Here is a 143,208-nt window from a genome sequence, read left to right as displayed (position 1 = left end):
ATACAGCAAATGCCGCGAACGGCAAAAAGAAAAAAAAAGGCCCACATCGTTGTTGCCGCGACGTTTATTCTCGAAGAAATCCGTTAGCATTTCGTACACCCGTTATGTATAACGCGGAATGGTATAGTCAGCCTCTCAGAGCTTTTCTGCGGGGTGAACCTTCCCGAAATTCCTTTTCACCACGATGCAAGCAGATCAGTTCACTTGGCGTGTGCATCAGGGACCTGTCCGCTATGCACAAAATATTACAGGGCCATTTCGCCTGATTTGTAAAAAAGTTTACATCGGCCAGACCAGTCGCTGCATTAATGATAAATTACGAGAAAATGCGTGTTCGATCAGGGCATCTCCGTCAGGGAATCTGGCGGTTCACTGCAGCAGATGTTCTGCGGTTTTGGAAGATACCATGGTCCTGGGAAGACAGTCACCTACGAACTATAGGGAGATAACTGAGGCCTTTTACATTTCCAAGTTCAAAAACAACTGTGTCAGCGCGCCTTCGATAGATCTTTATGATTGTGAGTTGGCATTTTTGAGGGGCTCTAACTTGTGACGGTCATGTGTCATGATGTAATTTTTGTTTGCTGTGACCACGCCGTTGGGCGTTTCTTTAAAAATAAACAGTTGACAGTCAGCTCTCCGTCTGTGTGCATCTTCTCTGTCCTGTGTCCATGTTCGCGCTGTTTTATCCGTAAACATGCTTCACCAACTAGCCCAGATTTTCTACAGTATTACAGCTCATTATATATTTTGTCAGAACACCTTTGTCTGTCACGAATTCGAGGGGTGCAGCGAGGTGCACCCCTCGAACACAACAATGGCTCATAGTTAGCTGCAGAAATGTATTATCACAATCACCTGTTTCTGTGCAATCACCCCCCCCCCCCCCCCCCCCACTGTTGAAAACCGCAGCCGTCAACGTTGCCACGCTCGACGCGCTGCATGCTGGATTTTTGCTGCTCCAGTTAATGTTCGTAGCGGGAGATCATATGGCCGGTGACTGTACATAAAATGTAGCTCGTGAAAATTAATTTTTACAGCTACATACGAGACATTATTATGCTTGCTGTTTTCTGCACCTTCATCTTTGGGTTTTTCAGTGTAAAAGAGGAAGCAAAAAAAATAACATCGGCCAAGGGACAAATATCAGCATGTGCCGTTATGGTCAGTCAGCAGCCGTATACAGTTCATAAATGCAGGGTGGCGAGGTTAGAAGGGTGTGTCCGTGGCCGATATAGATTATAGCTCCTGAGCTCTCCGCCTTCTGTCGGTGTTTCTTCCTTTTTTTTTCTTTTTGAAACTTGCCTTCCTTTCGCTATGTTCGCTGATACCGATAAGAGCCCGTTATCGCACCCATAGAAACGCAGGCGACCGATGACACCGCCTGACAAAGCGTGTCTGCGCAAACGTCCCTGCCTTTTGTCTTCTGACCCTTTTGGACATATTGTTTCTCATTTGCGCATTTGTTGGTGTCCTCTTATCCAAACAATAACCTCAAATGTTCACAGGAAGGCCGCTGTCTGCAGAATGAAAACCGGCCGCTGTAAAAGTAAAATGTGAGAGCAAAGCAAAAATCACTGATTGCGAAAACGAACCAGTGATGCGTCGGATTTGTGGCATGGCTTCTATTTTTTTATCTCCAAACTTGTCAGTTCATTTGCAACAATAAATGTAGCGAAATACACAAGTCTAGCACTTTATAATATACATCGCAAAAGTATTTCATTACTGAAACACAAATAGAGCATCTTGGTGCAGAAATAGAAATACTCAAAAGTGTCCCTAAGATCATATCGCAATACTTTCATGTCGAGATGTTGCCCCAATTGTAATTCCTCAGTCGTTTTACATTGCTGCAGACGCCGGTTACTTGTTCACACATAAGCCCTGTATGCCTGTGTGGAGGTTAATGCTCATGGCCTTGACTGCAGCAAATAATAGCCGTTGACAAGAGCTAACATCTTTTGGTCTTCTACATTAAAATATGTTTTTTTTTGTTTTTTTTTACCTAACGCAGGAGGAGAACATCCCACCGCCACCATGTGTCCTCTACAACAAGCAAGAGCTGGACGATGCAGACTTTCTTCACCTTGTTGTGGATCGTGAGCGCGTGTTCTCCGTTTTTAATGCGGAAGACGGGCTGTGCATGTTGTTGAGAGCATTTTGGCTGTTCTGCATCCAGTACCAATACAAGGACTCCAACACGCTGGTTCCTCTAATGGGGTCCTTTTTTTTTTTTATTTGGCTTGAGCGATAAAGTTTCAAGGACAGTCGTAAGTAACTTTTTGTGCAGAGTTTGCAGACAGGTATGTGGTTAAAGACATGTTTTGTAAGCCGTTTTAAAAGTGTATAATGCACTTTCCTCGCCAGTATTATCAGGTTCATTTTTATTTTGCTTACAGAACGAATGGTAGAAAGTTTTATGGAGGTATGTTTTCTTTTTCTCTCCTTAACTGTTGGGCACTTTCTGCGATAACTTATGGTGACCTCCCGTAGGCGAGTTACTTAGAATTTAGCTGTACAAGTTCTTCATTCATAGTCGTCTTCCAGAACTTTATAAGTTTCCTTGTACCTGAGCAAGAGGATAGCGTCTTCTACTAAAACATTTGCTTTTTTTTGCCGTAGGGTGTAAGTTCATTTTGTGATATTTTTCACTACGTGTTGGCGGATAGCATTCTTTATGTCATGAATTGGCATGCCTTGTATTTTTTATGTGTCTCTCAGGGTTTAATAAATGTTCAATTCAATACATTCTAATTGATGTCAAAATGAGCTTCACTTATTGAAATACTGCTGTGGTTCAGTCCAGGGATAGACCACTTCCCTCTACCCTGCTTCCAATTAGTAAACAGATGCGCATAAGAAGACAAGTGATAAGCGAAGCGTGTTTCCTGCAATCCTCTGAGACAAACAAAACATGTCACTTGTTCTCCAAACAGGAAGGTTCCACATGCTTCGTTTGTGGCAACCCATGATGCACTACCCAATTGCCCTCGGGGTTATGATGTGGCTTCCAAGGAGCTCTTTATTTATTAACTTCATGAAGTGAGTTCCGCTCAGTGTGACTCATTATTTCTTTTCACGCGCCTCGTATGTGGTGATTTGGCGATCCCCGGGAAAAAGTGTAAATGTGTTCAGTAAACATAAGCTCTAAATCATATAACAATAATATAAGAATATGCAATACCTTTGGATACATGGTTTTGCGGAAAAAAGATGGACACAAGAGAGAGAAACGAACACGAGCGCAACTTACAACTGTATTGAGGAAACCTTTGGAAAACATACAGATATATCGTCAACTTCAATGCGTCCACACATGCGTCGTGTCACTATCACACGCTCGTCACAGAAACTTATCAAGGAAGCGTTTCTCAGCATTATACAAACTTATCGAGGTATCGCTCACACATAGGTCGCCTTTCTCTGTGATAACGAAGGCTTCCAACAGCCTTCTTTATTATAAAGAACGGCGACCTATGAGTGAGCGACACCTCGATAAGTTTGTATAATGCTGGGAAACGCTTCCTTGATAAGTTTCTTTGACGAGCGTGTGATAGTGACACGACGCATGCGTGGACGCATTGAAGTTGACGTTACATCTGTATGTTTTCCAAAGGTTTCCTCAATACAGTTGTAAGTTGCGCTCGTGTTTGTTTCTCTCTCTTGTGTCCGTCTTTTTTGCGCAAAACCATGTATCCAAACGTTCACCAACTCACCCAACAACAAACTATTTTACGATGCAATACCTTATATGATTCTTGTAAAATTTACAAGTTATGATATGTGTATTGGACACATTCGTATAAAGTATTCACTGGGACCTATGCTCCATTTCGCCCTTCGTCTAAGCGCAGCGGACGCTACCAGCCAATCCAGCGTCGAGAGAGCGTCATGTGACGTTGAACCCCTCATAACCAAAACGCCGCATGGTACCCTCCCGGCGCCGGATTGGCTGGGGTGGCCCAGCATCCACTGGGCCACCCCAGCGGGCGCCCATTCCATGCGAAGCACCCTTCGCAGAGGGTGTTCAGCAAGCACCCACTATGAAGGGTGCGTGCCTGAACATCCTAAGGGTGTTAGCCCTAGAACAAACTGAGTTACACCCTTAAGGGTGTAAACACGTTTAGTGTGTATTCAATAGGGACGCGATATTTTCACGTGAAACCTCGTGCCGGTGATAACGTAACAAAAGGTTTGATGCTGGTTTGAAATTGATCGTTTTGGGAAATAAACTGTTTCAGAAAGATGCATTGGTATTCTAAACGAGACTTAAATGCCGAAAAACACGTTTATAGCACGTAATTGTGTGTCTAAATAGTGCAAGAAAAATAAAATTTCATGATGATGAGGCAGATTGCAGCAATTGGTTGCTGAGTGTGCACGCGGGTGGCCTGTGTCGCAGGTGTTGCGAAGTCAAGTTTCTAGGCGAAATTGCGTGCGTGAGCGCTGTGAGGGCCGTGAGGGCGGTGAACGGCGCAGGGCCATGAATGCGTGAGGGCCATTAGTGAGTGAGGGCGGTGAGTGGAGTGAGGGCCATGAGCGCGGGGGGGTCGTGAGGGGTATGAGTGCGTGAGGGCCGTGAGGGCGGTGAGAGGCGTGAGGGCCATGAGTGCGTGAGGGCTGTGAGGGCGGTGAGTGCATGAGGTGCGTGAGGGCCCTGACTGCGTGAGGGCCCTGACTGCGTGAGGGCCGTGAGGCTCAGTGAGGGTGAGTAAAGGGCTGAAAGTGAGTGTGACCTTGAGGATGAGGGTGAGTGTAGTTGTGAGGGTGAGTGAGGGGCTTAGGTGAGTGTGGCTGGGAGGGTGAGGGTGAGTGAGGGCGACCTAAAATGCCGACCTCTGGTTCATAGGCATACACGAGAATCTCGCAGAACACAAAACTTCTTGTCCCACCCAGTATGACTTGCAGCCCTTCATTGACACCCTTTTGGGCTGTCGCTTTTCTTACTGCATGTAAGCTATATGTAAAACAAGAGTGTATGTCACATAAACTATTTCTTTAGCAGTTCCACTAAACTCGTCAAATGTGATTTTTATTTTTCCTTTGTGTAAATAGGGTGCCGCATTTATATCAATATAAAACGTTAACGAATTAACAATCAAACCCTCATTTAAAAGAAGGGAAACAATTCAGCTTCACTGGCTTGTGTTGGGCATTTATAGACTAATTTTGGGCGTGTATGGTTCAAACGCTACGAGGCCGTGTGCGCTAAACTAATTGAAACAATCATTGTACTATGAGAAGGCTTTGACAGAAGTATAAAAAGATAACAGAATGAGTGTAAAAGGTCCAATACTACCAAGACAGTTTATTACTCGTTCGAAAAAGACTAGAGGATTCCCTCCCACAAGGAGAGCAGGATGAAATGGCATATGTTGGAAAGTTTCAGGCAATTGAATGCGGTGCTGGGACTCAAGACCGGGGCACAACCACAAGATACGCAAAACAAGTAGCTTGTCGCCATACTGATCACAGACTGGTGAATCTTCCCCCAAAAGCAGATAACTATGAGTCGTAAAAAAAGTGTACAATTCTCAGACGGCAAAACAACGTTTCATGAAGTCGGCTATCCCATGAAGAGCTTTCCCAAACTCTGAAAGCGGGTTTGGTAACATGATGCTTGTTTGTGCGCTGTATGTCTTATCCCCACTACCAGCAGTTAAGAATTTAAGACTTCATCAAAGGCTTTATATCTTAATAGGGTAAACAGGAGAGCGACTGAGGAAGGCTACCTTCAGACCGGCAAGCTTGTCGCCTTCCTTCTTTTCTAGTATGCCGACGTGACTTGGTACCCAACAAAATTTTATATTTTGACTACCACGCAAATCAAAGTTAAGTTTATATAAAATTTGTTGTACAATCATATTTTAGTACCTTTTAGAAAGGAAACTACAAGAATTGCTTTGCCAGACAACAAACACAACCACACTCAGTATATTTCTATTGATAATGAATTCAATCGCCATTGATACTGCATAGAGCTCCACAGTAAAAATGCTGGAAATGCAATCAAATTGTTGAACGTTGGATAAGAATTCACAATACGCGTCGCTACCGACAAAATCGAAAGCCTTGGCGGCATCTGTATAAACATGAAGTTAACTATCATACTTAATTTAAAGTTCACCAAACTCTTGCTTAATTACAGCATGGGAAATGCCGTGCTTCTTGAACCTTGTGAGAGACCAGTCGGAATCAACTCGCTGTGTCTTCCAGGATAGAATACCGTCAACTTTCCGAACGAAGTCGGTCTGGTCCAGAGTAAGGTGCAGCGAAGTGCGAATATGTTCAGTGCAGAAGCTTCACGGTGTTACAATGCTTGGTTTATTTACAAGGTCGCGCAAAAACCTCGACCTCGTAAGTGAAGAGAAAATAGGATGCTGAGAGATGGCTTGAACCTTGTAAGCATCAGTTACACTAAGAGATCTACGTCGTTTGTTCAGTGACAGCTTATTTTATTCTTCATACACATCGAGGACACCGGACGTCCGCTAGCTCCTGTTGCCAGCCGCAGGCCAAGACGGTGATCTGAATCTAACATTTTAGGGCAGAAGGCCGAGCGGTTCATACACCACTCCACGGTAGTCAAGACGGGATCGTACAAAGTCATTGTAAAAGTTTTCATCACAGATAAGACTATTGAAAGGTTTGCGGAGTGAACGGATTTTTGCGTGAGCGCTTTATGGTACGACATAAAATTTATTTGTTTTTTCTCAAATATTAAACCTAAATTTGTGCTCCTTCATAACAGGTATAGCGATTTCATTTAAGTCCAGGGTGGGATCCAAAGACAATCTACGGCGCAAAAAAAAGGCACGCAGACCGTTTTTCAAGCAGAGAACTTCAACCAATTTTCGTCGACCAATTCGGGAAGTCTGTTTACGACTAAATAACTGCAACTGGAAAGGATGCAAGATGATGAAGTGTGTGTATCGTCACTATAAAAATAATATAAAATAGAAGGTGGCAGCAGCCGCGTGAGTGAATTCATTGTTAGCAAAAATAAAGTTACACTTAACCCCTGTGGGAATCTGTTTTCTTTAACAAAGGAATCGTGATAGGACTGAGCCGAGACGAACCTGAAAAGTCCTTTCCGCCAGATATTCCCTTATGCATCACAGAATACGGCCACGGATATTAAAAAATACACAACACAGTCCTGCTTTTTTACAAATGCCTCGCGTATCACAGTTGGCAGGCGAACTAAATGGTCGAGGTTAGATCGACCTCTACAGACTTCATACTGGGTGTTATCAAAGACCTCCTGGCTTTCTATTACACACATCAGTCGCCTGATTGTAAGCCTTTCAAATGTTTTCTCGAAGCAGCTGGTCAGTGCAATTGGGCGGTAGCTTGATATGTTGTGAGGAGTCTTCATTAGGCTTAAGAAATTGGATGATGTGTGCATGATTCGAAGCCTGAGGGAAACGTACCTTTTTGTTAGAAAAGATTAAAAAACAGAAGTTTTCCAAGGAATTCCGGAGAAAGGTGGCGAAGCATTTCATGTAGAATTCCATCCAGCCCAGGAGCGGAGAGCTTTGTTACATTAAGGGTCATGTCAAGTTCGCATCGCGTGAGTAGTTGGCTATGATGCTGAATTGTCTTTCGACATGACAAGCTTTTATCGCTTGCTAAAAAGTATCTTTGGGCTAGTTGGTTCATGAGCCTCTTCGTTTAAAACAGCACAAGACAAGAAAAAGGTGAAGACAATACAAACGACAGCTGTGACTATCAACTGAAGGATTATTATCACCGCTCCGAATAAATACACACATGGGCAATAGCCAAATAAACAGAGTACGAAAGAAGAGACAAAAAAATGCATGAAGTCTGAGCATCTAATCAGATAATACAGTGCTGTGTCATGGTCGGGCTTTAACATGCACATGTAAGAAAACAAATTTCTTTGTCGGACAAACCAACGGAGGCCGTGCTGAGACATTTCTCTTCAAGTTCGTTTATTTCGTAAGCTTCTATTACCTGTCGAACTAGTTTGTCATCGCCCCTTTTCAATTTTTCTATTTTGGCAGTCAAGGGCGCATCCACAGTCACTGCAGTGAATTTCCAGATGACTGGAAATTGTTTTTTACATTATACTGGTGTTTTCTTAATCGGTCATTAATGAACCGTCCGGTTTGTCCAAAAGACCTGGACTTACTGAGCATAGACGACCCAGTGAAGGTCAGGAACTCGGAGATTGTCATTGAATTTTGAAATAAAAATCTAAATAGGGGCCTCTTAGCGTTTTCCGTTGACGTAAAATATTTGCAGTATTGTATTCCACATAACAAACTAAGGCGCAACGTTAATGACTGTATCAAAAAGAGGGGGACGGTAGCGTTTCCAAACAAAAGTGAAAACCCACGGACAGGATGTTAGAATTACTTGATGTCTAATTTAGCTCGACTTCCGCAAAGTGGGACAAAAACACATTTATCAAAAAAAAAAAAAAGGTATGCATTGGTTCCTGTATTGCACCAATCACGAGTGAAATTTGTTTAGCCAGTGTTGACATGTTAATTGCGGATCGTCTACAAGGCACCAAAGCAGCAAACGTTCTTAGATTGGTAGATGATTAGTTTTCGTAGACTGCGCGAAAATAGAATTTGAATCCAAATTCACTCGCATTTTGGACATTTTTAAGGACAGTCTTGCACCTTTGCAGTTGACGCATGAATTTACTGACGACAATTTTATCAGAATTTTGGACCTAGACCTGTATTTGTTAGCCGGGCATGTATGCTGGGCCTTTGAGTCTAGAAGCAACAAGCCGATCCTCGCGTTCGACTCAGCACGCTCCAAGATTGTGAAGAAAAGCATTGTGAATTCATGCTATAATTCTCCACTTTTTACATCGTGTCAGCATCGGATGTCGAATAGCTTCTCCAAACGAGTAGACAGACTTGCGAATGCCGGCTACCAACAAAAGATTCTCAATTCAGTGACCGATACAATGTTGGAAAACTTAAAAAAGCCTCCAACCAGCGATGAACGCCCGAGAACCCGTAGCAGAAAAGGGTCCGTCATTTCGTACTTGCACAATATTTCGCTTTAAAGGCAAACGTTGAAGTGTTTTTTTTTTCCTGCTCCAGAGCATCTGTCTGCAATCTGCAGGAAGGTGATTGACATCGGGTAAGATACGAAATATTGCAAAAAAGAGTACCGACAGCCTTTTGTTAACTTTCGAGAATGCGTCGTGTATTGTATTCCTTTGTCGTGTGACAGGTTCTACATCGGACAAACCGGACGGTGCATTAATGACCGATTAAGGGAACATCAGTACGATGCAACAAAACAAATCTCCAGTCATCTGGGAATTTACTGCCATGACTGTAGATGCCCCCTAACCAGTGTGTCGAACCGAAATGTTTTTCGTTCCGGTTTTCGTTCCGATTCAGGGAAAACGGTTCAGCTCCGGTTCAGCTCCGGAGTGAAAAAAGAAAGGTTCAAACCGGTTCGTACTCATAAGCTACAAAATCAATTGATGACAGCAGAAGATAAACTATGGATATTTTATAAAAGCGTTACATATAGAATGCAAAGTTTCACATTACAGTGTGGATCGAACGAGCTAGTGCTGGGGCACCACACTCTTAAAAAAAAAAAAAAAGAGTCGCTATGACTCTTTTTGGGGGGTATTGGCGCGCCGCAGAATCGACTCCAATTTGTAGAGTCCCTCGACTCTTTTTTTAAAGAGAGTCGCCACGACTCCCTGTGGGGGGTCTTTGCGCGCTACAGATTTGACTCCTCCACGACTCAAGTTTGTAGTCACTTGACTCTTATTTAAAAAAGAGTCCTGCGACTCTCATCACACTGGAGTCATGGTAGTGTATGGGCGACTCCAGGTGACGTAGTCAACTGCGACTCTGTAACGACTCTTATGCAACGGAGAAAAAGAGTCGCATGATTCCTTCCTCGTAATCCCCGTGACTCTCTAACAAGAGTTGTGAGGACCCTCCTTTTATGAAGAGTCCCCGACTCCTATCGGAAAAGAGTTATGGGAGTGTATGAGCGACTCTCCGAAAGATAGTCAGTGCTGACTCTCACTTTGTCTGGAGTGTAGCAGCCCTAGTCAAGTATCAGTTTGTTAAACAAAGGCAGGCATTGTGATCGTTAGAAGACTTCTTGCTGCCTGCGAGGTTCAACTTGAATTTCTCTAAAACAAGGGTAGTAACATCAACTGTGTGAAAGTATAAAAATTGAAATGGAAACTTCAATTCCACCTAAAAGAAGCGGTAACATCAATTGTCTGCAAGCGCAAACGTCGAAATGCAGAACTGATATCTTACAATTTCCTGTAATGAAACATGGAAAAATGAACGATGCTGGTCTTGACGACGCTGAACTGAATGCTGCTCTAAAATTTATCATGAAACAAAACAGAAGCTTTCAGGACAGCATTGTTTTGTTACATCGGAATTTGCACTCAAAAAAAAAAAAAAATAACAGTTTTATTTTAATCGGCAGCTTAACTTTCTATTAGTTCTTTTTTATCACATGTCTAGACTATTGGCAAGAGCTGGTGTGAACGAGCATGTTCTGTTGGTTCATGCCTGCTTTGAGTGGACAGGTGGATGACAATAAATTGCAAGGAATCTTCAAATTTAACAATAAAGATAGCTGTTTTCTCTCAGCTCATATCACTGCTATTTGTGCAAATGCACCTTCACGAGTCCTACCATGCAGGTACTGCAAAACAAGCCACAAGTATTTAAAACAATTACTTTATTAGAAACTAATGTGATACATATTGGCTCAAAAGCCTACTTTGGCTTATCACAGTGGTTTTATCACAATTACTAAACAAATAACATCATAAGAAATAATACTAATGCACAAAACTGGTATAACTATTAGACAAGAACGAAAATAAATTACAAAGACAAGTTTTGTGAAGGCTTGCTTTGACTGCTTGGTGTTGAGGATTAAATTAGAATAAAAAAATGACAAGTTTCCTGAATGCTTTGTTTGCCTACTTGCTGTTTTTTAAAAGCTTTGTTTTTCGTTTTGCAGTTTCTTCTTCTATGGTTTGAATCCTCATATCAACAGATGCACACAAAAAAAAATCTAACAGAAGTTTAGATACACAATGGAACACACAAACCTTTTTATTATAGCTGGAATATTCACCAAATACATATGGAAAACATTAAAACAGTAAACGTTATTGGTAATTTTTTTTCCTTGTTCTAGGAATGTGCTCAGAGTGCTGTCACAACTTTCACAGCTCTTACTGAAATCTTTGTATTTTTTTACCCATGAGGGTGCTCAAGCACAAAAAGTGTGCTTCGTCGATTCCCCCCCACATATTGACCTTTCTATGCTCAGTACATGGCTAATACCCGAGAGATTCTTGCTGAGAAGTCCAGGACGTCGATTCATAGGTCCTTGCAGACAACGCACATGCTGCCAGATGTCCATGGGTGCTTTCCAGTGAAAAGTAATGCCGGGTTCCCGAAAGTTTTTACTGGGTCCTGGGGAAAAAAAAAGCCAATGATAAGAAATAAGTTCTGGAAGTCAGACCAAGTTGTAGGTGAGCAAAGTAAAATTGTCGAAGACATGTTAAGTGCCCACAGTGTCATAGATGATCAAAAAAACTGCTCCGACTTTACTCAACACGATTAACAATTTAATCAAACGTTTCGTCTCCCATCCGGGAAACATCGTCAGTGAAACCTACAAGCAGGAATGAGGGAAAAAACTTCAACAGTCCTATTTGAGCAAGTCCGCGTACACATCGGGGAGGGGGCCGCGGTTGGAATTGCAAGCTGATGAGTCACTTCGGATGAACCATGATTCCACGAACCTGCGTGGACCCCACCTTTGTTCGCGCGCCAGAGTGGACACATTCTCAAAGTCGAAACAGTGATCCGTAGTTCAACAATGGTCTAAGAGTTCCGTCTTCGCTCTTGTCGCATGCGTGGACTACGGGTCACCGTTTCGACTTTGAGAATGTGTCCACTCTGGCGCGCGAACAAAGGTGGGGTCCACGCAGGTTCGTGGAATCATGGTTCATCCGAAGTGACTCATCAGCTTGCAATTCCAACCGCGGCCCCCTCCCCGATGTGTACGCGGACTTGCTTAAATAGGACTGTTGAAGTTTTTTCCCTCATTCCTGCTCGTAGGTTTCACTCACGATGTTTCCCGGATGGGAGACGAAACGTTTGATTAAATTGCTAATTTTGTTGAGTAAAGTCGGAGCAGTTTTTTTTTTAATCATTATGATTCCCGGCTTTTGGAATATTTTTGCAGTGTCATAGATGGAAAGTCCATGCAGCAAAGTGAAGGCAAGTGAGGCAGACGCCCATTGCTGCCTTTCTATATTTCGCCTTCCCCAATTCTCACTTGATTGTGAAGTGTTTCGTACGGTGGAACCTGTGCATCAGGGTGTCTGCCAAATTACTGATTTCAAATTCCTTGACTTTTCTAGAATTTCCCTTGACTATTTCAATAAAAACTTTTCCTGACCACTTCTGGGTCAAAGGATCATAATTCGGAAACATTTTTCAGCATAGTCGTGCCCATGCGCAACCTTCAAGCTTTGTTCCGTATCGCCGTTCCACTTTCAGCGGTCATTTTCCGTGATGAAGCCAATTTTTTGACGATGTCCCTGAGAATTTCAGGTTGGTAGACACCCTGATGATGAATCAGGTTACAGATTGACACCACAAAAATTCAGACTATTGCATTCAGAATTATTTTAGCCATCAGGAGGAACTTAAAATATTCCCATGGAGAGAGATAGAGAGTGAAGGGGCGGGGGAGGCTGCTGCTGCTGTCTGCTTTTCCTTTTAAAGGAATATTAATTTGAGGCGCAAAGGGAACATAAACAATAAATCAGCAAGTGCACTAAGAGCACTTGAAGCACAAGGCGCATGGTCCCTACTGAGGAAAGAGGGGAGGGTACCAAGTCTAGCTGAACCTGTTCTGCAGCACCCTGCATAAGCTAGGTGCTAGGCAAGACTGGGGCTTATCTACTGAGACTGTCTAGTACAGTCAAAGAAAGCATTATAAAATTCTTTGCTGGGCAAGCTGCTTCGTGGCTGCAATGAAAAAAAGAGTACACTAAGACAGGGACAAGGAAGGAAGGGAAGACGTTTTTTCTGAATAAACTAGTTGGTAGTGAGCACTTGTTTCTTCCTTTCTCGTCCCCGTCTTATTGTGCTCCCTTTTTAGTTGTAACGAAAGCAAGCCACGATGGAATTTAGAGAGGGCTTAAAGCTTGCTTTAACATCTGTGTCCATGTGAGGGAATGCTTCATGTACAAGGCCTACTACAAGGTAGTAATCATCACAATTTTTCATCCGAGTAACAAAATAATGCATCTCTGCACTACAAAGTATCCTATAACATTTCGTGTGCTGTACGGATATAGGCATCTTTTGCATGCAGAAATGGGGGGACACTAAAACTAACCGTAATTTGTTTATCATCTTTGCTTAGATAAATGTTTCTGAAGTTTGGCAGGAAAGAACCACCTTCCAACATGAGCCCGAAACTGGTCTTTGGTTTGTTTTAAGTCATGGCCAAATACTCGTAATAAAATGTCGAAATAACCAGTTGAGAAGACAGCGGATGATACTTATCTCACTTGGTCTCTAGCTTTAAGAAAAATATGTTTACGGATTGACATAGCGAAGACACACTTTCAAACAGATTTATCTTAAACAACCATAGTTGCATGTGATTTATCTTTAGCATGAGTAGTTACATCAACCACGCAAACGGCACGGCTTTCCTCCGTTCTTGTCCCTTCCCCTATCTTGTTTTCTTTTGCGAAGATCGGCATTGATAAGAATAGCGTAGGCCCTGACGACCGCAAACAGAGCTTGTTAGTGGTTGTCCGCACCAATTTAATCATAACAATCTAACCCTCGTTTTTAAAAATGCAAACAAAAAGATGCCCTCCCCCTGAAAAAAAAAAAGGAGTAAAGTGGATTAGAGTATGACCATAGCACCTCTAAACACACAAGGCCTGCCAGTTCGACGACGGAGTCATAGAGTGCCTGGTCACAGATTTGGAGCGTGGGGATTTGGTAGCACAGAGCATTAAAGAGCCATTCTACGGGGAACCTGGACGTCAGCACACCGCTTTTGCAGTGGCGAGGACCCAAAACATACTTTTTTCGTGTTTCGCGTCCGCTGCGGCGAGACTCGTGTCCGTTGTATGCCACTCCACCTTTTTCCATTTCGGCGACCGCTTCTCGTGGCAATGTGCCAGGTTTTGTCAGTATAAAGGAGGCTATGGTACGACATATGCTGGTGCTCTGTAGCGGGGCACCATACTGCTGTGTAATTTTTGGACAGCCCCTTTGTCCACAGAACTCTGAGAATGTAGTGGTTATCTATCCTACCTGTGACATTATCTGCAACTCACAAATTTCAGTGCTGCAATGGATTGTTTACAGCAAGGCATGCAAGTGAGTCATGTTTTTTTTATCCGCAAAAACGCAAAACTTTCAAATGGCCCAGTTGTTTACCTCGGCAAAAACTGCACGGTTCGGGGCACAGCCACGCAGGCGGCAAGGCGTTGACACCAAGAGGTTCCGTTCTCTTTCCCTCGCTGGCTCTTGTGGTACCCTTGTCTGCGTCGACTGAAAGGAAAGTCCCTTCAGTGTCGTGCATACTTGAGCCTCCACTGAAGCAAAAATGATTCCATATGAACCTACTTGCCATTAAAAACCAAAGTTCACTTCTTCACTCTTATTTTCTACCTACCTAATACAATGATTTGTTAACAGGAACACCACCGTTAACTAGAAAACTCATTCGTAATGCAAGTCCTACGTAGTAAGGAACCATGTTCAAGGTCTAATTAAACAACAAGCATGGGCATTAAAGACACCCTCCTACATGGGTGGGTATTAGTGGACCTGATTTGGCTAATATTTGCGATTCGTAGCTTGACAACATAATAAATGACATTGTTTCTGGTCACATTATTTTTTTTAGGTGCCTTGGCATTAGTTCTGACCTTGGACTGGTTTTGAGCGCACCAATATCATGTTTGCAACTTCGCCATGGGAACCACGAAGTTCTTTCAAAACTAAATAGCAAGCTTTAAAATAAAATAAAAAAAAGTTGTACAGATGCACGAATATAATTACCATTGTCTATACCCGTACCTGCTGGCACCCGTTTCCAGAAAAATCAACAAATACCAAAGTAATGCACATATTATACATCGTGAAGAGGCCTGCCGACAACCTGATGAAATGCCAAGAACGCATGAACTGTTAAGTTTTCCGTTCACTGCATGGTACTCTAAAGGCCCGTTCACACTCTTGCGACCTCTTAAAATTGGGTTCCTTAAAACCTCTTACAACGAGAGGACACACTGGCGCCATCTATTGGGTAGCAGTGTAAACTTGGCGGTCCGGCATATTTACTATTTCTCTTGCGCATTATGCTTTCTTTCTTGGCTCGAAAAACTTTTGTCAACGTTATAAACAAGCCTTTCCTACAGGTATTACACACGTTTGACCTCGCAAATTCCGCGAAACCTTCGCTCTTGTAAAATGCAGTTCCAGGGTCAACGCATAGATGGTGCCAGAATGCCCCCAGTGTTTACCCTCGTCTTAAGAACTTTTAAGAAGTTTTAACAGATCTCGTCTCTCTCGGTCGTACTCGGTTGCAAGAGTGTGAACGGGCCTTAAAGGCCCGTTCACACTCTTGCGACCTCTTAAACCTGGGTTCCTTAAAACGTCTTAAACCAGAGAACACACTGGCGCCATCTATTGTGAAGCAGTGTAAACTCGGCGGTCCGTCATATTTTTTTTTATTTCTCGCGCATTATCCTTTTTTTCTTGGCTCGAAAAACTTTTGTCAATGTTATAAACGAGCGTTTCTATGGGTATTACGCACATTTGACTTCGGAAATCCCGCAAAACCTTCGCTCTTGTGAAATGCAGTTCCAGGGTCACCGCATAGATGGCGCCACAATGCCAGTATGTTCCCTCATTCTAAAAACATTTAAGAAGTTTTAAGAGATCTCGTCTCTCTCAGTCGTACTCGGTCGCAAGAGTGTGAACGGGCCTTAAGACTCAAGTTTTTGCCAACTGTGTTCATTTTCTTTAATCTTGAAAAGTGCTTCCAAGATAGCAGTGCCCATGTATCCTCCCGAAGTTGCTGGTGCATGCTTGGGACACCCTCGGAAGCTTCTGCCGTTGACATTGGAAACCTGTGGACGCACATATACTGCGGTTCCATCCTCCAGCCAAGGCTACCCGCTTGCGCTTGCACAGCTTTTGCAGTTAGTTCATGCTGAGGCGAGACGAGGTATAGTGGCATTTGCACATTCAAGATATCAAAACCCACCACATGTCGCTCCGAGCGGCATGATGATGATACCCAAGAGCTATTTCGCGTATGGTCTATAAAACCTATATAATGCACGATGCTGAACTTTCCAATTTCTACATAGTTTAGAGCCGGGAAGGCGGACATGCAGCAAGGCACGCACCTGCAGTTGCATGGCAGGTGTAATGAGCTTCCCTCCCACGACGCCATACTTTGTCACGCCTGGAAGGTTGGCCTGTCACACTCCTATTGACCAGGCCCTCGAACTTGTAGAGGCACCGGGACAACAGGATCAGCAGCGCGAGTCGAACTTGGCCTTGCCTATGGCCCTGTCAAATTTTTCTTTTTGGTCGGGAAACCCCGCCTCGGAGGTAACGCTGCAAGTGTAAAGATAATCATAAATCAACAGGTGATCAAGCAAGTTTTAGTACAGGTATAGTGCCTGGACGTATTCTCCACTGGTGCAATTGCCATCTTGTTCCTGCCATGTATTAAGAGTTGTCCCAAGGAAGCAACAATGATGTTACAAAACCGAAAGTGTCATGCTGCCGAAAGTCTGCAGTTGGCCTTCAAACCTCTAGTGAATAAGACAAGCAGGCACAAGTGCCGCTGTCATCATGGCGTCCCAACTTGTTACTGTGAAGTTACTGTGGACTGTCGAGGCACCGTAAAGAATGGTGCGGCAAACATACCGGGTGACTAACCCCACCTAAACTTCCTTGACGAGTTTGTGCTAGTTTCGTAAGTGGCATCAAAGCGCCTGAGCAGGAGGCCCGTGCAGGACTTGGAAGCAAATGGCAGTGTAGCCCTGAAATGAGAGGCACTTGGAAGTGAGTGGCAGCACGGTACTCACTCGTGGCACGTGTCTCTCGCTTTCAGACAATTAAGGCTGGACCGCATGTAAGTGATTTAATGAGCAACGAGACGAGCATCGGCAACAGCGACGGAGATTTCTCACTGTCTCTTGTAACGCTGCTCGGTCCTTGAATTACTAGAAAACGTCGCTCATCACATTGGTCGCTTGCTCCAGTTGCTTTCATGCAGTGTGCCTCATCGTGCGGCTGAGCAATAGCAAAAAGGGTCGCCATCGCTTGTCCCGTCGCTCCCTTCATGGTTGTCAGCACTTGCAAAAATGTGAAGTGTGAAATTTATGTAGGGCTTTGTCCATGCCGGCTCTCAGACTGCTGGTAGAACTTTGGGTTTCAGTGAAATACGATTACATGGTTTCTCACTCTGCTTATGTACTGAGGAGGAAAGCTGACGAGGAAGTAGTTGAAAAATCAGTTCATGATCTCTTCAAGAAAGTTGTTTGAAACACCTCATTTTCTGTTGTTTTTTTGGCTGTTACAGTGCCGTCCGACGGCACTCCACCCGTGTCTACAAGAGCCGTCCGAAAGAAAGTCGAACAGCACATGTATCCCTGGGGAGCTCGTTAACCAACCCCCCACATACATTCATGCCGCCTCGCGGCAACAGTATGCGGCTGCTAATTACAAAACTATTAACCTACTTGGCCCCGTTGCACATGACGCCTCCCAGCGTCCAGCCCCTCTGTCCCATACCGAGCCCCGCTGTCCCCCATGTACCTCCGGAAAGGGACGCCCATACCATTTTGTTAAAGGGGCCCTGCAATCATATTTAAGCGCCTACCTTTGCGGTTTCCACGTCTCTTGGGGTTCGGGCAAGCCAGCGGGCACGGAGAGAGTAACTAAATATCAGTGAGTCATATTTTAACCATGAGATGCGGAAACCTCCTCCATTTACGAGGGCGACCGGCATCGCCGAAAGCGCGCAATATGTAACGTCTTTGGTCCTGGGCTTACCACTGGTCAGAGCCGCTAAAAGCTTTTTTTTAATCTAAATACAAAATATAAGTGTCGCGAACCCTTTCAGTTATGTATGAAAGCAGTTTTTGTTTGGTAATTTAGATCAGAAAAGAAACAAATGCAGTTTATAAAGCACGGAAGCAAGAAAAGACTCGTCGACAAACCCGCCACCAAGCGGCGGAAAAAACGGCGCATACTAGAAAAGGCTTGTGGGATGAGGCTCCGACGAACAGCGAGCGTAGAAAGGTCCCGGATGTACGCGATGGCGCTGCGGTCGTATACCGGATCGAGGATTCGACCGGTTCCGAGCGTTCCGAAGGCTTTCAGCACGGGCTTGGCTGGCGATTTGGCCGTTTGGCGGTATGGCAGCGCGAAGTGGCTCCCGTTCTGAACTGCTCTTTACACCGTATTTGCTGTAATTTTTGGTCAATGAAGTGTTATGCCAAATTAGTCCTTAATGGCGCAGCAAATGCAATTCAAGCCGCCCTGGCCACCCGTCTCATACAGCCTATCCAGAATGTGCTTTAGTGGCGCCCTCTCGAGCCGTCGACACGGAGTGCAGCAGCCGTGAGCGCTCGATGAGCTCACTACTCCTCTAGTTCACGGCCACTCAAGCCAGGACCTACGACGTCATGAAAGAGGTTATTTCTTGTTTGTTTTTGTAATTCTAAATGGCCTATAACTTTTAAAATAAAGCGAAATTTGAGAAAAGATTAAGTTACTGCGTTCAGTGCGCTCAAGCTCGGTGCAAATTAAAAACCAGTCAAAAAGTTGATGCAGGGCCCTCTTTAAGCAAAGTTTCGTCGACATCCTTTTTTTTTTCCCAGTGTTAATGGTAAAAAAGAAATAACGTAAATATCGCCAAATGCCTCGACGAAACAAAATGTTCGAGAAAAAGATTTTAAAAAGTAAGCCCACACTGTGGATCGAATCCGGGTCCGCTGCCTATGAGGCGAGCTATGCTACAATTTCCAATAAGCTACGCTACAACTTCGAAAAACTCGTTTTGACAATTCGCTTGACATTCGGACGGCACTTGAAGACGTGAGTGGAGTGCCATTGCAAGGCACGTGAACGTTTTGCAAGAGTGCCGTCGGACGGTACTCGACACTACATTATATATATACCGGGTGTTTTTGCGAAGACTCAAAAATCCTAAAAATTAGGGCGATTGAAAAAAGAAGAAACTCTCTTCGGGAACAAACTACCAGCCACGGCGGACGTCAGGAATTGCCAAAAACCTACTAATTAGCCAGATAATTAATTAAAACTTGTTAATTAACTTTTTAATTAGGAGAAATAGACATATGGTTCCAATTAGAAAGTTGCTGAGCGTTATCGAAAACCACTAAATCAGTCATTTTCAGAAAGACTTTGAGCGCGTGAGACGAGTAGTAGCGCACTGAAGTTACCACTCGTGGAGCAGGTGCTTAAAAGGCTCTTAAAACCTCAGTGGCCCCCCTTCAATTGTGAGCTCTGTGTGTGTGTGTAGGCGTTGTAAAGAGAGCTCTTCGGTGTGAGCGCTCTTACCTTCACAGTGTGCAAACTCTTCGAATGGTTATTCAACAGGCGGCGCTGCGAGACGCGAGCCTTCGGCGTTGCTTCAACTCGCAGTGTGGTGGTGTGGTTCTCAAAATGGGCACTTATACTCATTTTCATACATAGCGTGCAAAGCTGTCAAAGGTACTGAAGTGGTGCGCATGAAAATACAGAAAAAAAATGTGTTCCTGGGCGCGTTTCGTGGACGAGTGGTAGGGCTGCTCTGGCAATACCGACGTCTCGGCGTCAGTGGTTTGAACCCACTAAACGCGCAGTTTTTTTTTTTTTTTGTTTTTTTTCTTTTCTTTTTTAGCCATTTTTTGTGCAAGATTGTGCGCATTGCCGAACTGCATATTTCAATTCCTCCTTTCTTCTTGCTTTTTATCTATAAGTCGCCGAGAGGCCACATTTCTACCATCTGCTCTGCCGCTTTGCAAGTGTTATTTGCCTACAGCACCGAGTTATATATATATATTTTTTTTCGTCCAGCGTGAAATGAGGAATCTCACTGATAGAAGCCTTGCCCCAAAATTTATAGTAGGACGTTAATCGACAATAGTTGTGGCCTGAACAGCTTATTTTGAAATAGCTGTAAAGAGTAGGAATTCCCCTCTCGGGGTACTTACGATGCGCCTTGAGGCGAATGGCGTTGTGTGTGAATTCGGCATGCTTGACAGTCCCCGTGCTCGAAACTTCTACATGGCGAGGTCTTCGCTTCGGGGACGCCAGCTTGCCAGATAGACACTCCGCCTTGTACTTCGCGACAGTACGGGCGCACACTCCGGTGTTGTTACTGACCGTCTCCAGGACTTCACGACCGACTTCTCCGGGAAACGCGTTCTTGTACTCGCGTACACGTTGGCGATCACCTACTTGCACTCTTTCAAGGTCTGCGCACAACGAATCTTCGAAAATATCCGAGCAGGAGAGGTACTTGAGCTTGTTGCGTAAGACGCCATCTTCTCAAAACCAGCCAGTGCCACACACCCGAAAACCCGCAGCTGCTGCCGCACGGACAAAAACGAAAACAATTTGAAGTAGTTTACATTATGTTTTCCTTTTTATTGAAAAAAAATTGTGCTCCGTCGAAATCATAACACCACTATCAGTTTCTAGATCCAAGGAGGCACCTTTATCGACTTTTTTATAAGTGTTTTCGCAGGGGACGCACTATTTTATGGGGTGAACGTAGACACGGTCGGCGATGCAAACCGGTGCGCTAGCTTTGACTGCGTTGCATGCTACGTATGAAACGGAGTATAGTCTTGAATAAGCCTATAGCCTATAGTTAGGGTTCGGAGTTTTCGGTTTAAACCGATAAAAACCGATAAAAGTACGCCGAATCCATTTTCGAGAATTCGGTTTTAACCGAAAAAGGTCAGTTTGTAGGTTCGACGTTTTCGGTGTAAATCGATAAAAAACGATAACTGTACGTCTAATTCGTTTTCTAAAATTCGGTTTTAACCGAAAAAGGTCAGTTTTTACGGCCGCGTCGAGCTGGGTGGGGGAAATGGGATAGAGAGAGGGGGCTTTGCAAGGTTCGACAATGTGTGACGACATCGTGATTGCCCTCCTCCAAGGTTCAACATGCAACACAAGAGGTCGTGGATTGGCCTTCGCGGGACATGTGTGTTCTTTCTGTGGTCAGGCTTTGTGTGTCAAGTTCCCGGTCCTAAAAAAAAGTTCGGATGTGGGCTAGTTTAAGGCTTTTTGCTTCATGCACTTCAGAGGACATCGAGGAAAGCCTTTCATTCCTTTCTTAACACCCCCTCTCAAACTTTCCTGTAATTAAAAACATAAATATAATAAATGTTTTTTTTTTTTTTCCATTTCGTTGGTTTCTGTACGGTCATCACCTCAGACGGTCACGTCGTCGAAATAGGAAGAAAAAAGAAGCGCGCTGAAGATTAAGCCCGAGAATTCTGCGATTTTAAGGCGTGTCCTGATGGAAGTTGTAGCGAATACCACGTATGTATATGTGCCGTTATTCTTTGAGTGATCACAAATATCACAGCTACAAGGATCACCTGATCCGGTGTCCGATGGTGTTCCTTTCATATTCACCGAAAAAAACTGGTAACTTTTTGGGGAATAAATATACACCGAAAAAAACCGAAAATTGAAATTTAAAATAAACACCGAAAAAAGTACGCCGAATTTTGAAAAAATAAAAACCGAAAACGCAGAACCCTACCTATAGTATAGTCTTGACTATTCATCTTATTCCCTTGAATAAGATGAATAATCTTTATTCAAGGGAAACACACATTTATATAGCAGCTGTTATCAGGTCTCTGCAGACCACGTGACGTGACATCGCAGATTCGATGCCACTATTGCGCCTCTCCCTCACGCATATATGGCCATGAGTAAGATGTGTATGACCAATCCGCCGTCGGCACAATACAACCTCGTAAAAACGTTCCCGATGCCTGCAACTCTGCCATTCTTTTAAGGTACTTTTGTTTAAGTGTATTTTATTGTGTGTGTTTCAGAATCTCCTTCCTCGTGCCATTTTCTTCTTATTTGTTTTCGTTATTTTGTCTTGTAATCTGCAACTGCTATCACAAGAGCGTCGATACTGCGATCTGCTGAAGTCGCGGCAGCTTGATCAGCCTTGTTACTGCCAGTTATTCCCAAGTCCTGGGTACCCAGCAGAACTCAATGGCCAGTTTCCGCTCCAATAGTCTAAGTACTCGACGGTGCTATTTCATTACAAGAGGGTTCTTCGTTATGGACTACTACATATCTAAGAGCCCTTAGTGCACGGTGCCAATCGGGAAAAAAACTGTATTTGAGAATCTATGCTTTAAAATATGCACAACTGTCGTTATTAAACCATATAGCTCGACTGTGAACACAGTAGCATCTGTATGTATTCTTAGAGTGCTCTGAGCAGACTCTGAAGCAAAAGCGCAATCGACATACTCTACAGTCTTTGTGCCATCTGTAAACAAACTTTGGCGATTTCCATAATTGGCATGAATTCTTGTTATATTTAGTCAAGTCTAAATTCCAGATTATATTATTTCCCTTCCAATGAGCCAGTGGTTGCTGGAATTCAACAATAGGTCCGCATGCGTTGAATTTATATTGTACGGTCATTGTTTTTACGCGCAAGGCAAAAGGGTGTGTGATGGATGGTTTATTCTGAAATGTGCGTTCATTGATATACTTCGTACCATTGAATGAACAGGATCGTTGGGCAAAGAGCAGATTCGCCAGAAGAACTGAACACTGAGAAAAAACCCGCGCTTCTTGGGATACCATTCGTTTGCTTCAGCATAGAGACTCAATACTGGCGATATTGGGAAAGCCCCGTTGAGAGCCGAATACCTTGGTACTGTATGGGGTCCGACGTCTTTAGAGTTGTTAGCTTTGCCGACACATACACAATACAGCCATAATCCAAAGTGGAGCGAACAATTTCTCTATAGATACGCAAAAGACGAACCCGATATGCATCCCACGATTTATCTGAGAGAACTCTCATAATGTTCAACGTTTAGAGTGCAGCTTTAAGCTGCCGTTTCCGTGTTTCGCGGCGTCGCCGTCGCCGTTGGCGTAACCGCCCCGCTAAATTTAGCGAGAAACTGAATTGGTGTCGAGGTCACGTGACGTCATTTTGCCGCTAAATTTAGCAGAGAAACTGAATTTATTCATGAGTGAAGTGACACAAAGGCATGTGACGCCATTTTCCCCGCTAAATTTAGTGGGAAAACTGATTTGGTGTTGAGGTCACGTGGTGTAAATGTTCAGCTAAATTTAGTGGGGCAACTGTGGGAAGAGGGAAGAGTAGGGAGGAGCAGGATGGGAGGGCATGCAGGAAGAAGAGGGGACAAAATATATAGAGGGACAAAATATATAGAGGAGACTTAAAATCTAAGGGAAATTAAATCAAGAAAAATGGAAAATAATATTGCTCCACTGCCCGCAATATTATTTTCCATTTTTCTTGATTTATTTCCCTCTTCTTTTCAGCCTCCTCTATTCCCTCTCTTCTCTGTACTTTCTTCCCCCTCTCCTAGAAGAGAGGGGGAACGGAGGGTACGAAGGAGGGACATACCCTTCCCTCCTCCTCTTCAACAGCTGCGCTCCAATTTCGGATTACACAGATTTGTAAACCTCTCATTTTTTTCTGGCATCTCAATCTCAGCGATTTAATATGTGGTCCGAACGGGACCTTTTTGAGAAGAGTGAGGCTAAGGAATTTGTGTTCGGATCGGACTGGCAGCTCAACCCCGGAGCAATAAAGTGAGGGGTCAGCAAAACGGCACCCTCTACGAGATTGGCGCTCGCCAGTAGACAAATTACAATATTGGAAAAAACAAGAAATCTGAACATTATCTACATATAGTGAGTGCGAAACATTTGGTGGCATCACCTGCGACAAGGAGCTGATTTTCGAGAGGAACAAAGTCACGCTCACAACGCACCTTTGAGGGACACTATTCTCCTGAATAAATGAAGCGTAAAGCGTAGTTCCCAAACGCACGTGAAAATTGCTATAGTTTAAGCGGCAATGCAGTTGAACATTCTTCCCGGTACAACAACGCGTGAAAGGTCCTGCAAGGTACCATACCTCCAGGTGATATCGTATGCCTACTCCAGATCAAGGAACACAAAGAGATTGAACGTTCTATTTACAAATGTTTCCCTTGTACGGGTTTCAAGACGAACAAGGTGGTAAACTGTTGATCTGTAAGCACAAAACCCACACTGGAAGCGCCTCAAGGCATTGTTTCTTTCTAAAATAAAAACAAGTTGGTTATTAACTAGTCGCTCAAAGGTTTTGCCTCAACATCACTGCCGCTAGCGGTCACAGCACCGCTAATGTGGAAGAGCTTTTAAGCTCGAGCTGTAAGCTCTATTGCATGGTACGGTTGCATTTTATGCTATCCATTTTTTTTTGTATTTTTCCGATTGAAGGCCCATAGGTTTTCCGCTTTAGTTTATCATAGGGCGAGACAAAACATATGCCTACGCTTTTCATTATCATAGATGCTGCGGCCAGTCCTGCATACTTGAACCACCAATGGAAGCACCAATGGGAAACATAATATTTAAGAGTTAATTTCTTCAGAAGTGCTGCTTTTCATATTTTTTTCAGGGACCACTTGTGTTGTGGATACGGCAGAGCTCCTCTCGGCAGCAGATGCAGGCGACACATATGAAATTGTTGGTCTTGACGTAAGCAGAGAGTTACCTGCAGCTGCCACGGGCACCCCTTCGATCGATGTTGGAGGCCATGCACCTGCAGCTTCACCCGAGCAGACCATGGAACCTGAAGCTAGCCGTCAGGTGCAGAGGGGTAAGCTCCAGGCTTCCCAAGCAGCTCAAATGTTCTATAAACCTCCTCAGAACATTTCTTGTGATTAGGTGAAGGGCTTGAGGTAAGGGGAGGTGCATGAACCAACACAAAGAGAGAAACATGAGCACTACCATTTGCAGTCGCCACGAACTGAAACCCACGGTGCCTGACATCGTTCGGAAAAAAATTCTTGCTCTGTATGTTTGTATTTTGAAATACCTTTTTTACAGTTTTTACCAAAGTACCTCAGGGGTATCCTGTTACATAGAAGAGAAGTCTATCTTAATATCTGCATCTAAGAAGAAAAGTTGAATATTAGTTGTGAACACTTAATGTAATTCACGTGCAGTAAAAGAAAATCTACTACGGTACTTCATTTCACAATCTGGGCACGTTGATCTCACCTCTGTTCTTCAAGGCCTAGGTTGCCTGACATTCCTGTTGCCTTTGTGCTTCCTACGATCACTCTGTGCTCGTTCATGTGCTTTGTATTGGTGCGTTCCAGACTATTTCATGACTCTATCATGTTTCCTGGTACTGCGTATGTCGTTGTGGGGCTTCTTATCTTGTAGGAAGCTAAGGAGGCTGCAGCAAAGTAAATGAAGTTGCTGAATATATTCATGTCAATTTGCAACTCCATGATATCCTTGCCCAATGTTATTCTTTCGGATCAGATATGCAGCTGGGCAAAGTGACCACAGTGTAGACCTTTAGGAAAGGTTTGTGCACATTTCTGAAGAAACATTTGTCTAACATGCATTTCATGTTTTTCTTACAGGAAAAAAAAGAGAAAATGAGAATCTAATATTTTTTGAGAAAAGATTACAGTTTGAACAGGGCACCCGAGAGAGGGAGAACAAGCTGGAGGAGCGGCGGATTTCACTCGAAGAGAAGCGCCTCATCTTCGAGGAGAAGCGCCTGGCCCTCGGCAGAGACAAGCTCGAGCAACAAGTTCGTGAGTGGGAGGAAGAAAAAGAGGAGAGAGCTCAAGAAAGGGCAGAAAGAGAAAGGGATCGTGCGCAGGAAAGACACTTTTTTCTCGCACAGCAGCAAGCCATGCTGGAGCTCGTGCAATCAATGATTGCTAATAAGTTCAAATAGACAGCAGGCTTTGAAATTTCACTTTTATTTGTTTAATTACCATAACATAAATATTTTTATATTCCTCCACACATCCTGCAAGTACAAATGTAGAAATGGAAGCTCCAATAAAGATTACTATAGCCAAAGAAAACTTGTTCAAAAGAAAATAACAACAGCGTCTTTTAACTCGGCAATCAAAATAACTAGAAAGGCCACTTTATGGTAAATAAATAGTGTCACCAAAATTATGTAGAACATGCGAACTGTATAATCTCATGGGCGCAATATCTTGACAGCAGCTAAAGAAGTGCTGCATGAAATAGCGCTTAATGTGCAACACCTAAAAAAGACTAGAAAGACCACGTTTAGGAAAATTTACAGGGCCCACCAAGCCTATACGAGACATGCAAACTGTGTCTTATCTTATAAGAATGCTGGCTGCCACGGTTTCATGGAGGCAAAGCACCAGCCTACGGATACCCAGTTGGTTTGAATGTTTGTAGAGCTGCCCGCAGTCTGACGGAGGCTTATTGCAAAGAAGGTTCCATGATATTGAACTTTCTCTTGTACGTCAGAACATCTCCAGATGGATTAAATTAATCCTCAGTCCTGCACTGGGCCACGCCAGATACACTTTGTCGCTTTGGCACGTAGAATCCCCAAAAGTAGAGCTCAGTAGAATGGCCCAACCAGGGGAGGTCGCTCGCTCAAAGTCGAAATGGTGGCTGGGCCGGGGACAACACGGCAATTCTTCTTGATGCAGGTGGCGGCCAAAGGTGACTGCTGAAATTGTCAGTTATTGAAGGGCTCATTCAGTAAAAACATGGAACGCCCACTGATTGAGTCATCTAATCACTGACGGTTTAGGCAGTCACCTAAGCGCCTTAATACGAAAGGGTGGTGATAAGTGTAGATTGCCAGCAAACTGTTGTTTTCCTTGGCCTAACTACAATTTCGGCCTTGAGCAAGCGACCTTCCCTGCTCAAGCTGTTCTATTGAGCGCTATGTAATGGAGCACTGATCTTATGAGATAAGACACAGTTTGAGTGTTCCATATAAGTTTGCTGAGCACTGTACCAAGAGTATCTTAAAGTTTGTGTCTGTCCCGTACAGAGGGTTTCAAGTATTGCCCCAAGTTGGGTGCACGGAGCCCAAAGAATATACCAGTCTGGCTACCGTACAGGCATGTATGACAGTTAGTAAAAATTGCCCCCACCCGATACATTCTCCCCACATCCTGCAAGTACAGCTTCTGGTTTTTCTTGAAGTCCAGGAATGCGAACTCGGATACTATTTTACCGAACCCCCACTCAACAGCTTGTCGCACAGTACTCATGCCACTGTTGAAGAGCACTTGCTGTTGAGTGAGGGTGGCACCTCCGTACGGCCTCATCAGAAGCCGCCGTAATGGGTACGCTGGGTCGCCGTAGATGGTGTAAGAGCGGCCCTGCACAAGCTTTTCCAACTTTCCGTAGAGGCCACTTTCGCGCAAAATGCCTGCATAAAACAGAGAAACAAGAAGGCACTGTACTTTTTACCACTTTTAAAAACAGAAGTTGCATGGTATTGATTCGCCAGTGTGCTCATTTGGCATGCTCCATTTTGCAATGCAGTGTGAATGCTGCATTACAATACTTTGTCCTCTGTAGAACAGCACACTCTTTCAGAGCTAAGTAAATATTTTTGCAGCGAACCTCGAAGAAAGCAAGGGCTGCATAAATTGGAAGAGATATAGTTAAATCGGAACATGCCACTGAATCTTAACCAAAAATGAAGCACAAAACAGCATTTCAAGGCTTGTTATTTAAGCTAAGCAACTGGACTAGCTCATTTGAAAGAATTGCATTAATAATTGTATTGAACACATGATTTCCTTCGTGATTTGTATTTGGTTCGGTGCTACCTCTATAGCAAGACTGCGTATTCAGTGTTGCTACAGAGTTGAAATGCTGATTAATGGGAAGTGTTAATATCAAACGTGGAAGCATGCAGGTCCAGAACAGCTGCACCCACCAGCGTCATGCCTGTGTCCCGGATAGGGACCATCAAGTTGGCAGATGATGCCGTTTGCACACATTATTGACTAGTACTCCAACGCGTGCAGCCTCTTGTGTCCGGAAATGTAGATCCGCTGGTTGGTGGAAGGGCGGCAGGTGGGCCTCGCCGTCCCATCCACGAAACCCCAGCAGTTTGGGAGGGGTGCACCTCGGGCATGAACGGCCTGCAATAATGGCACATTCTTAGCGAGACCTTCATGGTATCTAAAACATGATTTGCTTTGATCAAGTGTCTTGTTTTTATAGTTAATTTTATTCTCCAACTGCTTGGTGTCAGTATTCCTTATTTGTAGTATTGATGAGTTTAAATGCAGCTTTTTATTTTCTTTATTTTAACATCTTGCCAGCTATGAGGCCAAAGCAGGTTGGTAGGCACACTTAAGTATTAAAAATGTTATCAAGAAAACCATCCACATTTTCACTATTTAGAGCTTCTGTGGATAGGCAGTTCTATTCTTCAATACATTTAACAGAAAGGATTTTAAAAGAGTCCATATTGAAGCGATAAGGCTCATTAAATTTGTTATGTTTTGTTCTAGTTGTGTTACCGAAGTTTGCATATGTAGCATATTTATTAATATCAATTGAATAACGACCATATAACAAGACCTTATCAGTGTACTTTCTCCCATGCACAGGAAGTGTTGTTTTTTGTAGTATACAAATGTGCCATGAAATAAAATCAATTACTAAACAAACATCCCTCTTTAAGCTGTATGTTTTTTTCTAAATTAGTTCTGTTCAACAGTTCTGGGTAACATATTTGACCTCCTTAATTGGAAATGACAACGGTAGGCACGAATTTCTTTGGGGGGAGGGGGAGGGAGAAGAGGTCTGAGGCTGGGAGGGAGGGGGGGGGGGCTAGGATTGTTATGACCTGTTGTGTAAAGAGGGAAGGGGAGTCAAAATGCATGTGTATATTATATGGTTGACTAGATATTGGGGAGGGGGGAGGGGGGCTTAAAGCTTATGAGCATTGAATATTGCAAAGCGTTTTATGAAATGCCGGCCAAATCACTCCAGCAAAAAGTGTGTATCGCACAGAGAAAAAGTTGTCATATTGGTCTCTGTCAAAGAGTCTCTTTAAGAAGATGAATAAACTTTGTTGTAATTAGGTTCTTAATTACTTTTGTATTTTTAATTAGGAAACATTAAAACGGTTAAATATGAAAAAAATAGCATTAAGCCAGTGCACCTTACAGAAATATTTGGCGCGTGCAACATCCCCCCTCCCTTCAAAAAAAAACAAAAACGGAATTGGGTTGAATATATAGGTTCTGGTTTTCTATGGGAACGCATCTTTGCGTCGGCGGTCCTGTTCCTCGTGGGCAAATTAAGCAACTACCGTGCGTAATTTGACCGTGTGCGCTACGCTTACTTCTACGGGGGAGGTGAGGAGATAGTCGCACGCTTTGACCTCGGGGAAGAGGACTGCTGGTGCGGAGATGCGTTTTGATAGGACACCGAAACTTAAAAACACATCCAATAGTTAATTTTTTTCGGAATGTCGTAAAATGCTGCGCACGTTTTTCTTAAATTTAATGGTTTAAAAACGCCGCTCTGTTAAGGAGCAGACTTACTCTTGCGAAGCGTTCCGTCGCCCAAGCTCAGCCAGCTGTGGGTGGTCAGGTCGTCCAGCAAGTGACCAAAGGTGCCGTCGATGTGCTTGAGCACCTGACCGACGATGCTCGACATTGCCGACGAATGACGGCCGAAGATCGGCTCCAAATCCCACCAGCGGTTTGGGTAGGCAAGTCGGCGCAGGCACATAAGGAGGGCCTCCTCCCCGCTAACAACAACCCCTTGGCTGCTGTACACCACCTTTGGCATCAGCAGGGCGTCATTTAAGAGTCCAAAATCGTCCTTTTCAAAGCGAAACATGCGCCGAAAAGTCAGGTCGTCGAGTTTGGCGACATCCAGGAGTCCCCCCACTTGACTTGTATCTACGCGGTTCTGGCTCCCGGTATTGGAGGAACATGTCATCCAAATCGCTCCACGACATGTTCATATGCAGAAGATGGTCAACCAGCACACTGGATCGCGATCGGCGTATTGGAGGCATGATTAGAAAGAAGAAGAAAAAAAAAGAAACCACTTCACAGAGCTCAAAGCGTGCGCAACCTAGGTTCGTAATTTGGCGCGAAATTGTGCACGTGTGGATTGTCTTGGCTCTGTTAGTTGTGACCTACAAAACTAAAAATTAGGTTGGCTGTGACCAAAAGTATACGTTAAAACAGGTTTAAAGATGTTTGTTGTGACAAAAAATTTTTTTTTTTTTTTTTTTTTTTTAATTTACAGCATTTCGCGTGCCTTTTGAAATGCGAGAATTGCATTACTAGCTGCAACTACCTCTTGGCGGCGCTGCAAGCGCGCGACGTTGCGTTTTGCGTCGCCGCGGGGAAACCAGGGAAACGCTATTCTAAAACTCTCTTGCCTAGCGAACGCTAACGCAAGCGCTAAATTTAGCGCGAGCGTGCGCTAAAATTGCGTACGTTATTCTAGAACTCCCTACTGCCTCGGGTCCTCAACTTATGAGGCACTAATGTTACTGCTTTTGATCACACCAAGGGAGGCAGAAAATTGGATACATGATTCAAGGTGATATAGAATGACACACATTTACTGAAAACGAACAACACATTAATAAGGATCATAAAAGAAATCATGGAAACAATGAATTTACATCTAGTTGTAAAGATGACAAAAGCAGTTTTTGCTATACCGAAGTTTCAACTGTGTCGTAGTTAAGTGACACGTCTCAACTTCAAGTACTTAGTTTTCTGACGCTTTGCAGCTCTTGCTTGATTTAATGCTTTAGTGAAAAAGTGCAAGCGGGTGTGGATGTAAAAGCTGACGACATCTGCAGAGAGCTTGCTGCTATGAGTAGGGCATCCAAGGCTAAGAAGGCATTTTGCCTTAATCATAGCGGGAACATCTAGTATGCTTTCCTTGTGTAGTTTTGTCTTGCTGAAACATGATGTGAAATTGTTTTCAAGCCTTTCAACAAACCGGTAAAGAGGTGCTGCCGGGTGTAGCAGGCCACCTTCGTCACACCCCTTAGCAAAAAGAGGCCGTACTTCAAACGAAGTTGAAATATATTTAATACGAATATTCATTTTGTATTTATTCTGTATGATTTTGGCCGCATTCGGAATACGCGCGTAAGGTATTCAAAATACATTATAAATATGAATAAAAAAATATTTGAGATATACCCAAAGTATTATCCCTTCACACTCAAGATGCCATTTGTGCATTAAAAACCGGTTACACAATTTATTTTTATTTTCGATTTTGTCAGCAAATGGTGTCCCTGTGGTATTTGAAGGCACTACTAAATACATCTCACAAAGCTACATTAGAAACGAACACAAACAGAAACACCATGACGCACTGAACAGCTCATTCACAGTCCCGTTGACTGCTCTAGAGCCTTATATAGCCTACATATTGAAGGTAATCATTTTTTCGGTGACCACCTCTGCGCTTATTAAGGTTCCAAGTATTCGATCTTCACCTCGGGAGTCTGTCAAAGGGGAAACAGTGTTTTGAAGTTCGTGGACGATATCTCTTACTAAAAAGCATTGGTACAACTAATAACAATTCGGCGCAGTCTCTAAAACCATATCCACACAAACGGCTCATAAAATACATGTTATTGCTTCTCTGCGTAGCACCACTCAGGACGAAGCGAATCAAGGCAGTTTCTTCACTTTAAAAAGCTGTAAACGACTTTATTTTCGTGAGGACCTAATTCTCGCAAAGTTCGCGAATCGCCTACAATTCCGAAAAATAGGTCCCGTGAACCATTCCGGCAAGATGTAAAAACATTAAAATCTATATTGCGAACCCAGCACGTCGCGAAAATTAGAATTTGCAAATTATTCCGAAACGCCAACTTTGACCTAAATCGCGAAATATTGAGCCCGCGAAAAATAAATATTTTACAGTAGTTGCTTTGCCTTTCCTTTTTAGTAGTAGACTATTTAATATGGTAGTTAATGTCACTATATTAAAGTCACTATTCACATCACGTACAATGGTGAGTATGCACGTTCAGTGAACTAACATTGTGCTAACAAAACCACGCCAAACATATTTGTTCACAGCACCTGCTGAAGCTTTCCAGCATCAGCAAATGTTGTGGTTGTAGTTCCCGAACCCCGTTTGTGATTGGTGTGCAAGGAACTGATCAGGTGTGTTCTTGATAGAAAAAAGGAAACAATAACATAAACTGGGCTGATTTATCAGTGCGATGCTGCGCAATTCAGTTGACAAACTAATCAAATGTTGTATTTAGGCGCTTCAGTGTACTCCATATCTGCTTGAAGTGAACTTCTAGTAGGGGAGCTTTTCAATATTTTGGTAGTTTAAGTCAAACTACCAAAGTATCGCATTCAAAAGGTACTTTAAGCATAACACAACAGTGTTTAGGATTTTCAGGTATTTTAAGAGTATTCTGCACGTATTTTTGATTGCTCCATTTTTTAGGGTTGGAGTATATTTTGCATGAATTAAATAAATATTTCAAGAAATATATGTGAAAGGTATTTTGTGCCTATTAATTTAGTATTTCCATATTTCAAAACGCATGAAGGGAACTTCAAATGTAGTTTAAGTAAAGGTATTTTAAAATGATTTTTAGAAGTATACTTTAGTACTAAGTAAAAAAAAAAGAAGTTTATATTTTCGGTCTATTTTTCGTGTACTTACAATTATGAACTGTATTTCAAATACACTCAAATTAGAATGTGGTATATTTCAAACGTATTAGTTTTCGCAAAGGGACGAGCGAGTGAACGATGTCAGAGAGCCTACAGATTCAGGGGATGTCAGAAGAAGTGCACAACAGTCTTCACATTTGTAGCTCAACACTCGCTTTCTGGCAGCATAACCAGCCATGTGATATATCAATCGCGCATCACTCTTCTCTGACACAAGTGCACCGTGATCACGCTCCGCCGCAAAGTCTACCAGATCACTGCTTGAAGCATCAGCGGTATCTTCCGCTGATGCTTCAAGCAATATTTTTATATCTAATGCAAGCGTGACAGAACTATACATGGAAGCTAATAACACTTTAGAAAAGCTTGCTAAATGGCTAACCCATAACAAATTAATTCCCAACATAGCGAAAACAAACTACATAATTTTTGCCCCGAAAAACAAACTAATTTTAAACACACCTCAACTTTCGTTTGCAAGTATTAACCTAACTCGAGTGTACCATACTAAATTTTTAGGACTAACACTTGACCATCAGTTAACATGGCACCAACACGTAAAAGACACAACTAATAAGATATATCGAAATATTCCAATTCTATATAAACTACGGCACATATTTTCCTTACGAACCCTCCAAATGCTTTATCATAGCTTCATTCATACTCACATTTCGTACGGGTTATCCATTTATGGATTGACATATAAAACAACACTAAAACCCATAGAAATCGACCAGAACACGGCACTACGAGCAATGCTGTTTGTTAATAGGCGCGAAAGTGCTCAATTTGCGTACCGCTTCCTCAACATTTTAACAGTTAATCAATGCCTCGATTATCGCGTAGCATTATTAACATTTAAGTTCATCACCAATCAAATAACATGCTCTTCAATTAGTTTTACTCATCAAGATGTCATGTATCCTCTGCGTTCACATTCACAAGCGTCACTGTCTGTACCATGGATACGAACTAATTATGGTGCGTTCACCTTCATTTATATTGCTACTAAAACGTGGAACTCTCTACCACCCTGCCTAACTGCCATGTCATCATTCTATATCTTTAAACAAGCCGTACGTGCCCACATACTATCTGCATGATTCATCAACCATTTCTATGCCCCTCCCCCTCCCCTCCCCCCCCCCTCCGATTCATTCTTCTCTCCTAGGCACACCTTTCACACAATCACAAACACACAAACACACACTGATATTGTCCTTTTTTCTCGACTTTCTAGCTTTTCTTCTCTCTATTTTCAGTTGGTTTATTATTTTGATTATGTAGATACCACAATTGTGTTTCGTTTTTTTTATTTTTTATTTTTTTTTATATAATGGTGTTAACTTGATCGCTGACTAACCCTTTACTACCAAGGGGTCCCTTCAACAGTTTGCTTTTGAAAACTTTGGGACCCCCGTCTGAATAAGTGTAATTATCTAACATCTTGTGTACAAATAAAAACACATTTTGACTTGACTTGGCTTGACTTGACTTCCGCCGAGCACGTGTTGACAAATTGACATTTCTCGTTCATAACGTGGTCATCCGGACCTAACAGAGAGTCCAAAACTGCGGCATCGTGACTGTTGACATGTTGTGGCGGTTTTGCGACATTGTAAAAGCTGAAGCATGTGATCGTAGCCAGAAACGGCTGTGGTGTCGGACGATCATTAGACCCAGATGCTTGGCGGGCAATGCCGAAGAGGTTCTCAATGGGATCTTGAAATGTGCGCGATGTCAATAAATAGGAGAAACCAAGCTCCTTTGTGACGTACCTCAATAACCCTAGAGTACTGCTTACGGTCACTCTGAGGCCTGCAGCTGTGGGCTCACTTAAAAATCGCAGTCCCTTTGCATGGGCTTCCCAACGATCCAAGTAGACTAAGAAGTGCTCCAGTGCAAGTTCCTGTGGTGAGTCATCTCGGAGAGCCCTGGCACTGTAGCGGGAGGTCATCACGCGAATGAGCTGGTTAATCATCTTGTAAAAAGATCAATGCGGTTTCTGTTAAGTTCTGAACACTTTACGCATTTTTTAACACATGAAGCATGCATACTTACTGAAAGAAACTCTGTGTTGCGTCGGTGCTTCCATAGACACTCTCCAGCTCTTCCTTGTAGGAGTTGACGCCTCTAAGGATCTTGTAGCCAAAAAGTTGGAATGCCCAGCCAACCCTCATTTTCTCGAAGCCGTTTGGGTACAAGTGGCTCCGTGTAATTCCTGGCATTACTTGAAGAGTCACACTGTCCGAATCAAGCTTGAATGCTCGAGCTACATGGTCGATGGGGACCTGAAATAAATATATCTAGTTAGACTCATCCAGGACCACATTAGCTACATTACTTTGAAATTAATTACTCTTGTTCTTACTCGTCCTTCTGGCGTGTTGAAGCTCTGAAGGACAAACTTGTTGCGGAGGCACTTGATTAGGTGAGGACAGTCCGATATGAAATACTGCTTCCTTCTTGAGTCGACAGTGTGGCTTGCATTGCAACGGATCTTCTTGGATGACGCTCCGATACCAAAAAGTCTCCACATTTTCCGGTTCCATGTGGTCCCATCGCATGAAATGACGTCAACGAAAAGGCCAGCTTTTTCGGCAACAACTTTGGCCTCAACAAGAATCTTGGCCAGTACCTCACCTTTCACGTTTGAGCTTGTCGCAAAGACGCCAAGAATCTGCGTCCACTTTCCAACCAGCGGTGCAAACATGATCACCGTCCCATGGTCACAAGGTAGGTGACGTTCATTTGCAGGTGTGAAAGGGCCGAGATCGACAAAGCCATCAATTTTACCGGTTGGCCCGACTTGAAAACTCTCCGAAAGTTTCATTTCATCCACCAGGATTCCTCCGTGCCGTCGGAACTCACTCATACTGCTTGTTTTGACTTTCAAAACAAGCAACACTTCTTCATTGAAGCCGAAGCAGGTCTTGTTGCGACGAAGATAGCGTTTGAGCGTGCTCTGACTAGGCAAGGCCAGAATTTGCTGCCTTCTGATGTGCTTGTAGAGACGAGGACTCTTCAACTTCATTAGGATGCACTCCAGAATTCATTCTATACTGTACCGCATTCCTTTGGGACTCGTCTTCGCAGCTTTTAGACAGTGCCTCACATATTCCTTTTGTTTCTGCGGTAGGGTGCTGATTTGCCTTTCAAGAGTATCTTCATCGATAGCTGCTGTCCTCGCTTGTAAGGAGTGAAGCTTGTCCTTCAAGTTGATCACTTTGCACTGAAGCCTCTTGGCTTTCCTCCTTGCTGCCCTGAGCCTCTTTACAAGCGGCTTGGACGAGGAGCAGTCTTTCTGTTTCACTCTCGACTTCCTTGTCAGCAGCACTTTCCGAAGGTATCTGCAGCAAACACATGGTGCACCTGCAACAGCAGAACGTCTGTTAGTGCCATGCTACATAAAGCAAATATCTTAAATTTACAGTATGTGGGTAGATTGCTTTTAGGCTATAATATTCAGACATTTTCTCACCTCTTTTTGGGCTTGATCCATTGCACTTCTTGCTGAAGTAAGTTCCTGACAGCACTGTCCCTTGTTGCCATATAGATGACGTGATTGCACTGGTAGCCAGGTATTCCACTTTCAATGCCCCTTTGCACAGATTCAGTTTGTCTACATCTGCAAGCAGGGTCTCAGCTTCTTCTCTTGTTTTCAGAAAGCGTTTGCAATGCAACTTTCCCCTCAGGTATACTTTCCCGGCTGTCTCGCTGGCACCGCCTCCGTGGTCAGATGAAAACACAACAAGCTTTTCGGTCAGTATGTCGACATGGGGCTCGGAGGCTACCCAAGCAGCACGAATTTTGGTCAAGCAATGGCCAATTGCTGGGGATGGTCTTGTGGCCAGTGGCCAAAGAGTGGCCCTTCATTGGCAAATGCTTGGCCGATGGCTGATGGCCAGTGGCCGTCGGCCAATGGCCAGAGAATAGCCAGTCATCGGCCAATCTCTGGCCACTGTCTGGCCACTGGCCAAAGGATCATTGCCAGCCATTGAACAATGCTTGGCCAACTCTGTGCTGCTTGGGATAGCGACCCGAACGAGTACACTACTCCGGAAACATCTGGAAGTAGTTGCCTCGTCCAGAACTTCGACGGGAGGTTGATGTCCAGTGGGACAACGGAATGTAAACCCGCGTCTTGATTTGCCTGCACCTCTTTGGCGGCATCACAGCTCACACTACGCGCAGGCTCATCAACGATGGAGCATTCCACCGGCTCGGCTCCTTGTCGACTTGTTTTGGTTCGCGTCTTGGTTGTCGGGGAAGCAGCGTCGTGAGGTCGTTTTCGATCACGCCTCTTCGGGGGAGCTCTTCTAGACAGTCGTTCCGGAAGGTTTGGCAAAATTGTAGGCACCGCACCTGGCACCAGCGTCGGCTTTCCGCGTGGAACTCTAACCTCTTTCCCGGCGATCACGTGCACGTAGTCTCTAACGATATATTCTGGCTCAAAATGCAGCTCGCACACTGCGCACGTCTCATCCAGCGGCCTGTCACTTCTTCTGAGGTTTCTTTCCCATACCTGCCGCAGTTCTTAGTCCGCAGGAACCGAAAATAACGAGCATTTCGTAGCATTTTTTTACCTTGAATACCCGGTTTTGCATCCCGGAGCGTAACAATAAGTTTTCCGTTTCGGTTTCGTCATAACATATGACTTATATGACTCTACTAGCTGTATGTAGACATACCCGGCGACCCGAGCAAAGATTTCGCACCGTCAGAAGAAGAATATCCGTTAAATTGGTTGAAAACCCGTGAACGGAGTATGACCGCAACACCGGCCAACACACAGAGCAAGCGAAACTGTTCAGGAGAGGTCGACTACAGCGCCACCGCTATACTCCGCATTCTTCCACGTTTTCGAGACCCCTCGCCCAAAGCGGATGCGCCGTCGAGTGAACGAACTACCCCTCTCTAGGTAACTGTACTTCTGTAAAGCAGGAAATATCACCCACGGTACAGTGTACTAGATGCACGGCTATTTTTATGGCAACCTGCCACCGCAGTGGTGTGCGCCATGTTACGATGATGGCTAGAGATAATATAACTCTACCAAAAACATGACCGACCGTGGTCGCATTCCCGTCCATAGGCGGAGCTGATCAAATGGGATCCAGGAAATCGACATAGAGATCGGTAGGGACTCTACATATCAACGTTGCTACATATTTACAAAAAAAAAAGAGCACTTCGGTTGCCGGATGTTGCGACTTTCGCGACCCCTATCAGCCAAACATTTCTGCCACCCTCCTGGACTTTTGATATCCAGTCAAAGCGACTCTACAGATTCGTCGTGCCTTCGGAGTTCACCGGCCTTTCTTTGAAGTTTTTAGTTTATTCGCCTATTCAGGACGCTTAGCACTTTTGTTTTATCTTCCACTGTGAGATCCAGGTAACCAGGCCTTCACGAGAGGCGTAAGAAGAGAGTAAACGTCGAACAGCTCGCGACGGGCAGTTTGACTGCACGTGCACGGGCAGCCCACGTTGTGCCCCTTGGAGCCCACCTCTGTCAACCCTGTTTCCGTATATAGGGAGTATTCACTAGCGGCCATACCTGTGTGCGCGAATTCTGAACGCGTGCTGATGGCGAGCTTCCGCAGTTCTTTTGCAACGTACATTCCGCACCATCAAGAGTGCCGGTTTTAGCAGCCTATTGATGTGAGCTCGTTCTGAGCATGCGCTCTAAACAGCACCCACAAATATGGCGTCCAGTGAATACTCCCTATAGCACATGCGAGACCCACACTCTAAGAAAAAATGGAGGAAAAAAGTAGCAATGGCGCGTCTTCCTCGCTTCTACTGACGCGCCCCCAAGCGGACACGAGAAAAAGGGAGGAACGAAACGTTTTTCTCCTCCAGGCAGACGGGTGAAAGCTTTCGCCCTCCCGACTCATCTGCTTTCGGCTTCGTTTTTCGAGAAGGTCGCGCACGTTGTTTAATAAATAGCTGTTGAGTTGATGGAGCTTCAGCGGCAGCGAAGGCCGCCTGTAATTCCGTCTTCTAGTCTAAACGTGCAGAACATTTCGGTTGCATTCATGTTTTTATCACTAATTTTATCAAACGAGCAAACGAAGCCGCTAGAAACGGCGAAGTTTCGGAGCAGTGCCAGCAGCGCCACGTATACTGGGGGATGGCCGTCTCCGGTCCCCGGATTGCGGAACTACAGTAGCGACACCACGCGGAACTGTGTCGACGTTTTCCACGATATGGAGACTGCAGGAACTGCGTCCAAGACAGGCGCGTTTTGCTGACGGCTGCCTGGGTGCCTTCCGTGCCGAGTTCGGTTCTGTTTTCCGATGCCGAGTGCAACCGGCGTTCAACGTGGTTCTGTATTTGTGCGTGTCAGCAACATAGCTGCAACATCGAGATGGCAGTGTTGTGGGTTGTGAGCAGAAGACTGGAGTTATCGCCGATGTGACCGTGTGTTCGCGTATCAATGGTGTAACAAGAAGATGAGATCGTGAACTGTCGGGCATTGATGCCTACGGTCGGGCCTTGATCGGAGCGGGCGGGGTGTCGCAGGTTAGCATTCCGCTTTACATTAAAACGTTTAATACCACTTGAGGGATTACGTGCAATCGATCAACGTGCGGACAGTCATGTTGGAACGCTGGTCTGAACAGTATAAGCTCCTATCGTACAGTGGCCAATGTGACTCTCTGAATTGTCTCGTCCCCGAGAGCGATTGCGCTCTGGGGCAAGGACAACAGTACGAAATCGTGACGGAAAGCACATGTATTTGCAGTGTGGAATTTTAGCATTAAAAACAATAGTAGGTAAAATCGAGAAAAAAATGGAAGCCGCTTACAACTCCCTGTAACACCGAATTAGAGCGCAGCTCTTGAGGAGGAGGAGGGAAGGGCACTGGGGGGGGGGGGGGGGGTTAAACTAACCAGTGGGGGGTCACGTGACCTTGGGGGTCACGTGACCCCCAGTGCCGATGATGTCATCACTGACGTCACTGATGACGTCATCACTGACAATGACGATGCGGGTACCGATGACGTCATTAGTGACGTCACTGATGACTTCACCAGTGATGATGACGATGACGATGCGAATGTCGGTGACGTCATCAGTGACGCCGCTGATGACGTCATCAGTGATGATGACGTCATCAGCGAGTGATGAGTGATGATGACGATGCGGATGCCGGTGACGACATCAGTGACGTCACTGATGATGTCATCAGTGATGATGACGATGACGATGCGGATGTCGGTAACGTCATCAGTGATGATGACGATGACGATGCGGATGCCGGAGACGTCATCAATGATGATGACGATGTGGATGCCGGTGACGTCATCAGTGATGATGACGATGACGATGTGGATGCCGGTGACGTCATCAGTGATGATGACGATGACGATGCGGATGCCGGTGACGTCATCAGTGATGATGACGATGTGGATGCCGGTGACGTCATCAGTGATGATGACGATGACGATGTGGATGCCGGTGACGTCATCAGTGATGATGACGATGATGATGTGGATGCCGGTGACGTCATCAGTGATGATGACGATGACGATGTGGATGCCGGTGACGTCATCAGCGATGATGACGATGACGATGCGGATACCGGTGACATCATCAGTGATGATGACGATGACGATGTGGATGCCGGTGACGTCATCAGTGATGATGACGATGACGATGTGGATGCCGGTGACGTCATCAGTGATGATGACGATGACGATGTGGATGCCGGTGACGTCATCAGTGATGATGACGATGACGATGTGGATGCCGGTGACGTCATCAGTGAGGATGACGTCATCGGGGGCTCACGCGACATCGGCGGGGGTCACGTGACCTCGGGGGGTCACGTGACCTCGAGGAGGGGGTCACGTGACCTCAGGGGAGTCACGTGACTTCGGGGGGTCACGTGACCTCGGGGGGTCACGTGCCCCCCCACGAGGTCACGTGACCCCGGTGGGGGGCTCGCGCGGTGCATTATGGGACATTTCCCATGATGCACCGGGGTCACGTGACCTCGGAGGGGTCACGTGCCCCCCACGAGGTCACGTGACCCCGGTGGGGGGCTCGCGCGGTGCATTATGGGACATTTCCCATGATGCACCGCGCGGTTACGCCGACGCCGACGCCGACGCCGACGGCGACGGCGACGCCGACGGCGACGCCGACGCCGACGGCGACGCCGCTCAAGCCGGAAACGGGCCCCTAAGAGCTGCGCTCTAAAAAGCTACCCTTTATTTTGCTGTTTAAATATACTACGGTTCCTGGAGAAACTGCCCTCCAAGTGGCACGCTGGGATGAGCGCTAGAAGTTTTCGGGCTCGCCACGGCGTAGCTTCGTACACTTAACACCTGCCGCAAGTCGCGGCTTTGACTGTATTCAAGTTGATCGAAAAGCGATTTCTCAGCCCGTAAAGCATCACTTCCAGCTGAGTGAATATCCGCTCTTCAGAGATTAATTCAAGACGGCAATTGCAGCTTTGCGCGAACAGCATAAATAGAAAAACAAACATTACAATAGAAATACAGGCTACGACGTGCCATGCGGGGAAGCAAACTCATGGCTTCGAACCGCATTGGAACGGCTTAATTTATTGGCTTTCAAATAATTACAGCATGATCGAGCGTTTGCCTCGTTAATGAGAGATTCATCCCCTGAGCCATTCAAAATACTCTTAGAGGTATGGAATTGCTGAAAAAAAAATCAACATGCTGGGAATATTTTTATTGCTTATTCAGTCACCGAATAATTCTGTCCATTCAAAACGACCAGTATAAAAGACGGAAACGCTGAGCACGGGTGTAGTGTTCGGGTTAGTGTGGTGTTTCGTTGTATTGATATTTGTGTGTGCCGTGTATGTGTTCTATGTATGTTCACCTGATGCTTCTAATAAGCGTAATGTGTGCATATCAGAGGATCCCCAAGCGCAATAATAGCCTGGGAAAATCAATATATTTTTTGTAGAACATGAATTGGGCGGTACCTAAAGTTACCTAGCCTAGCGACTTGCAATTACTCTGCTTGACCCCGCCATCTGGTGGCTAGCGATTTAACCCTCTTTCACGCTGCTACGCAATAAACAGCGGCTTCGCGTTTGTTCTTTCAAGAGCGGCTTTTGGTTTCGCGGATTGAATTTACCCTTCTCCGTGAAGTGCGGTTGACGAAGGAATTGTGACTCGAGGAACACCAAAGGTAAGACGCAAAGTGCGCGAAGTAACTGGGTATCGGTTGTCTCCGTTTAACATCGCAGTACTGTTGACGTGAAGACGGAGTAACTGCTTTCGAAACGCAAGTTTCTCTACCTGTGGTGGGAATCTGGCTTCGGAAATAAACACAGTTCGCGGAAAGCTCGTGTTGCGCTTTTATTTGCTGCCCCTCTCGTCCCGTACAAGAGCCGTAGCGTCCTCGTCAAGCCTTATTGGGCTCGATTTGTGCGATTCGGGGCCGCCATATTCAGATGCAAGCGACGGAGGAACTTTGCTCCCCTGCTTCAGGGACGAAAGTTTCTCCCTTTATAAAGGAACATGGGTTACAAGACTGTTCCTCCCCTAAGGAAGGACTATCCATACCCTTTTTTCTAAAAATGCACGAGGTTACTGCGTGGGAGCCCACGTGGGCGTGTCCTCGCTTTGCCGACATGTACGCTAACTTTGCCCTCGCATAACCGGGGTGGGACCCACGAGAGTGCTGCAGGGGCTACCCCAGCCCACCTTGGCCACGTGAGCCTCACTCAAAGTTATCGAGAACGTTAGACGCTTCTTCTAAAATGAGACCACACGTAGCCAGTATTTGTTTGTTTCATCAAAAGCTGTAGAACTGTCCTCACATAACAAAACATATGCCAAATAATAATAAATGCCACATGTTTTTTTTATTTCAAAATAGCTACACATTACTGCTCTAGATACTCACCGGCAAACAATGCAACATGGCTTTTAAAGAAAAAACAATTACAGAGAATGTACCGAAAGGTTTTGTTTATTCCTGTTCATTTTTTTTTTTTTTTTCATAACCATCACGCTCTTCTTTGTTGCGTTGTTTTTGGAATATGTTTATTGTTGATTACGACTGAAAGTCGCTCGGCAGAGAAGACTAAATGGCTATCATTATTAAACCGCGGCTATCCAAAGTCATAAAAGCCATCTCACGAACACGGAATAACTGTTACTTCACAAGCGCCGAGCAATTTTCCTCCTAAACCAGGCTCGCTATAGGCATAGTTATATAATATAGTTTTATTATGAGACGAGCGAATCATTTTCGAAAAAATTTAATTACCGTTCATACAAAGAAAATATACAAGACCGAGAACACAAAGCGTGAGGAGTGCATCACACGTAAACTGGTTTTGTGAAAATTCCACTCAGTGTCTACTATTTTTCGCTCAATACAATGGCATCTAGGGGGATAGTTTTCTTATTAAAAGAAGCCGACTTGATTATGGCGGTATATTTTGATCTCAGTTCAGAATCCGCCTGTGAGGGTATAAAAGCGTCAGAAATCTCAACGCATTATCACTTCTTCAGCGATGTCTCCCCCAGGTACATTTCTTGTGTTGATTGTGACGCTAGCGGCTGCCGGGCACGTTAGTGCGCAGAGCGACCAGACTAAACTCGCCAGGGCAAGCTCAGAGTTCGGTTTAAGCCTTTTCAAGGAACTGTGCTCTACCAGGAAGCCTCAAGAAAACGTCTTCTTCTCCCCAAGCAGCATCTTCGCAGCGCTGACCATGGTCTACGCTGGTGCAAAGGGTAGGTCTGCCGCGGAACTTGAGACTGTCCTAGGCCTACGCAGGGCAAAAATCACGACGCGGGACGCCGTTCTCGGGGTGTTCAGGACGTACCTGAATGACCTCCAGTCGCCCAACGTGACCGTGAATAATGCCAACGCAGCTCTGGTCGACAAAAGGCTTAGAATTCTCGAGAGCTACAAGCGAGACCTGGCTAAGACTTTTGGTGCCGAGGTTCGGTCTGTTGATTTTGAGAACAATCTGAAAAAAGTTGTGTCGGAAATTAACCAGTGGGTCAAGACGAAGACAAAAGGCAAAATTTCCGATATCGTTGGCGAAGATTCCTTACGCGAGGCAGTGATGGTCCTCATGAACGCTATATATTTTAAAGGCTCATGGAAGAACGCCTTCGACACCAAACAAACAGCTAATTTTCCGTTCTACAATGAAGGCATAAAAACTGTCCAGGTGAAAACAATGACATGCAGGAGTCGTATGAAGTATCGTGCCCTGCCAGAGCTCAAGTCTCAAGCCGTCCAGCTTCCATACTCCGGGGACCAGTACAGCATGGTCATTCTACTTCCAAACAACAGGACCGGACTTCCTCAGCTCATACGAGCCCTCTCGGTCAGAACACTTCTGACTCTTCAGAAGAAACTGTATCAGTACGAAGTGAAACTCAGACTCCCGAAGTTCGAGCTAAGAACAAGTTACAAGCTTGGAGATCCGTTGCAGAAGCTCGGCTTAACATCCATATTCAGCGCTAAGGCCGACCTATCGGGGATCTCAAGTGATGTGAAACTCAAAGTGTCAGATGTTGTGCACAAAGCTATGGTGGGTGTGAGCGAAGAAGGGACCGTCGCAGCCGCTGCTACGAAATTCCAGTTGGCAGCTCTCAGCGGCCGCAGATATCCTATTCCAGAGTTTTACGTCGACCACCCTTTTTTATTTTTCATCTGTGACACTGTAAAACAGCGCATCCTCTTTATTGGTGCGGTTCATAACTTGTGAACAGACCGCATCTGAACAGATGTTATTTGAACTTCCTTCGCCGCACTTTCTAAAAACTTGCGAAAGGTGTTCCTAACCAATAAACCACATTCGAAAAAATCTGGGTGGTTACGTTCCTCTAAGGAATGCTCCTTCAAAAACACAGTCATGCAGTAAAATGGACTCTCAAACAAAATTGTATTTAAATTGCTTGTAATTTGCCGTTAGTCCGGATTATCTGTGAGGTATAGCAAAATGTTCCGTGTATGCTGGTACTCCGCCGTTTTTTTTTGTTTTTTTTTTGCTGTTTCATTGCCGTTAATTTTCCTTAAAATTGGCTCGACGTACCAAAAGAGTTTGCTTATCTATTAACAAAAATATAACGACCAATAAGATTTTCGGAAAGTTATAGGATGTTTTGTTTTTGTTTTGTTTTTTGTCATCGCATTTTATTAAATACAATCTCTTGTAGTGACACCAAAAAATGTTGGCAGCGAAATTTACTTCTGCAGTATTTAAGGAACGATCGTTTTAATTTGTTTAGAGTTCAATAGACAGTCTACTAGAGTATGAGTCACGTGGCATCAAAAGGTAAGGTCGGTCTGCCAGGACGGGGCGACACCGGTTTACACTGTAGATGAGCAATTTTGCCAGTGCAGTACGACTGCTAACCTGGGGTATTTAACGTGCTCACGCAGTAGTGATACAGCTCCGCACGCCTGTGCGATGCTCATCCAGATCAAAACGGACAGCGGTCCCGTTTCGATTCCTGGGGTCAGGTTTCAATCTGGAACCTAGGATCCCTGGGTTCTGCAGCGCGAGATATCGCTCCACGCGCGTCGAGCTGAGTGTGCGCTTTAGCCCACTCGGCCACCAATCTGCCCGTCACGTGGCATTAACATTTATAAAAGCCAACGTCACTAGATTAGCTCAGTTACGAAACCGCCAATTTACCCCACGTGACGTCACTGCTCCAATCAAACCGTTACTAGGGGCGTTGTTATAGATGAATTCATGAGACTCTATGTCGCTACGAAAGAACTATCCGTAAAAAAATGAGAGGTAAAATTTGAATGCCTGAAGATAATGTATATAGGGAGCCTAGATTTCACAGTTACTATGACAGACGTTTGCGGAGCATTGGCTGTTTCTGAAATATTTGCGATGGGAAGTTCCCGCCCTCGAGACGTCTCTAGATGCCTGCTAGAGACGACAAAGGCATGTCGAGCTCACATGGAATGACTGAAGTATGTCGTCTGCAAGAGTTTGAATCGTTTTCACAATGATTATATTTTGTAATTATTTGGAACGTGGCAGGCCTAAGAAAACTCTCCATGTTCATAAAAACCAATCGTATTTGCGTGCGATACGATACTGTCTGACAAAATTCATCACACGTATGGATATCTGCTAGGAATATAGTGAGAAAAGGCATCTGTGTAAAGCATAACAAAGCATCGTCGGGCCCCCATTCTTACTTTGCAGTTCACGTGCGTGGTAATAAAGGAGCAATATATGTAGATATATTTTTTACAGCAGAGCTGTTAAGGGTTAGTATCCCCAGAATCGTTTCCACCAGCAAAGAAGTGATGACACCAAACTCTTGGCAGCTGCCTCTATCAACAAGCGAAAGCGGCAAGCCGGTTGTCTGGTTGCCGCCATCGCTCGTAGATGGCGACAGCCTTTCCACTCTACAGCTTCGCTGGTCTTCCTTCTTCGACAGAGTGGAAAGTCTCCAATTTTTGTTACTCTAACATGAGCCGATTAGAGGCCCAGACCTTCCTTTTTCATGCTCGCAATACGGGTGTGTGTTTTGTAGCTGCTTGTAATCATCAACTTGAGGAAAAGTCCTACTGGTTCCTCAGATTTAAGTTACGCCCCAAATAGCGAGGGAGCTGCGTAATAACATCGGGTAAGTCATATTGCCGCGTACATGACCGAGAAAAAACGCTTCTCCTTACATCTAGAAGATGAGTGTTTACTCTTACCGAGTTTAAAAGATAAGGAGGCCAGAACGACATTGCCTAGTCAGTCTCGACCATTCCAGGCCGAATGTCTGAGAGGCCGAGTGCAGCGGATAAGGAGTCGAGCGTGAGCTCTGCCGACTCACTCAGGTTCTCGCGATGACGAGGCACATTCCCGCTCTCTCGGGCCAGCTGTCACGTCGACGCCGCAATGTACGCTGCTGCTGTTTCGACACATTCCTTCGTTCGCTTCTGCCACAAGTTCGCCGAATAAGCCTTTATTTCCAGTTTACACTCGTCGAGACTTTTGCATCCGTGGCATTTCTGGTGGAGGTGCGGGGTAGAGGGGCAAAGGTTTCTTTATGGGCCATGTACGCGGCAACATACTGTAAAACCCTTAATGTTCGCGAATTTCACGAATTAAAAAATTCGCAAAATTTAAGGGCACGCCAAATGTTTTGGTCCTTAAGAGTTTCAATGCAGGTGGCCGGAATTTGAGAAACTTAGTGGCCGCGGTTATGTCCTCTTCTGACCGTTTCGCAACATAAGGGGCCGCGAAAGATAGGATCCGCGATAATTTTACAGTATATGTCCGTTACGGACAGTTTGTTTGATCACACAAATGTGCACCGAAGAACTGTGGTGTGAGAAATTTGTAAAACGTGCGCTGGCCTGCACTTCCACCTTGATACACTTCATGTCGTTGTTGTACATGAATTGGATTTACAGAGATTTCACCTTCTCAAATATTACGGAAGCGAGCTTCACGGAAAAGCGTCCGCGCACTGGGCACCTCGAGCGTCGATCAAAGCTGTGCACGGCCACTCTTCGCTTCCGAAATCTGATCACAGAAAGTTGACCCCGAGGATAGAAGTTTCGTGAGCCGCCACCAACTTCATTCAACGCAGTCGCCCACTCCCTCAGAAAGAACCGCTAAAACCCGCGAAGCCATTGTATGGTCTGCTAGCAAGGCAAACCCGGTTGTGGAACTTTATTACGGCCTTTTGTCATCGCGTTTTGCTACTGAGACGATGAGAAAAGTCTTCATGGTGAGATATTGACACAATGCTTGGAAAAAAAGAATTTATCTTTTTGTCAGACAATTTCTGGCCTCACGTGGAGCCCCGATGCATTTGTCCATAACAACGGCCCTGGCAACGGTTGTTTGTAGCGGAGCACCACGTTGTGACGTCATTAGTTTCGAAGTTTCGGTGTGGCCATCTAGCGGAAGCACGGCACAACCGAAAGTGAGGACTTTTACGACACTCCCGACGCCGCTTCTCTTAGCTGAATGGGCTTTTGTTCAGCCTAGGTGTCTCGCTATAGTCATATACAACATCAGCAGTCTTGTAGACGTTACCCAAAAAAGGGGCGAAATACGTAACTCGTTACGTGCAAAAAAAGCAACGCGTTACCGACCTGCACGTTACCTCAACATTAAAAGGAACGCTTTACCGTTACCGTAACCAATAAAAAGTAACGTACGTTACTTTAGCGTTACTTTTTATACTTTTTACTTTTTAGACACAGCAGTGGCGGCAGCGCGCACAACGTTCGTACAGCCAGAGGACTAATTGCACCTACTATCGTTGCAGCCGGAAAAGAGGCCTCGTCAGACAAGATTCAAGAACCGCCGTCTACCCATCTTCTGCTGCGGCCGTCACCAACCCAAGTGCGAGCATTGCCGGGCCGCAGTTGGCCCAGGTTCGCAACGCAAGAATACTTCATCAACGGCTGCAGTGAAAGGGATCTGCTCCTCGCTCGAGCAACACACAGCAGTGGCGGAAGTGCGCACAACGTTCGTACAGCCAGAGGACTAATTGCACCTACTATCGTTGCAGCCGGAAAAGAGGCCTCGTCAGACAAGATTCAAGAACCGCCGTCTACCCATCTTGTGCTGCGGCCGTCACCAACCCAAGTGCGAGCATTGCCGGGCCGCAGTTGGCCCAGGTTCGCAACGCAAGACTATACACCATCAACGGCTGCAGTGAAAAGGATCTGCTCCTTGCTTGAGCAACACACAGCAGTGGCGGCAGCGCGCACAACGTTCGTACAGCCAGAGGACTAATTGCACCTACTATCGTTGCAGCCGGAAAAGAGACCTCGTCAGACAAGATTCAAGAACCGCCGTCTACCCATCTTGTGCTGCGGCCGTCACCAACCCAAGTGCGAGCATTGCCGGGCCGCAGTTGGCCCAGGTTCGCAACGCAAGACTACGTCATCAACGGCTGCAGTGAAAGGGATCTGCTCCTCGCTTGAGCAACACACAGTAATGGCGGCAGCGCGCACAACGTTCGTACAGCCAGAGGACTAATTGCACCTACTATCGTTGCAGCCGGAAAAGAGGCCTCGTCACACAAGATTCAAGAACCGCCGTCTACCCATCTTGTGCTGCGGCCGTCACCAACCCAAGTGCGAGCATTGCCGGGCCGCAGTTGGCCCAGGTTCGCAACGCAAGACTATACACCATCAACGGCTGCAGTGAAAAGGATCTGCTCCTTGCTTGAGCAACACACAGCAGTGGCGGCAGCGCGCACAACGTTCGTACAGCCAGAGGACTAATTGCACCTACTCTCGTTGCAGCCGGAAAAGAGGCCTCGTCAGACAAGATTCAAGAACCGCCGTCTACCCATCTTGTGCTGCGGCCGTCACCAACCCAAGTGCGAGCATTGCCGGGCCGCAGTTGGCCCAGGTTCGCAACGCAAGACTATACACAATCAACGGCTGCAGTGAAAAGGATCTGCTCCTTGCTTGAGCAACACACAGCAGTGGCGGCAGCGCGCACAACGTTCGTACAGCCAGAGGACTAATTGCACCTACTATCGTTGCAGCCGGAAAAGAGGCCTCGTCAGACAAGATTCAAGAACCGCCGTCTACCCATCTTGTGCTGCGGCCGTCACCAACCCAAGTGCGAGCATTGCCGGGCTGCATTTGGCCCAGGTTCGCAACGCAAGACTATACACCATCAACGGCTGCAGTGAAAAGGATCTGCTCCTTGCTTGAGCAACACACAGCAGTGGCGGCACCGCGCACAACGTTCGTACAGCCAGAGGACTAATTGCACCTACTATCGTTGCAGCCGGAAAAGAGGCCTCGTCAGACAAGATTCAAGAACCGCCGTCTACCCATCTTGTGCTGCGGCCGTCACCAACCCAAGAGCGAGCATTGCCGGGCCGCAGTTGGCCCAGGTTCGCAACGCAAGACTATACACCATCAACGGCTGCAGTGAAAAGGATCTGCTCCTTTGCTTGAGCAACACACAGCAGTGGCGGCAGCGCGCACAACGTTTGTACAGTCAGAGGACTAATTGCACCTACTATCGTTGCAGCCGGAAAAGAGGCCTCGTCAGACAAGATTCAAGAACCGCCGTCTACCCATCTTGTGCTGCGGCCGTCACCAACCCAAGTGCGAGCATTGCCGGGCCGCAGTTGGCCCAGGTTCGCAACGCAAGACTATACACCATCAACGGCTGCAGTGAAAAGGATCTGCTCCTTGCTTGAGCAACACACAGCAGTGGCGGCAGCGCGCACAACGTTCGTACAGCCAGAGGACTAATTGCACCTACTATCGTTGCAGCCGGAAAAGAGGCCTCGTCAGACAAGATTCAAGAACCGCCGTCTACCCATCTTGTGCTGCGGCCGTCACCAACCCAAGTGCGAGCATTGCCGGGCCGCAGTTGGCCCAGGTTCGCAACGCAAGACTATACACCATCAACGGCTGCAGTGAAAAGGATCTGCTCCTTGCTTGAGCAACACACAGCAGTGGCGGCAGCGCGCACAACGTTCGTACAGCCAGAGAACTAATTGCACCTACTATCGTTGCAGCCGGAAAAGAGGCCTCGTCAGACAAGATTGAAGAACCGCCGTCTACCCATCTTGTGCTGCGGCCGTCACCAACCCAAGAGCGAGCATTGCCGGGCCGCAGTTGGCCCAGGTTCGCAACGCAAGACTATACACCATCAACGGCTGCAGTGAAAAGGATCTGCTCCTTGCTTGAGCAACACACAGCAGTGGCGGCAGCGCGCACAACGTTCGTACAGCCAGAGGACTAATTGCACCTACTATCGTTGCAGCCGGAAAAGAGGCCTCGTCAGACAAGATTCAAGAACCGCCGTCTACCCATCTTGTGCTGCGGCCGTCACCAACCCAAGAGCGAGCATTGCCGGGCCGCAGTTGGCCCAGGTTCGCAACGCAAGACTATACACCATCAACGCCTGCAGTGAAAAGGATCTGCTCCTTGCTTGAGCAACACACAGCAGTGGCGGCAGCGCGCACAACGTTCGTAAAGCCAGAGGACTAATTGCACCTACTATCGTTGCAGCCGGAAAAGAGGCCTCGTCAGACAAGATTCAAGAACCGCCGTCTACCCATCTTGTGCTGCGGCCGTCACCAACCCAAGAGCGAGCATTGCCGGGCCGCAGTTGGCCCAGGTTCGCAACGCAAGACTATACACCATCAACGGCTGCAGTGAAAAGGATCTGCTCCTTGCTTGAGCAACACACAGCAGTGGCGGCAGCGCGCACAACGTTCGTACAGCCAGAGGACTAATTGCACCTACTATCGTTGCAGCCGGAAAAGAGGCCTCGTCACATAAGATTCAAGAACCGCCGTCTACCCATCTTGTGCTGCGGCCGTCACCAACCCAAGAGCGACCATTGCCGGGCCGCAGTTGGCCCAGGTTCGCAACGCAAGACTACGTCATCAACGGCTGCAGTGAAAGGGATCTGCTCCTCGCTTGAGCAACACACAGCAGTGGCGGAAGTGCGCACAACGTTCGTACAGCCAGAGGACTAATTGCACCTACTATCGTTGCAGCCGGAAAAGAGGCCTCGTCACACAAGATTCAAGAACCGCCGTCTACCCATCTTGTGCTGCGGCCGTCACCAACCCAAGTGCGAGCATTGCCGGGCCGCAGTTGGCCCAGGTTCGCAACGCAAGACTATACACCATCAACGGCTGCAGTGAAAAGGATCTGCTCCTTGCTTGAGCAACACACCCCTACCTAAAAACCCAGTAGACATTTTTCCAGATTAATTTAGTCTGGATTATGGAACCGGAAATCCATCTGGAAATCTATCTGGATCGACAGCTACTGGAACCGTTCTGGAAATCAATCTGGGTATGTACTACTGGATCCATTCCGGTAGGGTGTCTTCTGGAAATCCAGCCGGATACGCAGTACTGGAATCCAGTCTGGAACGCAGTATTCTGGAAATCGGGTCGAGTTTAGTGGCCTCTCGATGCCATACCTATTATATATATGATAATTTAACCGGATAGGGGGATATCACAGCTGGAATCGCTCCAGGTCATAAGGCAGCAAACCAGTACTAGGATGCTGACAACCAAGCGTACAATAGCACAACCATGACGTGGTACATAAAATCACAACCATGACGTGCTACATGAAACACAGTACAAAATATGGCGGCTCTGCTTTTTATTCCACTTGCCCATTTAGTTCTTCTTTGCCCTGCGAGCAGCTGCCCTCTCATCAGCACGGTTGTTGTCACACAGGAAGTTAGACAACTTCGTCCGCATTGCTTCTAATCTTTCCGTTCTCGTGAACTCCCCCATCTGGAGTGTGTCGATCCGCAGACCCAGTGCAACTGAAAAGAAGAAACAACAACCAAACGTCAAACTTAAATTTTGTTCTGTCATATAAACATTACAGTTAACATGAAACTGACTAAGGAAAGCATAGCAATAAGGTTCAATTATTTGCTGTTCATTCAAAATTCAATTGACACATTCCCTAAATATAAGCTTATTTCGCTAATATCCACGATAATAGCAAGCTAATTATTCCTAGATGAATAGCACTGCACTCTAATTTACTTGTCTGGACACTAATTACTTGACAAGCACCGGCACTGTTTAAAATTTAATGTGGAAACATGCAATAATTAAATACAGTATGGCAAGGGCTCTAAACTCAAACCTATTACAGTTAAATCTCGATGTGATAAAGTCCCGTGGAGCTGAAAACTATTCAATTAAATCTGGGATTTCCTTTTTCAGTGTTTCGATTTGATAACTCCAAGGTTTAATGTCGCGGCTCCAAGAAACTACCGCGGTCCTGTAGGAGTCTGCACACACCGGAAATGTCAGCCGTGCATTTATAAAATCAATCATCAAAAGCAACCCACACCATGCTTGGGCATAAAACGGAAATAAGCCTTGAACTCTCGAGAGAACGACAGATTTATTTCTCTCAAAAAAGCCTATAATCTTTGCCTGCAAGCGCCTTGTAAATAGTAGGTTCAGATAGTTCTTGTAACCTGCAAGCATTTTCTGAAAGCCAATCACCAGCTTTGAGTCTGTCCATGTCTCTACTCGCTGCACATTAGTTTCCCAACAATCCCATAGCGTTCTTCAAAATGCGACAGCGATGCAGGACTCCCCTAAAGTTGTTGCACACCGACAAGCAAGCAAAAGTGACCACTCTCTTTTGCAGCACTTCTCCGCCTGTTAGAATGCATTATTGCTTTACTTTGTTTCACTGTACAAGCTTCCCGATCCAACTGCAGGCACACTCTTAATGCACAGCAATAAATACAAGCATGCCTTTTACATGGTTCAAGTTTGTACCAGGATTTGTTTAAAGCCACCCACCTTCCATGGCATTAACCTTTATAGGGGTCAGCTCTTTCTTGGCTGTGGCCCCATCCTTCACCAAGCGCCGGCAGGGCAGCCCCTTGACGCTCCTGTCCAAGAGTTCCTCCGGCTCCCACAGACTCCGGGCGATCCAAGCAATAAACTTCGAGTCAGTTTTACCCATCTTTAGGGAAAGGTCCATCCGCTTCTTCGTTATAAACACGCCATTCCTCAGGTGCACCTGAAAAAAGTTAAAGAAAAGCAAAGAAGTGTTGGCCCTTTGTATAAAAAAAAAAGAAAAAAGAAAAAACTGTTTACAAAGAAATGTAAAAAAAAAAACATTCGAGAGATACACTATTATCCAGTAAAAGGTGTCCAAGAACCAGAAAGGGAGCACTTTTATGTCTCTTTTGTAGGTGTCATATTGGCTCGTATAATGTGCTAGTACTACAAAAGCAAAACATCTGACAGGTTAATAATTTTTTTACCAGAAACAAATGTTGAGAAAATTTCTTGCCAGAAACTGATTACTTGTCAAAACCGATATTGCAGTTCCCTCTGCCTGGTCTCATAGACGGTACAAGGGAAAATCTTTCAGTGCCTATTTTCAGACTTATAAGAAGTGACAGGTCAAGAAAGTGTACGAGCTGAAGAAGGAAGCAGGCAGAAACTCGGTGTGCAAGAAAGGTTCCTCCTCTCCCATCCGAACTTCCTCCTTTCGAGCTTATACACTGTTCTTGACCCGCCACTGACAATAGGAAACCTAAACTCCTTAAAGTGCCAGTTGCTCGCTTGTGAAAAATTATACGAGCATGCCAACCAAGGTTTGCAAGAATGCACCCAGAAAAAGCTGATGAAGAGTGCAAGAAGGTTGCCTCCCACTTTTATATTCACCGTCTTCCCCACGGGTTAAAATGGGCTGCATAGCGATAATGGACAGACATTGCAGTTTTGAGCCGTAACAAGAGTAGCCAGATCTTTCTCAGCTTTGATAAAGCGCACATTCAATAAAATAAAAGCAATCCAGATGCTGTGGTTGCGCTACGATACTGTCAAGACCGGTTATAGCGAAGTCAATGGGAATCGGAAATCACTTCGATATATCCGCTGTTTCATTATAACCGACTTCGGTTAACAAAGTGCAAAAGAGAATGGGAAATTGTGATCGCTTCGTTGTAGCCGCTATTTCGTTATAATAGACTTCGTTATAACCGGTCTCGACAGTACATGGCACAAAGATTGTCCCTTGAGCCTTAATTATAAGTTTATGAGATCCCTTTTACAGACAGGCTAGTGTAAATTGGGCAGATGGGACAATACTTGAATAATTGATTAAAATACCATGTCAGTTCCTATAAAGGATGCAGGTCTTTAGGCTTGCCGGTACATTGTGTGATTGTGCTAGCAAACTGTGCTCATGTAAATGGCCACATATTTAGACTGCAGAAAGCAACTATTGCAGGAGAAAGTCAAGGCGTATGTGATACAAGAAAGAAGGGATAAGGGATCTACCTGTGCAAGCCAATCTTCTATAGCTGTGTTAGGAAGTAAGGTGGCATTTGAAGTCCCAGTGAGCATCTCTCTATTTTAACTGATGCTTGTCATGTTTAGTTATGTTGACATCACCATGCTAAAGGCTAGGCTTGCAAACACCACACCTGAGCACAAATGATTCTATCGTGCGTCCCGCGTGCCTCGGCTACATGGGCACTAGTGGCGATTAAAGCGACAGTTCTTCCAATTCATACTTCTGACTCTTCTGGGACATGACAGGATAAGAGCTGACCACCCAATCAAGAAATGTATGGAAAGTACATTTGATTCCAAGTAAGACACAAGAAGAAAGTGTTTTATAAGCACTTTGAAGTTTGTACCAGCCATTAATTCATTATTAAAGGTTATTGCCTCCAGCAATGAGCTAGTATGCTTTTTGTGCAATAGCATTGGGGAAGAACCCGACCACTAGGGCACATCCTTTGAAACAGAAACCACCACCATGAAAGGGTTAATAGTGTAGGACGTTGACAGATGAGCCAGAAATGTGCACTGGCCCGCCATACTGTTTAGTTGCGCTTTCTGGCTCAGTTCTGTAAGTGTAGTTTTAAGTTGTGCTCAGAGATGGCGCTTTTCGTGCAAGGTGACAGTGTAGTGCACTACCCATTGTACGGCTTCAACATTCAGAACAAGGTTGAAAAATAATTAAGTAAAATGCCGAAGATGTGCAAGATATGACCGCTGGCGAATCTTTCAATGTGCAAGATCTAGACGACGCTATAACACGAATGAGAGCCTACGACACTCATAATTCTGTGTCAATTAAGAGAATGTCATTAGCTCAGAACTGCAAAAGCATGATGGACATCATTGCCGACATCACTATGACTAAAGAAGTTGAAAGCAAAGAGGACATGGACAAAAAAACAGTGATCACACAAAGCTCACGTTTGCAGATGGGATCATGGCCCTCGATACTTTAAAAATGTTTGTCAATATCCACGGCTGCACAGAAAGTGAGGACGGGCCGCGAGTGCTCTAGACTGTCCTTGTTGAACATTTGATCTAAGCACCAAGTAGCAATCAAAACCTCTGGTTCGATGCTGCAACTGCTTGATAAGAAACGTGTTGTTGACCATTTGCTGGAAGCGCCGAATAGCGATCATAAGCAGTCTGTAATGCGTTCTAAATTCCCCATGATCGTTAAATTCTATTTAAATTAAATTGTCATGTTAGACTTGCCTCCTATCTCATCTGTAGCCCTGCTGAGCATTAATGAATATTACGTCTTCCCAGATAATAGGGTTTTTTATGCTAACCCATTAAAAAGACATATGAACAAAGTTTTATTAAATTTGCCTTAGCATTTTAAAAGAAAATTACAGGGATTGACAGTGTCCAGTACATTTGAAAAATACAAGAAATCAAGAAAGCAGTCTAGCAATGATTTGGTTCTCTATATTTACCATGCCATCAACCTCCGCCAGCTCAGGAGGACAGTCAGGAGGGACTTCCTGCTGCTGTGCTGCAGCACCTGGGGCTATTTGCAGTGGCCGTAGCGGTGCACCGCCCGCTCGTAGCGGTGCAACATCCGGAAGTTCCGCAGGCTGTGCTCCACCAGGTTGGAGCCTTGCCTTTGCGATGAGCTCAGGTCGAGGACCAGCTGGTAGTGGTGTAGCCGCTGCGACGAACTCTGGTTGAGAACCAGCCTGTGCCTGTCCAGTCTCTGGAACAATCCTAGGCCGTGCGCAAGCCACAAGCGTCGCAGCCACTGCGACAGACTTGGACCGTGCGCCAGCCTGAGGCGGAGCGGCATCTGCAATAAACACAAAGTAATTTCAAAGCAGGTTAATGTAATTACAGCTAGAGCAAGACATGCAAATGTAGAAGGAAGGCTATGAAGCACTATAAATTTCCAAAACACAAGATACATTACTTCACTAACACTTCTATCTGAGCCTACCTTTGCACTGCAGAAGCTAATACTGGTCATGCAGTACCGATGTTGAGTAGCTTAATGGCATCGTCACTCCCAAGTTGTACAACCGGGAATATTTGCATCAATGATTAATTGGAATAGCTACAATGAATTTGTCAGCATCATCTGTGACAACAAAAATGTGAAAAAAAAAACTCTGGGGAGTATTTACACAAATATATAAATTTATAAAATAATAATATAATTACCTAGCTAAAAATTAAACGCGATTTAAAGAGAGGAACTAGACTATCTAGTCGGGCTCGCGCTGGTTAGGCCCAGACAAACACTGACACAGCACTCATATTCAATCCATGCCCTGTGGTGGCCTTTCTTGGTGACGCAATGAATTTCAGTACTACGGCCTTGCTACAAAGTGCTGTTGAAAGTTTCTCCCCTCCCCCCCCCCCCACTTTTTTTAACAGCTCTTCGAAGTTTAATAGTTATGTTTGCAGCTCTTAGGCCGTGTCACTCAAGCCACCCATGGAATAGACCGCAAAAGGGGTGGCTTCAGCAATAAAATTTAAACAAAGGAGGATGGGGTGCAGAAAAAGTGTACAACCTCCAGATTTTTTAACAATATAACACGACCTCCAACCAGCCGCTACATCAGCGCATTATCATGGCATGAAGCGGTGTTATCAACACGTAGGCACGTGTGCAGAGGCCATATGCCACAATGGGGAGGGAACATCTGCCCCCGAGGCTGTTCCCTAACCAAACTTAAGCGCTTCTCCTGTTGTCAGCACCGTCCCCTTACCAGTAATCGCCGGTCAGTTTCCTGTAGGTGCAAAGAAATAAAAAAGTAAAGAAAACGGCGTAGAAGCGAGTTTTGCTGGATCACGCAGAACAGATTTCTTGTTTATTGTATTTTGCATAAAATTACGCTGCTTGCTAAAAGAAAAAAAAATTCAAATTTCATGAATAATTTATTAGCGAATGTCATGGGTTAAATTTGGGTTAACAAAAACATTCAGTCAATGTTGGGTATCAACACATTACTCAACAACCCTGGAAGGCCCAAGCTGACCGACCAACACCAGCTATGTAGTGTGGAAGATTCGTAAAGTGCAGGTGGAAGGTTTCTTTCATTTCCGATGTAGCGTGATTTCATGGCAAAACACACCGTCACGCCCTCTTTTATTTAAAATTTTTTAAAAGCGGCAAGCCATTTCAAGGGAGAAAAAAATGCAAACAGTGCGAGGTGGCGCACCCCTCTTATCCCTGATTCAGAGTAGAGAGAGTGCAGACCGGTCATGCATAAGGTAACAGCGTAGCAGACGATGCCAACATTGGCGCATGCCTTCTGCATACACGCTAGTCTCGTTGATTTCAGCACTTCACGAAGTGGCGACACGGTGATTAAACAGCCGGTTCGCGCTGAAGAAGCCCAAGGCTGTCTGAAGAAGCCCAAGGCAATCTGCCACGTAAACACTTTAAAAGATCTTTAATGAGCTGTACATGTATAAATCCTAATAAAGGCAGTATCGGAGGTGTCGAGGTCCCATTAGACGTAAAATATTCGTATTTGAAAATATTTGGCTCAATTCACAGTCAAAATGTTGGTATTCGCACACCTCAACTATTTTTTACTACTTATATAAGGCAAATAATTCAAATTACACAAAGGATGGTAAGCACTATGTTCCCAGCTTTGTAGGCAATCTTACATGAACATCCAGCTTCCACTAGTTGGCCCTCCATTTCGTCTTCACTGGCAAAGCCATGCGGCTCCACAGTGTCAAAGAGAGACCTCCGGACAGCTGGTGCAGTGCCCCTTGAAGGCTCTGAAAAAACAAAAATAAATTAATAAGGTGCAATCTTGGAGTAACATGGATTATAACAAACTTTTCAGTCTTGTAATGATACATCATTTAGCTTTTTTGTAATAAAAAATATTCATAACAAATTTAAAAAGTCGCACCCATGCTATTAATTATTGATGCAAGCAAACCTGAAACATGCCAGTCATTAAGACTTATCTTTTCGTGCTCAAAGGTTTAAAACCCTCAAACCTTATAATTCTTTTATAGGGGGGAGGTGGGTTTATATTCTTATGATCGCAAACACTGCTGCCCTATAGTATTTCTTACATTAAAGGTACACTGCAACTAAAAACAAAGCATTCTTTTAAACAGCCTTGTTCAGGCATGCATGTCACGAGTTGGCTTTTCTCTTGAAAAAAAATAATTGGAGCAATGTTTACAATACAAGACTCATTTTGGTTTGCATCTTTGCCATGTGCTAGTGCGCATTGACTGGAAAGTGGTTGCGACACATCACACCGAGCAACCCTTTTTGTAGCTTCGCCTAGGTCATCAAAAAATCCTATTGAAACATGTAACTATACAGCACTCGACACAGCTGAGCTTACAAGGCAGCGGAGGCTGCATTTGCTTGCTGGACAAGCAACTGACGGTCTTGCACCACATCATCCGACTCTGTGTGCACACACAGGCATAGTAAGAAGGGTCAGACGCAGGTGATTTATTGATTAGGTAAGCACATAGCTTTTACCACATTGCCACCATTGCGACCAACTGAGTGTGGGCGAGTAACCTTGGAATAAAATGAATCTTCAGAATATCTTCACAAAAGGAAGATGCAATTGCATGCAGTACATCCACTGACCTACGACCACTTCAAATTCTATGAATGCCTGTAACACGTACCTGTAACACCAGAGGCATTTGAGCTCGATGCCCCTTGCCCGCATCTGCAGGGTTCTACGGTTTCTGTAAGAAAAGGCATGGGAAATGAATGTAGAATCACATTTTTTTTTTATCTGACTGCAGTGTAACAATGCTATGGGAGTGAGTGGAGCCTATTTGATTTCTAGGTGCCCCAAATAGCACCATGTCCTATTTACAGCATTACCCACTGATATTGTGGCTGAGTTTTGTGTCACCTCATCAAATTCTTAGTTAGATATAGACCGTTCCATTAGGGTCATAGCAGAGAGGGTAAAAAAAGAAAAAAAAATGCCCTTTCCCTTCATTCGCATGTCGTCCGCTCCGCCAAGTGGGCTGCACCTAGCATCCGGCTGGCGTACGAACTCTGTTTCAAATCGCGTCATTTTGGAAATTTCAAACGCAGATTTGGGTATGCCAGTTTGGGTATGCCAGAGGAGGGAAGGGCACTGGGGGGGGGGGGGGGGGTTAAACTAACCAGTGGGGGGTCACGTGACCTTGGGGGTCACGTGACCCCCAGTGCCGATGATGTCATCACTGACGTCACTGATGACGTCATCACTGACAATGACGATGCGGGTACCGATGACGTCATTAGTGACGTCACTGATGACTTCACCAGTGATGATGACGATGACGATGCGAATGTCGGTGACGTCATCAGTGACGCCGCTGATGACGTCATCAGTGATGATGACGTCATCAGCGAGTGATGAGTGATGATGACGATGCGGATGCCGGTGACGACATCAGTGACGTCACTGATGATGTCATCAGTGATGATGACGATGACGATGCGGATGTCGGTAACGTCATCAGTGATGATGACGATGACGATGCGGATGCCGGAGACGTCATCAATGATGATGACGATGTGGATGCCGGTGACGTCATCAGTGATGATGACGATGACGATGTGGATGCCGGTGACGTCATCAGTGATGATGACGATGACGATGCGGATGCCGGTGACGTCATCAGTGATGATGACGATGTGGATGCCGGTGACGTCATCAGTGATGATGACGATGACGATGTGGATGCCGGTGACGTCATCAGTGATGATGACGATGATGATGTGGATGCCGGTGACGTCATCAGTGATGATGACGATGACGATGTGGATGCCGGTGACGTCATCAGCGATGATGACGATGACGATGCGGATACCGGTGACATCATCAGTGATGATGACGATGACGATGTGGATGCCGGTGACGTCATCAGTGATGATGACGATGACGATGTGGATGCCGGTGACGTCATCAGTGATGATGACGATGACGATGTGGATGCCGGTGACGTCATCAGTGATGATGACGATGACGATGTGGATGCCGGTGACGTCATCAGTGAGGATGACGTCATCGGGGGCTCACGCGACATCGGCGGGGGTCACGTGACCTCGGGGGGTCACGTGACCTCGAGGAGGGGGTCACGTGACCTCAGGGGAGTCACGTGACTTCGGGGGGTCACGTGACCTCGGGGGGTCACGTGCCCCCCCACGAGGTCACGTGACCCCGGTGGGGGGCTCGCGCGGTGCATTATGGGACATTTCCCATGATGCACCGGGGTCACGTGACCTCGGAGGGGTCACGTGCCCCCCACGAGGTCACGTGACCCCGGTGGGGGGCTCGCGCGGTGCATTATGGGACATTTCCCATGATGCACCGCGCGGTTACGCCGACGCCGACGCCGACGCCGACGGCGACGGCGACGCCGACGGCGACGCCGACGCCGACGGCGACGCCGCTCAAGCCGGAAACGGGCCCCTAAGAGCTGCGCTCTAAAAAGCTACCCTTTATTTTGCTGTTTAAATATACTACGGTTCCTGGAGAAACTGCCCTCCAAGTGGCACGCTGGGATGAGCGCTAGAAGTTTTCGGGCTCGCCACGGCGTAGCTTCGTACACTTAACACCTGCCGCAAGTCGCGGCTTTGACTGTATTCAAGTTGATCGAAAAGCGATTTCTCAGCCCGTAAAGCATCACTTCCAGCTGAGTGAATATCCGCTCTTCAGAGATTAATTCAAGACGGCAATTGCAGCTTTGCGCGAACAGCATAAATAGAAAAACAAACATTACAATAGAAATACAGGCTACGACGTGCCATGCGGGGAAGCAAACTCATGGCTTCGAACCGCATTGGAACGGCTTAATTTATTGGCTTTCAAATAATTACAGCATGATCGAGCGTTTGCCTCGTTAATGAGAGATTCATCCCCTGAGCCATTCAAAATACTCTTAGAGGTATGGAATTGCTGAAAAAAAAATCAACATGCTGGGAATATTTTTATTGCTTATTCAGTCACCGAATAATTCTGTCCATTCAAAACGACCAGTATAAAAGACGGAAACGCTGAGCACGGGTGTAGTGTTCGGGTTAGTGTGGTGTTTCGTTGTATTGATATTTGTGTGTGCCGTGTATGTGTTCTATGTATGTTCACCTGATGCTTCTAATAAGCGTAATGTGTGCATATCAGAGGATCCCCAAGCGCAATAATAGCCTGGGAAAATCAATATATTTTTTGTAGAACATGAATTGGGCGGTACCTAAAGTTACCTAGCCTAGCGACTTGCAATTACTCTGCTTGACCCCGCCATCTGGTGGCTAGCGATTTAACCCTCTTTCACGCTGCTACGCAATAAACAGCGGCTTCGCGTTTGTTCTTTCAAGAGCGGCTTTTGGTTTCGCGGATTGAATTTACCCTTCTCCGTGAAGTGCGGTTGACGAAGGAATTGTGACTCGAGGAACACCAAAGGTAAGACGCAAAGTGCGCGAAGTAACTGGGTATCGGTTGTCTCCGTTTAACATCGCAGTACTGTTGACGTGAAGACGGAGTAACTGCTTTCGAAACGCAAGTTTCTCTACCTGTGGTGGGAATCTGGCTTCGGAAATAAACACAGTTCGCGGAAAGCTCGTGTTGCGCTTTTATTTGCTGCTCCTCTCGTCCCGTACAAGAGCCGTAGCGTCCTCGTCAAGCCTTATTGGGCTCGATTTGTGCGATTCGGGGCCGCCATATTCAGATGCAAGCGACGGAGGAACTTTGCTCCCCTGCTTCAGGGACGAAAGTTTCTCCCTTTATAAAGGAACATGGGTTACAAGACTGTTCCTCCCCTAAGGAAGGACTATCCATACCCTTTTTTCTAAAAATGCACGAGGTTACTGCGTGGGAGCCCACGTGGGCGTGTCCTCGCTTTGCCGACATGTACGCTAACTTTGCCCTCGCATAACCGGGGTGGGACCCACGAGAGTGCTGCAGGGGCTACCCCAGCCCACCTTGGCCACGTGAGCCTCACTCAAAGTTATCGAGAACGTTAGACGCTTCTTCTAAAATGAGACCACACGTAGCCAGTATTTGTTTGTTTCATCAAAAGCTGTAGAACTGTCCTCACATAACAAAACATATGCCAAATAATAATAAATGCCACATGTTTTTTTTATTTCAAAATAGCTACACATTACTGCTCTAGATACTCACCGGCAAACAATGCAACATGGCTTTTAAAGAAAAAACAATTACAGAGAATGTACCGAAAGGTTTTGTTTATTCCTGTTCATTTTTTTTTTTTTTTTTTCATAACCATCACGCTCTTCTTTGTTGCGTTGTTTTTGGAATATGTTTATTGTTGATTACGACTGAAAGTCGCTCGGCAGAGAAGACTAAATGGCTATCATTATTAAACCGCGGCTATCCAAAGTCATAAAAGCCATCTCACGAACACGGAATAACTGTTACTTCACAAGCGCCGAGCAATTTTCCTCCTAAACCAGGCTCGCTATAGGCATAGTTATATAATATAGTTTTATTATGAGACGAGCGAATCATTTTCGAAAAAATTTAATTACCGTTCATACAAAGAAAATATACAAGACCGAGAACACAAAGCGTGAGGAGTGCATCACACGTAAACTGGTTTTGTGAAAATTCCACTCAGTGTCTACTATTTTTCGCTCAATACAATGGCATCTAGGGGGATAGTTTTCTTATTAAAAGAAGCCGACTTGATTATGGCGGTATATTTTGATCTCAGTTCAGAATCCGCCTGTGAGGGTATAAAAGCGTCAGAAATCTCAACGCATTATCACTTCTTCAGCGATGTCTCCCCCAGGTACATTTCTTGTGTTGATTGTGACGCTAGCGGCTGCCGGGCACGTTAGTGCGCAGAGCGACCAGACTAAACTCGCCAGGGCAAGCTCAGAGTTCGGTTTAAGCCTTTTCAAGGAACTGTGCTCTACCAGGAAGCCTCAAGAAAACGTCTTCTTCTCCCCAAGCAGCATCTTCGCAGCGCTGACCATGGTCTACGCTGGTGCAAAGGGTAGGTCTGCCGCGGAACTTGAGACTGTCCTAGGCCTACGCAGGGCAAAAATCACGACGCGGGACGCCGTTCTCGGGGTGTTCAGGACGTACCTGAATGACCTCCAGTCGCCCAACGTGACCGTGAATAATGCCAACGCAGCTCTGGTCGACAAAAGGCTTAGAATTCTCGAGAGCTACAAGCGAGACCTGGCTAAGACTTTTGGTGCCGAGGTTCGGTCTGTTGATTTTGAGAACAATCTGAAAAAAGTTGTGTCGGAAATTAACCAGTGGGTCAAGACGAAGACAAAAGGCAAAATTTCCGATATCGTTGGCGAAGATTCCTTACGCGAGGCAGTGATGGTCCTCATGAACGCTATATATTTTAAAGGCTCATGGAAGAACGCCTTCGACACCAAACAAACAGCTAATTTTCCGTTCTACAATGAAGGCATAAAAACTGTCCAGGTGAAAACAATGACATGCAGGAGTCGTATGAAGTATCGTGCCCTGCCAGAGCTCAAGTCTCAAGCCGTCCAGCTTCCATACTCCGGGGACCAGTACAGCATGGTCATTCTACTTCCAAACAACAGGACCGGACTTCCTCAGCTCATACGAGCCCTCTCGGTCAGAACACTTCTGACTCTTCAGAAGAAACTGTATCAGTACGAAGTGAAACTCAGACTCCCGAAGTTCGAGCTAAGAACAAGTTACAAGCTTGGAGATCCGTTGCAGAAGCTCGGCTTAACATCCATATTCAGCGCTAAGGCCGACCTATCGGGGATCTCAAGTGATGTGAAACTCAAAGTGTCAGATGTTGTGCACAAAGCTATGGTGGGTGTGAGCGAAGAAGGGACCGTCGCAGCCGCTGCTACGAAATTCCAGTTGGCAGCTCTCAGCGGCCGCAGATATCCTATTCCAGAGTTTTACGTCGACCACCCTTTTTTATTTTTCATCTGTGACACTGTAAAACAGCGCATCCTCTTTATTGGTGCGGTTCATAACTTGTGAACAGACCGCATCTGAACAGATGTTATTTGAACTTCCTTCGCCGCACTTTCTAAAAACTTGCGAAAGGTGTTCCTAACCAATAAACCACATTCGAAAAAATCTGGGTGGTTACGTTCCTCTAAGGAATGCTCCTTCAAAAACACAGTCATGCAGTAAAATGGACTCTCAAACAAAATTGTATTTAAATTGCTTGTAATTTGCCGTTAGTCCGGATTATCTGTGAGGTATAGCAAAATGTTCCGTGTATGCTGGTACTCCGCCGTTTTTTTTTGTTTTTTTTTTGCTGTTTCATTGCCGTTAATTTTCCTTAAAATTGGCTCGACGTACCAAAAGAGTTTGCTTATCTATTAACAAAAATATAACGACCAATAAGATTTTCGGAAAGTTATAGGATGTTTTGTTTTTGTTTTGTTTTTTGTCATCGCATTTTATTAAATACAATCTCTTGTAGTGACACCAAAAAATGTTGGCAGCGAAATTTACTTCTGCAGTATTTAAGGAACGATCGTTTTAATTTGTTTAGAGTTCAATAGACAGTCTACTAGAGTATGAGTCACGTGGCATCAAAAGGTAAGGTCGGTCTGCCAGGACGGGGCGACACCGGTTTACACTGTAGATGAGCAATTTTGCCAGTGCAGTACGACTGCTAACCTGGGGTATTTAACGTGCTCACGCAGTAGTGATACAGCTCCGCACGCCTGTGCGATGCTCATCCAGATCAAAACGGACAGCGGTCCCGTTTCGATTCCTGGGGTCAGGTTTCAATCTGGAACCTAGGATCCCTGGGTTCTGCAGCGCGAGATATCGCTCCACGCGCGTCGAGCTGAGTGTGCGCTTTAGCCCACTCGGCCACCAATCTGCCCGTCACGTGGCATTAACATTTATAAAAGCCAACGTCACTAGATTAGCTCAGTTACGAAACCGCCAATTTACCCCACGTGACGTCACTGCTCCAATCAAACCGTTACTAGGGGCGTTGTTATAGATGAATTCATGAGACTCTATGTCGCTACGAAAGAACTATCCGTAAAAAAATGAGAGGTAAAATTTGAATGCCTGAAGATAATGTATATAGGGAGCCTAGATTTCACAGTTACTATGACAGACGTTTGCGGAGCATTGGCTGTTTCTGAAATATTTGCGATGGGAAGTTCCCGCCCTCGAGACGTCTCTAGATGCCTGCTAGAGACGACAAAGGCATGTCGAGCTCACATGGAATGACTGAAGTATGTCGTCTGCAAGAGTTTGAATCGTTTTCACAATGATTATATTTTGTAATTATTTGGAACGTGGCAGGCCTAAGAAAACTCTCCATGTTCATAAAAACCAATCGTATTTGCGTGCGATACGATACTGTCTGACAAAATTCATCACACGTATGGATATCTGCTAGGAATATAGTGAGAAAAGGCATCTGTGTAAAGCATAACAAAGCATCGTCGGGCCCCCATTCTTACTTTGCAGTTCACGTGCGTGGTAATAAAGGAGCAATATATGTAGATATATTTTTTACAGCAGAGCTGTTAAGGGTTAGTATCCCCAGAATCGTTTCCACCAGCAAAGAAGTGATGACACCAAACTCTTGGCAGCTGCCTCTATCAACAAGCGAAAGCGGCAAGCCGGTTGTCTGGTTGCCGCCATCGCTCGTAGATGGCGACAGCCTTTCCACTCTACAGCTTCGCTGGTCTTCCTTCTTCGACAGAGTGGAAAGTCTCCAATTTTTCTTACTCTAACATGAGCCGATTAGAGGCCCAGACCTTCCTTTTTCATGCTCGCAATACGGGTGTGTGTTTTGTAGCTGCTTGTAATCATCAACTTGAGGAAAAGTCCTACTGGTTCCTCAGATTTAAGTTACGCCCCAAATAGCGAGGGAGCTGCGTAATAACATCGGGTAAGTCATATTGCCGCGTACATGACCGAGAAAAAACGCTTCTCCTTACATCTAGAAGATGAGTGTTTACTCTTACCGAGTTTAAAAGATAAGGAGGCCAGAACGACATTGCCTAGTCAGTCTCGACCATTCCAGGCCGAATGTCTGAGAGGCCGAGTGCAGCGGATAAGGAGTCGAGCGTGAGCTCTGCCGACTCACTCAGGTTCTCGCGATGACGAGGCACATTCCCGCTCTCTCGGGCCAGCTGTCACGTCGACGCCGCAATGTACGCTGCTGCTGTTTCGACACATTCCTTCGTTCGCTTCTGCCACAAGTTCGCCGAATAAGCCTTTATTTCCAGTTTACACTCGTCGAGACTTTTGCATCCGTGGCATTTCTGGTGGAGGTGCGGGGTAGAGGGGCAAAGGTTTCTTTATGGGCCATGTACGCGGCAACATACTGTAAAACCCTTAATGTTCGCGAATTTCACGAATTAAAAAATTCGCAAAATTTAAGGGCACGCCAAATGTTTTGGTCCTTAAGAGTTTCAATGCAGGTGGCCGGAATTTGAGAAACTTAGTGGCCGCGGTTATGTCCTCTTCTGACCGTTTCGCAACATAAGGGGCCGCGAAAGATAGGATCCGCGATAATTTTACAGTATATGTCCGTTACGGACAGTTTGTTTGATCACACAAATGTGCACCGAAGAACTGTGGTGTGAGAAATTTGTAAAACGTGCGCTGGCCTGCACTTCCACCTTGATACACTTCATGTCGTTGTTGTACATGAATTGGATTTACAGAGATTTCACCTTCTCAAATATTACGGAAGCGAGCTTCACGAAAAAGCGTCCGCGCACTGGGCACCTCGAGCGTCGATCAAAGCTGTGCACGGCCACTCTTCGCTTCCGAAATCTGATCACAGAAAGTTGACCCCGAGGATAGAAGTTTCGTGAGCCGCCACCAACTTCATTCAACGCAGTCGCCCACTCCCTCAGAAAGAACCGCTAAAACCCGCGAAGCCATTGTATGGTCTGCTAGCAAGGCAAACCCGGTTGTGGAACTTTATTACGGCCTTTTGTCATCGCGTTTTGCTACTGAGACGATGAGAAAAGTCTTCATGGTGAGATATTGACACAATGCTTGGAAAAAAAGAATTTATCTTTTTGTCAGACAATTTCTGGCCTCACGTGGAGCCCCGATGCATTTGTCCATAACAACGGCCCTGGCAACGGTTGTTTGTAGCGGAGCACCACGTTGTGACGTCATTAGTTTCGAAGTTTCGGTGTGGCCATCTAGCGGAAGCACGGCACAACCGAAAGTGAGGACTTTTACGACACTCCCGACGCCGCTTCTCTTAGCTGAATGGGCTTTTGTTCAGCCTAGGTGTCTCGCTATAGTCATATACAACATCAGCAGTCTTGTAGACGTTACCCAAAAAAGGGGCGAAATACGTAACTCGTTACGTGCAAAAAAAGCAACGCGTTACCGACCTGCACGTTACCTCAACATTAAAAGGAACGCTTTACCGTTACCGTAACCAATAAAAAGTAACGTACGTTACTTTAGCGTTACTTTTTATACTTTTTACTTTTTAGACACAGCAGTGGCGGCAGCGCGCACAACGTTCGTACAGCCAGAGGACTAATTGCACCTACTATCGTTGCAGCCGGAAAAGAGGCCTCGTCAGACAAGATTCAAGAACCGCCGTCTACCCATCTTCTGCTGCGGCCGTCACCAACCCAAGTGCGAGCATTGCCGGGCCGCAGTTGGCCCAGGTTCGCAACGCAAGAATACTTCATCAACGGCTGCAGTGAAAGGGATCTGCTCCTCGCTCGAGCAACACACAGCAGTGGCGGAAGTGCGCACAACGTTCGTACAGCCAGAGGACTAATTGCACCTACTATCGTTGCAGCCGGAAAAGAGGCCTCGTCAGACAAGATTCAAGAACCGCCGTCTACCCATCTTGTGCTGCGGCCGTCACCAACCCAAGTGCGAGCATTGCCGGGCCGCAGTTGGCCCAGGTTCGCAACGCAAGACTATACACCATCAACGGCTGCAGTGAAAAGGATCTGCTCCTTGCTTGAGCAACACACAGCAGTGGCGGCAGCGCGCACAACGTTCGTACAGCCAGAGGACTAATTGCACCTACTATCGTTGCAGCCGGAAAAGAGACCTCGTCAGACAAGATTCAAGAACCGCCGTCTACCCATCTTGTGCTGCGGCCGTCACCAACCCAAGTGCGAGCATTGCCGGGCCGCAGTTGGCCCAGGTTCGCAACGCAAGACTACGTCATCAACGGCTGCAGTGAAAGGGATCTGCTCCTCGCTTGAGCAACACACAGTAATGGCGGCAGCGCGCACAACGTTCGTACAGCCAGAGGACTAATTGCACCTACTATCGTTGCAGCCGGAAAAGAGGCCTCGTCACACAAGATTCAAGAACCGCCGTCTACCCATCTTGTGCTGCGGCCGTCACCAACCCAAGTGCGAGCATTGCCGGGCCGCAGTTGGCCCAGGTTCGCAACGCAAGACTATACACCATCAACGGCTGCAGTGAAAAGGATCTGCTCCTTGCTTGAGCAACACACAGCAGTGGCGGCAGCGCGCACAACGTTCGTACAGCCAGAGGACTAATTGCACCTACTCTCGTTGCAGCCGGAAAAGAGGCCTCGTCAGACAAGATTCAAGAACCGCCGTCTACCCATCTTGTGCTGCGGCCGTCACCAACCCAAGTGCGAGCATTGCCGGGCCGCAGTTGGCCCAGGTTCGCAACGCAAGACTATACACCATCAACGGCTGCAGTGAAAAGGATCTGCTCCTTGCTTGAGCAACACACAGCAGTGGCGGCAGCGCGCACAACGTTCGTACAGCCAGAGGACTAATTGCACCTACTATCGTTGCAGCCGGAAAAGAGGCCTCGTCAGACAAGATTCAAGAACCGCCGTCTACCCATCTTGTGCTGCGGCCGTCACCAACCCAAGTGCGAGCATTGCCGGGCTGCATTTGGCCCAGGTTCGCAACGCAAGACTATACACCATCAACGGCTGCAGTGAAAAGGATCTGCTCCTTGCTTGAGCAACACACAGCAGTGGCGGCACCGCGCACAACGTTCGTACAGCCAGAGGACTAATTGCACCTACTATCGTTGCAGCCGGAAAAGAGGCCTCGTCAGACAAGATTCAAGAACCGCCGTCTACCCATCTTGTGCTGCGGCCGTCACCAACCCAAGAGCGAGCATTGCCGGGCCGCAGTTGGCCCAGGTTCGCAACGCAAGACTATACACCATCAACGGCTGCAGTGAAAAGGATCTGCTCCTTTGCTTGAGCAACACACAGCAGTGGCGGCAGCGCGCACAACGTTTGTACAGTCAGAGGACTAATTGCACCTACTATCGTTGCAGCCGGAAAAGAGGCCTCGTCAGACAAGATTCAAGAACCGCCGTCTACCCATCTTGTGCTGCGGCCGTCACCAACCCAAGTGCGAGCATTGCCGGGCCGCAGTTGGCCCAGGTTCGCAACGCAAGACTATACACCATCAACGGCTGCAGTGAAAAGGATCTGCTCCTTGCTTGAGCAACACACAGCAGTGGCGGCAGCGCGCACAACGTTCGTACAGCCAGAGGACTAATTGCACCTACTATCGTTGCAGCCGGAAAAGAGGCCTCGTCAGACAAGATTCAAGAACCGCCGTCTACCCATCTTGTGCTGCGGCCGTCACCAACCCAAGTGCGAGCATTGCCGGGCCGCAGTTGGCCCAGGTTCGCAACGCAAGACTATACACCATCAACGGCTGCAGTGAAAAGGATCTGCTCCTTGCTTGAGCAACACACAGCAGTGGCGGCAGCGCGCACAACGTTCGTACAGCCAGAGAACTAATTGCACCTACTATCGTTGCAGCCGGAAAAGAGGCCTCGTCAGACAAGATTGAAGAACCGCCGTCTACCCATCTTGTGCTGCGGCCGTCACCAACCCAAGAGCGAGCATTGCCGGGCCGCAGTTGGCCCAGGTTCGCAACGCAAGACTATACACCATCAACGGCTGCAGTGAAAAGGATCTGCTCCTTGCTTGAGCAACACACAGCAGTGGCGGCAGCGCGCACAACGTTCGTACAGCCAGAGGACTAATTGCACCTACTATCGTTGCAGCCGGAAAAGAGGCCTCGTCAGACAAGATTCAAGAACCGCCGTCTACCCATCTTGTGCTGCGGCCGTCACCAACCCAAGAGCGAGCATTGCCGGGCCGCAGTTGGCCCAGGTTCGCAACGCAAGACTATACACCATCAACGCCTGCAGTGAAAAGGATCTGCTCCTTGCTTGAGCAACACACAGCAGTGGCGGCAGCGCGCACAACGTTCGTAAAGCCAGAGGACTAATTGCACCTACTATCGTTGCAGCCGGAAAAGAGGCCTCGTCAGACAAGATTCAAGAACCGCCGTCTACCCATCTTGTGCTGCGGCCGTCACCAACCCAAGAGCGAGCATTGCCGGGCCGCAGTTGGCCCAGGTTCGCAACGCAAGACTATACACCATCAACGGCTGCAGTGAAAAGGATCTGCTCCTTGCTTGAGCAACACACAGCAGTGGCGGCAGCGCGCACAACGTTCGTACAGCCAGAGGACTAATTGCACCTACTATCGTTGCAGCCGGAAAAGAGGCCTCGTCACATAAGATTCAAGAACCGCCGTCTACCCATCTTGTGCTGCGGCCGTCACCAACCCAAGAGCGACCATTGCCGGGCCGCAGTTGGCCCAGGTTCGCAACGCAAGACTACGTCATCAACGGCTGCAGTGAAAGGGATCTGCTCCTCGCTTGAGCAACACACAGCAGTGGCGGAAGTGCGCACAACGTTCGTACAGCCAGAGGACTAATTGCACCTACTATCGTTGCAGCCGGAAAAGAGGCCTCGTCACACAAGATTCAAGAACCGCCGTCTACCCATCTTGTGCTGCGGCCGTCACCAACCCAAGTGCGAGCATTGCCGGGCCGCAGTTGGCCCAGGTTCGCAACGCAAGACTATACACCATCAACGGCTGCAGTGAAAAGGATCTGCTCCTTGCTTGAGCAACACACCCCTACCTAAAAACCCAGTAGACATTTTTCCAGATTAATTTAGTCTGGATTATGGAACCGGAAATCCATCTGGAAATCTATCTGGATCGACAGCTACTGGAACCGTTCTGGAAATCAATCTGGGTATGTACTACTGGATCCATTCCGGTAGGGTGTCTTCTGGAAATCCAGCCGGATACGCAGTACTGGAATCCAGTCTGGAACGCAGTATTCTGGAAATCGGGTCGAGTTTAGTGGCCTCTCGATGCCATACCTATTATATATATGATAATTTAACCGGATAGGGGGATATCACAGCTGGAATCGCTCCAGGTCATAAGGCAGCAAACCAGTACTAGGATGCTGACAACCAAGCGTACAATAGCACAACCATGACGTGGTACATAAAATCACAACCATGACGTGCTACATGAAACACAGTACAAAATATGGCGGCTCTGCTTTTTATTCCACTTGCCCATTTAGTTCTTCTTTGCCCTGCGAGCAGCTGCCCTCTCATCAGCACGGTTGTTGTCACACAGGAAGTTAGACAACTTCGTCCGCATTGCTTCTAATCTTTCCGTTCTCGTGAACTCCCCCATCTGGAGTGTGTCGATCCGCAGACCCAGTGCAACTGAAAAGAAGAAACAACAACCAAACGTCAAACTTAAATTTTGTTCTGTCATATAAACATTACAGTTAACATGAAACTGACTAAGGAAAGCATAGCAATAAGGTTCAATTATTTGCTGTTCATTCAAAATTCAATTGACACATTCCCTAAATATAAGCTTATTTCGCTAATATCCACGATAATAGCAAGCTAATTATTCCTAGATGAATAGCACTGCACTCTAATTTACTTGTCTGGACACTAATTACTTGACAAGCACCGGCACTGTTTAAAATTTAATGTGGAAACATGCAATAATTAAATACAGTATGGCAAGGGCTCTAAACTCAAACCTATTACAGTTAAATCTCGATGTGATAAAGTCCCGTGGAGCTGAAAACTATTCAATTAAATCTGGGATTTCCTTTTTCAGTGTTTCGATTTGATAACTCCAAGGTTTAATGTCGCGGCTCCAAGAAACTACCGCGGTCCTGTAGGAGTCTGCACACACCGGAAATGTCAGCCGTGCATTTATAAAATCAATCATCAAAAGCAACCCACACCATGCTTGGGCATAAAACGGAAATAAGCCTTGAACTCTCGAGAGAACGACAGATTTATTTCTCTCAAAAAAGCCTATAATCTTTGCCTGCAAGCGCCTTGTAAATAGTAGGTTCAGATAGTTCTTGTAACCTGCAAGCATTTTCTGAAAGCCAATCACCAGCTTTGAGTCTGTCCATGTCTCTACTCGCTGCACATTAGTTTCCCAACAATCCCATAGCGTTCTTCAAAATGCGACAGCGATGCAGGACTCCCCTAAAGTTGTTGCACACCGACAAGCAAGCAAAAGTGACCACTCTCTTTTGCAGCACTTCTCCGCCTGTTAGAATGCATTATTGCTTTACTTTGTTTCACTGTACAAGCTTCCCGATCCAACTGCAGGCACACTCTTAATGCACAGCAATAAATACAAGCATGCCTTTTACATGGTTCAAGTTTGTACCAGGATTTGTTTAAAGCCACCCACCTTCCATGGCATTAACCTTTATAGGGGTCAGCTCTTTCTTGGCTGTGGCCCCATCCTTCACCAAGCGCCGGCAGGGCAGCCCCTTGACGCTCCTGTCCAAGAGTTCCTCCGGCTCCCACAGACTCCGGGCGATCCAAGCAATAAACTTCGAGTCAGTTTTACCCATCTTTAGGGAAAGGTCCATCCGCTTCTTCGTTATAAACACGCCATTCCTCAGGTGCACCTGAAAAAAGTTAAAGAAAAGCAAAGAAGTGTTGGCCCTTTGTATAAAAAAAAAAGAAAAAAGAAAAAACTGTTTACAAAGAAATGTAAAAAAAAAAACATTCGAGAGATACACTATTATCCAGTAAAAGGTGTCCAAGAACCAGAAAGGGAGCACTTTTATGTCTCTTTTGTAGGTGTCATATTGGCTCGTATAATGTGCTAGTACTACAAAAGCAAAACATCTGACAGGTTAATAATTTTTTTACCAGAAACAAATGTTGAGAAAATTTCTTGCCAGAAACTGATTACTTGTCAAAACCGATATTGCAGTTCCCTCTGCCTGGTCTCATAGACGGTACAAGGGAAAATCTTTCAGTGCCTATTTTCAGACTTATAAGAAGTGACAGGTCAAGAAAGTGTACGAGCTGAAGAAGGAAGCAGGCAGAAACTCGGTGTGCAAGAAAGGTTCCTCCTCTCCCATCCGAACTTCCTCCTTTCGAGCTTATACACTGTTCTTGACCCGCCACTGACAATAGGAAACCTAAACTCCTTAAAGTGCCAGTTGCTCGCTTGTGAAAAATTATACGAGCATGCCAACCAAGGTTTGCAAGAATGCACCCAGAAAAAGCTGATGAAGAGTGCAAGAAGGTTGCCTCCCACTTTTATATTCACCGTCTTCCCCACGGGTTAAAATGGGCTGCATAGCGATAATGGACAGACATTGCAGTTTTGAGCCGTAACAAGAGTAGCCAGATCTTTCTCAGCTTTGATAAAGCGCACATTCAATAAAATAAAAGCAATCCAGATGCTGTGGTTGCGCTACGATACTGTCAAGACCGGTTATAGCGAAGTCAATGGGAATCGGAAATCACTTCGATATATCCGCTGTTTCATTATAACCGACTTCGGTTAACAAAGTGCAAAAGAGAATGGGAAATTGTGATCGCTTCGTTGTAGCCGCTATTTCGTTATAATAGACTTCGTTATAACCGGTCTCGACAGTACATGGCACAAAGATTGTCCCTTGAGCCTTAATTATAAGTTTATGAGATCCCTTTTACAGACAGGCTAGTGTAAATTGGGCAGATGGGACAATACTTGAATAATTGATTAAAATACCATGTCAGTTCCTATAAAGGATGCAGGTCTTTAGGCTTGCCGGTACATTGTGTGATTGTGCTAGCAAACTGTGCTCATGTAAATGGCCACATATTTAGACTGCAGAAAGCAACTATTGCAGGAGAAAGTCAAGGCGTATGTGATACAAGAAAGAAGGGATAAGGGATCTACCTGTGCAAGCCAATCTTCTATAGCTGTGTTAGGAAGTAAGGTGGCATTTGAAGTCCCAGTGAGCATCTCTCTATTTTAACTGATGCTTGTCATGTTTAGTTATGTTGACATCACCATGCTAAAGGCTAGGCTTGCAAACACCACACCTGAGCACAAATGATTCTATCGTGCGTCCCGCGTGCCTCGGCTACATGGGCACTAGTGGCGATTAAAGCGACAGTTCTTCCAATTCATACTTCTGACTCTTCTGGGACATGACAGGATAAGAGCTGACCACCCAATCAAGAAATGTATGGAAAGTACATTTGATTCCAAGTAAGACACAAGAAGAAAGTGTTTTATAAGCACTTTGAAGTTTGTACCAGCCATTAATTCATTATTAAAGGTTATTGCCTCCAGCAATGAGCTAGTATGCTTTTTGTGCAATAGCATTGGGGAAGAACCCGACCACTAGGGCACATCCTTTGAAACAGAAACCACCACCATGAAAGGGTTAATAGTGTAGGACGTTGACAGATGAGCCAGAAATGTGCACTGGCCCGCCATACTGTTTAGTTGCGCTTTCTGGCTCAGTTCTGTAAGTGTAGTTTTAAGTTGTGCTCAGAGATGGCGCTTTTCGTGCAAGGTGACAGTGTAGTGCACTACCCATTGTACGGCTTCAACATTCAGAACAAGGTTGAAAAATAATTAAGTAAAATGCCGAAGATGTGCAAGATATGACCGCTGGCGAATCTTTCAATGTGCAAGATCTAGACGACGCTATAACACGAATGAGAGCCTACGACACTCATAATTCTGTGTCAATTAAGAGAATGTCATTAGCTCAGAACTGCAAAAGCATGATGGACATCATTGCCGACATCACTATGACTAAAGAAGTTGAAAGCAAAGAGGACATGGACAAAAAAACAGTGATCACACAAAGCTCACGTTTGCAGATGGGATCATGGCCCTCGATACTTTAAAAATGTTTGTCAATATCCACGGCTGCACAGAAAGTGAGGACGGGCCGCGAGTGCTCTAGACTGTCCTTGTTGAACATTTGATCTAAGCACCAAGTAGCAATCAAAACCTCTGGTTCGATGCTGCAACTGCTTGATAAGAAACGTGTTGTTGACCATTTGCTGGAAGCGCCGAATAGCGATCATAAGCAGTCTGTAATGCGTTCTAAATTCCCCATGATCGTTAAATTCTATTTAAATTAAATTGTCATGTTAGACTTGCCTCCTATCTCATCTGTAGCCCTGCTGAGCATTAATGAATATTACGTCTTCCCAGATAATAGGGTTTTTTATGCTAACCCATTAAAAAGACATATGAACAAAGTTTTATTAAATTTGCCTTAGCATTTTAAAAGAAAATTACAGGGATTGACAGTGTCCAGTACATTTGAAAAATACAAGAAATCAAGAAAGCAGTCTAGCAATGATTTGGTTCTCTATATTTACCATGCCATCAACCTCCGCCAGCTCAGGAGGACAGTCAGGAGGGACTTCCTGCTGCTGTGCTGCAGCACCTGGGGCTATTTGCAGTGGCCGTAGCGGTGCACCGCCCGCTCGTAGCGGTGCAACATCCGGAAGTTCCGCAGGCTGTGCTCCACCAGGTTGGAGCCTTGCCTTTGCGATGAGCTCAGGTCGAGGACCAGCTGGTAGTGGTGTAGCCGCTGCGACGAACTCTGGTTGAGAACCAGCCTGTGCCTGTCCAGTCTCTGGAACAATCCTAGGCCGTGCGCAAGCCACAAGCGTCGCAGCCACTGCGACAGACTTGGACCGTGCGCCAGCCTGAGGCGGAGCGGCATCTGCAATAAACACAAAGTAATTTCAAAGCAGGTTAATGTAATTACAGCTAGAGCAAGACATGCAAATGTAGAAGGAAGGCTATGAAGCACTATAAATTTCCAAAACACAAGATACATTACTTCACTAACACTTCTATCTGAGCCTACCTTTGCACTGCAGAAGCTAATACTGGTCATGCAGTACCGATGTTGAGTAGCTTAATGGCATCGTCACTCCCAAGTTGTACAACCGGGAATATTTGCATCAATGATTAATTGGAATAGCTACAATGAATTTGTCAGCATCATCTGTGACAACAAAAATGTGAAAAAAAAAACTCTGGGGAGTATTTACACAAATATATAAATTTATAAAATAATAATATAATTACCTAGCTAAAAATTAAACGCGATTTAAAGAGAGGAACTAGACTATCTAGTCGGGCTCGCGCTGGTTAGGCCCAGACAAACACTGACACAGCACTCATATTCAATCCATGCCCTGTGGTGGCCTTTCTTGGTGACGCAATGAATTTCAGTACTACGGCCTTGCTACAAAGTGCTGTTGAAAGTTTCTCCCCTCCCCCCCCCCCCACTTTTTTTAACAGCTCTTCGAAGTTTAATAGTTATGTTTGCAGCTCTTAGGCCGTGTCACTCAAGCCACCCATGGAATAGACCGCAAAAGGGGTGGCTTCAGCAATAAAATTTAAACAAAGGAGGATGGGGTGCAGAAAAAGTGTACAACCTCCAGATTTTTTAACAATATAACACGACCTCCAACCAGCCGCTACATCAGCGCATTATCATGGCATGAAGCGGTGTTATCAACACGTAGGCACGTGTGCAGAGGCCATATGCCACAATGGGGAGGGAACATCTGCCCCCGAGGCTGTTCCCTAACCAAACTTAAGCGCTTCTCCTGTTGTCAGCACCGTCCCCTTACCAGTAATCGCCGGTCAGTTTCCTGTAGGTGCAAAGAAATAAAAAAGTAAAGAAAACGGCGTAGAAGCGAGTTTTGCTGGATCACGCAGAACAGATTTCTTGTTTATTGTATTTTGCATAAAATTACGCTGCTTGCTAAAAGAAAAAAAAATTCAAATTTCATGAATAATTTATTAGCGAATGTCATGGGTTAAATTTGGGTTAACAAAAACATTCAGTCAATGTTGGGTATTAACACATTACTCAACAACCCTGGAAGGCCCAAGCTGACCGACCAACACCAGCTATGTAGTGTGGAAGATTCGTAAAGTGCAGGTGGAAGGTTTCTTTCATTTCCGATGTAGCGTGATTTCATGGCAAAACACACCGTCACGCCCTCTTTTATTTAAAATTTTTTAAAAGCGGCAAGCCATTTCAAGGGAGAAAAAAATGCAAACAGTGCGAGGTGGCGCACCCCTCTTATCCCTGATTCAGAGTAGAGAGAGTGCAGACCGGTCATGCATAAGGTAACAGCGTAGCAGACGATGCCAACATTGGCGCATGCCTTCTGCATACACGCTAGTCTCGTTGATTTCAGCACTTCACGAAGTGGCGACACGGTGATTAAACAGCCGGTTCGCGCTGAAGAAGCCCAAGGCTGTCTGAAGAAGCCCAAGGCAATCTGCCACGTAAACACTTTAAAAGATCTTTAATGAGCTGTACATGTATAAATCCTAATAAAGGCAGTATCGGAGGTGTCGAGGTCCCATTAGACGTAAAATATTCGTATTTGAAAATATTTGGCTCAATTCACAGTCAAAATGTTGGTATTCGCACACCTCAACTATTTTTTACTACTTATATAAGGCAAATAATTCAAATTACACAAAGGATGGTAAGCACTATGTTCCCAGCTTTGTAGGCAATCTTACATGAACATCCAGCTTCCACTAGTTGGCCCTCCATTTCGTCTTCACTGGCAAAGCCATGCGGCTCCACAGTGTCAAAGAGAGACCTCCGGACAGCTGGTGCAGTGCCCCTTGAAGGCTCTGAAAAAACAAAAATAAATTAATAAGGTGCAATCTTGGAGTAACATGGATTATAACAAACTTTTCAGTCTTGTAATGATACATCATTTAGCTTTTTTGTAATAAAAAATATTCATAACAAATTTAAAAAGTCGCACCCATGCTATTAATTATTGATGCAAGCAAACCTGAAACATGCCAGTCATTAAGACTTATCTTTTCGTGCTCAAAGGTTTAAAACCCTCAAACCTTATAATTCTTTTATAGGGGGGAGGTGGGTTTATATTCTTATGATCGCAAACACTGCTGCCCTATAGTATTTCTTACATTAAAGGTACACTGCAACTAAAAACAAAGCATTCTTTTAAACAGCCTTGTTCAGGCATGCATGTCACGAGTTGGCTTTTCTCTTGAAAAAAAATAATTGGAGCAATGTTTACAATACAAGACTCATTTTGGTTTGCATCTTTGCCATGTGCTAGTGCGCATTGACTGGAAAGTGGTTGCGACACATCACACCGAGCAACCCTTTTTGTAGCTTCGCCTAGGTCATCAAAAAATCCTATTGAAACATGTAACTATACAGCACTCGACACAGCTGAGCTTACAAGGCAGCGGAGGCTGCATTTGCTTGCTGGACAAGCAACTGACGGTCTTGCACCACATCATCCGACTCTGTGTGCACACACAGGCATAGTAAGAAGGGTCAGACGCAGGTGATTTATTGATTAGGTAAGCACATAGCTTTTACCACATTGCCACCATTGCGACCAACTGAGTGTGGGCGAGTAACCTTGGAATAAAATGAATCTTCAGAATATCTTCACAAAAGGAAGATGCAATTGCATGCAGTACATCCACTGACCTACGACCACTTCAAATTCTATGAATGCCTGTAACACGTACCTGTAACACCAGAGGCATTTGAGCTCGATGCCCCTTGCCCGCATCTGCAGGGTTCTACGGTTTCTGTAAGAAAAGGCATGGGAAATGAATGTAGAATCACATTTTTTTTTTATCTGACTGCAGTGTAACAATGCTATGGGAGTGAGTGGAGCCTATTTGATTTCTAGGTGCCCCAAATAGCACCATGTCCTATTTACAGCATTACCCACTGATATTGTGGCTGAGTTTTGTGTCACCTCATCAAATTCTTAGTTAGATATAGACCGTTCCATTAGGGTCATAGCAGAGAGGGTAAAAAAAGAAAAAAAAATGCCCTTTCCCTTCATTCGCATGTCGTCCGCTCCGCCAAGTGGGCTGCACCTAGCATCCGGCTGGCGTACGAACTCTGTTTCAAATCGCGTCATTTTGGAAATTTCAAACGCAGATTTGGGTATGCCAGTTATCGTATAATACTATGCTAGATAAAAAGACTAACAGGGTCCAATCGCGCTGTAGCCTGCGTGCAAATAAAAAAAAATTAGGGAAAACTGTGTCAGATTGGCCGGTCTCTCAGGCGAAAAATAAATCCGGCTGCTGTACCTTTTTTACTATACAAAGTTTGTACTGGTGTAGGCCTTTAGCGACCATGAGTGGAAGTCTGAAATAATAAATAAAAATGTGCTCTCCTGCCGCAATACACGCAGTAGTTGAGGGTAGTACTGCTGGCTGACTAAACTGCCATTTAAGTAAAGGAAAAACGATAAGCTAGTTGATTGTTTACTGAAAAAGAACAACAGAGAGCTCTAGGCTGATTTTGGAGTAGCCGTAACTATTCTAAGAACGCGAACCACATCATAACGGCAGCCACGAGTAAGAGTTCGATGTTCTGTACAGCCCAAAGATGGAGGATGGAAACCTCCCGGTTTGTCGTCTGCTAGCGGAGTCGGGCGCGTGCCCTCTCTCTCGTTTTACCCCGCTGAACCAAAAACCCACTGAATTTCCCGGATGTATGGAGAGGGCACTGCTGTCGAACAAAATGGTGCCGTCCAGACAGCGCTAAATGGAATGGTCTATATGCACCACATTATGCCAGTCGAGAAAGGCATCCGAGGCCGAGATCACATAACACTCTTACGATGAAAAACGTGCATAAGAATTCTACGACAGCTTCCAAGCTGTCTTGGGAACTCCTTAGCGATCAACGTAGCCACACATCGCCTGAGTGACTTGAATGCTTTGCCGCGACAAGCAAGGGGCATTTGTTATGTGTGCTGCCCTCATGCGTCCTGACTTCAACAGGGGAAGAAGAGAATGAAGAGCGTGAAACTACACAGGCAGGATGCAGCCCCAGTTTCTGCTGAGCGACCGAACTCGTCTCAATTCCCCGATTAGGCATAGACACGGCTAGCGTGACGCGCCTTGATGAACCAATGCAAGTGGTGCCCGTAATACATTGAGGGAGAGTTTCCTTCTTTCTGCTTGTTGGTTGGCCTTTAAGTATCCTTGGGCCAGAGTAGTGCTAGTACACCCATGCAAAGTGAAAAGCTTTCCAGCAATATTTCGTTGAACAGGACCTTTAGAGAAGACGCTTTTTGTGAATCAGGCCTCAGATGTACTATCATGGACTTTGTTAGCTGTAACACGCGAGTGGCGGCCGTCCCGCATCCTTAGCGCTGCATTGCAGGCGACGTCCAAAGCTCCATGCATGCGCTGTGTGGCGGACTCGCTCTTCTCGCCTGCGAGCACACCCTCGCTTTGTCGTCTACCAGGCGTAGAGCAGACGACGCCGCAGCTCTCACCAATGTTCGCTGAACACGGTTTCGTATTCAGCAAACCACCACAAATAGGCGCCCACGCTTTCGTGGGCGCCTCTTACACGGCGCTTGATTCCCTGACTCACGGATAAGCGTCCGCTGGGCTGAGGGCAACCATCGCCCCTTATGCCCGTGTCCCACTAGAGCGACAGACAGAGACAAGAGACAGCGACAAGCCTCAAACCCATGCAGCATGTGATGGTACCTTTGACAGGCGTTGAGTCGTTTGGTACTCGTGAAGTAAGCAGGAGTGATTGCAAGCCTGCCAAAGATACCCTCGCGTGCATGATGCTCGTGTTTGAGCATAGCCTCCTTTATTCTACGAAGCCTCTCTCATCGCGAAAGACTCTGGTTTGAGGCTTGTCGTCTTTTGTTTCTGTATGTCGCTCTAGTGGGACACAGGCATTATTCTATATATCACGGTAGATTACGCTTTTTCTCTCGGAAAAGCTGCAATCAAAGATCTATCTCTGATTCACACCTGCTGCGCTCATATCCGTTCGCAAACACGTATGATCGAAGCATGCATTGCGTACACCTTTTTCTAAAAAAATATATAAATAAAATAAATATATAAAGGGTTTATGCTACAATAACTTTGCAATCTGTGCCAATATACATCGCCTGTATTTATTGATTTCAAGACCTGCTCAGTGTGGTGAGGATATCAGACGAGCAGAGACGGCTGATAACAGGTTTGTGCCTAAAAGTGGCGCCCACAAAACCGCGATCAGCGAACATTCGCAAGTGCTGTGGCGTCGTCTGCTCTACGCCTAGCAGTCGATAAAGCGAGGGTGTGATCGCAGGAGGGAATAGCAAGCTCGCCACACGGCGCAAGTGCGGAGTTTCGGATGGCATCTGCTATGCAGAGCTCGGGGTGCGGGACGGCCGCCGCTGGCATGTCACAGCTAACAGAGTCCACGATAGTACAGATACAAACAGTAGAACCTCTCGTAAAGGCTAGGACTGGCACACAAGATTAGGCCCCAATCTCTGACCAATACAGAGATGATATGAAGCTTGTTTGAACCACAGACACAGCAAATACCCGGGTTTGAATCTTGTAGCTTAAATTATCTCAGGGGCTACATGGTTGTCAAGTTACCTCCAGATGGGACGAAGCGCCACCCACGTCCAAAGGACGCTCAGGGGAAAGCACTTACCAAAAAAGTAGCAACACTGTACACAATCCATTACTCTGTATGACTTATGTGCAGTGGCCCAATTTTTCAATAATATCAAGTGAGCGTCGACCGCCGGGACGGCCAGCGCCGCGCCGCGGAAAAATGCGGCGTCACGGGAGAGATTAAGCGTGTGCGCACAAAGCTCTTTCTGGTGGGAGCGTCGTCTGCTAGGCTATTCGGTGGACCGCACACAACCCCTGCTCATTATCTGCTGGCACAGCTAACCGCCTTTAAGCAAAGATCTGAATAGCGCTTGCTTGCGTGATACTGCTCAGGCGTGGCATAAACCGCGCGTCATCTCAAGTTTAATTTACTTTTCTTTTTTTTTTCATTTCATGTTTGCGTTTACTTTGTGAATACAAACAAAAATGAAAAATATGGTGACGGGACGAACTGGATGCAACAATGCATTAAACTATATATCGCAGACAATGCTACGAGGCATCAAAACCAATCCAGTGCTTTCACCCTGCCACGTGACATTGTGCTTCCCCGTGCAGTTGTACCCAATTGGAAGGCCACGTGACACACTTTTAGCGATGGACTGGCCAAGATAACTCGTAGCGTCGGCTGAGGTACAACACAAAGTGAAACGGAGTATAGACAGGGTTTCCGCTTGGGCTTGGTGTTTTGTACTATCAACTGCGTTGTTGCTGTCGTCATCTAGACTATGGTAGCCGGGTAGTCACAGTTTTCCTTGACTAGCGGGCGCGCGCACATTTTTATGCCTCCTCGAGTGCCCATAGAAACACAGGCATGCATTGTGAGAATGTCAATGGGTGGCATGATGCAAAAGGATAAAGAAACAACAGTGGAGGTTACACATGCTAACATCAATAGGATTTTGAACGCATTTCAAAAGGTGGTATCGGCGGTGCACTTCGACATTGCAAGCACCCTGCCCTCCTTTGCTACGGAGCAGGTGCTGAGTGCGAGCCTAGCAGACAACGCTCCCACCAGAAAGGGCTTTGTGCGCACGCACTTAATCTCTCCTGTGACACCGCATTTTTCCACCGCACAGCGCTGGCCGTCGCGGCGGTCGACACTCGCTTGATACTATTAAAAAAATTGGGCCACTTTAGAAGCTCAGCTCTTAACTTCCTTTTACATCACAATTAAAAAAAACAATACACAAAATTAACTTCAGTAGGGCACTATGAAACTTGAATAAAAAAAACCTGCCAAATGTAACTTACCAAGCTTTTGCAGCATTGCATTTGTGAGACGCTGAGCCATCAGCTCCTTTTCAGACAGCCTCTTCTTTAGGCTGCGGTTCTCCCTGATCACCTCCCTCATCCTGCTTTTGGTGACGAGTTCGTCTCCGCTCGACTCGCTGTCCGTCCCGCAGGGACTCCCTGCCTTCTTCCTTAAAAAGCCGTCCATTCGCCTCAGCTTTGCCGCCAGCTTCAAGGTTTTCTGTGCCTTTGGTGGCACTCGATCCACCCTTCCTCTCTTGAACATGCAAGAATAAAAACAGATTTTTAAACATATCTTCGCAAAAAATGTCAAATACAGACCAGAATCCGAATATTGAAACACGATAGCCAGCCTTCTGGTGAGGACAGTTGTGATCTGAATGCGCTTGCAATGCAGCAGTTTGTCATAAGAAAAACCAGGGGTAATCAGTGCTTTACTGGCCGATCAACCAAGTACCCAGTTTGGCATGCTTGGGAGTGCGGTGTCAACACCAGCATATGCCAAACTAGCCACTCCATTAAAGGGATATTGAACCAAAATTTGAATTTAACATAATAAGTATGCAAAGTGTTTAACGGGGCACCACAAACCCCGAAACATCACTCATATAGAAATATCTCGGAATGAATGGCCATACCTATGGAAAATGAGGACGCGATGGAGCGAGAAATGTGTTGTCGCGTTTATTGCTCAATCGCGTCCCGTTTTGTTCGAGAACTCCTAGCCCTACTGAGCAGGACGACAATAGATTGTGAGTGGGTGGCAACCCGTGAAAAAAATGCTCATGAAAACGCCAGTGACAAATCCAGAGGATATCGTACCGCCTGGCAAAAAGTCACACTACGAAAGTACCTAAATGTGCCACTCCTGAAATTTGTTGGCTATAAGGAAAAGCAGCTTCCCAAAGAATATATTGAGAAGCTAAAGGTGTTTTGTTCGGTTGCTGGTACCTCCTCAGAGAAGCACTTATGCTATATGTTGCCCGCTGCCATCCAGAGCCGTATATTGGGAGAGTTTGGCCAGTGCGAGTGGCGACGGAGGCGCCGAAGAGGAGAAAAGCGAAGAAAAGAGGAGAGTGCCGAAGGAGCGAGAGAGAAAGAACAGAGAAAAGAGGAGACGACCGCCATTTTGACGCAACACTGTCGGCGCGGAGCACTCGAGGCTGCGCGTCGTCTGCTACAAGCTTATTTCTTTTTCGCTTGAATCAAAGTTTGCGTTTAAACACGGAGAAACTGAATTCGTTAGCTTTTTAAGCGACCGAGGAAAAACATTATGTAATTTTCTTGCCAGAGCCTGCCAAATAAAAGTAAAGATCCGAAATTTGGATGTCGATCCCATGCATTTCGCCAGGCAAATGAATGATAATGGCGGCCCTCGCCGCTCAGCTGGAAGCAGCCAAGAGTTCACGCACATGCGCTCACGCCTCTCGCTCTGCGTTGCGGGCTGATTGGCTCACTCGGGAGCAGGACGTTACGGCGGCGAGATCATAGACTTGCCAAACTCTCCCCATGTACGACTCTGCTGCCATCGAAGGCATTAAGAAGTTCTGGGGGCAATTCACGGGTGGCTTTGACAACTGGGGCACCTTCGTAGACTATAGCCATATTTACATTTATATGGCTTCAGTACGTCGACTCAAATCGTCCTTCGAAGGAAGCCGATGCGGCAAAGTTTACATGAATGCGCACAAAGCTCAACGCGAAGGTAGCGCCACGCCATGTCAAAGCTCAAAGTTAAAGCTGCACTTCGGCCGCACCATGTGACCACATTTTTCGGTGCATCGCACGTGAAGGCCTTTCGACGCTCTCGGCGAGCATAAATATTGTATCCGCTGTCTTCGATGCTGTGCAAGGAGTTACGAGACGAAAAAAACATCAAAATCCAAACGTTTTGGGCTCCGGGTCGGGCTGCCGGACCACTCTGGATGAGAGGCAATGTGCGTGCCGTGCACACGACCTGGCGAGCGGAATCGTTTCCAACCGCCCTGAGGACGCCACCGCACTTCGCCTCACCAAACCTTGTCAACCGCAACCAGACCCCGAAGCCGAAAGACTCCGACGCAGCCAGGAACGGCACCGAAGTAAAAGCTGCTTGTTCTGCGCTACCATGTAGTCAGTGCTTGGAACACTCGCCGTTGTTCGTGCTCGCACCGAAGCCTCTAGATACCCCCTCGGACGAGCAAGTTGTATTTCGCAGGGCTTGGATGAAGGCCGCCGTCTCCGAGCAGCTCATATTCCGCTCATTTAGTTTGGCGATAAAAGCTTGCGTTCCTTCTCGGGAGAAACTGCGGGTGACCACACTGAACCGCTCCCCGCCGCCACCGCCAAGGTTGGCCGCCACAATGTTCTCAGCTGTTCACTCGCTCCCGCAGCGAGCGCTGTCCCATAATTCTCCCCGTTCCAAAATGCGATGCGTCCTGCCGTTACATGGGTTGAGTGAATGCGTATTCGCCGTCTCGATCCACCTCTGTCTAGCGACTTGAATGCGATGCGCTTCCTTAGCGCATTATGCCCTTTACATGACCGCATTGAATGCGACAACTGGATTCGATACGACTAAGTCGCATTCACGTAAACGAGACTTATGTGAACATTACTGAATATGGTATAATATACTGTACAATAATAAAAAAATTATCAAATAACATACCTTGCTTCCCTTGTCCTCAAATATTTTCGGAACCACCATCCGGGACTTTTTACTGAGTTCCGTAATCAGAGTCTCTTTTGAATCTGCGATCCAAAAATAGATATCTTTGAGGCATTGACGCAAGGCAAAGACCAAGCACCAATAAGCAGCTGGTCAATCAAAATAAAAGTAATGGCTTATTGGAATTAAAAAAATATGTAGTGCCTAGAGTACCATCCGACGGCACTCTTGCAGAGCGTTCAAGTGTCGTCCAGGTACTCCACTCACACGTTGAAGTGCCGTCCAAAAGTTTAGTGTAAAACGCATTGTCAAAACAAAATTTTCAAAGCGTGGTAAGATGTCTGCCTCAGTACAGGCTTAATTTTTTTTTTTCTGTCGAGCATTTTTTTTATTTTAATTTACGATTAACACTGAAAATAAACGAATGTTGTCGACGAAACTTCGCTGAACAAAAAAATATGTGACTTCCCTTCCGGAGGTGCATGGGGGCCGGCGGGGTGGGGTGGGGGGGTCGGACGGCACTGTAGACTACAGCCTTAAAAGTATGGGCTTATAATATCCACAGAACAGATAGGAACAAAGAAGTTTAGGAGCCAAGTTACATCATAGGCTAAGCCCGAGATTATTCCGATTTGTTACAGCGCTGTAGAGGGGCAATTTCGCCAATGCTCTATGGCGCCTGAAAGTCGGTCGCGGCCTGAACATCGGTTCATAGTTTATAGGTGTTCATTTACACAACTTCCACACAGCCAAGTGCCGGGCTGCCTCCTCGGCAGGGTACAGACAGGGAACATCTCGACCTTACGGTCCGCCAGTTCCAGAATGAAAAGATCATTATTCTCATGGCGCACAGGGCTCTAAATGACCAGGCAACAAAGCAAGACAAAAAAAAATTAGTCGTTAGAAAAGACGATTTCTTACCTCCAAGGAGTACGACGTTTGCATCGTAATATCCCTCTTCTTCTCCATCACTGCCGCACCAATACGCACTAACAACTTTCTGAGGTATGTCTGAAGTACATTTTGGAGCAAAATTCTCTATTAGAGAAACCGGCATTATCGCTCGGTGATTATCTTTGTATTTAACAAGCGCAAACATAGCGAACGGTTGAACTTGCACAAAGAACTTGACCAAAACAAACGCGTAAAGGGGTGTCCAAACAGGACACTACAAAACGCACGACTCCGACAAATCGTGAAAATGGAAGCGGACGCGCCCGCTTCGCGCCCGCTTCAATTTTCACGATCTGTCGGAGTCGTGCGTTTTGTAGTGTCCTGTTTGGACACCCCTTAAGTGCCAGCACGTGCAAAAACCGGGCTATGACTTTGGCTTGGATTGGATATGCAAGTATATAAATTCGGGCGGCGCAAAAAATTATTTCCACGATTAAATACTACCCATTACAAAAAGCATATACTTGGTTCTAAAAGTTAATTATTACAGTAATATTATATCATCGCTCTTAAATGCGCATTTGTTTTTACTTTTTTCGCAAAATTATTGGTTTTGATTTGACCCAGTGTGTTTCAAAATAAAGTTTCGACACTAAAATCAGGAACTCAACGTATCAAATAGAAACTTACCTCGAATACGTCTTTTACTTGTCCAATTTACACATTTAAATTTTAAAACTCAATTCCTATTAGAAAAAAAAAAAAAAAAAGTGCCCCAAATGGATTTGTTATTTTTTTTTTATTTGGTTTGCACGTAAAGTAGAGACTTGCATTTTTAATTTGTAGATGGTAGTAGTAAATAACGTATTTGATGCAACTTTCAACTAGGTACGTTCAGTAGCGGATTTTTTTTACATGCCATTATTGAATACGTCTTTTACTAGACCCATATAAAACATTTACACAACTTACCTCGAATACACATTTTTCGCGTTTACACATGAAGATTTCAATAGACTTCTTCCAACATCGAAGCGTCCCAACGTGTACCACCCAGTGCACTAGCCACTCAGTTTCGGTTTCGATTAAGCAGCATCATTCCTTGTCATCACACCGTGGCCGAATACGCTGCTTGCGTTTTCGATTATCTGACTTTTCACGAATGTACAATACCCTCATCCCCGAGCGATACAAAACGAATACCGGAGCACTTTCTTTGGTTCACGAAACGCCGGATATTGCGCGTGCGTATACAAACGCAGTAAGACGTGGCTTAGCCACCTTACCCCACGATTGCATCTTTGAGCTCAATTTCAATAATCCTGTCTAGTACCAGTTAGAGCACTATATAGCTCCTACGGAGCAGAGTAGCGCAATCCTTTGAACCCCGTGTTTTGCCGACAACATGGCCGACAGAGCGGCTCGGCGCGAGTCACGTGGTACTTAGGGTTCCAGGAGGCGGCCCGCCCTATGGGAGAATACATGGAGATCGATACTACACGGCTGATTAAAAAATGAACGGCGAGTTCACACTTTTCAAAACTAGTCTGTCGTGAAGTTAGTAAAGCACTAAACACTTTATCAAAGTTTTAATAATATCGGATGCGTGTGCAAATTTTGAGAAGGCAATTTCCAAGGCAATGGCGTTTGAAGCAGACGATTTTTGCTCGCAGCGGAGATGGGCTTTTCGGGTTGGCCGGAGCGGGTCACGTGAATGGTGTGACGTCGCCGTGTCGTCTGCTGCATAATGCCGTTCAAGCAATTTTTTAAAAAAAGTCAGGTCCTTGCGGGGCACAAAACTTCGCGCAAATTATTCTAAAATGTTCCATTATTATGTCAAAAACGATTGCCATTCCGTACATTCCCACAATACTGAAGAAACAACGATTTTCTCACGTTCTCCATGCGTTTCTGACCGCAGTTGGAACCTCCGGGCGTTCGCCGCTAGTCGCCGAGAGGCGGCGTTCTAGATTGCGCTACTCTGCTCCGAAGGAGCTATATAGTGCTCTAGTACCAGTGAACCACAACAGAAATTTGGTCACCATGAGCCCTATATGTACTTTTTTTGCCAAACGTCCGCTTCTTGTTACTTCATTCGGCGAAAAACCAGCAGCATCCTCACAAGAGTATCAAATATCAAAGTTGAGCCCTGCGTATTTGTATTTAGGGTATTCAGAATTCGTAGTCATTGAGTAGCTAGGTGACGCTAAACGTCGTCCATTTAAAAAAAATTTTAATTAACCCCTACGCATACACGGCTCTCATATACGGCTCTGACGGCTCTGTGGTTTATCTATCCAGCAATGCTCGCGACCGTGACGTCGGCGCTGTCTTGATTAGGGGTGTCGCGAACTTTTGTCGAACCGGATTTTTAGGTCGAACTTTCGGGGTTCGACTGGGTCGAACCGTTTCGACGAACCTTCGAAACTTTTCACCAGATTCGACCGGTTCGACTTTGCGGACAGTGTGGCCAGACCTTGATACACGCATGTCTAGGTTTAGAGAATTTATTTTTATGCAAAGAGTTATTTTATTTTATGAACAGTTGCAATTAAAAGAAACCAATTTTAGTCACTGAAGACGTTAATATCTTAATTGTTTTGTACTGTATTAACTGAAATAACCAATCAGCGGTGCCCTTAATTCATCCTTTAGCCATTACCATCCAATCCGAAGCCAACTGTTCAGCCTGTCGCGCATGCGCACACGAGTCGAACCTCAATACAAGGTTCGTCGAAATTTCCGCAACAGGTTCGAAAAAGTCGAACCTGGTCGAACTCGAACCTCGGCCGGTTCGCGACACCCCTAGTCTTGATGTGGGCTGTGGTGAGCCGTTGGTTGTGCTCTCAACGCGGCCACGCGGCGTTGGACGTTTTTTTTTTTTTAATCGCAGTTCGGCTTTTTTTTTTCTTTTTTTGTGCCTCCTTACGTTGGTTCATTCATCTTCTACCTACATGGCGGACGCGCCGCCAACGCGACGCAGGCGGCTGGTGTACATGGAGAAGGGTGGATCTCCTTCTATCCCCAAGTCAACGTTGTCTCGCATTAGAAAGGAAGGACTAAGTGGCCTCGGCAGCAGCCAGGACAGTGGCGATGCAGCCTCCGATACCTGCGATGTCGGCTCCAGCGGACATGATACTTCAGTGGGGCATATCTCTGAAAGTGACATTGCAAGTGACGAGCTGGAATCGAGTGACGTAGATGTCGAATCGACAAGCTTCCCGAGTGCAGAACCAAGCGGCGGTGATCTTCCTCGAGCTGGTGCGGCGACAGCCACAAATGCACTGTCCGCCCTCAGAGAATTGGGCAGGGAAGGCTTACCCCACTCTTGTACCACCAAGGGGGAGGCAGTTGCCATGGTGATGTCATTAATGGTTGCTGGCGGGCTAAGCTGGGCCGACCTCGACAATCTCCTAGTAGTCATAAATACCATGTTTGCACCAGCTGCAGATGTTCTGCCTCGAAGCAAGTATTTGTTCAGAAAGTTATGGACAAAACAGACTGATGCCCTGATCCAGTATCATTTCTACTGCACATGCTGCTCTGACCGCATGACTGGAACACCTGACAGTGAAGAATTGATGTGCCGAACCTGCAGTCACCGTACCAGTGCTCGGCAACTAAAGAATGAGGGTGCCTTCTTCGTGACGCTAAATATGCATGACCAGCTGCAGCATGTAATAACGAAGACCAAGACATTCCTTCAAGACGCCCTGACAAAGGTTCCCCCTCCTCCTGGTGATATCTCTGATGTCACAGAAGGTCGAGCCTGCCGGGAGATGAGAAGTTCAGGGACATTGAACAATGATTATGTCACACTAACTGTAAACACGGATGGCAGCCCAGTGTTCTCATCGTCGGGCGCTTCAGTTTGGCCTATTCAGTTTCTGGTGAATGAACTGCCTGCACCGGAGAGGTTCAAGCACTGTACACTTGCGGGGCTCTGGTTTGGGAAGGGCCATCCTAACATGGCCCTGTTTTTGGAACAGTTTGTTGATGGACTCAACTCCATGGATCCTGTGGTGTGGGAGCATGACGGGCTGAGTCATGCCTCTCGGGCGTACATCCTGTGCTGGTGCCTGGACGCCCCCGCAAGAGCAGCTGTGCAGAACTGCACTCTGTTTAACGGGTACATCGGGTGCCCGTGGTGCCTAACAAGAGGGGAGCACCTGGATGGTAAGACAAGTAGCTCGCTGTAGAAAACATTAGTAGATTATTTTTTAATCTAGACAAGTACGAAGTATGTTTAAGGCCGGTTCAGACATTTGCATTGACTGCACTGCATTAAGTTGTGTTCCATTATGCTTAGTTGCCACAGTAACCCGTCGTACAGTGCTCCCCAAACTATTCTAGCGTGCAAGCCGCCAAGTATGTAACTAAGCTTGCCTTGATCCCTCCTCCATGACAGCTACACACATACAGGCTGCGGCTGGTGCTCATTAAAATCATATTTCTTTAAAGTCATTGTTTCTTGCAATTGTCGCCAGCCTCTGTCAGTGTTCTCAGCATTCTTTCACTCAGAATGCCACCTTCATCAGCCAGTTTTCAGGCAGTAAAGAAGTCAATATAAGCCGTAGGAAAATCTTGCATATCGTTTTTTGTTTATTACGGCAACAAAAGCTAGGGGGATACTTTGCAGTTTCGCGCCGTCGGTTGCGCTTCACTTTCGGCATTCTTCCCAAGCACTCCTTGTTGCCACTTAAGGACGTTTGCATGGGTGTCTACGGGGCGGTGCTAGCATCTCAAACGATTATTCACGGGAGTGGCAGGTGACTCTAATGTAAGCAGCTATGGGGACGTCATCCAATGGTTCTTTATGTAAATGCATTGCGGATGACTCGCACACGTAAAGTATGCTCTGCATCCGAGAAGCGGAACTTAGAGCGGAAAAAGGAACGAAATCGACAACATTGCCAAAATTCCGAAGTGCGTGCAGGGAATGCCACTCATTGCGACTCAAGCGGCAATCTGATGCAGATCCGGTGTTTTGGACTCCAGAATGCGCAGCGAAGAAAGAGAGATGGCGGGCGGATCCCAAGCTTTGAACACAAAAGCCTAAATAGCCGATAAATTTTTCTTAGACTTCACCACTTCTACTTTTTGCAAAACGACGTTCGCATGGCAAATTTAAGGTAGGCACGTTAGAAACTCGACTTTTGCAAGGCCTGCCAGGTATGCTGGTTTTAGGGTCATGCCCTGTACATACCTCCTGCAACTTTGAAAGTCTCTCCATTTTGCCACCACAAACGTCTGGATTATACAATGAAAGTGGCACTGCATGATGCACCAGAGTAGACGACGTAGCCTGGGCCATTGTTTTTTTGTTTTTTTTGTGTCATGCCTGGAAGCTTGCATGTCACTGTGCTCTTCTAATGCAGAAAAAGACATTGGGGTCCGCGTCTACGAGCTTTTTGCTATGCAGAATAGCATGCAGCATGGCTCAAGAATGTATTTTTAATTTGTTCCCGACCACCCCCTGGGAGTAGCGTGCCACAGTTTGGGAAGCACTGTCGTAGTAGCGTCTCGTCGCAAGTGGTTGTAACTCAATCCGTCGTACTTCAACAAATGTCTGAACTGGCATTCACCATTCAGGTACACAGCGCAACACTGTTATCACAAACAGGTAATCACCGAGTTTTGCTGTTCAAAAATTATATTGCTGCTGTCAAAACTACCTGTGTAGTGGAGACCACTTATTTCGAGCTTGTGTGTCAGCGTACCTTGATTCGGCAAAATGTGGAAGAGCGCTAATACCGTGTTCGTGCTAACTGTGTCATGCAGTGTATATCCAGTCTAGATACATTTCATTGCAAATACCAAATTTGAGCATACTGTATTACACTAGTGCTTTGGCTTTGTGCCTGAATATGGTAGCTCATTGGTTGTCGGCTGTTGTTGTGCAAGATAAGATATTACCTTGCTGTAGCATGTTGGTGTTTCGTGCCTAATGTCATGAAGCGGTACTGGCGGCGGAACTCTTTGGGAGATGGAGATTGGGTGGCGGAATGGGTAGGCGGGAAGGGGGTTTAACCGCCTCCTTCCCTTCTTTTGTTTACTATAAAACTGAAATGTCTGGTAAAACAATCGCCGCCCCCCTCCTCCCCCCTCCCTTTTCCAATGCCTCTGTGAAGCGGACTGTGGAGTGTGTGTCCTATCGATTTCATGGTAGGACTGTTGCTAAGTCGTCTACATTTTGATGTGACAATGTCTTACATGAAGTACGAAGGGGTGCATGCACAAAAAGCTCATGCATCGGAAATGGACCTTGTTTATCGTAACGTTACGGCCGGCTCGGAATTTTGACTCTGGGTGCGCCAGTAGTAAATCGCTGTGATGGGCCATTGTCGGCTATGTACTCTCAATCAACTGCTCACATGTCATTGTTTGCCCGTGTTTCTAAAATAACATAATTGCTTTCTATGGTACTTGAAGCGCAAACGCGCAAAGAGACCATGTTTTTTCAATGGGCTATAGGCGAAACTAGAACGCCTAGGTGCATCCTGGGAGTGGGAGCATGCAGTGTTTCAGTTTTCTCGCAGTGTGCATCTATCGTCTGTTTTTATCTCGGCAACACCTTTGACGCTGTTGACGGGCACTGCTCCACGTTCACACTTATGCACTAAGCATTCTTTTTTCTCTTGCCCGTATCAGATAGTAAATAACAAAACAATTGTTTCGTTAATAATAATTCATAAATAATGAAATTTTACATTCACATGTATAATTTTGATTGAAGCAGACACCTCAATACGCCACAACGACGGAGACAAGAAAAATTAGATCGACTTACTATGAACTCTGTACTAACTCGCCGCATGCATTTGTTTGCGACCTTAAAAACGCCCACTAAGATTAGTACGTAATCATGTTTATTTTCGCTCAAAGGAAATGTACTACCACAGCATGAGCAGCTACGTAGCCAATGCTCCCATTGCAATCAAAGCATGTCTGCTTGAGGCTACTTCTGAATGTAGGCTTGCTACGAACCACACTTTATGTGAAAATCGGTATGGTCGTTGGCAAGATTTTGACTTTGTTATTTGTTATCACATTTTGTCAAAAATAGCACATTTTAATTTTGTCCCCATTGTAATCTTGCAGGAAGCATGCGGTACACCAACCTGCAAGACACGACCCCCCGGACATCTGCAGGTGTCCTTAGGGACATGAAATTGGCCCTCAGCTTGGGCGGTACCTTTCCCGTCAATGGGTACTTTGGCCCATCACCAGCTGTGAACCTCCCACATTTCAACCTTGTTTGGGGGTTCACAGTTGAATACATGCACGCCGTGCTGTTGGGGGTGGTCAGACAGATCACAGAACTGCTCCTCAGCTCCTCCAACTCTCAAGAGCGGTACTATGTCGGTAAGTTTAGAAACAAATTTGGGCTGCATTTGGGCTACAACGTTACATTAGACATTTATAGGCAAATGCCTAAACTTGTCACTTGAGCACTGCCCTCAACTCAAACTGCAGCTGTAAGTTCTTCAAGGCTCTTCTCACATCATGTAATGACATTTACGTCCAGTGTTACATAGTCCTGTCACATGGAAGAAGCGGAGGAGGCCAGCTTACTATATAAAGTATATCAGCATCAATGGCATTTTCTTCCTCGTTGGGAATGACTTCTTTCCTTTTTGTTTAATAGGAGTCCTTTGTATGTTCTTTGCTTACTTTTCAAACGTCCCAAAGTATGGGGTAGGCAGTTATGCAACAATGGTGCATGCTCAGTATGTCACGGTAGCTTAAATAAGAGACTTCGGCAGCAAACATCAGGAAAATCTCCTGTTTCATTCTTTTTAATTCAGGGTGCCAATTTCAAAACTATTTGTACAATCTTTAAATAACTTATAGCACAAGGAAGGAAAAGGGGGAGGAGGTATAATGTCAGTTCACTACACAATTCTAGAGATTTCACAACAGAACAGTGAGACACCAAGCCAGTTGGAACCAGATTATTACATCTGTCATTGTGGCTTCCAGGTACTTTACTATAGCCGGTTACAAGTCAAGAAGGTAGGAGAAGCTCCTCCCACAAGCGTGATGCGCCCGTTTCAAATCCCTCCGCATTCGAAAGAAGAGCTCACTGGAAACGCTCCTTGTTCCGCTTCAATGGATTCCCACTTGTCTCCGATGCCACTTTTTGAGAAAGGGACCTTTGTATTTATTGCAGGGGGAACCGAGCCCCTGAAAGCAGCCTTTGTATTTATCGGAGGGGGAAGCTAATTCCCGAAAGTCGTATTTGTTTCCATCGGAGGGGCACAACTCTAATCTCCCTCTCGTGGCTTTCACAATGCTATGTCAAAGTCGAAAGATAAAGCAAATATGTACAGAAAGGCAAGACCCTCCTCGCGCGTTGGCCGCGACGTCGCGGAAACGGTGGGACGCTATTGGATGCGGAGGTGGCGGAGGGATATCTGATTCCCTTTGAGGGGCATTTGCCGCTACCTTCTTAACCTGTAACCAACTATAGCTTATTAATTTGTGAAAGAGCTCTAAGAATTGTGAAGACTAATCGTCGAATTCACAGACCTCACTTCACTTGAGGCGCCCTCCACTTCCCCTCGGCTTCCTTGAGGAAATAAAGGGGCGCCTCAATCGGAGTGAGGTTTGTGAATTCGGTGGGAAGCCTCGTAAGACTTCTGCAGACTGACCGCACTGAGCAATAAGACGAATAATTGGGCTGGATTGTGTAACATAGGAAGTTAAAGCGGGAAAAGAGCATGGGCAAAACTGGGAAGCTAAACCACGCAAGGCAATTTGTGCTTTGTTTCATCTAAACTATTATCTTTTTTGCTGCGCTTTTTGCCATCCTTAGCAGGCAGTGTGAACTGATTTCACTTACATATTGGGAGGATTCCACCTTAAAGCTAGACATTTGTATAAGAAAACCAAGTGTATGTTTTATCAGAGTAATGGCACATGGAATTTGCACTCTTTTTATAAGGGATAATTTATCTAAGCCAATTGTTCCATATTAATTGATAAGTACCAAAGATTCTGCTCCAATTTTCAAAAACAGGCTGCCAAATGCTTTTATATATTTAGTAACTTTTTATTTTGCAGGAAACACTGCCTCTCTTGCTGTCATCAACAGCCGGCTGGCTGAAATCAAGCCACCACACAGCTTCACGAGACTCCCAAGGGCACTGAGCACACGGACATTCTGGAAGGCTTCCGAATGGCGCCATTGGCTCCTGTACTACTGGCTTCCCTGCATGTACGGGGTCCTTCCGGACCAATACTGGCTGCACTTAAAGAAGCTGGTGGAGGCCATCCATGCACTTTTGAGGGACACTGTAACTCCAGCATCCATTGATGTTGCTGGTGAGTACTTCCCCCTTCGGTTTCTTTGTGTCCTGCTTCGGGCCAGCCTTAAAGGATACTACAACGAAATTTCGGCACTAATGTTTTGGTGTATATGTGTTCAAAGGAGCAGTATCACGTCGGACACACCAATATCCTGTTAAAAAAGACACGAAAGGGAATTGTAAAAGAAATTAAACAATTACCAAAGAGCACCTGGTGGATGTCGCTAATGCCTTGTTTGTAATGCTCGTCTAGGAACCTTGACAGGTAGTGACGATGCCTGTCTCGCCTCCGGCCATCACAAGAGAAGAGGGGAAGGCGGAACTCCCCTCTTACCGAGAATCTCTTTTGTGTGTCTCAAAAGTTGCTATTGTCCCTCTACAAGATTATAGAAGATTAAACCGTCGCTCAAAATTCGTACAAAAGCAGCCGCTTCGGTGGCTGCAACGGCTAGGCCATTCTCTCGACGTCAGCCTCGCAATAGCTTTGCTCGTCTCGAGACCAACTACGTCACAATCGCGGGGGATGTCACTCTGCTGGCTGCTCTCCGAGCGCTTGCCAGAGTAGGTCGTTCATAACTAGAAATACAGCCACCAGGCTCAATATACAAACTTGCGATTGTCATTTACGGATATTGTGGATCATATTCAACCTATTTTTGAACCCGACGGGTATATTTCGTTGAAGTATCCCTCTAATAATGTCATGCTGTGCTTTCAGAGAAACTCCTCCGGACCTTTGTGGGCATGACTGGGAGGCTGTATGGAGCTGCAGCAATGACATTCAACCTGCACCAGTTACTCCATCTAGCGGAAGCGGTGCGGCAACTGGGGCCACTGTGGGGCCATTCTGCTTTTGAATTTGAAAGCGGTAACGGGCAGCTCGTGAAGCTGGTGAAAGGATCAAATGCTGTTCCGTGCCAGATTGTAGAAAGGGTTGTGATGTCGCAGCAGTTGGATCAAACGTTGGCGTCTTCGCTTCTAAGTGACAGTGTCAAAGTGATGTGCTGTGACATTCTGGGATACCCTAAGCTCCAAAACTTCAAATATGCAAACGATGTGTGCCTGCTGGGTTACTCTTCGAAGGCATCATTGAGCAATGAGGAACAGAGTTGTCTTCCCGCTGGGTCTGGGGCCTCCTTTGATCAGGCTGCAGAGTACAAACGCTTCGCATGGAAAGGGCAGATTTTTCACAGCCGAAACTATGCCAGGAGTAAAAAGACAGACTCCTCTGTCTTTCAAACAAAGGATATGTGCTATTTCGCCATTTTGAGGGTTTTGTCTTTGAAAGGTGAGGTAACGCTTCTGTGCAGGGAAGTTATCATCACTTGTGCAGGTCCCTTCCCACAGCACATCAAGCCTTGTTTTCTTTCTCATGTGAACTTGCAGGCTGTTAAACCACAGCAGCTGAAGGCACCATGCCTTTTTCTCACTTTCAGGCAGCCCTCAGTAAGCTATGTCTGTGATCTGCCAAACCTTCTTGAGCGCGATTGATGCAATGTACCGGGGGTGCCGAAGTAAAGTAACTATTCCCTAGGAGTTGAAATATCCAAAACTACATCCTGTTATAATTTATCCCTGTTTTTTGGTCGTTTCAACAAGGGAAATCTATAGAGATTGGATCTTTCACATCTTCAGACTTCTTGTTTTGCTCCTAATGTGTTGCTGCAAGTAACTCTACGTTCATAAGTGGTTTTCTTTGTTTACATTGTGTTATACTTTGTGTGCTTCATTTGCTCTTCTGAGTCTAGTCGGGCTAATTTGATTATCGACCTGTGGAAGATGGCCATTGTTTGAGTAATAATCTCAATGTCTCAGCCTGCTAATGTGTCTTTCCCTAACCTTTTTGACAGAAACGTGTGAAGCTTGTATGGGTAGCAGTAGGGTAGGCTTGTTTTAACTGCAAGCAGGCATATAAGAAAATAACTTTTTTGTTATTATGTAACTTGAAAAATCTGAGATGGACTTAGACCTTTCGTTATTCTGTCCACATTGCATCATAATTGAATAGCTTCAACAACCTTCTGTATCTGTGGACCGCAAAGTGGGCTTTTGTTGGTATCATTTCACATCATGATTTGATTGATTTTGTTTTCATACTTCTGTGTTAATTTTGTCTAGTTAATTGTTTTAGTAACTATAGGTTATGTATGAGGGTTATAAGTTCCTGGCTCTCTTCATTACTGTACTGTTATTTAATGATTTGTCTTTCATTTAATGATTTGTCTTGTAACACCTACAAGTACTTGTAAAACTCTTGTTCTAGCACAAATAAAACTGATCAGCAAGGTAGTTACTGATGTCTGTCTACTGTGTTTTCCAACATAAATATTGTATTGAGTGTGCACGTTGAAACATATAGCAATCTATTTCTTGGGGGGGAGTTGTCCTTTGAGGTTATTGCTTGAATTAAGCATTTGTGCAAGTTGTTTTAAATTCATGTATAGTGTCTCATGGCCTTTCAGTGTCTTGGGGGTTCTAGTGATAAATTTTATTTCCGAGATCAATCATAATATACTAATAAATGTAGAGCAAATACAGAGGATGCTAACTGCTTTTAATGGATTGCAATAAGGTAGAAATGTTTGGTGACTTCATTATAAAAAAACAATTACTTTTTCATTTAAATGCTTCTAGAAATGCCTCCTGCACTTGTTGGGCCAGCTGCATTCTTCAAGTTTGCATGAATCAGCCTAAAAAGTGCTTTTAGCTCTGCTTAACAAGGCATAGTAGCAGTAGGTGATACCACGGAAAAACCTAAGTTGACGTTTAGCTAAGACTGCTCTACCTTAATTTAACTATCCACTGGGCTGAGCATTTTCAGTTCTAGGTCTACTGTAAGCTTTGGTTGGCAGGAATTTCATTTGTTTTTCTATGTTAATTGAATTTTCCAGGGACTGGTATATATATATAAAGTGGGAAGAAAAAAAAACCCTTGGTGAAAACAGCAACAACGGATGATTTATTCTTCGACGTTTCGGCCGGAGTCCAGCCTTCGTCAGGAAGCTGACGAAGGCTGGACTTTCGCCGAAACATTGAAGAATAAATTGTCCGTTGTTGCTGTTTTCCCCAAGGGTTTGTTTCTTCCCAGTTATATGCCCACGCCTTCGGCCTCCTGCCACCATGTCCGTTGTGTGTGTGCATATATATATATATATATGCTTTATAGTCTAGGCAACTCCGCCTCCAAATCTAATACCTAGAACTTAAATTCCCTTAGCTATTTGCATTTTGGTGGGCCAGTATATTCAGTGTACTGCTCAGGAGCTATATATATAGCTCTCCATCTAGCTGCTCCCAGCAACAGCACCAGGCATTTGCTTCAAGGGGGAAGGGAAGGGGGGGGGGGGGAGAGGAGTTGAATCTTCCCCCCTATGTCTCTCGCAATGACTGCAAGAGATTGATAAGAACAGCCCAACGACCAAAAAAATACGAACGACATGCATATCCGAGGTATTTTATTTAGCGAAATATTTCTGCATGCTTGAGGGTTTTCCGGCAGATTTATGCTAAGTGGGTCTTTATGATACATTCGGGTTTCTAGGAACCACATTTTGTTTTCAATATTCGTTTCAATTTGCATAAACTAACTTTATCACATGGCATAACTGGATTTTAATTTTCAGGTAATGGTTCACTAACTCCATTCTGGAACTGAAAACTTCCAGAGCAGAATCCAGATGCTCCATTCTGGAACTGACATTTCCAGAACCGAATCCAAATTCTCCAATCTGGAACTGACGTTTCCAGAACCGCATCCAGATTCTCCAATATGGAACTGACGTTTCCAGAACCGAATCCAGATTCTCCAATCTGGAACTGACGTTTCCAGAACCGAATCCAGATGCTCCAATCTGGAACTGACGTTTCCAGAAGCGAATCCAGATTCCCCATTCTGGATTTCGGGTTTCCAGTTAGTTTCCAGATAAAAATCAAACTGGGTTTTTAGGTAGGGACAGCAGTGGCGGCAGCGCGCACAACGTTCGTACAGCCAGAGGACTAATTGCACCTACTATCGTTGCAGCCGGAAAAGAGACCTCGTCAGACAAGATTCAAGAACCGCCGTCTACCCATCTTGTGCTGCGGCCGTCACCAACCCAAGTGCGAGCATTGCCGGGCCGCAGTTGGCCCAGGTTCGCAACGCAAGACTACGTCATCAACGGCTGCAGTGAAAGGGATCTGCTCCTCGCTTGAGCAACACACAGTAATGGCGGCAGCGCGCACAACGTTCGTACAGCCAGAGGACTAATTGCACCTACTATCGTTGCAGCCGGAAAAGAGGCCTCGTCACACAAGATTCAAGAACCGCCGTCTACCCATCTTGTGCTGCGGCCGTCACCAACCAAAGTGCGAGCATTGCCGGGCCGCAGTTGGCCCAGGTTCGCAACGCAAGACTATACACCATCAACGGCTGCAGTGAAAAGGATCTGCTCCTTGCTTGAGCAACACACAGCAGTGGCGGCAGCGCGCACAACGTTCGTACAGCCAGAGGACTAATTGCACCTACTATCGTTGCAGCCGGAAAAGAGGCCTCGTCAGACAAGATTCAAGAACCGCCGTCTACCCATCTTGTGCTGCGGCCGTCACCAACCCAAGTGCGAGCATTGCCGGGCCGCAGTTGGCCCAGGTTCGCAACGCAAGACTATACACCATCAACGGCTGCAGTGAAAAGGATCTGCTCCTTGCTTGAGCAACACACAGCAGTGGCGGCAGCGCGCACAACGTTCGTACAGCCAGAGGACTAATTGCACCTACTATCGTTGCAGCCGGAAAAGAGGCCTCGTCAGACAAGATTCAAGAACCGCCGTCTACCCATCTTGTGCTGCGGCCGTCACCAACCCAAGTGCGAGCATTGCCGGGCTGCAGTTGGCCCAGGTTCGCAACGCAAGACTATACACCATCAACGGCTGCAGTGAAAAGGATCTGCTCCTTGCTTGAGCAACACACAGCAGTGGCGGCAGCGCGCACAACGTTCGTACAGCCAGAGGACTAATTGCACCTACTATCGTTGCAGCCGGAAAAGAGGCCTCGTCAGACAAGATTCAAGAACCGCCGTCTACCCATCTTGTGCTGCGGCCGTCACCAACCCAAGAGCGAGCATTGCCGGGCCGCAGTTGGCCCAGGTTCGCAACGCAAGACTATACACCATCAACGGCTGCAGTGAAAAGGATCTGCTCCTTTGCTTGAGCAACACACAGCAGTGGCGGCAGCGCGCACAACGTTCGTACAGCCAGAGGACTAATTGCACCTACTATCGTTGCAGCCGGAAAAGAGGCCTCGTCAGACAAGATTCAAGAACCGCCGTCTACCCATCTTGTGCTGCGGCCGTCACCAACCCAAGTGCGAGCATTGCCGGGCCGCAGTTGGCCCAGGTTCGCAACGCAAGACTATACACCATCAACGGCTGCAGTGAAAAGGATCTGCTCCTTGCTTGAGCAACACACAGCAGTGGCGGCAGCGCGCACAACGTTCGTACAGCCAGAGGACTAATTGCACCTACTATCGTTGCAGCCGGAAAAGAGGCCTCGTCAGACAAGATTCAAGAACCGCCGTCTACCCATCTTGTGCTGCGGCCGTCACCAACCCAAGTGCGAGCATTGCCGGGCCGCAGTTGGCCCAGGTTCGCAACGCAAGACTATACACCATCAACGGCTGCAGTGAAAAGGATCTGCTCCTTGCTTGAGCAACACACAGCAGTGGCGGCAGCGCGCACAACGTTCGTACAGCCAGAGAACTAATTGCACCTACTATCGTTGCAGCCGGAAAAGAGGCCTCGTCAGACAAGATTCAAGAACCGCCGTCTACCCATCTTGTGCTGCGGCCGTCACCAACCCAAGAGCGAGCATTGCCGGGCCGCAGTTGGCCCAGGTTCGCAACGCAAGACTATACACCATCAACGGCTGCAGTGAAAAGGATCTGCTCCTTGCTTGAGCAACACACAGCAGTGGCGGCAGCGCGCACAACGTTCGTACAGCCGGAGGACTAATTGCACCTACTATCGTTGCAGCCGGAAAAGAGGCCTCGTCAGACAAGATTAAGAACCGCCGTCTACCCATCTTGTGCTGCGGCCGTCACCAACCCAAGAGCGAGCATTGCCGGGCCGCAGTTGGCCCAGGTTCGCAACGCAAGACTATACACCATCAACGGCTGCAGTGAAAAGGATCTGCTCCTTGCTTGAGCAACACACAGCAGTGGCGGCAGCGCGCACAACGTTCGTACAGCCAGAGGACTAATTGCACCTACTATCGTTGCAGCCGGAAAAGAGGCCTCGTCAGACAAGATTCAAGAACCGCCGTCTACCCATCTTGTGCTGCGGCCGTCACCAACCCAAGTGCGAGCATTGCCGGGCCGCAGTTGGCCCAGGTTCGCAACGCAAGACTATACACCATCAACGGCTGCAGTGAAAAGGATCTGCTCCTTGCTTGAGCAACACACAGCAGTGGCGGCAGCGCGCACTACGTTCGTACAGCCAGAGGACTAATTGCACCTACTATCGTTGCAGCCGGAAAAGAGGCCTCGTCAGACAAGATTCAAGAACCGCCGTCTACCCATCTTGTGCTGCGGCCGTCACCAACCCAAGTGCGAGCATTGCCGGGCCGCAGTTGGCCCAGGTTCGCAACGCAAGACTATACACCATCAACGGCTGCAGTGAAAAGGATCTGCTCCTTGCTTGAGCAACACACAGCAGTGGCGGCAGCGCGCACAACGATCGTACAGCCAGAGGACTAATTGCACCTACTATCGTTGCAGCCGGAAAAGAGGCCTCGTCAGACAAGATTCAAGAACCGCCGTCTACCCATCTTGTGCTGCGGCCGTCACCAACCCAAGTGCGAGCATTGCCGGGCCGCAGTTGGCCCAGGTTCGCAACGCAAGACTATACACCATCAACGGCTGCAGTGAAAAGGATCTGCTCCTTGCTTGAGCAACACACAGCAGTGGCGGCAGCGCGCACAACGTTCGTACAGCCAGAGAACTAATTGCACCTACTATCGTTGCAGCCGGAAAAGAGGCCTCGTCAGAGAAGATTCAAGAACCGCCGTCTACCCATCTTGTGCTGCGGCCGTCACCAACCCAAGAGCGAGCATTGCCGGGCCGCAGTTGGCCCAGGTTCGCAACGCAAGACTATACACCATCAACGGCTGCAGTGAAAAGGATCTGCTCCTTGCTTGAGCAACACACAGCAGTGGCGGCAGCGCGCACAACGTTCGTACAGCCAGAGGACTAATTGCACCTACTATCGTTGCAGCCGGAAAAGAGGCCTCGTCAGACAATATTCAAGAACCGCCGTCTACCCATCTTGTGCTGCGGCCGTCACCAACCCAAGTGCGAGCATTGCCGGGCCGCAGTTGGCCCAGGTTCGCAACGCAAGACTATACACCATCAACGGCTGCAGTGAAAAGGATCTGCTCCTTGCTTGAGCAACACACAGCAGTGGCGGCAGCGCGCACAACGTTCGTACAGCCAGAGAACTAATTGCACCTACTATCGTTGCAGCCGGAAAAGAGGCCTCGTCAGACAAGATTCAAGAACCGCCGTCTACCCATCTTGTGCTGCGGCCGTCACCAACCCAAGAGCGAGCATTGCCGGGCCGCAGTTGGCCCAGGTTCGCAACGCAAGACTATACACCATCAACTGCTGCAGTGAAAAGGATCTGCTCCTTGCTTGAGCAACACACAGCAGTGGCGGCAGCGCGCACAACGTTCGTACAGCCAGAGGACTAATTGCACCTACTATCGTTGCAGCCGGAAAAGAGGCCTCGTCAGACAAGATTCAAGAACCGCCGTCTACCCATCTTGTGCTGCGGCTGTCACCAACCCAAGTGCGAGCATTGCCGGGCCGCAGTTGGCCCAGGTCCGCAACGCAAGACTATACACCATCAACGGCTGCAGTGAAAAGGATCTGCTCCTTGCTTGAGCAACACACAGCAGTGGCGGCAGCGCGCACAACGTTCGTACAGCCAGAGGACTAATTGCACCTACTATCGTTGCAGCCGGAAAAGAGGCCTCGTCAGACAAGATTCAAGAACCGCCGTCTACCCATCTTGTGCTGCGGCCGTCACCAACCCAAGTGCGAGCATTGCCGGGCCGCAGTTGGCCCAGGTTCGCAACGCAAGACTATACACCTTCAACGGCTGCAGTGAAAAGGATCTGCTCCTTGCTTGTGCATCACACAGCAGTGGCGGCAGCGCGCACAACGTTCGTACAGCCAGAGGACTAATTGCACCTACTATCGTTGCAGCCGGAAAAGAGGCCTCGTCAGACAAGATTCAAGAACCGCCGTCTACCCATCTTGTGCTGCGGCCGTCACCAACCCAAGAGCGAGCATTGCCGGGCCGCAGTTGGCCCAGGTTCGCAACGCAAGATTATACACCATCAACGGCTGCAGTGAAAAGGATCTGCTCCTTGCTTGAGCAACACACAGCAGTGGCGGCAGCGCGCACAACGTTCGTACAGCCAGAGGACTAATTGCACCTACTATCGTTGCAGCCGGAAAAGAGGCCTCGTCAGACAAGATTCAAGAACCGCCGTCTACCCATCTTGTGCTGCGGCCGTCACCAACCCAAGTGCGAGCATTGCCGGGCCGCAGTTGGCCCAGGTTCGCAACGCAAGACTATACACCATCAACGGCTGCAGTGAAAAGGATCTGCTCCTTGCTTGAGCAACACACAGCAGTGGCGGCAGCGCGGACAACGGTCGTACAGCCAGAGGACTAATTGCACCTACTATCGTTGCAGCCGGAATAGAGGCCTCGTCATACAAGATTCAAGAACCGCCGTCTGCCCACCTTGTGCTGCGGCCGTCACCAACCCAAGTGCGAGCATTGCCGGGCCGCAGTTGGCCCAGGTTCGCAACGCAAGACTACGCCATCAACTGCTGCAGTGAAAAAGGATCTGCTCCTTGCTTGAGCAACACACAGCAGTGGCGGCAGCGCGCACAACGTTCGTACAGCCAGAGGACTAACTGCACCTACTATCGTTGCAGCCGGAAAAGAGGCCTCGTCACACAAGATTCAAGAACCGCCGTCTACCCATCTTGTGCTGCGGCCGTCACCAACCGAAGTGCGAGCATTGCCGGGCCGCAGTTGGCTCAGGTTCGCAACGCAAGACTACGTCATCAACGGCTACAGTGAAAAGGATCTGCTCCTTGCTTGAGCAACACACAGCAGTGGCGGCAGCGCGCACAACGTTCGTACAGCCAGAGGACTAATTGCACCTACTATCGTTGCAGCCGGAATAGAAGCCTTGTCACACAAGATTCAAGAACCGCCGCCTACCCATCTTCTGCTGCGGCCGTCACCAACCCAAGTGCGAGCATTGCCGGGCCGCTGTTGGCCCAGGTTCGCAACGCAAGACTACGTCATCAACGGCTGCAGTGAAAAGGATCTGCTCCTTGCTTGAGCAACACACAGCAGTGGCGGCAGCGCGCACAACGTTCGTACAGCCAGTGGACTAATTGCACCTACTATCGTTGCAGCCGGAAAAAAGGCCTCGTCACACAAGATTCAAGAACCGCCGTCTACCCATCTTGTGCTGCGGCCGCCACCAACCCAAGTGCGAGCATTGCCGGGCCGCAGTTGGCCCAGGTTCGCAACGCAAGACTACGTCATCAACGGCTGCAGTGAAAAGGATCTTCTCCTTGCTTGAGCAACACACAGCAGTGGCGGCAGCGCGCACAACGTTCGTACAGCCAGAGGACTAATTGCACCTACTATCGTTGCAGCCGGAATAGAAGCCTTGTCACACAAGATTCAAGAACCGCCGTCTACCCATCTTGTGCTGCGGCCGCCACCAACCCAAGTGCGAGCATTGCCGGGCCGCAGTTGGCCCAGGTTCGCAACGCAAGACTACGTCATCAACGGCTGCAGTGAAAAGGATCTGCTCCTTGCCTGAGCAACACACAGCAGTGGCGGCAGCGCGCACAACGTTCGTACAGCCAGTGGACTAATTGCACCTACTATCGTTGCAGCCGGAAAAAAGGCCTCGTCACACAAGATTCAAGAACCGCCGTCTACCCATCTTGTGCTGCGGCCGCCACCAACCCAAGTGCGAGCATTGCCGGGCCGCAGTTGGCCCAGGTTCGCAACGCAAGACTACGTCATCAACGGCTGCAGTGAAAAGGATCTGCTCCTTTCTTGAGCAACACACAGCAGTGGCGGCAGCGCGCACAACGTTCGTACAGCCAGAGGACTAATTGCACCTACTATCGTTGCAGCCGGAATAGAGGCTTCGTCACACAAGATTCAAGAACCGCCGTCTGCCTACCTTGTGCTGCGGCCGTCACCAACCCAAGTGCGAGCATTGCCGGGCCGCAGTTGGCCCAGGTTCGCAACGCAAGACTACGCCATCAACGGCTGCAGTGAAAGGGATCTGCTCCTTGCTTGAGCAACACACAGCAGTGGCGGCAGCGCGCACAACGTTCGTACAGCCAGAGGACTAATTGCACCTACTATCGTTGCAGCCGGAAAAGAGGCCTCGTCAGACAAGATTCAAGAACCGCCGTCTACCCATCTTGTGCTGCGGCCGTCACCAACCCAAGAGCGAGCATTGCCGGGCCGCAGTTGGCCCAGGTTCGCAACGCAAGACTATACACCATCAACGGCTGCAGTGAAAAGGATCTGCTCCTTGCTTGAGCAACACACAGCAGTGGCGGCAGCGCGCACAACGTTCGTACAGCCAGAGGACTAATTGCACCTACTATCGTTGCAGCCGGAAAAGAGGCCTCGTCACACAAGATTCAAGAACCGCCGTCTACCCATCTTGTGCTGCGGCCGTCACCAACCCAAGAGCGAGCATTGCCGGGCCGCAGTTGGCCCAGGTTCGCAACGCAAGACTACGTCATCAACGGCTGCAGTGAAAGGGATCTGCTCCTCGCTTGAGCAACACACAGCAGTGGCGGAAGTGCGCACAACGTTCGTACAGCCAGAGGACTAATTGCACCTACTATCGTTGCAGCCGGAAAAGAGGCCTCGTCACACAAGATTCAAGAACCGCCGTCTACCCACCTTGTGCTGCGGCCGTCACCAACCCAAGTGCGAGCATTGCCGGGCCGCAGTTGGCCCAGGTTCGCAACGCAAGACTATACACCATCAACGGCTGCAGTGAAAAGGATCTGCTCCTTGCTTGAGCAACACACAGCAGTGGCGGCAGCGCGCACAACGTTCGTACAGCCAGAGGACTAATTGCACCTACTATCGTTGCAGCCGGAAAAGAGACCTCGTCAGACAAGATTCAAGAACCGCCGTCTACCCATCTTGTGCTGCGGCCGTCACCAACCCAAGTGCGAGCATTGCCGGGCCGCAGTTGGCCCAGGTTCGCAACGCAAGACTACGTCATCAACGGCTGCAGTGAAAGGGATCTGCTCCTCGCTTGAGCAACACACAGTAATGGCGGCAGCGCGCACAACGTTCGTACAGCCAGAGGACTAATTGCACCTACTATCGTTGCAGCCGGAAAAGAGGCCTCGTCACACAAGATTCAAGAACCGCCGTCTACCCATCTTGTGCTGCGGCCGTCACCAACCAAAGTGCGAGCATTGCCGGGCCGCAGTTGGCCCAGGTTCGCAACGCAAGACTATACACCATCAACGGCTGCAGTGAAAAGGATCTGCTCCTTGCTTGAGCAACACACAGCAGTGGCGGCAGCGCGCACAACGTTCGTACAGCCAGAGGACTAATTGCACCTACTATCGTTGCAGCCGGAAAAGAGGCCTCGTCAGACAAGATTCAAGAACCGCCGTCTACCCATCTTGTGCTGCGGCCGTCACCAACCCAAGTGCGAGCATCGCCGGGCCGCAGTTGGCCCAGGTTCGCAACGCAAGACTATACACCATCAACGGCTGCAGTGAAAAGGATCTGCTCCTTGCTTGAGCAACACACAGCAGTGGCGGCAGCGCGCACAACGTTCGTACAGCCAGAGGACTAATTGCACCTACTATCGTTGCAGCCGGAAAAGAGGCCTCGTCAGACAAGATTCAAGAACCGCCGTCTACCCATCTTGTGCTGCGGCCGCCACCAACCCAAGTGCGAGCATTGCCGGGCCGCAGTTGGCCCAGGTTCGCAACGCAAGACTACGTCATCAACGGCTGCAGTGAAAAGGATCTGCTCCTTTCTTGAGCAACACACAGCAGTGGCGGCAGCGCGCACAACGTTCGTACAGCCAGAGGACTAATTGCACCTACTATCGTTGCAGCCGGAATAGAGGCTTCGTCACACAAGATTCAAGAACCGCCGTCTGCCTACCTTGTGCTGCGGCCGTCACCAACCCAAGTGCGAGCATTGCCGGGCCGCAGTTGGCCCAGGTTCGCAACGCAAGACTACGCCATCAACGGCTGCAGTGAAAGGGATCTGCTCCTTGCTTGAGCAACACACAGCAGTGGCGGCAGCGCGCACAACGTTCGTACAGCCAGAGGACTAATTGCACCTACTATCGTTGCAGCCGGAAAAGAGGCCTCGTCAGACAAGATTCAAGAACCGCCGTCTACCCATCTTGTGCTGCGGCCGTCACCAACCCAAGAGCGAGCATTGCCGGGCCGCAGTTGGCCCAGGTTCGCAACGCAAGACTATACACCATCAACGGCTGCAGTGAAAAGGATCTGCTCCTTGCTTGAGCAACACACAGCAGTGGCGGCAGCGCGCACAACGTTCGTACAGCCAGAGGACTAATTGCACCTACTATCGTTGCAGCCGGAAAAGAGGCCTCGTCACACAAGATTCAAGAACCGCCGTCTACCCATCTTGTGCTGCGGCCGTCACCAACCCAAGAGCGAGCATTGCCGGGCCGCAGTTGGCCCAGGTTCGCAACGCAAGACTACGTCATCAACGGCTGCAGTGAAAGGGATCTGCTCCTCGCTTGAGCAACACACAGCAGTGGCGGAAGTGCGCACAACGTTCGTACAGCCAGAGGACTAATTGCACCTACTATCGTTGCAGCCGGAAAAGAGGCCTCGTCACACAAGATTCAAGAACCGCCGTCTACCCACCTTGTGCTGCGGCCGTCACCAACCCAAGTGCGAGCATTGCCGGGCCGCAGTTGGCCCAGGTTCGCAACGCAAGACTATACACCATCAACGGCTGCAGTGAAAAGGATCTGCTCCTTGCTTGAGCAACACACAGCAGTGGCGGCAGCGCGCACAACGTTCGTACAGCCAGAGGACTAATTGCACCTACTATCGTTGCAGCCGGAAAAGAGACCTCGTCAGACAAGATTCAAGAACCGCCGTCTACCCATCTTGTGCTGCGGCCGTCACCAACCCAAGTGCGAGCATTGCCGGGCCGCAGTTGGCCCAGGTTCGCAACGCAAGACTACGTCATCAACGGCTGCAGTGAAAGGGATCTGCTCCTCGCTTGAGCAACACACAGTAATGGCGGCAGCGCGCACAACGTTCGTACAGCCAGAGGACTAATTGCACCTACTATCGTTGCAGCCGGAAAAGAGGCCTCGTCACACAAGATTCAAGAACCGCCGTCTACCCATCTTGTGCTGCGGCCGTCACCAACCAAAGTGCGAGCATTGCCGGGCCGCAGTTGGCCCAGGTTCGCAACGCAAGACTATACACCATCAACGGCTGCAGTGAAAAGGATCTGCTCCTTGCTTGAGCAACACACAGCAGTGGCGGCAGCGCGCACAACGTTCGTACAGCCAGAGGACTAATTGCACCTACTATCGTTGCAGCCGGAAAAGAGGCCTCGTCAGACAAGATTCAAGAACCGCCGTCTACCCATCTTGTGCTGCGGCCGTCACCAACCCAAGTGCGAGCATCGCCGGGCCGCAGTTGGCCCAGGTTCGCAACGCAAGACTATACACCATCAACGGCTGCAGTGAAAAGGATCTGCTCCTTGCTTGAGCAACACACAGCAGTGGCGGCAGCGCGCACAACGTTCGTACAGCCAGAGGACTAATTGCACCTACTATCGTTGCAGCCGGAAAAGAGGCCTCGTCAGACAAGATTCAAGAACCGCCGTCTACCCATCTTGTGCTGCGGCCGTCACCAACCCAAGTGCGAGCATTGCCGGGCTGCAGTTGGCCCAGGTTCGCAACGCAAGACTATACACCATCAACGGCTGCAGTGAAAAGGATCTGCTCCTTGCTTGAGCAACACACAGCAGTGGCGGCAGCGCGCACAACGTTCGTACAGCCAGAGGACTAATTGCACCTACTATCGTTGCAGCCGGAAAAGAGGCCTCGTCAGACAAGATTCAAGAACCGCCGTCTACCCATCTTGTGCTGCGGCCGTCACCAACCCAAGAGCGAGCATTGCCGGGCCGCAGTTGGCCCAGGTTCGCAACGCAAGACTATACACCATCAACGGCTGCAGTGAAAAGGATCTGCTCCTTTGCTTGAGCAACACACAGTAGTGGCGGCAGCGCGCACAACGTTCGTACAGCCAGAGGACTAATTGCACCTACTATCGTTGCAGCCGGAAAAGAGGCCTCGTCAGACAAGATTCAAGAACCGCCGTCTACCCATCTTGTGCTGCGGCCGTCACCAACCCAAGTGCGAGCATTGCCGGGCCGCAGTTGGCCCAGGTTCGCAACGCAAGACTATACACCATCAACGGCTGCAGTGAAAAGGATCTGCTCCTTGCTTGAGCAACACACAGCAGTGGCGGCAGCGCGCACAACGTTCGTACAGCCAGAGGACTAATTGCACCTACTATCGTTGCAGCCGGAAAAGAGGCCTCGTCAGACAAGATTCAAGAACCGCCGTCTACCCATCTTGAGCTGCGGCCGTCACCAACCCAAGTGCGAGCATTGCCGGGCCGCAGTTGGCCCAGGTTCGCAACGCAAGACTATACACCATCAACGGCTGCAGTGAAAAGGATCTGCTCCTTGCTTGAGCAACACACAGCAGTGGCGGCAGCGCGCACAACGTTCGTACAGCCAGAGAACTAATTGCACCTACTATCGTTGCAGCCGGAAAAGAGGCCTCGTCAGACAAGATTCAAGAACCGCCGTCTACCCATCTTGTGCTGCGGCCGTCACCAACCCAAGAGCGAGCATTGCCGGGCCGCAGTTGGCCCAGGTTCGCAACGCAAGACTATACACCATCAACGGCTGCAGTGAAAAGGATCTGCTCCTTGCTTGAGCAACACACAGCAGTGGCGGCAGCGCGCACAACGTTCGTACAGCCGGAGGACTAATTGCACCTACTATCGTTGCAGCCGGAAAAGAGGCCTCGTCAGACAAGATTCAAGAACCGCCGTCTACCCATCTTGTGCTGCGGCCGTCACCAACCCAAGAGCGAGCATTGCCGGGCCGCAGTTGGCCCAGGTTCGCAACGCAAGACTATACACCATCAACGGCTGCAGTGAAAAGGATCTGCTCCTTGCTTGAGCAACACACAGCAGTGGCGGCAGCGTGCACAACGTTCGTACAGCCAGAGGACTAATTGCACCTACTATCGTTGCAGCCGGAAAAGAGGCCTCGTCAGACAAGATTCAAGAACCGCCGTCTACCCATCTTGTGCTGCGGCCGTCACCAACCCAAGTGCGAGCATTGCCGGGCCGCAGTTGGCCCAGGTTCGCAACGCAAGACTATACACCATCACCGGCTGCAGTGAAACGGATCTGCTCCTTGCTTGAGCAACACACAGCAGTGGCGGCAGCGCGCACTACGTTCGTACAGCCAGAGGACTAATTGCACCTACTATCGTTGCAGCCGGAAAAGAGGCCTCGTCAGACAAGATTCAAGAACCGCCGTCTACCCATCTTGTGCTGCGGCCGTCACCAACCCAAGTGCGAGCATTGCCGGGCCGCAGTTGGCCCAGGTTCGCAACGCAAGACTATACACCATCAACGGCTGCAGTGAAAAGGATCTGCTCCTTGCTTGAGCAACACACAGCAGTGGCGGCAGCGCGCACAACGATCGTACAGCCAGAGGACTAATTGCACCTACTATCGTTGCAGCCGGAAAAGAGGCCTCGTCAGACAAGATTCAAGAACCGCCGTCTACCCATCTTGTGCTGCGGCCGTCACCAACCCAAGTGCGAGCATTGCCGGGCCGCAGTTGGCCCAGGTTCGCAACGCAAGACTATACACCATCAACGGCTGCAGTGAAAAGGATCTGCTCCTTGCTTGAGCAACACACAGCAGTGGCGGCAGCGCGCACAACGTTCGTACAGCCAGAGAACTAATTGCACCTACTATCGTTGCAGCCGGAAAAGAGGCCTCGTCAGACAAGATTCAAGAACCGCCGTCTACCCATCTTGTGCTGCGGCCGTCACCAACCCAAGAGCGAGCATTGCCGGGCCGCAGTTGGCCCAGGTTCGCAACGCAAGACTATACACCATCAACGGCTGCAGTGAAAAGGATCTGCTCCTTGCTTGAGCAACACACAGCAGTGGCGGCAGCGCGCACAACGTTCGTACAGCCAGAGGACTAATTGCACCTACTATCGTTGCAGCCGGAAAAGAGGCCTCGTCAGACAAGATTCAAGAACCGCCGTCTACCCATCTTGTGCTGCGGCCGTCACCAACCCAAGTGCGAGCATTGCCGGGCCGCAGTTGGCCCAGGTTCGCAACGCAAGACTATACACCATCAACGGCTGCAGTGAAAAGGATCTGCTCCTTGCTTGAGCAACATACAGCAGTGGCGGCAGCGCGCACAACGTTCGTACAGCCAGAGAACTAATTGCACCTACTATCGTTGCAGCCGGAAAAGAGGCCTCGTCAGACAAGATTCAAGAACCGCCGTCTACCCATCTTGTGCTGCGGCCGTCACCAACCCAAGAGCGAGCATTGCCGGGCCGCAGTTGGCCCAGGTTCGCAACGCAAGACTATACACCATCAGCGGCTGCAGTGAAAAGGATCTGCTCCTTGCTTGAGCAACACACAGCAGTGGCGGCAGCGCGCACAACGTTCGTACAGCCAGAGGACTAATTGCACCTACTATCGTTGCAGCCGGAAAAGAGGCCTCGTCAGACAAGATTCAAGAACCGCCGTCTACCCATCTTGTGCTGCGGCTGTCACCAACCCAAGTGCGAGCATTGCCGGGCCGCAGTTGGCCCAGGTCCGCAACGCAAGACTATACACCATCAACGGCTGCAGTGAAAAGGATCTGCTCCTTGCTTGAGCAACACACAGCAGTGGCGGCAGCGCGCACAACGTTCGTACAGCCAGAGGACTAATTGCACCTACTATCGTTGCAGCCGGAAAAGAGGCCTCGTCAGACAAGATTCAAGAACCGCCGTCTACCCATCTTGTGCTGCGGCCGTCACCAACCCAAGTGCGAGCATTGCCGGGCCGCAGTTGGCCCAGGTTCGCAACGCAAGACTATACACCTTCAACGGCTGCAGTGAAAAGGATCTGCTCCTTGCTTGTGCATCACACAGCAGTGGCGGCAGCGCGCACAACGTTCGTACAGCAAGAGGACTAATTGCACCTACTATCGTTGCAGCCGGAAAAGAGGCCTCGTCAGACAAGATTCAAGAACCGCCGTCTACCCATCTTGTGCTGCGGCCGTCACCAACCCAAGAGCGAGCATTGCCGGGCCGCAGTTGGCCCAGGTTCGCAACGCAAGATTATACACCATCAACGGCTGCAGTGAAAAGGATCTGCTCCTTGCTTGAGCAACACACAGCAGTGGCGGCAGCGCGCACAACGTTCGTACAGCCAGAGGACTAATTGCACCTACTATCGTTGCAGCCGGAAAAGAGGCCTCGTCAGACAAGATTCAAGAACCGCCGTCTACCCATCTTGTGCTGCGGCCGTCACCAACCCAAGTGCGAGCATTGCCGGGCCGCAGTTGGCCCAGGTTCGCAACGCAAGACTATACACCATCAACGGCTGCAGTGAAAAGGATCTGCTCCTTGCTTGAGCAACACACAGCAGTGGCGGCAGCGCGCACAACGGTCGTACAGCCAGAGGACTAATTGCACCTACTATCGTTGCAGCCGGAATAGAGGCCTCGTCACACAAGATTCAAGAACCGCCGTCTGCCCACCTTGTGCTGCGGCCGTCACCAACCCAAGTGCGAGCATTGCCGGGCCGCAGTTGGCCCAGGTTCGCAACGCAAGACTACGCCATCAACTGCTGCAGTGAAAAAGGATCTGCTCCTTGCTTGAGCAACACACAGCAGTGGCGGCAGCGCGCACAACGTTCGTACAGCCAGAGGACTAACTGCACCTACTATCGTTGCAGCCGGAAAAGAGGCCTCGTCACACAAGATTCAAGAACCGCCGTCTACCCATCTTGTGCTGCGGCCGTCACCAACCGAAGTGCGAGCATTGCCGGGCCGCAGTTGGCCCAGGTTCGCAACGCAAGACTACGTCATCAACGGCTACAGTGAAAAGGATCTGCTCCTTGCTTGAGCAACACACAGCAGTGGCGGCAGCGCGCACAACGTTCGTACAGCCAGAGGACTAATTGCACCTACTATCGTTGCAGCCGGAATAGAAGCCTTGTCAGACAAGATTCAAGAACCGCCGCCTACCCATCTTCTGCTGCGGCCGTCACCAACCCAAGTGCGAGCATTGCCGGGCCGCTGTTGGCCCAGGTTCGCAACGCAAGACTACGTCATCAACGGCTGCAGTGAAAAGGATCTGCTCCTTGCTTGAGCAACACACAGCAGTGGCGGCAGCGCGCACAACGTTCGTACAGCCAGTGGACTAATTGCACCTACTATCGTTGCAGCCGGAAAAAAGGCCTCGTCACACAAGATTCAAGAACCGCCGTCTACCCATCTTGTGCTGCGGCCGCCACCAACCCAAGTGCGAGCATTGCCGGGCCGCAGTTGGCCCAGGTTCGCAACGCAAGACTACGTCATCAACGGCTGCAGTGAAAAGGATCTTCTCCTTGCTTGAGCAACACACAGCAGTGGCGGCAGCGCGCACAACGTTCGTACAGCCAGAGGACTAATTGCACCTACTATCGTTGCAGCCGGAATAGAAGCCTTGTCACACAAGATTCAAGAACCGCCGTCTACCCATCTTGTGCTGCGGCCGCCACCAACCCAAGTGCGAGCATTGCCGGGCCGCAGTTGGCCCAGGTTCGCAACGCAAGACTACGTCATCAACGGCTGCAGTGAAAAGGATCTGCTCCTTGCTTGAGCAACACACAGCAGTGGCGGCAGCGCGCACAACGTTCGTACAGCCAGTGGACTAATTGCACCTACTATCGTTGCAGCCGGAAAAAAGGCCTCGTCACACAAGATTCAAGAACCGCCGTCTACCCATCTTGTGCTGCGGCCGCCACCAACCCAAGTGCGAGCATTGTCGGGCCGCAGTTGGCCCAGGTTCGCAACGCAAGACTACGTCATCAACGGCTGCAGTGAAAAGGATCTGCTCCTTGCTTGAGCAACACACAGCAGTGGCGGTAGCGCGCACAACGTTCGTACAGCCAGAGGACTAATTGCACCTACTATCGTTGCAGCCGGAATAGAAGCCTTGTCACACAAGATTCAAGAACCGCCGTCTACCCATCTTGTGCTGCGGCCGCCACCAACCCAAGTGCGAGCATTGCCGGGCCGCAGTTGGCCCAGGTTCGCAACGCAAGACTACGTCATCAACGGCTGCAGTGAAAAGGATCTGCTCCTTGCCTGAGCAACACACAGCAGTGGCGGCAGCGCGCACAACGTTCGTACAGCCAGTGGACTAATTGCACCTACTATCGTTGCAGCCGGAAAAAAGGCCTCGTCACACAAGATTCAAGAACCGCCGTCTACCCATCTTGTGCTGCGGCCGCCACCAACCCAAGTGCGAGCATTGCCGGGCCGCAGTTGGCCCAGGTTCGCAACGCAAGACTACGTCATCAACGGCTGCAGTGAAAAGGATCTGCTCCTTGCTTGAGCAACACACAGCAGTGGCGGCAGCGCGCACAACGTTCGTACAGCCAGAGGACTAATTGCACCTACTATCGTTGCAGCCGGAATAGAGGCTTCGTCACACAAGATTCAAGAACCGCCGTCTGCCTACCTTGTGCTGCGGCCGTCACCAACCCAAGTGCGAGCATTGCCGGGCCGCAGTTGGCCCAGGTTCGCAACGCAAGACTACGCCATCAACGGCTGCAGTGAAAGGGATCTGCTCCTTGCTTGAGCAACACACAGCAGTGGCGGCAGCGCGCACAACGTTCGTACAGCCAGAGGACTAATTGCACCTACTATCGTTGCAGGTTGGTTCAATATCTTTACGCTTGTATTTTGGCTTTCTCGTGCCGCTGCTGCCGCTGCTGCTGCTGCTGCTAAGACTGTGTACTTTCGAAAGGATGAAAACTATGTGCCCGAAATGTAATGAAGAAGTGTCAGGTGCTGACTCAGGGCTCTTTTGTACAGGATGTGAATACACATATCACGTGAGCCCGTGCTCCCGTGTCACCGACGCGACCTTTAGGTCAAAAGGTAGTGCTATCCGCAAATCATGGCGATGCCAAACTTGCAAAACTATGAAATCCAGGGGTGGCAGTTTGAGCAGCAAAGAAGAAATAGAGCCTGGGATGGGCGGCCATGTTCGCTACTGTAAATGCGAAATTAGATAGTCTCTTGGACTTGACGGACACTGTGGGTGGCATCGAAAAGTTTATGCAGGAGCTATCAGAGAAATACGACGAAGTGGTAAAAGATATCGGCGAACAAAAAAAACGAAGACAAAAAACTGCAAAAATGATTAGAAACGCTTGAAAAACGTGACACCGACGGGGAGATAAAAAGACTAATGCAGGAGTTCAATGACCTAAAATGGAGAAGCCGGAGACTAAATCTAGAAATCCATGGGATCCCCAAGGCAGACAAAGAAGATCTGCTAGCAAAAGTACATGAAGTCGTCAAAAAGCTTGATGTACCAGACCGCCTTGAATGAAGTTTCCGCTGTTCATCGGCTAGCATCCAGATCTGATAAAGTTCCAGGCGTCATTGTTCGTTTCACTAATCAGAGGACCCGGGATCATTGGCTGAGAAAACGGCTGACTCTGAGGACATCGAAAGATGAAATTTACATCTAGGAAAACTCGACTAAGCAGGGAAGGGCGCTTCTTTGGGAGGCCAAGGAATGGGCAACGACAGCGAACTATCGCTACGTCTGGTATAAAAATGGGAACGTCCTCGTGCGGAAAAAGGAACGTGTGCGTGTGCACGTGATTAAGTCTTCGGATGACTTACAGAAACTTGCGTGATGCTTTTCATGTCAACTTTATTTAGTTTCTTTTTTCTTTTGCAATGGATGACAACGCCAATTTATTGTCGAATAATAAAATTGACGCTATGAATTTTCCGTCCAATGACTACTGTCTTCCATCAAATGTGAAAACCTTTTGCGAAGTGAATATTGCAGTTTTTTTAAGTGTTTCCACAATAGCGCGATCAGCGCGAAACAAAGTAGACAGGCTTGACTTATTTTTTGATCAATTCAAATATTTACTTGATACAATTATGCTTTCAGAAACGTGGTTTACGAATACTACTGACGTGTTAAAGTTGCCAATGTATAACTTATAACAGCTATTTTTCGAATCGCACGGCGTCTCGGAGACGAGCCGGGGTTATCTCGGTTAAATCGGATATTTCCTGCGAGATGCTGACTCATTATTGTTGTGTTCATAAATATTACGAGATGCTTTCCTTAGTGGTAGGCCATAGTATTATTGCGGTTTGTTATCGTCCGCCAAGTGGGAACCTATTATCTTTTTTCACTTACCTGGAGTCTTTCCATCAGTCTGCAAATGAAAATAAGTATAACGTAATCTTAGGGGGCGATTTTAACATAAACATGCGTCTTGAAACGTCATGCAAAATACAGATGAATGCACTGATTAGGGGCAGCGGATGTGTCAATAGGATATCTTCGGCAACAAGGATTACTGCTGAATCATCGACACTACTTCATTTATTTATCACAAGTTATGATGATTCATACACTAAATCTGGCGTCGTAATAGCCGACATAAGTGATCACTTTGGCATATTTTTGTGTTTATAAAATAAAATTGCAAACAAAAAAACAGAATAATCAGTCAATTAACTTACAAAACAAAACACACGTTAGTTTGAGCGATTTTAGACAGAAGCTGTCATGTTTAGACTGGAACGACGTCCTTCAAGAAACGAACGCCGATGCGGCATATAACTTGTTTCTGAATAAATTTCAAGGACTATATGAAAGTTGTTTTCCACATAAATCACTACGTACTTCTAGAAAAAGTCGTAAACCGTGGATAACAAAGGAATTACTCACAAAAATTCGTACCAAAAATGCGCTATATAATAAATTCATAAAAACCAGAGAAAGTGATAAACTGAACATTTTTAAACTATATCGAAACCAACTAAACAAAGAACTTCGAAATGCTAGAGAAGTGTATTTTTGTGAGTTCTTTACAAGGTGTAGTAACAAAGTCGACGTCGTATAGAAAAAACTAAATTCTGTCTTGGGTCGTTCATGTGCGCCGAAACAAATAGAAAATATAAACAGCAATAGCCAGGAGTTATCAGGTCGAGCGTTGGCAAATGCATTTAATAATTATTTTGTTAACCTCGTTAAAGAAAGTCCCAAGTGAGATGCGTGCAAGTATATAAATTTTCAAAGCAATGTATCAATGTTTCTTACGCCTATCATTGATACGGATGTCATATATGTGTTTAATGCTCTTAAAAATAGTAAAAGTTGTGACTCCAATGGATTACAGATCACGCCGGTTAAGTATGGTATTGATCTCATTGCTCCTTGCTTAATGCACATCTTTAATCTATGCTTGCTAGCCGGAGTATTTCCCAGTTGAATGCAATTAGCTAAAGTAACAGTCATATATAAAAAGGGTGATAAAAATGACCTTGGTAATTACCGACCCATTTCAATTCTATCTGTATTTTCTAAGGGTCTAAAAAAAGTATACACCTTACAATGACAACATTTGCGGATAAACACAACATCATAAGTTCATGTCAATTTGGTTTCCGCAAACATCGCTCAACCGAACTCGCTCTTTTAGCCCAAAAAGAACATATACCTAAAACTTTTGATGATAAAAAACTTACTCTCGACTTCACTAAAGCTTTTGATTACCTGGATCATAATTTGCTAATTGGGAAATTAAATGAGTATGAATTTCGTGGTCAAGTGTCACTTCTTTTAAATTCATATTTGTCTTCCCGCAGACAATGTGTAGATATAAATGGTCAGTCATCTGAAATAAAACCGATTATGTCTGGCGTTCCCCAAGGGAGTATTTCGGGGCCTTTATTATTCAATATCTATATAAATGACATAGTAAACGTAAGTTCAACAACAAACTTTTTTTATCTACGCTAATGATGCTAGTTCATTTTTTACTGGAGAAAACGCCACAGAGCTGATACGTGACGCCAATGAAATATTACAAAAACTTGATAGTTGGAGTAAATGTAATGCTCTAAAAATAAATGCCAATAAGACAAAAGCAGTCTTATTTCGATCAAGAAATAAATATGTCTACATTACTGAAGATATTTTTTTTTTTAAATCTTCGAAAATTGAAATTGTACCCACATTTAAAACTTCAGGGTTTTTTTTTTCACGAAAACATGTCATGGGACGATCATATTAATTTCACCGCATCTAAATTCTCATGTGTCGTTGGTATTTTATATCGGCATAAACATATCCTGCCTCTTAAAACAAAGTTATTATTTTACTCGCATATAAATTATGGCCATCTTATATGGGGAACCACTACATATACCAATCTTCAAATTATATTTATCTTACAAAAAAAGATATTAAGAAGCATTTCTCATGTTACGCTGGATTATCCAATGAACATTGTCTTCAATGAACTTAGAGTAATGAAAACTTTTGATTTATACAAATATCGTTTATGTTCGGAATATATGGTAGAAAAAAATCTATCTCAACATTATCTCGAAGACTTAGCAAACCTAACAAAAAAAGGTATATGCATATTCAACGCGAACTCTAGAACCATGGGAAGTACCATTCTCCAGAACTAATTACGGACAATACACTACATCATACACCCTTCCGATTACGCTGAATCAGTTAAGTAGGGAAAATATAGAACTTAACAATGTGTCAGTGAGGAGCTTACGGGGTTTGATCATACTCATCTTAAACCAAACCTAATCGAAGCTAAGTGTTGATATACTCATCTTAAACCAAAACGAATAGAAGAGAAGTGTTAATTGTTGGGGGGTTGAAGCTGTTTTTTGCCGCGTTTTGTCTACTAATGCTAGTTAGTTCAAATTGAATTCGCATTACATAATGACACTAATCAATTTTTCTCTCGTGTAAAGGATCTCTTCATGCTTTCATTTATGTCCTAATCATATGTAAATAATTTGGTGCCCGCGTCTCAACTACTATTTAGGTGGCTCGGAACTAGTCAAGCTGTGTTACAGCTTTTTTCCCTTTTCACCTTCCAACTGTAAACTGTTGGCAAAATAAAGACATTTATTATTATTTTTATCATTATATATAAATTGAATGTGACAACCTTTATTTTTTTTTATACCGCGTTTTTCCAGACTTTGACAAATGGCGTGGGCGTCGGGGTTTTTCCAAAGTGGGACTTTTTGTATGGGGTGGAGACAAGCAACATTTTGAAGGTATGTGGGAAGAGTGCAATAATTAATGACCTAGCACTTTTACTCCCTTTCAGCCGACGCCACGAGGTAATGGGACCAATCAAGCAGCTTCAAAAGCGCAAGTCACTGGGCCTTTCTGTATAAATGGTTCAGGGGTGCTAAAGACATGCCACCTAGATGTAAGGGCCTGGCACTGTTCCCTCTTCACAAGACTAAACGTAACCCTATATGTCAGGACGCCGCTGACCATTGGCCTCGCCAGAGGGGTCACGCGAAAATGATAGATGTGAGAGCGCGAGCGAATCAACACTAGCGCTGCCAGCTATTAAACCTTGGGCGTGACGTTAGGGAGAAGAGTAAACAAGCTTTATCTAGGTGGTGTTGATAGAACATGTACAGAAACATGACGACATGATGGTGCACTTTTGACGCTGTCTGATTGCTACCATCACCTCATAGCGCCGGCTATAGGGAAGCGAAAAAAAATTGAATGTAGCGTATTTGCAGATAGGTTCGGCCGGCCATGTCCGGTGACTATTCTTAATTTTTACGGAAAATATATATTCTGGGCTCGATGCCTATCAGAACAAAATCGAAATTTGTTTGCGAAAAATATTTTTGTCCTTGCGGTAAAAAATTTAGGAGCACACTGTCACTGCGACGATAAGAGTCGAACAAAATGCGCGCGGTCCGGAGCGATCGAGATGCTCTCTCATGTCGCATGTTTCGCAGGGGATGTTTTCAATAGCCGGACTGTAGGGTCTGCGTCTACGCAAGGTAAAGGAAGCGACCGAAGCTGCTCCGCTTAAGACATGTTTATCTCTCAGCCATCTGCCTGGCGGTAACATGATATGGCGCGGCGGAACCGGCGCGCCTTCTCACGGGATCGGAGCCGCCGCTCCGGTGTGCCTAAAACTCGGCCGAACCTCTCGGCAGGCGCCCGTGAGGCGAGCGGCAGACAGAGCGCGCACGACGCTAAGCAGAGCAGCACCATCGTATGCCCTTTGCATAGTGTGATTAAAACCGACCATTCTGTTCCCGACCCCTTTGTGTATATTTTTATTTGTTCTGGAAAGCCCTGCACGAGTTTTCAATACTGACGGCGTTTTGTTTTCGGCCATTTCTTTGTATCTTTACTGTTAGCACGTGCTGTAGGCATCGTGTTCTACAAAGAATGACATCACTCTAAACCACGGTGTAATATACTAACACTTTGCTCTAAACTACAGTCGTCGAGGCGCCCGCTCCCTCTGGCTCTCCGACTTGCGTTGGTGTGTCGCGCAGGCCGGGCCCGAGGGTCAGAGGCCAGATTCCCGACACTTTCTTACGGCAAAAAAGTTCGTAAATTTATCTTACGACAAAGTGACGAACTTCTGAGTATTCGCGAAGCAAAATGTTCGTAACTTTTGCGTAAGTTACGACGAAGTCGTAAGACAGGGGTGATATCCTCACCCCTGTCGTAGAAAAAAAAAAAAAAAAAAAAAGAAAGGCTGAACTTTATAGAGCGAATATGCGGCGAAGATCCGGCGAACTTCGCCTGGCGGCGCGTTCGCTTTGCGCACGGCGCAACAGCCATTCTTCTGACACCACGTGCAGAGCGAAGGGCGCCGAGCGAAATTCGTCACTTTTTTCGCTCTATGCGGTCCAGCATTTTTAGGCGTCCATTTGCGTTTTTAGCGTTGCATTATGGGACGTTTCCCATAATGACGCCACACGTGACGTCACGAGTGACGTCGTGAGGGTTACTTGGGTCATGAGTGACGTCACGAAGGTCACGACGAAGTTCATGACGAAGGTCGCGACAATCACAGTGACCATCCACGAAGGTCACTCGTGAAGGCCCCGACGAATGTCACGTTTGACGTCACGAGGGTCACAAGTGATGTCAAGAGGGTCATAGGGCTACGAGTGACGTCACAAGGGAGGGAGGAGGAGGAGGAGGGTAGGAGGAGGGGAAGGAGGAAGGCAGGTGGAGGGGAGGAGGAGAAAGTACGGAAGAGCAGGAGGACTATACCCTCTCCTCCGTATCCTCCTTTCCTTCTGCTCAAGACCTGCGCTCCAATTCGGCATTACAGGAAATTGTAAACGTCTTTCAGTTTTTCTAGAAGCTCCCGTTCTTGATACACTTTAATTCGTGCTGCAGTGAATTGACGCGTGTGCACTGCCAGATGTGCCAGGATGTAATTCCAGACACGGGCCGGACGGAACCCCAGTCTCTCGTTTTGTATTTTTCTGAACACCTGCACGTCAGGCCTTGGCCGGTGATTTAGTAGTGAGCTCAGCGAACCCTCACGGCTGCATTACTCCGTGTCGACTGCTCGAGAGCGCGCCACTAAAGCGTGTGCTGGATAGGCTGTATGAAGCGGACGGCCAGGGCGGCTCGCATTGTATTTGCTGCGCGATTAAACACGAATTCCGCAGCACACTTCATTGGCCAAAAACAACAGCAAACACGGGCTAAAGATCAGTGAGGACTCGAGCCACTTCGCGCTGCCATAGCGCCAAACCTGCTCGCCGAAGCAGCCGAAGGCCTTCGGAACGCTCGGAACCGGTCGGATCTTCGACCGCTGCGCTGCTGCGTACATCCGGCACCTTTTTACGCTCGCCGATTGTCGGTGCCTGATCCCACTATCCCTTTCTAGTATGCGCCGCCCTTTCCACCGCTTGGTGGCGGGTATGTCGATGGGTCATTTCTTGTTTCCGTACTTTATAAACGGTATTTGCTTCTTTTTTCATCTAAAATAAAATAAAAATAAAAATATAATTGAAACGGTTCGTGACACCTACTATTTGTATTTCGACTAAAAAAAGCTTTTAGCGGCTCCCCGTCATTCACTTGCCCGGGAATCCCCTTTTCGCGGCCGCCGCGGTCGTTTCAAAGACGTTTTCGCAATTGCGGCGCTAACAAGTGTTCGACACGCAAGCGGCAGGAATGGCTGAGGAGCTTCAAAGATTGCCAGAATGCCCGTAGCGCGGCCTCCAAAACCTTCTCTTCTCCTCCCTGGAAAACGAACTGGCTGTCGAGCCAAGGGGTAAGCAAGCAACCATTACGAATTCTTCAAAGTCGAGATGGGCGAGATCAGGCGAGATGTCCCGCGAGAAAGGGAGTCAAGTGTGTGCGCCGAGGGCTGGCCCGGCTGGCTTCCGGTTCAATCCACCGAAGTCGTCGGAGCGACTTTTTCCTGATCCAGATAGAGATCTTGAGCTGGAGCTAATACAAAGCGACCAGTGGAACACGTCCGTCTCGATCCCTATCGCCCAATGAAATAGGCTCGCTCCAAAAAAGTCGATCCCGGCGCGCTCCAAAACGACCAATGGAATTCGCCATTAGATAAGATTTCAGGATGCCTTTAATAGCTGACGTGGCAAGCCCCCGGAGATTGAAAAGAGTTGCATAGTGTTTGACGAGGCCTCCATCCCATCGCAGGCGTTCTTGCCATGTCGAGTAGCTGAAAATAACCATATAACCGACGGGTACTAGTTTTTTTTGAGCTCGTGAATTTAATAAGAGTTCTTAAAATGACTTTTCGCTCCGTCACTGACGATCGTCACAAGCGCGTAAAGCGGAAAAACGTTCTCAAGCCACTCGTCAATTTTAGCAACGTCGTAGCATGCACGGACGGAATCGTGGCTGGTGTCATCACTGATGAGGCCGCAGCTACGCGTTCCTTTTCTTGATGTCATCACGCATGTAAGGATCGAAGCGTGCGTGTTTTGCCAGTGATGTGACTGAACTTCTTCAGGAAGTGCAAATGTCCAGTCTCCTGCGAAATTAAAATAGAGCAGGACATTACCTTTCTCTAGGAATTGTTTTGCTTCACATATCGTTTTGCCCTGCTCGCGGAGAATATATTCATGCTGCACCTATTTTCTCAAGCATTCTAGAAGGTGTTGCGCAAACGTAACAGGACTTACTTCTTTTCTTACCAGCTCTCCTTTCTCCCATGCTGCGTACAACACTTTATCATGACCTGGGGCTCCCAGGCCAGGCGCAGTAAGAGTTTCAGCTGTTACGAGGAAACACTTCTTAGATGGAAGGTAGGATATAGTCAGTTCACGGCCTTCAGCTCTTATTTTTCCAGTGGCTTTCTTTAGGAACAAACACTTAGCTTTATGTTAGCGTAGTGCGTACACGCGCAAACTTCGTGCCAAGATGTATACTCCACCCACTTTGGCCCCAATGAGTAGAACTTGGTGAGCCCAATGGGCTTGTAATCGGTGTCGACTGCTGGTTGTTTGTAAAAAGACATGTGTTGCCGTGTTGCAGTGAGGTGCGCCTTGAGGCAGCTTGTCGGGTAGACCCGGGAACGATGTTTCCTTCTCGACTTTGGTGACGACGTTGTCGCGAAGTTTTGCTCGCGCGAGTATTTAGTCTAGCTTCACTTTATGTTTTTTGCTTCTCCGAGAGTTTTTTCCGTCTACACGGGACGGCTCATGGATTCCACCGGAGTCGGGGGGCCCCGAATGGGGGCGAACGTGAACGCTGTAACGCTACACTTAGTTTATAGAACCCCGTGTTGGAAACGTTTTGTCTGGTGTATGTTTGCATTTGGGATCTCTACTTCGGAGGTGGTTTTGCTTTGCGTATGTATAACTTCTGTGGCTAAGAAGGTGCTTTCTATTGTTTATGGCTGCTCTTGTGGGCTTCGTTTGGAATGTGCTCTGTTTTGTGTATGCGCATGTTTTTGGAATGTTCGTATTTGCTTTAGGTTCCGAGCCTTAGTTTCTTCGTGACAAAAGTGGTGGAGTGTGCGGGGTACGACCGATTTCTACAATCGCCAGTTGGCCCGTCCTCAAGCAGCAAGATGCGGAGTCGTCAAATTCACCCTGCGGAGGCGACCTGGATCCCTCATCATAGGCAGCACCACCGTGACAACTGAGAGGACTGCGCCATCTCAGCGCAGCATCGCCATGGCGAACCTCCGCGTCCTGCTTACTCTGACGATCCTCATCAGCGGAACTCTCTCCGAAAGAGCACCACATCCCCGAAAATCAGCGTCTCCCAACCAAGTGAGAACTATCCGCCCGCCTCTAAATTGCTGTCCATTCCTCGTGAAGCACCGCGCTCGATTCAAAAACTGAGCGAAAAGTGCCGATTGCCTCTTCAATTATTCCGACCTGGAACTTTCGAACACTGACGTCGCTCAAGAAATTTTCTATCCACTTTAACCTCCTCGACCCAAAAGTTACGTAGTTTTGTCGCTGGTGCGTTGCCCTAGTTGTGTATATATGAGTCATGTTTAAAAATGTATTTAGTGTGCAGATAGAAAAGGGAGTTGAGCTCGACTATGTATTCTTGTCATTGCCTTTTGTTTTATAGCGCCTCGGGCCCCCAGAAGCCGTAGCCATGTTAAATACTGCGCGGACTCTCTGGATGGGCTCGGTAATTGCGCAAATTCTCCTCCTTCTCTGGTGGCTCTCCTTGTCGGTGGTAACAAGTCCAGTCATGTTCAATACGGCGGACGGCCCCGATGTTGAGTATACCTAAGAAAGGATAGAGGGACGTGTGAACCGTCAAAGTGACGAGTTCGATTTTAGCCAATATAAGTGGCTGTGTTTTGGGCAATGACAACAGTGAGAGCTCTCGAATGCTGCTCCTTGTGTGCGAGTTATTTAGTTGGTGGATTCGGTCCAGTCAGGTACTTACGGCGGACCACCCCAATGTTTTGTTCACGCGAGAGAGGGCAGATTTCTAAATAAGAGCTAGAGTTTATCCAGGGCGCAACAAGTGACATAATTATTCAGACCTCCGACAACTACGGCTTCGCATGCAATCTACAAAAAATTATCACCGGAAAATGTGTTTTCTGAACGTCGAGGGAAGTCACCACTGCCTCTGAGAACATTCCCATTTATCATTTGGAATTTTGAAGAACTCTCTAAAGCGACAACATGATGGACTGCGGCTTGACAAGTTTTCGAATATCCATGTGCATGACCTTGTGAAGATGTTTGTTGTTACCTTTACCCAGATAGTTTTGTGAGTTCTGTTTAAAAGACACGTAAGTTTTTTGTGTATTTCTGATGTCATGTATGTGGTAAACGAAGTAGCGTTTCGTTGAAGTAGCAGATTGACGTTAAGTTTTACGTTTAAGACAATGTGTGCCCGCTTATCTCACGATGGAGAAGTTAAGAATTTTGTATGTGCATTTCAAGAGTGAGGTCACTCTTTTTCCGTAATGGGAAGGTGTCGCGAAGTTTTGCTCGCGCGAGTATTTAGTCTAGCTTCACTTTATGTTTTTTGCTTGTCCGAGAGTTCTTTCCGTCTACACGGGACGGCTCATGGATTCCACCGGAGTCGGGGGGCCCCGAATGGGGGCGAACGTGAACGCTGTAACGCTACACTTAGTTTATAGAACCCCGTGTTGGAAACGTTTTGTCTGGTGTATGTTTGCATTTGGGATCTCTACTTCGGAGGTGGTTTTGCTTTGCGTATGTATAACTTCTGTGGCTAAGAAGGCGCTTTCTATTGTTTATGGCTGCTCTTGTGGGCTTCGTTTGGAATGTGTTCTGTTTTGTGTATGCGCATGTTTTTGGAATGTTCGTATTTGCTTTGGGCTCCGAGCCTTTTGATTGGTGCTAAGAAAACCCCTCTTGATTGGTCCTTCCAAAATTATCTGATTGGTGGACTGGAGGACCCCAGAATGCTGCTGAACCCAATATAAGCGGCCACCGAGGGGCCGTAAGGACTTGGCTCCCGGATACCAAGCCTTGGACATCTCCCTGCCTCTGGAAAACCAACCTGCACGTCCGACCCCCCTTCGGCTGTGGAGCCGTCCGCCCGCTAGCTCGCAAACTTGGTCCCCCTTACGGCTGTGGAGGAGTTCGGCTCGCCCGCCTTTGTGTGGAACTGTGTTTGTCGAGTTTGGCTGTGGTCGGGGCCCCCGCTGAGGGTGTGTGTGGTCAGGGAGGACGGCAGGGAAGGTTTCCTTAGGTTAGAATTATTTCCCCCCCAAAAGTTTAATCTCAAATTATATAATGTTCAAAGTGATGTAAAAGAGTCTTTGTCTAGATCTCTTAAATAAACAGTTGTGTTTGTTAATATCGGTAATCGTTACATCAACAACGAAGAAGAAACCTATAATTTTCTTCGTTACAGTACGGTCCGTGGTAAAGTGGGCCAGGCTTCGAGGTGCGCATGCCGTTGATGTACCAGACTTTGTCTTCGACGTTGTAGGTTGCGGGCCGATGTTTTGCCTCGTATGTTCGCTGTATGCCGTTATGGTAGTCTGTGAGGATCGCGAAAGTTTCGTTGCGGTTGGCGTTGACGTCACTGATCTCGTCGGGAAGCGGGAAAAAGTTCGTCGTCGTCCGGTCCAGGGAACGAAGTTGAAGAGTAGTTCGAAAGGGGATGTTTATGCCCGTGTCCCACTAGAGCTACAGACCGAGACAAAAGACAGCGACAAGCCTCAAACCCATGCAGCATGCTCGTGATGGTATCTTTGGCAGGCGTTTAGTCGTTCGGTGCTCGCGAAATAAGCACGAGCGATTGCAAGCCTTCCAAAGCCACCCTCGCGTGCATGGTGCTCGTGTTTGAGCATAGCCTCTTTTATTCTACAAAGCCTCTCAAATCGCGAAAGGCTTTGGTTTGAAGCTTGTCGATGTCTTTTGTTTCTGTACGTCGCTCTACTGGGACACGGGGATTAGAGTCCTGCGTGCGGTTGTTGGTTCACTCGGAAAGTGGTTACTTTGTCGAGTTCTGGTCCCCGTTTTGGTAGAGAGTCTGAGCAATCAAGAGAGACGGAGACTTAAAAGAAAAATAAGAAAGAAAAATTAATTTGATTGCGGTCAGAAAGCTAATTACGATTCATACGCTCTGCACAAATAGCTTCTTTAATATTGTATATAACTCTTACAAAAAATGAAAGAAAATTCTCTGTAAGAGTGCAGCTCTTGAGGAATAGGAAAGGAGGGTACGGACGGGAGGGTATGCCCCTCTTCCCCCTCCGCACCCTCCCCTTCTTCTCTCCTATTTAGCGGGAAATTTTCCGCTAAATCTAGCGGGGAATTTTTTCCGCTAATTTCCACGGGGAAATTTTTTCGTATAATTTAACGGGTGACTTTTCCCGCTAAATTTGGTGTGGAAATGTTATCACTAAATTTAGCTAAGAAATATACCCGCTAAATTTAGACGGGAATCGTTACCCCTAAATATAGCGGGAAATAGTCCCACAAACTTTAAAGGAAAAATATCCTGGCTAAATTCAGCGGAATTAGTTGTTTAGCGGGGAAATTGAGCGAAAATAATCCCGACATATTTAGTGGGGGAATGTCCCCATTATGCAACGCGCGCGGTTACGAGGCGCCGACTTCGACGCCGCTTAAACCGGAAACGGGCACCTGAGAGCTGCGCTCTAAAATATCGTTCACAAATCTGTGTTCACGGATGCTTTTTCAATCACTGATAAAGTTACTACGATTAACCGAATCATAATATGCTAATTTCAAAAAGTGACAGCGAGTGCGAAAAGTCTCATCTGGCGTGTCGATGGCTGATGACGTCTCCCTGCGCGGTCCGTCCAAGGTGGAGGAGCCCCGGCGGTTGACTGGCTCACTGTGGGCGGGGCCCGCTGGCCTCGCATCCACTTTTTCAGGGGGCACGCACACACTCGATGGTACTCCGTCCTGTGCTTGGCGTGGGGCCTTCGACAGCGATCTCGTCACCCCACTCGACGACGCGATGCGTCCGTCGCCTCCGAGTTTCTTCTCGCACTGCCCTAATTATTCTCCACGCTCAAACCCAGTTTCACACTACAAGCGTGGAAATTCCCCCTTTCCAGACGGTCCTTGCCACCTTATGCGGCAGGAATTTGTTAAGTTCAAAGACCTCTTGGTATATGTTTTGTGTTTGGTTTGTTTTTGGGCTTGAGTAAAAGTAAAGCGGGTGTCACAATATTTACGACTGTGGATATCACAAACACGGCCGTCTGTTGCCCATAGCCTCGGGAGTAAGCCGAGTCTCGGGCAGTTTAGAAACAATGGATATGCACGTTCCCCCACCGAGCCTGGCCGGGCGAGGTGAGGGGAAAGGAACCACCGAACGAGGTGCCGAGAGACACTTCCTGCACGCGACGGGGAATTCAATGTCGGTTATGACTTGTTGTGCCGTACCAGACGACTGTGCGATTTCTTCGAGAAATCTAAAGACATGTTCTGTCGACTTGTCAGACGGGTTGTGTGACAATGAGTGGCAACTCCTCAACACTGATAGAGACAAACTTCTCTTTCGGTGGTCGCAAAAACTTCGACGTTTTCTAGAAGTGTTCGTTTCACTTCCGTATACAGTATACAGTCTGAGGTGTGGTTGAGAGAGCAGACGTTGTCTCTGACATCGTCAGAGATTAGGAGGGTTGGAAAATTTGCTTCTTCCCTCGCCATAGAGTCGTGAGTATCGAGTGTTACGATATATCCGTATACGGTAAGACAAATCGAGTCTCGATGCGGTGTCTTGTGGTTCCTATTGTGGCCCACAGAGTTGTTCACGGCCAACGTATCTGTCTAGTTTAAGGGGTTCGCAGGGCTGTCTTCTCCAGCTGAAGTGATCTGTCGAAGGAACTGTTTCTAGGAAACAGCGCAACGAAATGCGAGGTCGTGGTGCCCACGTTCGTTGACGTGTACGATTAGAACGGATTACGCGTTGGAAATCCATTCAATTTTGTGGGTTCCGTTACCTTAGCGTTCGGTGCAATCGAAGGGAATGGCTTCGCACCACCTGAGGCCGGCAATTAGTGTACCTGGGAGATCTGTGTTTCTTCTCACCTTGACTATAGCAGTTCCGTGTCCGATGGTATTGGTTGCTTGGGTAGTGCCTACTATGTGTCGAGTTTTGCCGAAATGACCTGGAAGAACGAAAATCGTTGCCTTCTGTGATGTCGCAGTTGTGCGACAGTGCGAAGTCCTGTGAGATTAGCGTGGCAGCTGATCCAGTGTCCCCAAGCATAGTGGTCTGGATGACATTTATAACAGCTGGAAGTGACAGGGTCTTTCTCGGTGAATCGGCAGAGGCGAAAACCGCACTGTTTACAATCCGTTTTCTTCTCTTATTTTCTCTGCATTCCTTCCACTCAGTCTCCTCTCAGCCTCATTCATTTCCTTCCCTACAGAGGTAGTTTCCTCTGCCCCTGCACTTGACTGTTAGTATTTGAATTTCAGCTCCCGGGTTCGGTTTGTCAACTTGGTGTTCAGACTCTTAATATATAAATGTTGATATGCCCTTCTCGCCTATCATGTATCCTCCAATGTATCTAAGCTTCATTCAAACTTCAACTTAATTAACTTTGAAAGGTGTCCAGACCATGTCTCCCTGCACTCCTTCACTTCGTGCATTCCCAAGCGCCCACAGTGCTCATCTGCCCACGCTCCTCTTCCGCGTCTCTAAACTCGACTGAACTTTAAACCTCATGCATTATAACGGGTTCCCAAAAGGTAAACCCAGCACCATGATTCCTTTTTACATTTCCTGAACTATTTCAAATCCGTTGTAATGCTATGGTGTCGTATGCTTCATTATCGCGTAGTTAATTTTGCCCCTCCTTCGAACATTCTCTTCCTGTTTTTCTAAATATTTTCCCTTCATTTAGCTATGCACCCGTATACTTACCCTTCTCAACATGTTCTAATAAAGTGTCTTGCATTTCTAGCGATGATAGTGTTGATAGTGATCCAATGACGTTGTGGATAAAAGTGACCAGGCGGAACATCAGAAAGGGTTTATTGTATTCGTTTCTTGGACATGAGGCTAGATTAGTTGGCATTTATTGAATTAATTTTATGATATCCCTAGCGGGTTTAGTGCACGAATGTATTTCCTAAATATAGCAGCCGCGCTTCGAGAGCCAGTATGGGCACCGTGGATAAAAAACGCTGAGTTTGGGCGCCAGTCTCAAAACCGTGGATACGCATCAGCAAGGCTCGACTATCAGACGATCTGCACATGCCGGCAGCAAGATGGCGGCGCCTAGAGGACATACTTGCAGACGGCTGGACAGGAGATCGAACTATAGGGAGCGCTCTGACCCGTTTGTTTTCCCCACGCTCGGTGTTTACTCAACACAAGGCCTGTGCACATGCCGACAGGCTTTATGGGCATGTGCATGTCATCTTCTCCATACAATATAGCGCGGGGCACAGCTTAATGTAAAAAATATTAACAATCGACGAAGTGACGTTAAGTGCCGGATCTATCCTCAGAGAATGCGAGCTTGACCCACTTCGGCTTTTGTGCTGAGCTGGGACCGTGCATGCTGCATTGTTCATGCAGGCCGTAGTGGAAACAAAAGAGCCTCTCCTCCCTTTCACCGGAGAACACGAACTCCAGCCGAACGCTGACGCCGCGTTCGGTTATGTCCGCCGAGCGCCGAGTCATTGTATTTGTTGTCCCCATCCGTGTATTTGTAAAGTTAACCGCTTGGGGCGTCACGGTCTGTCCTCCCCATGGTCACTACGATTCATGATTCAGTGTCCGGCGTTCTCGTTGGCCGTAGAGGGACAATGAGGTGTTCGCAAGTCTTGAAACCTCCGGCATTTCTTAAGCTGTCGAAAACGCTTAACTTAAAAAAAAAATAGGTCATTGTTATGTTGCGACGCTCACGCAACATGGCGTTTGCCTGATAGGGGATCAGCCAAACGTTTCTGCCACCTTCCTGGAACTTTTGAAATCCGGTCAGCGCGACTCTACACCTTCGTTGTGCCTTCGGAGCTTACCGGCCTTTCTTTGACGTTTTACGGGCGACGCTCCTTAGGGTCTAGCCTTGTCCGGCGTCCGTGTTCACATCGATTGCCATCCCATCTGTCTTCTTCAAAAAAAGAAAAAAATGTTTGCGCAGTCGACAGGATTCGAACCTTTGCGGGGAGACCCCAATGGATTTCTAGTCCATCGCCTTAACCACTCGGCCACGACTGCGGGACGAGTAGTGGGATCTGCGATGTGGTAGTAACTCAAGAGCTGGAGATGTCATGGATGAAACGTGTCATCTAGCCCCTCAACGTCTATACAGGAGAGGGCGCTGCGATAAAATGCCTATATAATCGCGTTAAACTTTGCATGCATTGGCTTAACGTATATAGACGAGAGGGCGCTGCGGTCAAATGCTCAAATGCGTATATAACCACGTTCCATACCACACATTCTCTTTCTGACATGAACCGTTGACTTAAGTGGCGGAGATGCGTTCCCACGGCTACTAGGGCATCCAAGCTGATCCTCTAGAAGAACCACTGACTCTGCATTTCACCGACCATAAAGCAGTAATAATGAAGTCGAAACGTGACCCGGAACTCAGCACTACCTATGAGCAATAAAAAATCAGCACCATCAGCACTACCTATGAACAATAAAATCAGTATCATCAGCACCACCAGAGCTTCACCCCAATCAACATCATTCACCACGTGGAGATGTGGTCTTTTTTTTATACTTTATTCGCCTATTCAGGATACTTGTCACTTTTGTCTTATCTTCCAGTGTCAGAACCAGAGAACCAGTCCTTCGCGGGAAGCGTAAGAAGAGAGCAAACGTCAAACAGCCCGCGACAGGCTGGTTGACTGCACGAGCACGGGCAGCCCAAGTTGGACATTGCCACGCGTAGCCGAACTTATATTCATGACGGCACTGCAGTGCGTAGGCAGCCCAAGTGGGCGTGTCCTCACTGTACCGACATCTACGCTAACCTTTCCCTCGCATAACTGAAGTGGAACCCACGAGAATACTGCAGGGGCTTGCCTTCTTGAGCCTCACTCAAAGTTATCGAGAATGTCACACGCTGGTCCTAAAATGAGACGATACGTACCCAATATGTGTGGGTTTAATAGCAAGTTGTACATCTATCATCATATAACGAACATACGCCAAATAATAATAAATAGCACAAGGGTTTTTTTAAATAAAAAAAAAATATTGACATTACTGCACTAGAGAGGCACCGGAAAACAATGCAACGTGGCTTTTAAAAAAACAATTATAGAAAGTGTAAGGAAAGGTTTTGTTTATTTCTGTTAATTTTTGTCTCGTGGCCAGCACGATCTTCTTTATTGCGTTGTTTTGGAATATTTTTATTGTTTATTACAACTGAAAGTCACGCGGCAGAGAAGAATAAATAACGACCATTATTAAACCGCGGCTATCCAAACTCATGAAAGCCATCTCACGAACATGGAATAACTGTTACTTCACAAGCGCCGCGCAATTTTCCTGCTAAACCAAGCTCTCTATAGGCACTGTTATACACTATAACTTTATTATGAGCCGAGCGAATCATCTTCGAAAAAATTAAATTACCGTTCATACAAACAAAACCTACAAGATCGAGAACCCAGCGCGTCAGGAGTGCATCCCACGTAAAATGCTTTGTGAAAATTCCACTCAGTTTCTACTATTTGTGGCGCAATACAATGGCGTCTATGGGGATATTTTTCATTAAAAGCAGCCGACTTGATTGTGGCGGTATGTTTTAATCTGCCTGTGAGGGTATAAAAGCGTCAGAAATCTCAACACATTCTTACTTCTCCAGCGATGTCTCCCCGAGGTACCTTTCTCCTTTCGATCGCGACGCTGGCCGCTGCTGGGCACGTCAGTGCGCAGGGCGACGAGACTGAGCTCGCCAGGGCAAATTCAGAGTTCGGTTTGAGCCTTCTCAAGGAGCTCTGCTCTACCAGGAAGCCTCAAGAAAACGTCTTCTTCTCCCCAAGCAGCATCTTCGCAGCGCTGACCATGGTCTACGCTGGTGCAAAGGGTAGGTCTGCCGCAGATCTTGAGACTGTCCTAGGCCTACGCAGGGCAAAAATCACGACGCGGGACGCCGTTCTTGGGACGTACAGGACGTACCTGAATAATCTCCAGTCGCCCAGCGTGACCCTGAAGATAGCCAACGCAGCTCTGGTCGACAAAAGGCTTGGACTTCTCGAGAGCTACAAGCGGGACCTGGCTGAGACGTTTAGTGCCAAGGTTCGGTCTGTTGATTTCCAAAACAATTTGAAAAAAGTTGTGTCCGAAATTAACCAATGGTTCAAGAGCAAGACAAGCGGCAAAATTTCCGATATGGCTAGCGAAGAATCTTTACGCGGGGGAGTGATGGTGCTCATGAACGCTATATATTTCAAAGGCTCTTGGAAGAACGCCTTCGACACCAATCAAACATCTCATTTTCCGTTCTACAATGGAGGCATCGAACCTGTCCAGGTGAAAACTATGACGTGCAGGAGTACTATGAACTATTGTACGCTACCCGAGCTCAAGTCTCAAGCCGTCCAGCTTCCATACTCCGGGGACCGATACAGCATGGTCATTGTTCTTCCAAACGACAGGGCCGGACTTCCTCAGCTCATACGAGCCCTCTCTGTAAGAACAATTCTCACTCTTTTGAAGAAACTGTCTCCGCACCAAGTGAAACTCAGACTCCCGAAGTTCGAGTTAAGTACAAAGTACAAGCTAGTGGATGCGTTGAAGAAGCTGGGCTTAATATCCATATTCAGCAATCAAGCCGACCTGTCGGGGATCTCCGGTGACAGGAATCTCATAGTGTCAGACGTAGTGCACAAAGCTATGGTGGGTGTGAGCGAAGAAGGGACCGTCGCAACCGCTGCTACAGAGCTCAAGTTTGTGGTTTCCAGCGGCGGCTATCCTGATATTGCGGAGTTTTACGTCGACCACCCTTTTTTGTTTCTCATCTGTGATACCGCCATAAACCAGATTCACTTTATTGGTGCGGTTCATAAATTGTGAACGAACCCCATCTGACCAGATGTTATTTCAGCTTCCTTCGCCGCACTTACAAAAGGTGTTCCTAAGCAATAAACCATATTCGATTCAGTCTGGATGTCTACGTCCTTCTGGGGGATGCAATTTTGAAAACACAGCCATGCAATAAATCAGGCTCTCGAAAATCTTTTTTTTTAATATACTATATGAGATATAGATACTTTGTGAGGACGAAGTTATTAGAATTTTTTTCATCGCGTTTCTTATATACAATCTTTACTATAGTCAGTTGCAGGTTAAAGGGACCATGGATGAAACGATTTTGAAATAGAATTTCATCTCTTGCACGTCGTCAAAGTTGTGAAAAAAAAACCTAAAACACAAAAGTAGAGAGCGAAAAGAATTTTTCGCGATAAAACTTTTAAAATAAAACCGGACTCTTTTGCACCTTCTTTCCTTGGCAAGCTCACTGTGTTTTCACTGCGATGCATCCGGGGAACCGCAGCACGTCAGCCAAATCAAACGTCGCCTATTGGGTAAGAGCCTACCTAACCAGTACCGCGATCATAAACAATAAGTAGCCGGCGGATGTTTCCTAAAGGTTTTCTTAAATAATATTCAGATCCACATTTTGTAGCATAATTAGCGATGCGACGAAAACTGCCGAATCAGCCGAGCGACGGTAGAAGCAAAAGGTGTACTCAGAAAACCTGGGAATGAGAAGGTGGATCGACCACTGTACTTCAGTGGTCGAGCCACTGATGTACAGTGTCGAAAAGACATCAATAGAACGTTTGTGGGCGACGAGCCGAGCGATGCTGGGCAAAAAGGAGACGTCCAGAGTGACGCAGTCGTTAGCACTAAAGATGAACAAGCCCGAGAAGGACCTGGCGGAAATGGCGGGAGTTCTTTTTCCCTCAGCCTCCACCAGACGCCGCAGATGAGTTTAAACCATACATGATTGAGAGACTCGCCCCAGACCCAGGAATGAACAGCCCATTCACGCCAGGGGAACTGGAAGCGGCGCTTCATGTCGGAAAAGCCCATGCGGCACCGGGGTCAGACAAAGTTACAATGACTATGTTAAGGAATCTGCCAGATCAGTCAAAAGAGGAATATCTGAAAGAAATCAACAACGTTTGGGCAACGGGAAAGCTGCCGAAGGTATGAAAACATTTCAGCGCAGTACCCATTCCGAAATCAGGAAAAGACAAGGGATCCATCATCAACTATCACCCCATATCCTTGACACCCTGCACATGCAAGGTAATGGAAAGGATGGCTCTAAAGCGGATGGAGTCGTTCCTTGCAACTACAGGAGGTTTTCACGCCGCGCAGACGGGCTTTAGGCCGGGGCTTGGAACGCAGGGATGCCTAATGCTCATTTCAAAGGATATTGTCAAGAAAAGGAAAAGGATGATCAGAACGACCGTCGCTATTGACGTAAAAAAAGCCTTCGACTCAGTACCGCATGCCGCAGTCATTGGCGAAGCTCAGTCGCTGGGAATCTCCGGGAGACCCTTGAACTTCATTCGAAGCTTTCTCGAGGTCCGCACGTACTCGTTGCGCAGCGGACGAGAGCAAGGTGGGAGGAGGACGAACAGAATTGGTGTCCCACAGGGCTCTGTGACTTCACCAATGCTATTTAACATAGTGATGGCAGCCTTAGCGCACCAACTCGAACAGATCGAAGGACTAGGTCTAACGGTCTACGCCGATGACGTGACCATTTGGACGCAGACCGGAGACCTGTACTAACGACAAGAAACGCTACAAGCAGGTTTGGACGTCATCGAGAATCATCTGCGGAAGGTAGGACTCAGTGCGGCACCAAAGAAACCAAGTATGTGGTGTAGCCCCTTTTAAGGAGAGGACAGAAAATATTGGAGAGGAGATGGCCCTGGCGCTGGCTGGGAAAAAGATAGATTTAGAGAAATAGGCATGCGATGAGAATGATTACGGGCCTACCCTTTTTTACCAAAAAGATAGAATTAGAGAAATGGGCACAGCTCAACACCTTACAGGACACGGTCGAGGCAAGGGTCGTGGTGCACAAAGAAAGACTTCAACACACAAAGCAAGGAAGACAGATCCTGGGGCTGCTAGGCAACAACCTAGAAGTCCTAGAAACCTGCCAAAATGGCTTCTGCCGTGGGAAGACATGGCAGACATGGCAGACATCACCGAAAGGAGGCCTCTTAGAGGCAAGAAAGGGGACGAAAAAAGGAACGAGCAGATCGCCAAAGCACACCGGAAGATGGTGGAGCACTGGACCTACCCGAGCGAGATCCTGGCAGTGTACAAGGACCACGCAAGAGATGACACACCGACGCCCGCTGGGGCAGCGGCGTTCCTCGCTCCCGCTGCGGGGGTCACGAAATGCTGCCAACTACCCGCAAGAACCACGATCAAGGGAGGAGAGCTCGAAGCCATCCTCCTGGCTTTGAACCTCTTCGCGCATCAACGGCAAGACCTATGCCCGAGGGAACTCAGGCTCTTCACAGACTCCAAGGAGGCAGTACGAGAGTGTAAAAAAAGCCTCCAGCTCAAGCAGGAAGGTCAAGGAAATTAATAAAATGGCAGCCGAACTACGTCAACTTCGAAACACCATCAAGATAGGTTGGATCCCGGGACAGGCAGGGATCCCCGGCAATGATAAGGTGCATCAACTCGCTCGCGCAGCGCTCGTTTCTTTCCGCGAGCGAGGGGAAGCACCCACATCCTCACAACCACGCGACCACGGATACGCCGCACCCGGTAATGGGAAGACGTTATTCGCGACTCCAGCAAAACGGACGCCACCAAGCGGGAAAACCGGGAACCAGTCGGTCCAGGTCGCTCCGCGCCCCGCCGCGTCTCTGGTGGCTTTCGCGGACACGTGCTGTCGGCGCGGGGGCCAGCAATATAATTTGACGAAGGTCCGAAAATTTCTTAAGTTTGCCTGAGTGTTCATTAGTGTGGTCAAGCCTCAGTAGATTGTTTCTTTTCATCACGTGTTTGAAAGCCCGTTTACTCCACAACACACGGTCGCGTGCTTTCAATTTTTTGGACGGGGAGGAATCACGGAAAAACTTTTTGATTTTTTGTCTGTATCGAATCACATTTAAAGTGACGACTACTTGGTAACTGATAAGTGGTTTCTTTATAAGGATGTAGAACAGTGGACTGAGGTCGACAGACGAGGTGTTTCACTGGAGGGAACACCAATGTTGCAGTCAAGAGAATGGGAAGGTTCGATAGCTGCTTTTCTTGAGTTTGGTTGTGCTCGATTAGCTTCAAGTTTGAGCAACTAACGCCGGCCGGTGCGTTGACTATTCATCTTGGCTGCTTTTCGCCGAACAAGACCACACTGAAGGAGTTGGGTTGATTCCGCAATTACTTGATTCAGAAAACCTGCTCGCTGCATATGATTAATGAGGGAAATTATCTGCTTTCAAAAGGTGGGGGACGCGTTTTGCAAAGTTAGAAGCTGTCACGGCATTAGGATCTATAGCGCCCTCCAATATTTATATTATAACCCCTGTCGAAGCCAGCAGCAATATACGTCTACATTGCTCAGGTTGACCGGCCACAAAAAATACTCATTTTATCCGTTCAGGATTCGAAGTCAAGTTCATTGCAGAGAGGTCTGGGTGAATCTCCGATGAAGACTCTAATCAGTTTGTCCGCATTCGTCTCCGTTCTACCGGCTAGAACCATTTGGCTAAGTTTAAGTAGTATCTCTCTGTCTATCAAATATACTTTCATTCAGCAGTTCACCTGATAGTTAGTCAACTAAGTTCATATTTTAACCCGAAGAATATACTAATATCGCTTTAGTGGGACATAGTACGTAATATAATACATAATCCGCATATTCGTCAAAATGACTTCTCGATTGCTACTAAAACCTGAATTTAAATACGAGTATCAGCTGCTTAGTGAAGCGCCAGCGGGTTAACATGCTCCTTGGCTCAAGAAGAGCTTGCTTAATTTTCGTAATTTGCCTGCAGCCTGTGTTCTTGACCGAGCACGCGACTGGAGCTGTTTCTTGAAACGCGGGCACGCACAAAAGCTCAATTTCGCGGACAGATAAGTCGCACGGTCGAGGCATGCGAGTTAGCTAAAAACTACTCTCGGTGGAACAATTTTGTAGCCATCGCCGCTTTCCTTAGATGATCAAAACTAATTAGAGTCTATTACCGTTTTTCCGGAGCCCATAGTTTCGGTTTTGAACGAAGTCTCCGAAACGAAAGTTTGACAAGAAAAGAACAAAAAACAACGGCAAAACAAAACTGTGCTCGGCAAGTTTATGCACACCGGCTACACTTAACCGGCTCAGTTCAAATACCCATAAAATTGGGCATTAAACAAAAGAAAATTTGTTAAATTGAATGCGCCACCCATTCAGGCGGCCCGGCCGATCCGACACGACCTGGACCCAGCCGCCATGTTTGTTTGGTGGTGGCGCCCCCTATAGGTCGCTGGAGTCGCGAATATGATGACGAAGAATATGATCCTGACGAGGAGAAGATTCAAATCAAGGAGAGGCACAGAACAATATTGTGGGAAAGCCTTCGTTAGACGTCCGACCTTCTACCGAGAGGGATCGGAAGAAGGGACAAGGCCCTCCTCACCCGCATTACACTCACAACAAAAGGGTAGTCGTAGGGTACTACATCTGGGGTAGTCAGAAACCGTCACAGATATCGCTATCCCACCTTACTAATACTAACGACCCCATGGGTAGTCACACGGCACGCAATCAACATGTAGTCACAGTGAGCACCCCCAAAAGCAACATGGCGGCTGGCAAGTGACAGTGGAGCAATACGAGTAAGGCCTAGCGAGCTGGACTGCTTTTTGCTAAAATACGATTCTCAAGTGCGCACACCCGCTCGCTGCCTTCCGTGCGAATTAAAGCACTCCAAAACGCGCCTCGAAATACCGGCACCGCACCTATTACGAGTAGGGGCGGCGATGTGAGGGGGGGCATTCGAGGGGGTTTGTCCGCGACTGCTTTCGCGCGGCCGGCTGCATTTATTTCGCGGCAAGAAAGCATTCAAAGAAGGAATCGTATAGCGACAAATGAAATTATGTCTTTATTGAACAGAGAATCTGCTTGCTGTGCTTGCCGCAAGTGATCCGGCGTTTTTGGTTGACAGCGGCGAGGCGAGGCATCACCGATTCAAGCGGCGTCAGTTCCGATCGTTCAACGCTCCTGCTCACCTGTTAGCCTTGGTTATCCACTTTCAAGTCCCTGGTAATTCCCACCGAGTCTGTGCACGCACTATTCACCACACGGAACACCCATTGAACTGGCTATGGGACTGATCCCACTGAGACGAGAGCACGAGAGGCCGAGAATCGAACCCTTTGTGGCTGCTCCGTGGAGCCATAAAGCGCCTCCATGTTTTTCACTCAAATAAGTAGACAGATAAACGCGCGACTCCTTGAATTGGGCGGCGACACGCGCCACCTAACGGACAGCACTCAAACTAAGAAAAAAGTAACTAACAGTCTTTTGCTCTGAGCGCCTCGCCAGACATGCACGTACTACATTTTCCACTCCACACTTCACACAAACGCGACATACAGACGCCATACAATATTATACATGAACGCGTTCAGAAACAGCACAAGGTAAAACATGAGATATTGACACTCTAGATTCCTATATATTCGACTAGTTGACGCCACCACCTTATATACTGCCGTATTTTCTGTGACCGATTAGGATGGTGACCACTGTCATATTTTGCATAAATACAAAAAAGGCTGTGCAAGATTTATCCGTATATATTATTTTCCTCTACTGCCCTTAGGAAAGCGTTCGTATCTCTAATGTAATGCAATGAAAAAGTGAACTGCAGGTTATGAATCAAATTGAATTGTCGCTAAACGTCACGTTTTGATCAGTTTCGTTTTCTTGCTTGCCTACACTTCAAGTGTACCGAAGCGTGTTTAATTAATTGTATTAATTATCGAAACCAATTTCTGCAAACACAACTTTCTGAACACGCTGATGCATTTTCTTTTCTCTTTTTACATATCCGAATGACTTCAGCGGCGGTTGAGTAAATGTTGCGTACACTGAGCGCGCGCAGGTGATTCAAGAGCCACTCTATATGGCAGCGTAGCTGCCAGAGTAGCGACACGACGCTAAATTATCTAGATGCACGACATCAGAAGCGCCGATAGTGATCTCCATTTTGGGCCTGGGAGGTTGCCATGGTAACCGCGTGCTGCTAGCGACGCCGGGCGGCAATTTGTTCCTAGTTCATATCTCCATTCGTCCATTGAAAATTGGTAACAGACACTTGGCATGGCGGTACGGCACGGGCCTCTGGAGGAACGGTGTCTGTTTCTTCTGTGAAGTGCACGATTCGCAGCCCGGGGACGGTCGGGTGACGAGAGCTGGGGGGGATCGGTGGCCGAGTGGGCTAAAGCGCACACCCAGCTCGACGCGCGTGGAGCGAAAGCTCGCGCTGCAGAACCCAGGGATCCTGGGTTCGAGCCCCACCCCTGCCCGTTTCGATCTGGACGAGCATCGTACCGGCGTGCGGTCGTGTATCACTACTGCGTGGTGCACGTTAAAGACCCCAGGCTAGCGGCTTTACCGCACTGGTTAAATTGCTCATCTACAGTGGGTAACAATGTCGCCATGTTCTGGCAGACTAAACTCCTGCTGTATAAACAACTAACGACTAATTTGTTTGTTTTTTGACGAGAGCTGCTAAGTATCGTAGGTGCACGGACAAGGCGAGTGGTTTTCCGCGCCGCCGGGATGGCAGCCGCTTGGTGGGACGCACATACCGTCCTTGTACTTTGGGACTTCGCTCCTATTTAATAAAATCCGAAAACGCCGGCCACGATAGGACGATTGCCTCGGGACATGCCTGTCGCTAGACTGCCCCACAATAAGCGAATGTATGCTTAGCATCATACTTCTTCAAGAGCCAATCATTCATTCAAGATGAGATTATCTCACCGACTGGCGAGGAGCAACGTCGACGACGGTCTCACCCCGTTTGGGCGACGAACAGTCGACAAGGTTAAACCAAGAAGGACAGCATGGTGGTCTCCAGAGGATTTTTTTTTTAATTTTTTTTTTTATTTAGAGGATACTACAGGCCATTGAAGGCCCAAGTAGGTGTGGGATACAACATATGCATTCACACAAACAACGAAAGCAAATAACACGACATTAAAAGGTTTACAACTAACTAGCAAATATACTGGATATATTATTTAAAAAAAGGGGAGGGGGGGGGGGAAAGCAAGCATCAAGCAGAATGTAATTCCATCACGCACTAATACAAAATGACCTATCCAGATGCAGTATGAAGGTTTATACAATCCTAATGTTCATGCGAAAAAGATGAAGGTGCAGCAATGTACAAAGCAAAACATGCTAGTTATCAAGACGCTCAAGACCTTCTACAAAGTTGGTGTCGATAAATAGTTCGAAAGGTAAACCGTTCCAGTCGCTAATAGTGCGAGGGAAAAAGCTAAACTTAAACATATTAGTACGCGCAAAAATGGGTGTTAGTGAAAACTGATGTCTGTGCCGCGTAGCTCTTGACGCTAAAGGGGAAATATATTGCAATGGGTCTATGCGAGTCTGTCCTTGCTGAAGGTGAAACAAGAATTTCAACCGCGCTAGTTTCCTCCTGGCCTGAAGAGTCTGTATTGGATTAGCCTGCATAAGTTAGATGGTGAATCCAGCCTTCTATACTTTCGGTAAATAAA

General features: G+C 47.0%; 8 protein-coding genes across 8 annotated transcripts; 5 read left to right on the top strand and 3 right to left on the bottom strand.

The window, feature by feature from the left end:
- Positions 1-26,115: 26,115 nt before the first annotated feature.
- LOC121047308 lies at positions 26,116-28,159 on the bottom strand. Its single transcript, XM_040502440.2, has 3 exons — positions 28,075-28,159; positions 27,173-27,558; positions 26,116-26,154 (listed from the first exon to the last, which is right to left on the bottom strand). Exons 1-3 carry the CDS (start codon positions 28,136-28,138, stop codon positions 26,116-26,118), a joined length of 489 nt encoding a protein of 162 aa, XP_040358374.2. The 5' UTR covers positions 28,139-28,159.
- Positions 28,160-43,358: 15,199 nt separating this feature from the next.
- Positions 43,359-44,567, top strand: LOC120843205 (intracellular coagulation inhibitor 3-like). Its single transcript, XM_040214479.1, has one exon. It carries the CDS (start codon positions 43,359-43,361, stop codon positions 44,565-44,567), a length of 1,209 nt encoding a protein of 402 aa, XP_040070413.1.
- Positions 44,568-51,940: 7,373 nt separating this feature from the next.
- Positions 51,941-59,329, bottom strand: LOC115330243. Its single transcript, XM_040214480.3, has 5 exons — positions 59,251-59,329; positions 58,249-58,365; positions 56,067-56,416; positions 53,125-53,347; positions 51,941-52,118 (listed from the first exon to the last, which is right to left on the bottom strand). Exons 1-5 carry the CDS (start codon positions 59,327-59,329, stop codon positions 51,967-51,969), a joined length of 921 nt encoding a protein of 306 aa, XP_040070414.1. The 3' UTR covers positions 51,941-51,966.
- Positions 59,330-63,365: 4,036 nt separating this feature from the next.
- LOC120843206 (intracellular coagulation inhibitor 3-like) lies at positions 63,366-64,574 on the top strand. Its single transcript, XM_040214481.1, has one exon. The coding sequence runs from the start codon at positions 63,366-63,368 to the stop codon at positions 64,572-64,574; it is 1,209 nt and encodes a 402-aa protein (XP_040070415.1).
- A 7,373-nt stretch (positions 64,575-71,947) lies between these two features.
- Positions 71,948-87,221, bottom strand: LOC115331693. The gene is made up of 8 exons (XM_040214458.3): positions 87,002-87,221; positions 86,081-86,163; positions 83,431-83,686; positions 79,258-79,320; positions 78,256-78,372; positions 76,074-76,423; positions 73,132-73,354; positions 71,948-72,125 (listed from the first exon to the last, which is right to left on the bottom strand). The coding sequence occupies exons 1-8, from the start codon at positions 87,177-87,179 to the stop codon at positions 71,974-71,976; spliced, it is 1,422 nt and encodes a 473-aa protein (XP_040070392.1). The 5' UTR covers positions 87,180-87,221; the 3' UTR covers positions 71,948-71,973.
- Positions 87,222-90,853: 3,632 nt separating this feature from the next.
- LOC115332324 lies at positions 90,854-94,425 on the top strand. Its single transcript, XM_029994740.4, has 2 exons — positions 90,854-91,150; positions 94,076-94,425. The coding sequence occupies exons 1-2, from the start codon at positions 90,943-90,945 to the stop codon at positions 94,423-94,425; spliced, it is 558 nt and encodes a 185-aa protein (XP_029850600.4). The 5' UTR covers positions 90,854-90,942.
- Positions 94,426-96,192: 1,767 nt separating this feature from the next.
- On the top strand, positions 96,193-98,576 carry LOC121835513. Its single transcript, XM_042289766.1, has 2 exons — positions 96,193-96,301; positions 97,004-98,576. The coding sequence occupies exons 1-2, from the start codon at positions 96,193-96,195 to the stop codon at positions 97,774-97,776; spliced, it is 882 nt and encodes a 293-aa protein (XP_042145700.1). The 3' UTR covers positions 97,777-98,576.
- A 35,716-nt stretch (positions 98,577-134,292) lies between these two features.
- LOC8032700 (intracellular coagulation inhibitor 2-like) lies at positions 134,293-135,501 on the top strand. The gene has a single exon (XM_002399522.3). It carries the CDS (start codon positions 134,293-134,295, stop codon positions 135,499-135,501), a length of 1,209 nt encoding a protein of 402 aa, XP_002399564.3.
- Positions 135,502-143,208: the final 7,707 nt, after the last annotated feature.

Source organism: Ixodes scapularis, unplaced genomic scaffold, assembly GCF_016920785.2.
Source record: "Ixodes scapularis isolate PalLabHiFi unplaced genomic scaffold, ASM1692078v2 PGA_scaffold13__105_contigs__length_92229423, whole genome shotgun sequence".
NCBI lineage: Eukaryota > Metazoa > Arthropoda > Arachnida > Ixodida > Ixodidae > Ixodes > Ixodes scapularis.
Note: the sequence above shows the minus strand (reverse complement) of the source record. Positions and strands in the feature narration are given on the sequence as shown.

What these genes read in the sequence shown, in the direction of transcription:
- LOC121047308 (XM_040502440.2), bottom strand. Translation starts at nt 28,138, where the DNA reads ATGTGTGCAAACGGCATCATCTGCCAACTTGATGGTCCCTATCCGGGA. An exon ending in GGGACACAGGCATGACGCTG is followed by an intron (nt 27,559 to 28,074) that starts GTGGGTGCAGCT and finishes TGTTTTATGCAG; the next exon opens with GCATTTTGCGCGAAAGTGGC. An exon ending in GGCAATACTTGAAACCCTCT is followed by an intron (nt 26,155 to 27,172) that starts GTACGGGACAGA and finishes TTGTACTTGCAG; the next exon opens with GATGTGTGGAGGAATATAAA.
- LOC120843205 (XM_040214479.1), top strand. Translation starts at nt 43,359, where the DNA reads ATGTCTCCCCCAGGTACATTTCTTGTGTTGATTGTGACGCTAGCGGCT.
- LOC115330243 (XM_040214480.3), bottom strand. Translation starts at nt 59,329, where the DNA reads ATGCCTTTTCTTACAGAAACCGTAGAACCCTGCAGATGCGGGCAAGGG. An exon ending in AAATGCCTCTGGTGTTACAG is followed by an intron (nt 58,366 to 59,250) that starts GTACGTGTTACA and finishes TTGTTTTTTCAG; the next exon opens with AGCCTTCAAGGGGCACTGCA. An exon ending in AAAGGTTAATGCCATGGAAG is followed by an intron (nt 52,119 to 53,124) that starts GTGGGTGGCTTT and finishes TCTTCTTTTCAG; the next exon opens with TTGCACTGGGTCTGCGGATC.
- LOC120843206 (XM_040214481.1), top strand. Translation starts at nt 63,366, where the DNA reads ATGTCTCCCCCAGGTACATTTCTTGTGTTGATTGTGACGCTAGCGGCT.
- LOC115331693 (XM_040214458.3), bottom strand. Translation starts at nt 87,179, where the DNA reads ATGTTTGCGCTTGTTAAATACAAAGATAATCACCGAGCGATAATGCCG. An exon ending in TTGAGGACAAGGGAAGCAAG is followed by an intron (nt 83,687 to 86,080) that starts GTATGTTATTTG and finishes TGCATGTTCAAG; the next exon opens with AGAGGAAGGGTGGATCGAGT. An exon ending in TGGCGGAGGTTGATGGCATG is followed by an intron (nt 73,355 to 76,073) that starts GTAAATATAGAG and finishes AACTTTTTTCAG; the next exon opens with GTGCACCTGAGGAATGGCGT.
- LOC115332324 (XM_029994740.4), top strand. Translation starts at nt 90,943, where the DNA reads ATGGCCCTGTTTTTGGAACAGTTTGTTGATGGACTCAACTCCATGGAT. An exon ending in AAGAGGGGAGCACCTGGATG is followed by an intron (nt 91,151 to 94,075) that starts GTAAGACAAGTA and finishes GTAATCTTGCAG; the next exon opens with GAAGCATGCGGTACACCAAC.
- LOC121835513 (XM_042289766.1), top strand. Translation starts at nt 96,193, where the DNA reads ATGTACGGGGTCCTTCCGGACCAATACTGGCTGCACTTAAAGAAGCTG. An exon ending in AGCATCCATTGATGTTGCTG is followed by an intron (nt 96,302 to 97,003) that starts GTGAGTACTTCC and finishes CTGTGCTTTCAG; the next exon opens with AGAAACTCCTCCGGACCTTT.
- LOC8032700 (XM_002399522.3), top strand. Translation starts at nt 134,293, where the DNA reads ATGTCTCCCCGAGGTACCTTTCTCCTTTCGATCGCGACGCTGGCCGCT.